Source organism: Citrus clementina, unplaced genomic scaffold (genome assembly GCF_000493195.1).
Source record: "Citrus clementina cultivar Clemenules unplaced genomic scaffold, Citrus_clementina_v1.0 scaffold_6, whole genome shotgun sequence".
In the NCBI taxonomy this organism is placed as follows: domain Eukaryota; kingdom Viridiplantae; phylum Streptophyta; class Magnoliopsida; order Sapindales; family Rutaceae; genus Citrus; species Citrus x clementina.
The window spans coordinates 25,495,540-25,604,186 of record NW_006262139.1 but is presented as its reverse complement, the minus strand read 5'-3'; the positions used below and the strand labels follow the sequence as shown (position 1 = coordinate 25,604,186).

The 108,647-nt window shown below is 35.4% G+C and overlaps 10 protein-coding genes and 1 non-coding gene across 30 annotated transcripts; 4 read left to right on the top strand and 7 right to left on the bottom strand.

The window, feature by feature from the left end:
• Window positions 1-20,365: 20,365 nt before the first annotated feature.
• LOC18039583 (solute carrier family 25 member 44) lies at window positions 20,366-26,897 on the top strand. 7 transcript variants are annotated; one of them, XR_002904828.1, is made up of 10 exons: window positions 20,366-20,489; window positions 20,589-20,970; window positions 21,615-21,996; window positions 22,578-22,774; window positions 23,255-23,399; window positions 23,779-23,932; window positions 25,134-25,208; window positions 25,298-25,814; window positions 26,007-26,241; window positions 26,381-26,897. XR_002904828.1 is itself a non-coding variant. In XM_024181588.1 (8 exons), exons 2-7 carry the CDS (start codon window positions 20,906-20,908, stop codon window positions 25,175-25,177), a joined length of 987 nt encoding a protein of 328 aa, XP_024037356.1. In that variant the 5' UTR covers window positions 20,366-20,489; window positions 20,589-20,905; the 3' UTR covers window positions 25,178-25,208; window positions 25,298-26,897. The 7 variants fall into 7 exon arrangements, 2 of the variants coding, with proteins under 2 accessions (XP_024037356.1, XP_024037357.1); XR_002904826.1 differs by having other exon boundaries at window positions 25,298-25,818; XR_002904825.1 differs by having other exon boundaries at window positions 20,671-20,970; window positions 25,298-26,241.
• A 298-nt stretch (window positions 26,898-27,195) lies between these two features.
• On the bottom strand, window positions 27,196-29,823 carry LOC18039310 (RING finger protein PSH1). Of its 2 annotated transcripts, none has more exons than XM_006431258.2 (7): window positions 29,626-29,823; window positions 29,414-29,535; window positions 29,219-29,271; window positions 29,043-29,106; window positions 28,849-28,891; window positions 28,701-28,748; window positions 27,196-27,803 (listed from the first exon to the last, which is right to left on the bottom strand). In XM_006431258.2, exons 1-7 carry the CDS (start codon window positions 29,713-29,715, stop codon window positions 27,552-27,554), a joined length of 672 nt encoding a protein of 223 aa, XP_006431321.1. In that variant the 5' UTR covers window positions 29,716-29,823; the 3' UTR covers window positions 27,196-27,551. The 2 variants fall into 2 exon arrangements, with proteins under 2 accessions (XP_006431321.1, XP_024037358.1); XM_024181590.1 differs by having other exon boundaries at window positions 27,196-27,775; window positions 29,626-29,803.
• Window positions 29,824-42,557: 12,734 nt separating this feature from the next.
• LOC18038285 (eukaryotic translation initiation factor 3 subunit M) lies at window positions 42,558-46,291 on the bottom strand. Its single transcript, XM_006431255.2, has 10 exons — window positions 46,002-46,291; window positions 45,273-45,402; window positions 44,657-44,795; window positions 44,363-44,575; window positions 44,104-44,242; window positions 43,692-43,842; window positions 43,476-43,585; window positions 43,301-43,398; window positions 43,032-43,101; window positions 42,558-42,910 (listed from the first exon to the last, which is right to left on the bottom strand). The coding sequence occupies exons 1-10, from the start codon at window positions 46,092-46,094 to the stop codon at window positions 42,812-42,814; spliced, it is 1,242 nt and encodes a 413-aa protein (XP_006431318.1). The 5' UTR covers window positions 46,095-46,291; the 3' UTR covers window positions 42,558-42,811.
• A 2,848-nt stretch (window positions 46,292-49,139) lies between these two features.
• LOC112097188 (protein SPIRAL1-like 3) lies at window positions 49,140-49,768 on the bottom strand. The gene is made up of 2 exons (XM_024181587.1): window positions 49,435-49,768; window positions 49,140-49,220 (listed from the first exon to the last, which is right to left on the bottom strand). Exons 1-2 carry the CDS (start codon window positions 49,729-49,731, stop codon window positions 49,140-49,142), a joined length of 378 nt encoding a protein of 125 aa, XP_024037355.1. The 5' UTR covers window positions 49,732-49,768.
• Window positions 49,769-52,278: 2,510 nt separating this feature from the next.
• On the bottom strand, window positions 52,279-56,545 carry LOC18038284 (putative methylesterase 11, chloroplastic). Its single transcript, XM_006431254.2, has 5 exons — window positions 55,807-56,545; window positions 54,841-55,077; window positions 54,207-54,350; window positions 53,678-53,809; window positions 52,279-52,914 (listed from the first exon to the last, which is right to left on the bottom strand). The coding sequence occupies exons 1-5, from the start codon at window positions 56,200-56,202 to the stop codon at window positions 52,636-52,638; spliced, it is 1,188 nt and encodes a 395-aa protein (XP_006431317.1). The 5' UTR covers window positions 56,203-56,545; the 3' UTR covers window positions 52,279-52,635.
• A 4,154-nt stretch (window positions 56,546-60,699) lies between these two features.
• LOC112097424 lies at window positions 60,700-63,881 on the bottom strand. Its single transcript, XM_024182665.1, has 4 exons — window positions 63,820-63,881; window positions 60,964-63,352; window positions 60,804-60,879; window positions 60,700-60,719 (listed from the first exon to the last, which is right to left on the bottom strand). The coding sequence occupies exons 1-4, from the start codon at window positions 63,879-63,881 to the stop codon at window positions 60,700-60,702; spliced, it is 2,547 nt and encodes an 848-aa protein (XP_024038433.1).
• A 10,267-nt stretch (window positions 63,882-74,148) lies between these two features.
• On the top strand, window positions 74,149-78,159 carry LOC18039003 (ubiquitin-like domain-containing CTD phosphatase 1). 8 transcript variants are annotated; one of them, XR_002904891.1, is made up of 8 exons: window positions 74,154-74,500; window positions 75,531-76,122; window positions 76,216-76,297; window positions 76,490-76,556; window positions 76,771-76,956; window positions 77,075-77,135; window positions 77,438-77,798; window positions 77,930-78,159. XR_002904891.1 is itself a non-coding variant. In XM_006431250.2 (7 exons), the coding sequence occupies exons 2-7, from the start codon at window positions 75,768-75,770 to the stop codon at window positions 77,599-77,601; spliced, it is 915 nt and encodes a 304-aa protein (XP_006431313.2). In that variant the 5' UTR covers window positions 74,154-74,500; window positions 75,553-75,767; the 3' UTR covers window positions 77,602-78,159. The 8 variants fall into 8 exon arrangements, 6 of the variants coding, with proteins under 6 accessions (XP_024037878.1, XP_006431313.2, XP_024037874.1 ...); XR_002904892.1 differs by lacking the exon at window positions 77,930-78,159 and having other exon boundaries at window positions 74,152-74,500; window positions 77,075-77,292; window positions 77,438-77,529; XM_006431250.2 differs by having other exon boundaries at window positions 75,553-76,122; window positions 77,438-78,159.
• Window positions 78,160-82,935: 4,776 nt separating this feature from the next.
• On the top strand, window positions 82,936-88,461 carry LOC18038540 (protein LONGIFOLIA 1). 5 transcript variants are annotated; one of them, XM_024182678.1, is made up of 6 exons: window positions 82,936-83,144; window positions 83,925-84,121; window positions 84,348-84,415; window positions 84,516-86,477; window positions 86,581-86,731; window positions 87,412-88,461. In XM_024182678.1, exons 2-6 carry the CDS (start codon window positions 83,944-83,946, stop codon window positions 88,221-88,223), a joined length of 3,171 nt encoding a protein of 1,056 aa, XP_024038446.1. In that variant the 5' UTR covers window positions 82,936-83,144; window positions 83,925-83,943; the 3' UTR covers window positions 88,224-88,461. The 5 variants fall into 5 exon arrangements, with proteins under 5 accessions (XP_024038446.1, XP_024038448.1, XP_024038444.1 ...); XM_024182680.1 differs by having other exon boundaries at window positions 82,936-83,176; window positions 84,516-86,471; XM_024182676.1 differs by having other exon boundaries at window positions 82,936-83,176.
• On the bottom strand, window positions 86,744-92,836 carry LOC18039002 (transcription initiation factor TFIID subunit 8). 2 transcript variants are annotated; one of them, XR_002904957.1, is made up of 4 exons: window positions 92,583-92,836; window positions 90,923-92,317; window positions 89,338-89,429; window positions 86,744-87,005 (listed from the first exon to the last, which is right to left on the bottom strand). XR_002904957.1 is itself a non-coding variant. In XM_006431248.2 (2 exons), the coding sequence occupies exon 2, from the start codon at window positions 92,184-92,186 to the stop codon at window positions 91,101-91,103; it is 1,086 nt and encodes a 361-aa protein (XP_006431311.1). In that variant the 5' UTR covers window positions 92,187-92,317; window positions 92,583-92,836; the 3' UTR covers window positions 90,822-91,100. The 2 variants fall into 2 exon arrangements, 1 of the variants encoding a protein (XP_006431311.1); XM_006431248.2 differs by lacking the exons at window positions 86,744-87,005; window positions 89,338-89,429 and having other exon boundaries at window positions 90,822-92,317.
• A 93-nt stretch (window positions 92,837-92,929) lies between these two features.
• On the top strand, window positions 92,930-93,001 carry TRNAT-CGU. Its single transcript has one exon. It is a non-coding gene; the product is annotated as a tRNA-Thr (tRNA).
• Window positions 93,002-97,006: 4,005 nt separating this feature from the next.
• LOC18039001 (transcription factor TCP5) lies at window positions 97,007-99,472 on the bottom strand. Its single transcript, XM_006431245.2, has 2 exons — window positions 99,236-99,472; window positions 97,007-98,690 (listed from the first exon to the last, which is right to left on the bottom strand). The coding sequence occupies exon 2, from the start codon at window positions 98,583-98,585 to the stop codon at window positions 97,383-97,385; it is 1,203 nt and encodes a 400-aa protein (XP_006431308.1). The 5' UTR covers window positions 98,586-98,690; window positions 99,236-99,472; the 3' UTR covers window positions 97,007-97,382.
• Window positions 99,473-108,647: the final 9,175 nt, after the last annotated feature.

Below are 108,647 nucleotides of genomic sequence, written 5' to 3'. Positions count from 1 at the left end.
GGTCCGGGGGCATCGGGATGGGGGGGGAGCCGTGCGGCGGTTTCATCGCCGAAAAAAGGGTAAGATCGGGGCCGTTCGGCCCGTTTTGCCGGTTTCGGCCCCCCGGGGGGGACCGCGGGGCGGGATCGGCACACGGCGGGTGAGGTGGTCGGGTTCGGGCGGGTGCGGTCGGCGGCGGGGGCGCCCGGGGGGCTATAGCGCACGGCCTCGGGGGCCGCAAAGAAGGGGCCGTAACTCATGATCGGGGCCCCCGATTCCGTTTCCGTTTGGTCCCACGGGACCAGCGGTCCGGGGGCATCGGGATGGGGGGGTAGCCGCTCGGCAGTTTGAACGGCGAAAAATGGGCAAGATCGGGGGCCGCATAGTAGGCTTTGCCGGTTTCGGCCGTAACTCATGATCCGGGCCTCCGATTCCGTTTCCGTTTGGTCCCACGGGACCAGCGGTCCGGGGGCATCGGGATGGGGGGGGAGCCGTGCGGCGGTTTGATCGCCGAAAAATGGGTAAGATCGGGGCCGTTCGGCTTGTTTTGCCGGTTTCGGCCCCCCGGGGGGCGGTTCATGCCCCGGGGGGGACCGCGGGGCGGGATCGGCACACGGCGGGTGAGGTGGTCGGGTTCGGGTGGGTGCGGTCGGCGGCGGGGGCGCCCGGGGGGCTATAGCGCACGACCTCGGGGGCCGCAAAGAAGGGGCCGTAACTCATGATCGGGGCCCCCGATTCCGTTTCCGTTTCGTCCCACGGGACCAGCGGTCCGGGAGCATCGGGATGGGGGGGTAGCCGCGCGGCAGTTTGAACGGCGAAAAAAGGGCAAGATCGGGGGCCGCTTAGTAGGCTTTGCCGGTTTCGGCCGTAACTCATGATCCGGGCCTCCGATTCCGTTTCCGTTTGGTCCCACGGGACCAGCGGTCCGGGGGCATCGGGATGGGGGGGGAACCGTGCGGCGGTTCGATCGCCGAAAAATGGGTAAGATCGGGGCCGTTCGGCCCGTTTTGCCGGTTTCGGCCCCCTGGGGGCGGTTCATGCCCCGGGGGGGACCGCGGGGCGGGATCGGCACACGGCGGGTGAGGTGGTCGGGTTCGGGCGGGTACGGTCGGCGGCGGGGGCGCCCGGGGGGCTATAGCGCACGGGCTCGGGGGCCGCAAAGAAGGGGCCGTAACTCATGATCGGGGCCCCCGATTCCGCTTCCGTTTCGTCCCACGGGACCAGCGGTCCGGGGGCATCAGGATGGGGGGGTAGCCACGCGGCAGCTTGAACGGCGAAAAATGGGCAAGATCGGGGGCCGCTTAGTAGGCTTTGCCGGTTTCGGCCGTAACTCATGATCCGGGCCTCCGATTCCGTTTCCGTTTGGTCCCAAGGGACCAGCGGTCCGGGGGCATCGGGATGGGGGGGGAGCCGTGCGGCGGTTTGATCGCCGAAAAATGGGTAAGATCGGGGCCGTTTTTGCCAGTTATGCGGTTTGGGCCCCCCGGGGGGGACCGCGGGGCGGGATCGGCACACGGGGGATGATTTCAGTCGGGTTCGGGCGGGTACGGTCCTGGGCGGGGCGGGGGCTATAGCACACGGCCTCGGGGGCCGGAAAGTAAAATGGGCCGTTTTTGTCGGTTTTGCCGGTTTCGGCCGCAACTCATGATCGGGGCCTCCGATTGTGGTTCCGTTTCGTCCGACGGGACCTGACGGGCGGGGGCATCGGGATGGGGGGGTAGCCGCCCATCGGTTTGAATACCGAAAAATGGGTAAGATCGGGGCCGTTTTTGCCGGTTATGCGGTTTGGGCCCCCCGGGGGGGACCGCGGGGCGGGATCGGCACACGGGGGATGATTTCAGTCGGGTTCGGGCGGGTGCGGTCCGGGGCGGGGTGGGGCGGGAGCTATAGCACACGGCCTCGGGGGCCAAAAACTTGTTGTGCAAATTTTAATGTACTCGCAAGCGCACGAATCTATTGTAGTATAGATCAATGGTGATGAGTGTCGATCCCACGAGGAGGTGGATTTTAATTATTTGTAGAATTAATTTTGTAAATGGGTGGTTGAAATTGTGGTGTAAGTGATTTAAATTATCCTAAAATTGGAATTGCAATGGCGAGAATAAATTGTAGAGAAAATCGATTAAATTGACGTACTTGGGTTTATGGATCCGTATCAACATGCATCATGGGCTAAATAATCCGTATTAATGCCAATTAAATCATGAGGGGGGAATCCACACCTCATGAACCACGCTCTAATCAATATGGTGCTAAGGGCTTATCGTGCCAAATAATAATAACCTTGTACTAGGGAGCCGGTGTAACCAAGGCGGTATCTAGACAAGATCAGTATTATTTGTCGACGATAAGTCAAATCATCCACAAAAACTAGAGGGGAAAAGAAAATAAATTTACCAAATAAAGCCCATGACACATGTTGAGACTTCACCTTCAACCCAAGCTTGAAAGAAAATTAGCCACTCATAATTGAACTAAGGGCAAAATGGAAATTTATTAAAATACAAAGAAAATACAAGATGGAGAAGGAATTACAGAAAATGGATCCCAAAAATGGATTCAGAGATATCAAATTAGGGGGGAGAGGCCCCCTTTTTATAGATACATGGAGTAAATCATGGCCATCGGATTAAAAACAGTTTGGACGCTCAGGATTGCGCCACGTCATCAGTCAACAGTCCACGGTTTGACCACGCGGATAAACAGTAACACGGTTTGACCCAGATGAACAGTAACGCGGTTTGGTTGAAAATAATCATGTGTGATGCATGCACCGTACGCGAGATTTTTCGTCCACTGATATGCTGCCACGTCACCATCAACAGTACATAAGAATTTTAGTCCAACAGGATCGTGACACCTCATCAGTCAATGCCACATCATCAGTCAATGCCACATCATCGATCCGTCTATGTAAACAGTGCCGTGAACAGTAACATATACTGTACCGTATACGTGAATAGTACCGTACATGTGAATAGTGCCATTTTTCCTTTCATGCCCCTCCTAAGGTTTTCGACCGTCCTGAGTTCAAAAGCGATGTCCGTTTTGCCATCTGATCTCTCCTTTATTGTAAAATGACTATAATGCCCCTAAAATACATAAAATACTTAATTAAAATAAAACACATGTAATTAAATCACAAGAAGGTTAAATACATAAAAGTAAGGATTGTTAATAAGACTTGAAATGTAAAATGACGGTTTTCTCCTTTATAAATATGCATTTTCTAACACTCAACACACCCCCCAACCAGCTTATTGCTAGTCCCTAGCAAATAAAGCGAAAACAAAATTCAAATTCAAAATGATTTTTTTTTTTTTTAGAAACACTCGTGTTTATTCAATCAGATTAATGATAGCAATCAAATAAAAGTATAAGCATTATCTCCAGTCTAAAGCAACATCACACCCACATCAACCATCCACATGAATTAGCCCAGTAGACTTTGTTATAGCTACTTTCAAGAATGACATGTCAAACCCCAAAATCTCACTGGAAGTAGTGACACTCTCACAAAAAAATTAAAACCCAATAAACATAGTCACTCCAATGAATGGTAATTAAGAGAGAAAATAATAAAGAAATGATATCACATGCTCTCACCAAGATGAAATAAATATGCCCTCAGCTTAGAAATAATACGATCTCAAGTCAAATAAAATGTTAGTCAACCCACTTTATTTATCTTTTTTTTTTTATTATGCATCACTACATCTTTTTAGCCCATATAACTAGCTTCTACTTCAAACTATAGTTCCCTAAAATCAAGAAGGACTTTTATTAGGACGTAACGTAGGCTAGGGATATGGCTAACAAAGAAAGGAAATAAGGAAAACAAAGTGTATGTTTGAGAAAAATGCAAAATTTTTTTTTTTTTTTTGGAACTTGCAAGGTGGATTTCACCTATTATTGTTATTTTTATTCTTTTGAAACAACAACTTTTGTTTTTGTTTTTTTTTTCTTTTTGCTTTTATTTGGCATAACTTCACTGAACAACATAATTATTTACATTTTCTCAAACATAAATAGGTGATGGAACTTAAAAGACATTGGGTAATACTCCAAATCGGAGTGGGTCAAGATGATAAGTTGACAAAGAAAAGGTTTTTGTTCTTTTTTTTTTTTTTAAAGGCTCAAAAGGGGTAACTATGGATATTTAATAAAAGGGATGGCTAGAAAGGCTCAAACGGATCAAAGATGGCATTTCCATCGTCTTTTAGGGCTCTAAATAATTATCCATATCTACTAGTTAGATGGGCCTCCCAATGTAGCAACACACATTTTTTTCTTTTTTCTTTTTTTAATTTTACCATATTTTTTTTAAAGGGTTAAATTAAAAGAAATCTAGAGATCGTGTATAAAATAATAAACTGCTAAGCTGTATAGAGAATGGGCAAAAGGGTTACTCTCCAAGAAAATGATAGGCTCAACAACTCACTTGGCACTTATTTATGACATGTTCATTCCTTCAAGCAACTCATATTTGTCTCCGACATCAACATGTAAAGTAGCAAACATAGCGTAACATCACTTAAGACCAAAGATAATACAAATACTAAAATTTGAAATTAATCATGTCATCCAATGTTAAAACAAATAACACAATTTTTTTTTTAAACAACATTCTACCCCCCAACCTATTCTAAACATGAAAGGAAAATATGCATGCAGAAATGTGAAAATGATGTAGAAAAAATTAATTAGAAAAAGAAATTTTTTTTTTTTTAACTAAGAAGATGCGTTTCTAGAGGCACTACACTCCATATTCAGCCATCTTCGACTCAAAAATTTGAAAATATATATTTATAAAGGAGAAAGAGGAAGAAAACGATTTTTTTTTGTTTTTTTTTTTAAACGATGAAGATGCGTTTCTAGAGTAACTACACTCCATATTCAGCCATCTTCAACACAAAATGTTAGCAACAGTTAGTTTCTACAACAAAAAATCAGTAAAAACTTAACCAAGATTCCACAATTGTCGACTATTCCCTCCCCCCAACCAGAACGAAACATTGTCCTCAATGTTTTAAAGGAAAGAAGTAGAGTTTAGAAGACATCACCTGGGTGGTGCAACACAGAAGAAAATATTTACAGGCGGAGAGTTAAATCTAATTTGTACTTCTTACTGCGGCTACTGTTACCATCATTATTTGGTCGCTCCAACACAAAGGTCCAGGGGTCTGGCTCCGGTTTATAAGCTTGTAACATATCAAGTAGCTCATTAGCAGTGTGAGCACAAATAAAGAGTTTTTTCACATTAGAATGAATGAAATAATTTTTTATTGCATGGTTAAGAAATGCGATAAAGCCATCATAAAAGTTATTGACATTTAACAAACCGATGGGTTTCTTGTGGATGTGCAGATGGGCCCAAGATGCTAGTGTGATAAGTGCCTCTAGTGTTGCAAGATCTCCTGGAAGGAAAATAAAAGCATCAGCATGATTAAGCATTTCAGTTATTCTTTCTTGCATACCTGAGACGACTGACTCTTCTCCAGTTGATGAGTCAGACGAATTGCCCAATGGTTTTAGGACTCTTGGGATGATGCCTAACACTTGACTTCCTCTTATAAAAGCTGCTTCTGAGACCATTTTTGATAACCCTCGGTTACCTCCTCCATACACCAAGTGTAATTTTCTCGCTGCTATGCATCGGCCAAGATCTATGGCTGCCTCCACGAACTCTTTATGTTTGCCATAGGTAAATCCAGAAAGCACACAAATGTTCTGGAATTGTCTATTGGGAGTAGCTGCCATTGTGATACTTCTCAAAAATAATTTGTGAGTGCTTGACAAAAGATAAATCACATTTAAGAATCTTGGTGACAGTGGATCACAGCTGTGAATGAGGTAACATGTCAGTGTCAAATAATGCGTAAAGCACGTGGCTCGCGAGTCAAAAAGGAAACAGTAAAAAGGAAAAAGCAAACAGTAACAAAATTATTAAAGACAATAATGCAAACAATAAAACAACAGTGAAATGAAATAAAATAACAGTAAAGTAAAAGGATATTTACACGTAGTTGCGACTGTGGCTCACATCTTCCTCTGGTTTTACGTCCAGAAACGGCTTGAACGTCCTCTATGGGTCGAGGATCGGCTTCCCATCCAGTTTTCTTATAAACTGACAAACAGGGTCGTTTATAGTCAGATTCCCGAGACTATATCATGCATGCTCTTTCTGGAATAATGGCCATAACTGGAGAATCGCTCCTTGCACATATCCACTGGGATGCGTTTCAAGAGACAAAAGGATATCATCCAATGACTCCTTATTCAAGCCATCCCTAATGAATTGAATCTTATCTTCCCTGTTATCAGACACCATTCCTAAAGAACATGGGTTTTTATCGCAACTCATTCTGGCACACTTATGACAAGCAACAGAAATTCTTCGAGCTCGTCGTTTTCTTGCATAATTTCCTTTACCACAACCAGGCATGAATGCAATAAATTTTGGAGGTAACTCACCTGCCGATCGTACTTTAGCCTCGATTAACCAACGGATGTCAGCAGGTATGTTATTCTTCATGAGTAATCGCATGCGTTCGGACCGAGCTTTATAGATCGTAAGGAGGGCATTCTGAGGAAGTGAAGGGAATCGCTTGTGAAGCTTCGCTAGAATCTCGTTTCTGTCCATACCTTTGCCTCAGAATATCAGTTATTATGGGAAACTGAAGTAACCGACTTGATTGTCACGGAGTACCGTTATCCGCCACTTCACCGGGGTAACAAACTAAAGCACATAAACAGAAAAACAAATCAAAACACACAAAGAAAATTAAAATCGTCCTCTTATTGAATTTACCTCAAGCTCCAACTGGATGTCGTAAACACTTCTCTCAATATCTCGGAGTTGGCTTTCTAGATTCTCAACATAGGCTACTAACTCTGGTGGTTGTAGAGCCCAAATGCGATGTGTTTTACAAAATTGAATCTGCCTTTTGAGATGAGTTTTGACACGTTGAAGTGGTTTAAGAATGTTCAGGAGGAACGGTCTAAGCAAGGTACTCATGATTAAAAATGATAAGAGAAAACTTAATAGTTAAACAAACACACTTATGCAAAAATAATTTCAATTAGCAGAAGAATAATATAAAGAAAGAAAACAAAATCAAATCAACGAAAAGAAAAAAAATCAATTCAAATCTGGTGGGTCACTCAAATTTATTTCGGTGTCTTCTCCATGTGGTTGGTACTCTAGATATGGCTTTAATCTTTGACCATTAACTTTAAACGTGACACCGTTCTTTGGGTCTTTAATTTCAATTGCCCCATGTGGAAAAACAGTATGAACAATAAAGGGACCAGACCATCGAGAGCGTAACTTACCTGGGAATAGGTGCAAGCGAGAATTGAATAAAAGCACTTTCTAACCTGGAGTGAAAGATTTTCTCATAATGTGCTTGTCATGAAAGACTTTCATTCGTTGCTTGTAAATCTTGGCATTTTCATATGCGTCATTGCGAATTTCTTCAAGTTCTGCCAGTTGTAATCTTCTTTCTGAGCTGGCTTGCTGCATATCAAAGTTGAATTTCTTGATGGCCCAATATGCACGATGCTCGAGTTCCACAGGTAGGTGGCAAACTTTTCCATACACTAGCCTGTAGGGTGACATCCCAATTGGGGTCTTGAAAGCCATTCTATATGCCCATAATGCATCATCAAGTCTTAATGACCAATCTTTTTTGTCTGGCTTCACCATCTTTTCTAATATGTGCTTTATTTCTCGATTGGAGATCTCAACTTGGCCACTGGTTTGCGGATGATACGGAGTCGCCACTTTGTGGGTGATTGAATACTTTGTCAAAAGAGCTTTGAATGCTTTGTTACAAAAGTGGGCACCACCATCACTGATTATTGCTCGAGGGAATCCAAAGCGTGAGACAATGTTGCTTTTCAAAAATCCTATCACCACTTTGTGATCATTGGTTCTACATGGAATTGCTTCTACCCATTTTGAGACGTAGTCAACACCAACCAATATGTATTGATGGCCAAAAGAAGAGGGAAAGGGTCCCATGAAGTCGATACCCCATACGTCAAAAATCTCAACCACTAAAATTGGATTTAGTGGCATCATGTTCCTTCGTGTAATGCTCCCCATTCGTTGACACCTATCACATGAAGAACAAAAAGTGTAAGCATCTCGAAATATAGTTGGCCAATAAAAATCACATTGTAAAACTTTAGTCGCGGTTTTCTTAGCACTGAAGTGGCCTCCACAAGCTTGTTCATGGCAGAATGAAAGGATATTCTGAATTTCACTTTCTGGGACACATCGTCTAACAATTTGGTCTGCACGATACTTGAACAAATACGGGTCATCCCAAAAGAAATTCTTTATTTCTGCAGAGAATTTAGCCTTGTCTTGCTTGGTCCAATGCTCTGGAAGTTTACCTGTAACAAGATAATTAACTATATCAGCATACCAAGGTAATACTTCCACATTCATTAATTGTTCATCTGGGAATGACTCATTCAATATTAATGGCTCTGTAATTGTGTCAAAATGGAGACGAGAGAGGTGGTCCGCCACAACATTTTCTGTCCCTTTCTTATCTTTGAATTCCAAGTCAAATTCCTGCAAAAGTAACACCCAACGAATTAGTCTAGCTTTTGCATCTTTCTTTGTGAGAAGATATTTAAGAGCAGCATGATCTGTGAATATAATTATTTTACAACCAATGAGATAAGATCGAAATTTTTCTAATGCAAACACTACTGCTAGCATTTCTTTTTCAGTAGTTGAATAGTTCAACTGTGCATCATTCAATGTCATACTAGCATAGTAAATAACATGGGGAATTTGATCAACTCTTTGTCTTAATACTGCTCCTACTGCATAATCAGATGCATCACACATGAGCTCAAATGGTAAGCTCCAGTTTGGGGCCTGAATGATGGGTGATGATGTCAACAACTGCTTTAATTTTTCAAATGCCATGAGACATGAATCATTAAAGATAAAAGGTACATCCTTAGCAAGTAAATTGCATAAGGGTCTAGAAACTTTGCTAAAATCTTTAATGAAACGTCTATAAAAACCAGCATGCCCAAGGAAAGATCTTACTTCTCTGACTGTTTTGGGTGGAGGAAGATTAGAAATGAGATCCACCTTGGCTTTGTCAACCTCAATACCTTTGCTTGAAATGATGTGACCGAGAACAATACCTTGTTTTACCATAAAATGACACTTCTCTCAATTCAAGACTAAGTTCTTCTCGGTACATCTCTGCAGAACTAGCGTTAGATTATGTAAACATTGATCAAACGAATCACCAAAGACAGAAAAGTCATCCATAAAGACTTCAAGGAATCGTTCAACCATATCAGAAAAAATGCTTAACATGCATCGTTGAAATGTAGCAGGTGCATTACATAATCCAAATGGCATTCTCCTATATGCAAATGTGCCAAAAGGGCAAGTGAAAGTAGTTTTCTCTCGATCTTTTGGTGCTATGGGAATCTGATTATATCCTGAATAGCCATCTAGAAAGCAATAAAATTCATGGCCTGCTAATCTATCAAGCAATAAAATTCATGACCTGCTAATTTATCAAGCATTTGATCAATAAATGGTAAAGGAAAATGGTCTTTACGTGTGACAGAATTCAACTTTCTATAATCAATGCATACACGACATCCTGTAGTTACTCTAGTTGGTATCAATTCATTATCAGCATTGGTAACTACTGTGACTCCTGACTTTTTGGGGACAACTTGTACAGGACTGACCCATGAACTATCAGAAATTGGGTAAATGATACCTGCGTCTAATAGCTTAAGGACTTCTGTTCTAACAACTTCTTTCATATTAGGATTTAACCGACGTTGCATTTCCCTAGTAGATTTAGCATTTTCATCAAGGTGAATGTAATGCATGCAGTCTACTGGGTTTATACCTTTTATGTCCGCTATGGTCCATCCTAATGCTCCTTTGTGCTCTTTTAAAACATCCAACAACTTACCTCTTTGTTCGTCATTGAGGGATGATGAGATGATTACCGGCAGAGAACTTTCTTCCCCCAAAAATGCATATTCCAAAGTGTTGGGCAATGGTTTGAGCTCGAGTTTCGGTGGTGATTCTGATGATGGGATGAGTTTCTTTTCTGATGGTGCTAGTTGTTCAACTCTTGACTTCCATTTATTAGTGTCCATGGATGGTGCTGAGTCAAGTAGGGCGTTGACCTCATCGACTGATCTGTCAATATCAAAATCCAAACCAAAGTGAGTTAAACATGTTTGTAAAGGATCATCACTAAAGTTTGAAATAAATGTGTCATCAACTAATGCTTCAATTAAATCCACATCAACAATTCCATCATCTGCACTGTGAGGTTGTTTGGCAATGTTGAAAATGTTTAGCTCCATAGTCATGTTGCCGAAGGACAACTGCATATTTCCAGTCCTGCATTGAATGTGAGCATCCGCAGTTGCCAAGAAAGGTCGGCCTAGAATAATGGGGATGTGCTTCCTTGAGTCCTGTATTGGTTGAGTGTCAATTACAATGAAATCAACTGGAAAATAAAACTTGTCTATCTGGATAAGCACGTCCTCCACAATACCACGAGGTATTTTCGTGGACCGATCTGCAAGCTGTAACACCACTGGAGTTGGGTGTAATTCTCCCAGTCCAAGTTTCACAAATACTGAATAAGGCAACAAATTTACACTAGCTCCTAAATCCAACAAAGCATTCTCAATTGTGTGGTTCCCTATACTACATGAGATAGTGGGGGAGCCTGGGTCTTTGCATTTTAAAGGAATTTTATGTTGGAGTATAGAACTAACGTTTTCTGTTAAAAATGCCTTCTTTTGAACATGCATATTTCTCTTTTTAGTACAAATGTCTTTAAGAAACTTGGCATAAGATGGAACTTGCTTTATAGCATCAAGTAAAGGGATGTTAACACTTACCTGTTTGAAGATTTCGAGAATCTCACCTGTGGATTTTCCCTTCTTTCCTTTCGCTAACCTCTAAGGAAATGGAGCTTTGGGAACGTATTCTCGTGGGTTGGTTTCTTCTTTTTCCTCCGGTGGTGAGTCCTCAACATTCACAGGTACAATTTGATTTTCTTTTGTCACCGGCATCTCCACTTTGTTGTCGACTTCTTTTCCTTTTCGCAAGGTCATGACTGCTTTGACCTCTCCATGCTGCTGTGGTGAACTGGTACTTGCTTCATGTACCCCTTAAGGATTAGGCACTGGTTGACTTGGAAATTTTCCTTTCTCAACAGTCATTGCCAAGGTCTGAACTGAAGAAGCAAGTTGTCCCACCATCTTCTCGAGGCTTGAAACTGATTGAGCTTGTGAATTGAAGCCTGCTCTCAACTCATTTCGTAGTCCATCAATGGTGCGATTCTGTTGCTCAATCGTGGAGTGAGTAAGATTCTTGAGATTCTGGAATGAATCCTCCCATGGTCTGGGTTGAGAGTAGTTCTGGTTCTGATTGAATGGTCTAAATGGGGGCTGAGAGGCTTGAGGAACTTGAGGAATTTGTGGGGCTGGAGCTGCTGGTCCATTCTGTTGGAATCCTTGAGACCATGAAAAATTGGGGTGGTCTCTCAATCCAGGGTTATATGTGTTGGAGTATGGGTTGTAATTAGATGGCTTTCTCATTACACCTATGGCATTGGCTTGATCGGAGTATGAGTCATGGTCATGTGGTTCTGTTGATTTAGCAGTCGATAACGATGCTATTTCTCGAGCAAGACCTTCAACCATCTCCTTGACTTATTTGATTCCCGAAGTTGACTCGCCAATTTGAACCTCATTTACTCCCTTAATTCTTCTAGTATTCCTGAGTGATCGACTCCGTTGTTGGGAATTATCCGCTTGTCGCTGGAAGAATTCCCAAATCTCTGATGCACTTTTTGACATTAGCTCTCCTCCACTTGTTGCCATTAGCCATTCTTGCACATTCGGCAATAATCCCTCCAAAAAGTATTGGCATTGATGCCATTTTTCGTACCCATGATGTGGACACTTCAAGAGTAGCCCATTGAATCGCTCCCAAGTTTCGAAAAACTGCTCGTCCTCTCTTTGTGTAAACTCTGAAATTTCCCTGCGAATAGAATTGGTTTTATGCACTGGGAAATATTTATTTAGAAATTTTGTAACCATTTGTTCCCATGATGCAATGATATTAGCAGGCAATGTATTAAGCCATGAACGAGCTCTATCCTTTAAAGAAAATGGGAATAATCTGAGTTTAACATCATCGTCTGAAAAATTCTCATATTTAAATGTTTGACAAATAGCATGAAAATCATTCAGATGATTATATGGGTCCTCATTTTCTAAGCCATAAAATGTGGGGAGATAATTTAGCACACTAGGTTTTAATTCAAAACTCCTAGCAGCTACATTTGGGTATCTTATACATGATGTGCTCAAATTAGCTGAGGGACTAAAATAGTCCTTAAATGGCCTCTCCTGTGGTGCTTGTAAATCCATTCCAAATTTATTTTTAATGTGCTTTTGTGTGCGAAGTGTTTTTTTCTAATTCAAGGTCTATAGGTTCAAGATTAGGTAATAATGACCTACGACCATGCATGCAAAACAAATAAAATAAAAATAAAGATGGAAACAAAACAAATAAAAATAAAGAAGAGGGAGAAATTACGATACTAACCTTATTGCGCTATTACAACCTTTCTATAAAAATACACAAAAACAAATACGTGAAATAAATTAACTAAAAATTAAATTAATAAAATAAACAAAAATTACAAAGAAAAAATAAATTGAAAATTAAATTATAGAATTTTAAAGAAGAGAAAAAGAAAAGAAATACTAACCTTTAAATGTAGATTTACTTTTTTTTTATTTATAAAAAATACAAGAAAACAAATAAAAGAAATTATTCACAAAAATTAAATTCTATGAATTAAAATTACTTACCTCTCCGGCAACGGCGCCAAAAACTTGTTGTGCAAATTTTAATGTACTCGCAAGCGCACGAATCTATTGTAGTATAGATCAATGGTGATGAGTGTCGATCCCACGAGGAGGTGGATTTTAATTATTTGTAGAATTAATTTTGTAAATGGGTGGTTGAAATTGTGGTGTAAGTGATTTAAATTATCCTAAAATTGGAATTGCAATGGCGAGAATAAATTGTAGAGAAAATCGATTAAATTGACGTACTTGGGTATCTAGATCCGTATCAACATGCATCATGGGCTAAATAATCCGTATTAATGCCAATTAAATCATGAGGGGGGAATCCACACCTCATGAACCACGCTCTAATCAATATGGTGATAAGGGCTTATCGTGCCAAATAATAATAACCTTGTACTAGAGAGCCGGTGTAACCAAGGCGGTATCTAGACAAGATCAGTATTATTTGTCGACGATAAGTCAAATCATCCACAAAAACTAGAGGGGAAAAGAAAATAAATTTACCAAATAAAGCCCATGACACATGTTGAGACTTCACCTTCAACCCAAGCTTGAAAGAAAATTAGCCACTCATAATTGAACTAAGGGCAAAATGGAAATTTATTAAAATACAAAGAAAATACAAGATGGAGAAGGAATTACAGAAAATGGATCCCAAAAATGGATTCAGAGATATCAAATTAGGGGGGAGAGGCCCCCTTTTTATAGATACATGGAGTAAATCATGGCCATCGGATTAAAAACAGTTTGGACGCTCAGGATTGCGCCACGTCATCAGTCAACAGTCCACGGTTTGACCACGTGGATGAACAGTAACACGGTTTGACCCGGATGAACAATAACACGATTTGGTTGAAAATAATCATGTGTGATGCATGCACCGTACGCGAGATTTTTCGTCCACTGATATGCTGCCACGTCACCATCAACAGTACATAAGAATTTTAGTCCAACAGGATCGTGACACCTCATCAGTCAATGCCACATCATCGGTCAATGCCACGTCATCGATCCGTCTATGTGAACAGTGCCATGAACAGTAACATATACAGTACCGTATATGTGAATAGTACCGTACATGTGAATAGTGCCATTTTTCCTTTTATGCCTCTCCTAAGGTTTTCGACCGTCCTGAGTTCAAAAGCGATGTTCGTTTTGCCATCTGATCTCTCCTTTATTGTGAAATGACTATAATGCCCCTAAAATACATAAAATACTTAATTAAAATAAAACACATGTAATTAAATCACAAGAAGGTTAAATACATAAAAGTAAGGGTTGTTAATAAGACTTGAAATGTAAAATGACGGTTTTCTCCTTTATAAATATGCATTTTCTAACACTCAACACGGGGCGGGGGCTATAGCACACGGCCTCGGGGGCCGCAAAGTAAAATGGGTTGTTTTTGCCGATTTTTCCGGTTTCGGCCGTAACTCATGATCACGGCCTCCGATTGCGGTTCCGTTTCGTCTGACGAGACCACCCGGGCAGGGGCATCGGGATGGGGGGGTAGCCGCCCCGCTGTTTGAATGCTGAAAAATGGGTAAGATCGGGGCCGATTTTGCCGGTTTTGCGGTTTGGGCCCCCCGGGCGGACCGCGGGACGGGATTGGCACACGGGGGACGATATCAGTCGGGTTAGGATGGGTGCGGCCCAGGGCGGTCCGGGGGCTATAGCACACGGCCTCGGGGGCCGCAAAGTAAAATCGGCTGTTTTTTCAGGTTTTGCCGGTTTCGGCCGTAACTCATGATCGGGGCCTCCGATTGCGGTTCCGTTTCGTCCAACGGGACCAGCCGGGTGGGGGTATCGGGATGGGGGGGTGGGCGTCCGGCATTTTGAACACCGAAAAATGGGTAAGATCGGGGCCGATTTTGCCGGTTTTGCGGTTTGGGCCTCCTGGGGGGCGGTTCATGCCCCGGGGGGACCGCGGGGCAGGATCAGCACACGGGGGACAATTTTAGTCGGGTTCGGACGGGTGTGGCCCGGGGCGGGGCGGGGGCTAGAGCACACGACCTCGGAGGCCGCAAAGTAAAATGGTCCGTTTTTGCAGGTTTTGCCGTTTCGGTCGTAACTCATGATCAGGGCCTCCGATTGCAGTTCCATTTCGTCCAACGGGACCAGCCAAGCGGGGGCATCAGGATGGCGGGGTAGCCGCTCGGCGGTTTGAACGCCGAAAAATGGGTAAGATCGGGGCCGTTTTTGGCGATTTTGCGGTTTGGGCCCCCGGGGGGGCGGTTCATGCCCCGGGGGGGACCGCGAGGCGGGATCGGCACAGGGGGGTTGATTTCGGACGGGTTCGGTCGGGGGCTATAGCACACGGCCTCGGGGGCCGCAAAGGAAAATTGCCCGTTTTTGCAGGTTTTGCCGGTTTTGGCCGTAACTCATGATCGGTGCCTCCGATTACGGTTCTGTTTCATCCGACGGGACCAGCCGGGTGGGGGCATCGGGATAGGGGGGTACCCGCCCGGTGGTTTGAACGCCGAAAAATGGGTAAGATCGGGGCCGTTTTTGCCGGTTTTGCGGTTTGGGCCCCCTGGGGGGCGGTTCATGCCCCGGGGGGGACCGCGGGGCGGGATCGGCACAAGGGGAAGATTTTGGTCGGGTTCGGGTGGGTACGGTCCTGGGCGGGGCGGGGGCTATAGCACACGGCCTCGGGGGCCGGAAAGTAAAATGGGCCGTTTTTGCCGGTTTTGCCGGTTTCGGCCGCAACTCATGATCGGGGCCTCCGATTGCGGTTCCGTTTCATCCGACGGGACCAGCCGGGCGGGGGAATCGGGATGGGGGGGTAGCCGCCCAGCAGTTTGAAAGCCGAAAAATGGGTAAGATCGGGGCCGATTTTGCCGGTTTTGCGGTTTGGGCCTCCTGGGGGGCGGTTCATGCCCCGGGGGGACCGCGGGGCAGGATCAGCACACGGGGGACAATTTTGGTCGGGTTCGGACGGGTGTGGCCCGGGGCGGGGCGGGGGCTAGAGCACACGGCCTCGGAGGCCGCAAAGTAAAATGGTCCGGTTTTGCAGGTTTTGCCGTTTCGGTCGTAACTCATGATCAGGGCCTCCGATTGCAGTTCCATTTCGTCCAACGGGACCAGCCAAGCGGGGGCACCAGGATGGCGGGGTAGCCGCCCAGCGGTTTGAACGCCGAAAAATGGGTAAGATCGGGGCCGTTTTTGCCGGTTTTGCGGTTTGGGCCCCCCGGGGGGCGGTTCATGCCCCGGGGGGGACCGCGAGGCGGGATCGGCACACGGGGGACGATTTCGGTCGGGTTCGGACGGGTGCGGGCCGGGGGCTATAGCACACGGCCTCGGGGGCCGCAAAGTAAAATCGGCTGTTTTTTCAGGTTTTGCCGGTTTCGGCCGTAACTCATGATCGGGGCCTCCGATTGCGGTTCCGTTTCGTCCAACGGGACCAGCCGGGTGGGGGTATCGGGATGGGGGGGTGGGCGTCCGGCATTTTGAACACCGAAAAATGGGTAAGATCGGGGCCAATTTTGCCGGTTTTGCGGTTTGGGCCGCCTGGGGGGCGGTTCATGCCCCCGGGGGACCGCGGGGCAGGATCAGCACACGGGGGACAATTTTAGTCGGGTTCGGACGGGCGTGGCCCGGGGCGGGGCGGGGGCTAGAGCACACGGCCTCGGAGGCCGCAAAGTAAAATGGTTCGTTTTTGCAGGTTTTGCCGTTTCGGTCGTAACTCATGATCAGGGCCTCCGATTGCAGTTCCATTTCGTCCAACGGGACCAGCCAAGCGAGGGCATCAGGATGGCGGGGTAGCCGCCCAGCGGTTTGAACGCCGAAATATGGGTAAGATCGGGGCCGTTTTTGCCGGCTTTGCGGTTTGGGCCCCCCATGGGGCGGTTCATGCCCCGGGGAGGACCGTGGGGCGAGATCGGCACACGGGGGATGATTTCGATCGGGTTCAGGCGGGTGCGGTCCTGGGTGGGGCGGGGGTATAGCACACGGCCTCGGGGGCCGCAACGTAAAATGGGATGTTTTTGCCGGTTTTGCCTTTTTCGGTCGTAACTCATGATCGGGGCCGCCGATTGCGGTTCCGTTTCGTCCGACGGGACCATCCGGGCGGGGGCATCGGGATGGAGGGGTAGCCGCCCGGCGGTTTGAACGCTGAAAAATGGGTAAGATCGGGGCCGTTTTCGCCGGTTTTGCAGTTTGGGCCCCCCGGGGGGCAGTTCATACCCCGGGGGGGCCGCGGGGCGGGATCGGCACACGGGGGATGATTTCGGCCGGGATCGAACGGGTGCGGTCCGGGACGGGGCGGGGCGGGGCAGGGGCTATTGTACACGTCCTCGGGGGCCGCAAAGTAAAATGGGCCGTTTTTTCCAGGTTTTACCGGTTTCGGCCGTAACTCACGATCGGGGCCTCCGATTGCGGTTCTGTTTCGTCTGACGGGACCAGCCGGGGGGGGTATCGGGATGGGGGGGTAGCCACCTGGCGGTTTGAAGGCCGAAAAATGGGTAAGATCGGGGCCGTTTTTGCCGGTTTTTCGGATTGGGCCCCCCGGAGGGCGGTTCATACCCCGGGGCGGGATCGGCACATGGGGGACGATTTCGGTCGGGTTCGGGCGGGAGAGGTCCGGGGCGGGGCGGGGGCTATAGCACACGGCCTCGGGGGCCGCAAAGTATAATGGGTTGTTTTTGCCAGTTTTGCTGGTTTCGGCCGTAACTCATGATCGGGGCCTCCGATTGCGGTTCTGTTTCGTCCGACGGGACCAGCCGGGCAGGGGTATCGGGATTGGGGGGGTAGCCGTGCGGCGGTTTGAACGCCGAAAAATGGGTAAGGTCGGCGCCGTTTGGCCGGTTTTGCCGGTTTCGGCCCCCCGGGGGGTGACCGCGGGCGGGATCAGCACACGGCGGACGCGTTCGGTCGGGTTCGGGCAGGTGCGGTCGGCGGCGGGGGCGCCCGGGGGGCTATATTGCACGGCCTTGGGGGCCGCAAAGAAGGGGCCGTAACTCATGATCGGGGCCTCCAATTCCGTTTCCGTTTCGTCCCACGGGACCAGCGGTCCGGGGGCATCGGGATGTGGGGGTAGCTGCGCGATGGTTTGAACGCCGAAAAATGGGTAAGATCAGGGCCGTTTGGCCGGTTTTGCCAGTTTCGGCCCCCCGGGGGGCGGTTCATTCCCGGGGGGGCCACGGGGCGGGATCGGCACACGGCAGACGCGTTCGGTCGGGTTCGGGCGGATGCGTTCGGCGTCGGGGGCGCCTGGGGGGCTATAGCGCACGGCTTCTGCGGATTTACAGAAGTAAATCCATATCCAATCCATCGACTGCGGATTTTTAAATTTTCAATGCATATCCAATCCACCAATCCACGGATCGGATTTATACGGATCGGATTGAGCGGATCGGATTGGATTCTGAACACCCCTAGTAGGTTTCGGCAGTTTCGGCAGTAACTTATGATCCGATCCTCGGATTCTATTTCCGTTTCGTCCCACGGGACCAGCGGTCCGGGGGCATCGGGATGGGGGGGTAGCCGCGCGGTGGTTTGAACGCCGAAAAATTGGCAAGATTGGGGGCCGCTTAGTAGGTTTTGGCGGTTTCAGCCGTAACTGATGATCCGGGCCTCCGATTCCGTTTCCGTTTCGTCCTATGGGACCAGCGGTCCGGGGACATCGGGATGGGGGGGTAGCCTCGCGGCCGTTTGAACGCCGAAAAATGAGTAAGATCAGGGGCCGTTTGGCCGGTTTTGCCGGTTTCGGCCTGCCGGGGGGCGGTTCATGCCCCGGGGGGGACCACGAGGCGCGATCGTCACACGGCGGTCACGTTCGGGCAGGTGCGGTCGGCGGCAGGGGCGCCCGGGGGGCTATAGCGCACGGCCTCGGAGGCCGTAAAGAAGGGGCCGTAACTCATGATCGGGGCCTCCGATTCCGTTTCCGTTTCATCCCACGGGACCAGCGGTCCGGGGGCATCGGGATGGGGGAGTAGCCGCGCGGCGGTTTGAACGCCGAAAAATAGGAAAGATCGGGGGCCGCTTAGTACTTAGAGAGGGAGAGAGGGTAGCTTGATTTTCAAGGAATTATACTATAACCAGCTGATATTTGTTGGTCATGCACCCTTGATGATAGAAAGAGTAATGACAACAGAATAAAGTAATGGCACATTCAGTTACACCAGTACTAGACTAGTAGACTTCGACTATGCTTGCTTGCTCATTTTTTTAAGCGAGAGCCACTGTTACTAGGGATGGCAATGGATTGGATCTGATCCAAGATCCACGTGATCCAAATCCAATCGGATCGGATTTGGATCGGTTTAAAATGGATTTGGATCGGATTTGGATATCGATGTGCGGATCTAAGACGGATCTGGAGCAGATCTGGATCTATCTTAATATCTAAATCCATATCCATATCCACTCATCTTTTAATTTTATTTTATTTTCAAAGTTTCTTAACAATTGTGGAATTATAATGATAATAAATTTTATTCATAACATATTAGTAGTATTTACCATGCATTTAAACTCTTAAAACTTAAAGGTTAGTTTTGTAAATTTAACGGTCAACCAGCCCCAAAGCATGTACATGCAATATTCAAATTGCAAGCCAAGTAATATAACCTGACAATTTACTTTATTATATTGGCCAAATAATTTTTAAGGAATATAGTTATTCATATATTTAGTCAAATATGGTCATAATAAAAATAATAAAGGACTGAATATAAATCATATTTAATTTATATTTCATTATCTAATGTTGTAGGAATGAGGGTTGGTGTATCGTAGATATTAGAATAATGAAGGAGACAATAGACTATTAGATTGATCGTACTCTTGCAATTACTTCTTAATGATATTTTATTATCTTTCTTATTTGTTGTTTTGGTATAAAAGTATAAGTTACAATATTTATTATATTTTTGAGAAAAATTATATAATTTATTTGTTATCAATACATTTTAGCCTTCAATTTTCAATCTAAAAAATTATTACTTTTTTATTACTGAATTTTAGAATTCATAACGAATTTAGAGCAGATATGGATTTTAATTTTTTTTCAAATTTGGAGCAGATATAGATATTTATTTCTTTTTTGGATCTGGATATGGAGCCAAAAATATAGATTCATGACGGATCTGGAGCAGATACGAATCTTGATTTTTATTATGAATTTGGATTTGGAGCATAATAGATCCAACTCATATCTGTCCCATTACCATCCCTAACTGTTACTTTAAAAATGTTAACCGTTAGAAAAAGGTTGGGCTGCTCACTATATGTTATATAATGGGCCCTAAACCCAAATCAAGAAAAACTTTAAACCGAAAGCCTGCGAGTGGAGCTTTTAGTACCCCTTTTAACACTTTTTGAATTTATTTCTTAAAACATCCCCAAATTTTTATTTATAAAATATTTAAAAAAAAAGTTGACTATCTTCCTACAAAATTTCAAGTTTCAACCGATAAAAAGTATTATTTATCTTTAATTATGTAGATAATTTCAATTAAAAAAAAAGGTTTTATAAAGAATTTCGTGACTCGTGAGAGGGTAGAAAAGCCTAATCAAAAGTCAAAACCTACACGAACATGAGCCTCAACCCCGTAAGCGATACGAGCCGGCTAGCAGCAGCCTGCACCAAAAATTGGGTATGAACATGAACAACTATGAACTTTGACGAATAATCTGCAATATTATAAAATTCATTCCTTTTTTTTTTCTTTTTTTCACATTTGGTTGCACTTTAGTCCCATTCTTATTCTCATATTGGTACAAAAGGAGACATGAAAGAAGTATAAATGAATTGGCATCGATTCCTCCTTATCACAGGAAGTAGAAAGTTTTTGCTCCAAGTAACCTGAAAGGAGGGGAGGCTGACGAAGATTGCAGGGAGCAGGGTAGTAATCGTCCATTTTTTATCATTCAACGGTTGAAAAAGTCATTATAACAATTTTGGCTTTCGAAAAGTGATGCATTATCGATTTTGATTGTTGAGTTGCAGAGACAGATTGGATTTGTCTTGTTTTTGTTGTTTAGATTTTGAAGGAGTCAACCTCAACCATCAATGACAATGGACGCGTCCAATTCCCGGGTTCAGACGTTAGGTCAGACCGAGATTGACTGGGAAAAGTACGTATCGTATCCTCATCACTTTTTGCTTCATTCATCTTATTTTCTTAATTTAAATATCCGTCAATTTATTTAGAAATTTCTTAAGCTACAGGTGACTCTCGAGCCGATGATAGAATGTTTCCTCCGGAGAGTAGCCTTAGTATTAATCTCCCTTTAGTGAGGGGGGTGATATAAATTATTATTTTCATATGTTCCTTTGTGCAGTCTCCCAATATCTGATATTAAACATATCTATCTCTGTGCTCTCTATCTTTACATTTATTTTATAGCAAGCTAAGTTACACAAAGTGTGCTTGTGCTTGTATTGAATTATATATAGATTAGAAATGGTGGAAAAGTTTGAAACTCATGTAGGGATACAAATTAACTTCAAAATGGAAGAATAAACTCCAACTCCTATGATTATACATGGTTATAATCATGAATCAATAGTAGTTTCAACATGTGACTTCAAAATGTGATTATTCATGCAAGCCCTCAAATGCATCAATATTTGTGATCTTGGTTGTAGTTTAACCCTAATTAAGGAATCAACTTGTGCATTTTTCTTTGCCCTTTCACACCTCCAACCATTATTTCCTAATTGTACACCTTTTTAAAAAAAAAAAAAATCTACATGTTCTTATATGCTCATTCTGCAGGCTTGACAAAACAAAATTTTACGTTGTTGGAGCTGGCCTCTTCACGGGGGTTACGGTGGCACTGTATCCAGTCTCTGTAGTAAAAACCAGGCTTCAGGTTGCTACAAAAGACACTGCTGAGAGAAATGCCTTTTCTGTTATCAGAGGTATTCTTAGAACTGATGGGATTCCTGGTCTGTACAGAGGTTTTGGTACAGTAATTACTGGTGCAATTCCTGCCAGGATACTATTTCTGACTGCTTTAGAGACGACAAAAGCAGCGGCTTTCAAGATTGTCGAACCATTTAAACTATCAGAACCTGCACAGGCAGCAATAGCAAACGGAATTGCTGGCATGACAGCATCAATGTGCGCTCAAGCTGTGTTTGTTCCAATTGACGTTGTATGTCATCTTTTCAACCGGGCATTTTTTGAAACATGTTGATATTAAAATTACATGTGGGGATTTGTACTTATGCATATATATGTGTGTTCAGTTAATTGGGGAGTTTCTTATTTATGCTAAATTTGAAGGCTGTGACTTTAAGTTATAATTGACCCACATAATTGACTGGTTGTATTCTAATATTAGAGAAGTCTCCATTTAAACACTTACCCTTTTTTGGAAAAATAACTATGAACGGATACAATGTTGATCTATATATTAGTTTATGGCCTTTGTATTGCGTCCATTGTTTTCAGGAAATGTTGTTTGTTTTTGTGATCATAATAAAAGCTCATAATTCTATATCCATCCTTTTCTGATTTATTTTTCTATATCCATGCTTTTCTGATTTATTTATGTTTTCTTAAAAAGAAAAGGAAGGAAGAAGAAGAAATAATCAGAGAATGCAATCTGCTAAATATCCCATTATCAATGCTTTTCTGATTGACAAAAGAATAAAAAATATGTGAACAAAGAAGAAGAAGAAATAGGTAGAGATATGCACGCTGCTAAATCTTTTTAGGATGAACTTTGAACAGGTTAGCCAAAAATTGATGGTGCAAGGGTATTCGGGCCATGCGAAGTATAGTGGTGGCCTGGATGTTGCTCGTAAGGTTATACAGTCTGATGGCATTCGTGGATTATACAGAGGGTTTGGTCTATCTGTTATGACTTATTCCCCATCAAGTGCTGTATGGTGGGCAAGTTATGGTTCAAGCCAGCGCGTCATTTGGAGGTGAAATGTTATTTTTTATTCTCTATGGAAGCTAAATGTCTATAAAATGATAAATTAGAATAGGAACATTCACTGATTAGTTAATGTTTCATCATCTTAGTCAACTACATCGTGATGTAACTTTAGATTGTAGATCAGACGCTTAATTTGCTGGCTAATCTGGGGAATTTCACTTTTATATAGATTTTAAGTCAATCACGATGATATCCTTAATGTTCCATGCCATTTGAAAGTGGTCACCAACTCCAAGTGTTTTCTTGCCCAAACTTAGATTTCAATTTCATTGATCTAAATCTTAGTTGTGTGGTGAATGAAGATATTGACATTGGGAAGTTAGAAATTGCAAGTTCCATAAAATTTACTAATTGTTGGGCTTTCATGTGCAGTTTAAATAGATGAGCTATCAGCTTTTCATGAACTAACTACTGGCTATCAGGATGGATCCCAATGTTTCTTAATTATCCTGATTTTTTTCATTAGGTTCTTAGGCCATGGAACAGGCATTGATGATGCTGTACCTAGCCAGTCGAAAATAGTCCTAGTTCAAGCAACTGGAGGACTTATTGCTGGTGCAACAGCATCATGCATCACTACTCCATTGGACACTATCAAGACTCGCTTACAGGTCTTCTTCTTTCTTTTATAATTCCAATATCTTTTTTGGCTGTTATTGCATTGTGGTTGAGTTCATTTTCTAAGGGTATAAGTGAAAATAGCCAAATAGCAAATAGCTCTCTCTGAACATGTGTCTGTATGTAATAAAACGTCAAGGCCTTCACCTTTTTCTAGCATATTTTCCTTTATATTCTAATGTTTAGGCACTTTGGATGAGACTTAGCTACGTCATCTTTCTAAATGTAACTAGAAAAATATTTCAATGACTTTCTATATGTTTCCTTTCTATTCATGTGGGGTACGCTGGCTTGAAGCTTCACTTCGTCATATAACTGCATATCTCTATGATTACATATGTTTTGTGTTAAAGAGCTATCTCGGCATTCTAGGTGATGGGGCATGATAGGAGACCCTCTGCAACTCAAGTTGTGAAAAAATTGATTTCAGAAGACGGATGGAAAGGTTTATATCGAGGATTGGGTCCGAGATTCTTCAGCATGTCGGCATGGGGAACGTCAATGATACTAGCCTATGAATATTTGAGTATGGACTCTTTTCCTTTTGGACTTCCATTTATTATTAAAGGAACAATAACATGAACAAATATATAAATTGAACCTTGATGTATGAATTTTGATGCATGAAACTACTAGGCGATCTCTGCAGTCTGTTGTTTGTCATTCTGATTGCTACTTTATTTTGTGGCCCATTTTTTGTAAGCCATAATCTCAGTGGTCATGGAACTGGACCCAGATGGCGGGGGTTCATTGTCTTGGATCCTGTGAGTCTGTATGATGACCACATGGATGATCTGATGATTATTGATTCTCATTTTAGTGATCACAAACTCTCTCTTTATTGTGCCATATAGTTTTAGCAAATGAGTTTATTAGATTAGACTGCAAGCATGAAGCATGTATTGCGGTTATGTGTTGGGTATTTGTCTGTCCCTGAATGTTGATGTATCTTTTGTACTTTCTTGATTTCCCATGAAGAAAAAGTTTTCTTTTTCCTCTTTAGTGTTTAATCTGAATCTCCTTTATATGCATGTGTCTCTTGTTATTCTTAAAGCTGAGAAAATATTGTTGTTTTTTTTATTTTCAGAGCGTCTGTGTGCGAAAGATGAATAATAGATATGACCTAAACAATGGTCAGAACCATTCAAGTATTTGGGGTTCAGAGCTGCTGGGATTCAATATATATTTTTGGACATGGATGTGCTTGAACATCCTCAAAAGACTTTTCTTTTTCTTTTTTCTTTTTTCTTTTTTCTAAATCTAGTATGCTAATGGAAGATTGATTGAATTTTTTGAAAGCTCTTTTAGATCTCGCCATGATTCTTTTAAGCTAGATATTCTCCACCCCCACCCCTTTTATAGGAAATCATCTAGAATTTGCAGCATGTCCTCAATGAAGAATTTTTTGTTCCCAGTGAAGAATTGTTTGTTAGGCAACTCCAGGATATATGTATCAGCTATACAGTTTAGTCAGTTTGTTTATCAGACAGTTCACTTGCAATTTTTCCATTCAGGGATATATGTATCAGCTATGCTGTTCAACAATTCTGAATTTGAAATATGGCAGAACTCTGTCTCCCTCTTATCTCTTTCTCTTACACATACACCTATGGCTTGTATTGAGTAATCTTGCGGATCCCTGGATATATTTGGCACTCAGGTTGACCAAAAATGTTGCTCGGAATTCAACAGAATACATAGTTAAATTAAACTGTCATCATTTGCAGATCAATGTGGAAGATGTGGGTGGGTTCTATACATTGGTGAATAGAAGATGTGCACGTTATATCTCAAGTCCAGTCGTAAGTGAGAACAAAAGTGAAATACAAGATTGTTAAATCTATAGCTCAAACTCAATTAACAATGCTTCATCTTCATTTATTTTCCACAGTCCCGGATTTAACTTCTACTTGGCTTCTCGAGAATAGCGGAGAAGAAAAGCTCATCAGCACGCTGATCAGTCTTTGGTACAATCCTCCATATTAGCTTTTTGTATCCCAGTCTGGAAAACTCATCCAAGTACAGCTTCGTACCGTCTTTCGTACAGAAAAAACGATCCACCCAAAGAAGTCCCTTGGGTCGAAGATTCTGTCCCAATCAAAAAGCACAAATTGTAAAAGTTGTACTCCTAACCACCATCTAAAAATAGAGTAGAATGAATAATGTCAAGTGTATTCTCGATGTCCTGGAGCCGATTGATACATATAAAGTAAAAAGCCTCTTAGTGCGGTCACATCATTGAATAGAGCCTCTAGTTTAATGTAGCCGGTACGATGGTTACATTCCTCTCCCTCATCATTGCCGCAAATGTGCCAGTAGTGGGACTGAAATCGAGGCCGATTTGGATTTCTCCAGGCTTTGACCTTAAGACTTCATCAATGGTGAATTCAGCAGACATGGATTCACTCGTAGGTATATCCCATCTTCTTTGAGAAAGATTGAAACAGTCTGCACATTTAAAGAAGCCTCTTCTGTCCATTGTTTGTTTTGAAAAGGCAGGAGTGGTCTTTACATTTGTAAAGGTTCCCTCGGACGTTAATATCACTAGGTTCAGTCCAAAGAGAGATGTTAATGGGAAAGGCTTACTGTATTTTTTTCAGGTGTCGTTTGAGAAGCATCTCCTTCTTGGCAATGGATCACAGCCACTGGCTATTAGCTTTGGAACCATCGTATGGAACATTAGCAGTCGATTTTGATCAAGCATATCAGGACTGGAGCAAAGTAATCCTCCTCCTTGTAGCAATGAGATCAGCAAGGTGGCTCAATGTTTGAGTGAACCCGAGGAAAGTGATCTCAAAGAAGAAAGAACGATGAATAGAAAGGTCTTCAATTCAGGTGAGCTTCTAAACTACATGTTGCCTAAACTAAATATGCTTCTTGATATAGCAATACGAAGAATTTGGTCTGAGAATATACGAAGAACTTGGTCTGAGAACTAAGCCACTGCTTTTGGTTCTGATCGTTCATTGTGCAGCTGCTTCAGCAGTTGTCCGACTTGTGCCTGCAGATTGGAGACTTGGGTTTGGACTATGTAAGGCAAAATAATGCAGCTATAGGAGTTCTTGGCCTTGATGGTGAAGATGAATTGAGGATGAGAGAGACCTGAACTTAAGAAAATAATTGTGAAGATTGACGAGAAGAAGAGAACACAAGGTTATAAGAAGGCATCCAAGATGCCATTTACATGGTTTAGAGGTGATTTGTCTCAGCATTTCTCGGTCTTTTTGTTGCCTGAGGGTGAGGCTGAGAGTAAATACCACTCCATTTGTTGACTTGGGTTTCCGATTCTCCTCCTATTTTATATTTTAGATACGATCTTCCCTAGTTTCTTTATATCCTTAGATTCTATTTCATTTCATTTGCCTTTGGATCTAAAGGTTTCCATCACCATACTCAAGAAAATAGTTCGATTGTTAGCCGTAGCCTAACATGCCATTATTAGTAGCAAGCGATGGATGCTGGATCGACAGCTAGTGAATTTCCCCATTTTCTTCTCTTCTTCATCATCCTTGTCTCAGCCACCAAAACCAAGCATAATGGGATTAAAATCTGACAGAAATCAGCATGTATCATGTGTTAAAAATAAAACATGCATCACTTAACAGACATGAGAAATGCATCATCCAAAGTCATATGAGAAATTGAATCCAACTATCCATTCATAAGAATTCAAGCTGCTTCCAATAGAAAATAGAAAAAGCGATTTCAAGCACAAAAACATTTCCATGGGTAATTAACAATTTAAACCGGCTCTCAATATGCTATATGGAGCTTCTATTGGCCTGAGGAAACAGTAATCACATGTCATAACATTTTCAATTATTTAAGGATTTGAACAACATTCAAAATTCAGAACGATTAGACAAAAGAAACAGAGAGGATGGATACTGCTCATTCAGATATTTTGATAATACAAACTGTAGCTTCATTTGGCTTACAAAACTTTCATTGTAAATACTGACAGCAAATCGCACAAAATAACACTACATAGACAAGGGGAAACAAAATTTAATCTGACTTTCCAGTAAATATGATCTATATTATAGATGCACAATGGCCAAAATAAAGGAAAATGATCAGCATACCCACTGTTATTGGTAGGAGATCATCGGCATACTAAAAGCAGCTTGAAAGAAGTTTGGCATCTACCAATTACAAACTTGTTCAGCATCTTCAACATAATCATCATCATCGTCATCAAGATCACTAACTCCAGTTTCACTGTCAACACCATCATCTTCATCATTGATTTTATCCATGTTATCACCATTGTTATTGTCTTTGTCACCTCTGCTTTTTGCAGCATATTCCTCAAGTGATGCGGAAGGAAATAATTCCCCAACTTTATTTTTGTTGGCTGGATTTTTTGCTGAATTTTCAGATTTACCTTTATCCATCTATTAGAATAAATAGCATTCAATGCTAAGCAAATTAAACTTTTAAAAAAAAAAAAAAAGCCACAACTCAATATGAGCACAAAAGGCAATTTATTCCTAGAATTAAAAAAGTTCAAGATCACAGACTGGTTAATATGATGATTCAAACACCTTCATGAAGCTATAGTAATCCAACTTCTGAAATTTCAACCAATTTTTTCAGGACTTGCCTACGGAAACTTAATCTATTCAAACTGTGATTTTGGCCTACTAGGTAAGAGGTAGCAAGTTATATGTCTCAGTCAGACAGTCAAACAAGATGCCCTCCCCACTGCCACCACCCCTCTAATATCAAGGGAAGACGGGATAAGACACTGGTGTCTAATCAATAGTTCATAGTCAACCATGCAAATCAAAACTACAGAAAGCAGTTGAAATGGAAGATAATGCCCCAATCTTCATAGTCCATCTAACATAAAACTTCAGAAAGAAATTCTCAAAACTGTCTTGTCTTACTATTGCATTGTTTCAGATGATTGTCAGAAAGACAATTATATAAATTCAAGTACTTAGAATAGAAGTTGAACACCCCAAGATATCCCTTCTTAACCTTGATTTTACTAGTAGTTCAAATCTCAAATGCAGTAAAACTCAACAATTTAACTTAGCATCAACAATATGGTTAATTTACTTTTTTGGACATGATTTTGATATTCCATCGCTGAGAAAGGGCCCATTTATATTTTTGATTGAAGTATGAATGTGGCTTGACTTGTGTCATTCAGACAAGTTGCCTCCTTAAAAAAGCAGTTGGTAAAGATCAATTGCAAACAAAATGAAAAAGCATTTGAAATTTTTCTTCACTTGGCAAAAAGAAACACATATATTTAGATCAAGAACAGCAGTGTAGGAGCTTACAGCACGTAGAAGAATTCTTCGATCTCTCTCTCGAGCATTTTTTAGTGCCTGTAATAAAATCCATATACCCATCAGTTTAATTGTTAAAAAAAAAAAAAAAAAATCTAATTTTACAGGACAATCATATTGCTGACAAGTGAATACAAACCGCTTCAAGCATCTTTTGTTCAGCCTCTACCTCTGCAAGGTCTCTACAAAAAAATCAGAAGACAATGACACAGAGCTCCAAAAAAGTATAACAATCTCAAAGAGAGGGGTGGGGGGAAGCAAATGGTTTTGCTAGTAATACCCAACTACTAAATTCAATCATATATTTAGACGATCAAAGAGAATTAGCCAAACCTTCCAATCACACGATCCACGCGGGAACAACACTTTGCACATACATTTTGTTCCTTGGCACAACCTAAGCCAACAACAACACTAGATAATGATAAAAACAAAAAGAAGACAGAAAATGGAAAAGCTCAATCATTGGCTTATTACTATATTATAGTCCCCAAAAATAGCACACCCACCAGGACAGAGGTTATGGTAAGCTTGACGTACGGCACGCTTGGTACAACGTTGACTGCACATTATCATTATAATTGATAATTACACATAGAAAATGATATCAAGGATTAAAAATTGTTTTACATGATAGAAATAAAGATGATGCATTAACATGTGAAAACAAAAAGAGAAAAGAAGGGTAGAAATCAAATTCAGACCACTTGGCAGGCTCAGAGAGAGGTTTATATTTGCCATAACGGCGTTTCCAATCAATCTGATCTTTACATCGAGGACATACTCCTGTTATCTCAGGGTAGGGTCTTAGTTTTCCACCAACTTCCTACTCATTAACAACACATAACAAACAAATTAGATTAAATTAAATTAATCAAGTAAGCAAGCTAACAGTTTCTAATTAATTAATGCTCACTCTTTCATTGATCTTCTGGCCAGCTTTCGGCTTCCAGGCGTAGCGGTTCTGGTGCTTCGGCGGGCCACGCCTGCTGCTGTTGCTGCTCATCTTCTACTTCTTTTTTTATTTGCTTTTGAATTTTGAGGTCAAGGTGGAGGTCGAGGATGACCTAATTATCTTTTAACACCCCTCTCAAATTCTTTTTAGATTTGTTTATTAAAATATCTCAATTTAATTTATGAAATTCAAACTCATATATTAAAATTAATCATTTTAAAAAAATTATCCAAATAAGTATTTTTTTTAATCTTTTATTTATAAAATACATTACAAATCTTAAAATCTTAAATTATTTTTTTCTTATTATATAACTTTTATTTCCATAACTCTAAAGTCTAAACTCTTACAAGTTTTTTTTTAAAAAAAATTCTTTATTAACATTTAATTTATATATATATGTGTGTGTATTATGAAATGGGGTGAATGTAAAGAATTTTTAAATGGAAATTTTTAAGTGTTTAATTGAATTTCCAATCAAAATTTTTAAAAAAAATAATAATTTGTCATTGGTTATTAAGGTAATTTCACTTGAAAATTGGTTTAATGAAGAATTTTAAGGGTTCCTAACCTTTCACTTTTGGGTCCATAATTTTCAAGAAAATTCATTTTATGATCCAATCCAACTTTCTCACTCTTGCCAATTACTTATTTTCAAGCTGCTAAAGATCCAATTCTAATGCTCAAATTAGTGTTTAGTTTAAGAGAAAAATAAAGAAATATTTGATAAAATAGGTCTTGGGTTGTTTCAGAAGAGTAGGATGACCTCCCAAAAGAGTCGAAATGTTTTTAAAGGATTGATTAGAGTGCTCCAGCAATAATTGATGTGTCCTTTAAAAGAATGATGAGCTAGTTTTATAGTAGAGTGCTTGGGAGAAAAAAGTAACTTTTATTTAAATTATCCTCCATGGTTTGAATTAGGATTCTTCTATTAAAGATTTGGATAAGGTGTCACATAGATCCTAGTCATTTAATTAATTTATGCTTCTGCTCAGATTAATCTAAAGATAGCTGGTTTTGGGGTTAATTATTATGCGCTTTTTAGACATGAGGCCATGTAGGATTTATTGGCGTAAGGTTATGTATTTAGATAACCTCTCCTTTGTCATACAATATTGTCGTTTGGTTTCTATCTTGTCAATTGTCATACACCACGCCAGCCCAATGACGTCTGGTGCAGCTAGTGAAGCAAATGACTTGTCAAGTGCATCACTTAAGCCATTTGCTTAAACGATAACCCGCAGTTGCCGTTTTGAAGATTAAAGGTCATACACATGTGACACGTGTGGTCAAAGCTGTTTCAAACTTTTGTTAAGGTCGTTACGAATGGCGGAAAATTTATGGGTTTATTACAAACCTAGTAACCGACGCTGATTGGTGAAAGAACTTTTTGGATCAATTGCTGGTTGTATACAAAGCCTTGCAGCTTGTTCTGTGGCTAGATAAGTGTTGGTTAAAAATCGAAATATTTGGATTGTAAATTGTAATTTTCATGCAACACATAGAATTATTATAATTTAAAAATCATACCTTTATTTGGATTGTTTGATAACAATCCGTCACTAACATTCTTCCAGGTTATGATTTAAATTATATTTGCATTTGTCATATGGGCATCTTTATCACTACTCGAAGCAACCAACAATAGAAAACTTTTTCTTTTAAAGTTAGAGAGAAAAAAAAATTATTTTGTTTTATATATTGTGTTTTCTCTTTTTCTTTTGAAAAAAAAAAAGCCTTTTTTAATCTTTTTAGTAGAAATCTAGACTCCTTATTTTATCTCCTTTTTAATTCTATTAAATTAAAAAGATATGATTTAAATTAAAAGATAAGATAAAGCTATTATTTTATCTTCTTTTATAATTCTATTAAATAAAACATATTTGATTTAAATTAAAAGCATCACTTCTTCTTATTGTAGGAGCCGACCTTATAAGTTACACCTAAGGTTCCTTACACACAAGCATATTATATGGAGCATCCCCACCAAATAATATAATTAAATTTTTAACCTAAATAGCAAGTCATCTTGATTATCAATCAAGTAATGGTGCTATCAATTAAGTAAGTTAATATGAGAATCATTTAGGTACACACAATAGTGGCTACAATAATTAAATTTGTAATTAAACTAGCTTGATTATTTAATTCCAAATCTACTCCACTAAAAGATTAAAACTGACTTTTATAATTATATGATATCTAGGATACTGTTCTCGAATAATAATTCAATGCATGCCCCATTGATTTCTTTATTGAGCAATCTTTTATACCACATAGTTAATCTACTATCCAATTAATTTAATCTCATCTTGTTTCTTGATACTTATTAGTTTTCTCTAATGATCATTTTCAAAATACTAATTACGTTAACACATTCTACCCAAAGAATTTTATGATCAAGTACCTAAAATCTGTCAAGAGATATGTTGAACAAATTTTGTATTGTTAATATATAATATCACTACTCATAATTTCTTCTATTAAGATATTAGATAATCTTGACTACAAATGTATACACTCTCATTAGTAACTTAAATGGATTAACAATCATGATTATGAAACTATAATTAACTGAAGATTGAGATTGCAATAAAATCAATATCTATTAGATTTAATAAGTCTGAAAGTCATTTTGAGGTTAATTAAATCTCATATGTGATCCAATTCAATGCAGTCAAATTATATCAGTAAATTCATAAACAATAAAATTAAATCATTTAATGAATTTATTACAATCTATATATCTATATATAAAGCTGAGACTTGAGAAGGTGATGTGGCATCACCATTTCTCATCTTTGTATATTCTCTATTATCTAATAAATAGAGAAATTTTCTTTTAGATTTGACTTTTTATCTTCTCATAATTAATTTGATTGTAATTACACAATAACAATTATGTAAAGATTTTAATGAAGCATATTCTTTGTAATGAACATCGGGAGAGTTATGAATTTATTAAAATAAATGTAAATGTTCATAACATATATCCTTAGTCTCGTCATTATCTCCCATCAGCAACATTTAGCTTCCCTATAACTCCCACTATCTCACAAGAAATTATGATCCTTAATTTTTCATTAATTTCATAGAGTGATTATGTAACTATAAAAGGAGAGCTCATCTTTTTGTTTTGTACACACGCAATTGGAATGAATAAAATCACTTTATAATATATTCTCTCATTTGATTCTTTATCTTGCGTTGCTTCTTTATTTGTATTGCTGGCTAATAGCTTTTTTTATTTTTTATAAGGCTGCCTCATCTTTAAAAAAAATCAATTCATATTTTTTATCAATTTCATCAATGAGATTGTCAACAGACACCAAATCATCCACAATGGTAAGCATTATCTGCAACTTCTTTATGCCATATCCAACGGGTACAAGTTTGGCTGCGACATCAAACATATTCATGTTAGCTTGAAGTCCAGAAACTAAACTGTAAGTTTAATATCAGCTTGTCCAATTACATTATTCTGATGGAGAAAAGGTGATATTTAATTAGAAGATGGTTTCAGCTGCAGCAAGCATTAAAGGTAGATTTATTGACATAAAATATAAAAGAAATTATAGCTGAAGTGCATATAGAAAAGACTTACATGCTCCACAGTGCAACCCTTCCATCTTAATGCTGCGTACTGCTTCCTCGAGCTTTTGCATATCAGTCTCATCATCCCACGGCTTTATATCCAATAGAACTAATGACTTGCCAGCTGAGAATGAAATACGAGGAAATTCAGAAGGTAGAATAGAAAAAATTAAGCACAAAAGAGCTGGGCATGTTGTTAATAAATAAATTAATTAGTCAATGAGAAGAGAAGCTTACATTCTTCATATTTTTTGTAATGAACATCCAAGGGGGAGTGTTATGAATTTATTAAAATAAATATAGATGTTCACAACATATATCTCTTAGTCTCCCCACTATCTCCCATTAGCAACATTTATCTTCTCTATAACTCCCACTATCTCACAAGGAATTATGATCTATATTTTTTCATTAATTTCATGGAGTGATTATGTAACTATAAAAGGAGAGTTCATCTTTTTGTTTTGTGCACACATAATTAGAATGAATAAAATCACTCTATAATATATTCTCTCATTTTATTTTTTATCTTGCGTTGCTTCTTTATTTGTATTACTGGCCAATAGTTTTTTTTTTTTGTTTTTTATAAGGCTGCCTCATCTTAAAAAAAAATCAATTCATATTTTTTATCAGTTTCATCAAGTGTAAAATAAGAAAAATGGATAATACTAAATTCTTTTTTCAAAGCCGCGTGAAGCGCGGTTCTATTTTTTAGTTTAAATATAAATAGAGCGGTCAACTCTATTTATGAATTGATGGCTCAATTTATTTAATCATAAGATTACTTTTATTTATCTTCTGTGAATCTACATGATGATCACCTAAATACATATAATATGATTAAACAGACCTTATTTAAAATATTTATGAAATTAAGATATTTAAAAAAATTATATTAAATATTTTATTAATCAAAAAATGTATTTATAAATAAATAAATATACTTTAAAGAGCACATAATCCCAACAACAATTTCATTTATATTTTCTCTAAAGCATGTCATCTTGTAAACTCATTGATAATAAAAGCTTTCGTTGATTTTCACTGTGGATGTAGGGATGATCATGGCCGAATCACTATAATATCTTCTCTTGTGTTAGTTTTGATTTTCAAGGCTTCTCTGTGTAATTAATTCTTGTATTTGTGTTAAATATTGATCTTAATCAAAAGATCAAGGTTAGTAGGACTTGATTTTGGGGATTATTAGTTTAAATTGTTGATTCTTGTATTTGTGTTAAATATTGATCTTAGTCAAAAGATTAGGGTTAGGACTTGATTTTGGGGATTATTAGTTTAAATAGGGGAGTCTTGAATCAAGTCATTTGCAGATTCAAGCTATGATGCTGATGATAGTAATAATAATAATAGCATGCAATGACTTATAATCTCAATAAATTTTGGTAGTTGATTTCTGGTAACATAGAGTATTTACCCCAAGTGTACATTGTAGCGTGCAAAAAATTAACGACGGCACGAGGCAGAAACCGATTCCGAAGGATGCTTGCCCTCATCTAAATTGCATTAATTTGATCATTTTGTAAGTTCTATTCATAGCCAGCTTCAGGAAAATGGCAATTAATTACCTTCAGACTACAGAACTTTGGATTAATAAAGAGAGAGGAGAAGTTAATTAAAGATTTAATAACATAATTTTAATGATGTAATTAATTAATTATTACATCTTATTGCTACATCACTTCTTTTTTTTTTTTTTTTTTTGCAGTTGCTATAATACAAACAAATGCACATAACACGGATTATAACATGTGTAATAATTAACACAGGACTAATTGAATGCTTCAGGATGTGCATGATCGATATCGCTGATTATCGTGCACGAAACATCAAGAAATCAGCTGCCTCCACGCTTGCAAGTATTGTAGTAAGTGCAAGGGCGCCGATTGTTCCCGCTGGTGGGTTTAATGCAATTGCCATATATTTTGGCATCACAGAATGCAGGTTTCTCCAGAGATGCATAAGATATGGGGTTTCCTCCAGAGGCCGCAAGAAGCCTATGACTCACTTCCGATTCCATCAGAAACTCTTCTGAGCCCGCAATTATGATGTTCATCATGGCGATGTTGTCTTTCAAAGACACGGAGGCTGCTGCTACCGACGTATTATTAATTATATATATGCTGCTAAATAATAAAATTACTAGCAGTACTAGTGCTGAAGAGAACCGACGAAGAGATAACGGTCGGCTTATGATCATGATCAAATGGATTGATGATTTATTTCTTAGTCCTGTCTATGTGACTATGTATAAGTTTCTGCAAGAGTACTTAAAAGATAACTTGGCGATAGCCAGGAAAAAAGAAAAAAAAGTATTAATGGATAATAAACGAAAGGCTTAAAGCTATTCGTGCCCCCCAATTGACTTGGATCGCGGACTTGGTTTTCAATGAGTAAACCTCCTCAATACGATATAGGAAGCCAGCTAGGTCTCTTGCAATAATGCAAATGGATTGCAGTCCTACATGTTTGTCCATTGAAACTAGCTAGCTACTTAGGTAGTGACATATGGTGGACGCATATGTTGTGGTGGGACATAATAAATGACCTCGCGAGTGGCTCCGTTCAACTACTTTTCAATAAGTCTTGGGCAAAAAAACATACGAAAGCATTTGTTCTCAACAGTAGAATTTTTTATGGTTCTTTATAGAACTAATTAAATTAGAAGCCTTCCAATTTGATTATAATTGGATCGGCAAGCCTGTTTTTAAGGTTTAATTCTAAGAGCCACCGCCAAAATAATTTTGTAACAATTTCCAATTTTGTTCTTATCTTCATTAATTGTGCTTTCATATTGAATTTACTAATCAATAATCTAAATGGCTAGAATTGAACCGGTTGGAATCAGAATGGAAAATGAGAATTAAAATAAATTGTTTATTTTAACTGTAAGAATTTGAATCGAATGAGTTATATTGTCATTAATATATTTACTTTATTTTGAAATCGGAATGAGTTATTACAAGTTACTAAATTTATTTAGGGAAGTGTGTTACTTGTTATAAATATAGAGATTTTGTTATTATTTTAATAAATTATTCAATTAATAAGAATCCTCCATTAATATTACCTTGATCGATTTTTTATCTTTAATTTTATGTGTCCAACGTTAATTTAAAATCTCACAACAATGTGAGTTCAAGATTTTCTTTTGGATTATAGCGTCATTTAATCTGCATTGTGTTTAGAACTATTAGACTTCTCTTCCCAAAAATTTAATTAAATGATTTTATTTTTTTTCTTCTGCTATCTAGATACATCAACACTTGTGTATTGATGTATTCTTTAGATACATTTTTCCTTCTACACTTGTATAATCTCTAGAACTTAGTGGATTGTTAAGCAAGCTGCGCAAGTGGTATGGAAGGCTCTAAACTAAGGAAGCCTCCCTATTTTAACACACCACACACCAAGCACAAGCAACTCAAGCATACTTGTAACACTCTCTTATATTCTCTCTTTCGAGTTATGAAATACTCTTTGGCTACATTGCTCTATCTTCTCTCTAACTTTCTCATAAGCATCTTTAGTTAGCTAGCTTAAGAAGTTTGATATGTTTACTTAGCAACTTTTGTGCTATAAGTTATCTAAATGTCGCACGGATTATTGCGCAAAGTAATCATCATGTGACAATACAAAGCACTAGGGATGGAAACTTTTGATGACTTAACTCAAATAAAGCCAGTTCTTTGTGAATGGAGAAATTATGTATGTACAAGTTACAGTTGTTCGATTTTTAATCTATCATTGTTGGATCCTTAATCCAAAGTTGGGTTTATATGTGAATAATTATGTGTTGCAAATTTTTATACAGGTTAAGCCCAATCAAAACTAATCTATTAAGGTTTTCGGTAATATGGGGTTTAATTTATCTGATAGGGTCTGAGCCTTTAATGTATAGAGACTTAAGGGTAATTTTTATTTTTATAATAGCCTCAAATATGAATACCTAAAAACAATAGGAAAAGTTGTCTATATAAGTGGTCGTGGTCTCCAAGTCATACAAATTTTTCTATTCTTTCTGACATCCTATCATCAGAAAAAGAGCATAGAGAAAATTAAAGAATTCTCTAGGAGAATGTGTTTATCTGAAAGGTTAGCTACACTATTGTAGAGAGCAATTAAGTATTATGGATTCAGGTACGCTTCTATATATTTTGTTATTGATTCTTGGTGATACAACATGAATGTTTCTAGATCATAGATGATGGTTTTCACTAAAGAATTTATTGTTCTAACAATAATGCAACTCAACTACATTAAAGCTTATTAGATAGAATAAGTTTAGAATTTTTATAATTACAATTGAAATGTATCTTATAAGAGTGCATATCATAATTATGAAACTCTACTACCAGTGTACTTGTCTTAGGTAAAATCATAAACTAAATTGCCTAGTGTGACGACACCGAGTGTGATAACTCAAGCAACGTGAGTGTTGCCTCCGGTTGTAAAGTTATAGTGTATCGAAGAACTTTCAACTCCTTGATCGTGAATTTATGCATCCAATAATACCAATCTTTATTAGGTAAGAAACAAGATAATAAGGAAAAACAAACACTTCAATGCAATATATTTTACTATAATACATTGAAATTCTTTTTTTTTTTTAGTTTATTCCTCATATATTAGAATTATTCAAATTAGAGATACCGAACTTTATTAAAGTTAGAGAGAAACTAAAAGATAAAAAAATATAAACATTAATGCAGTCTGTTCTATCTTAAAGTATATTAAAATTTGTAATTTTTAATCTTTTAATTTATTCCTAATTTTAATATGATAAAAAATCCTTGATTTGAAACTTTTATATATAGAGAGAGAGAGCAAAATATTTCCTCATTGTAAAACTACAGATATATATAATCCATATCTTGTCATTTTCTTACGATTGATAATTAGCTTTTCTTATTCAATACGAGAGACCATGACAAATATGGCTTGAAAAACTTGAGATCATGCAACTTAATTAATTAATTACTTGTGGATTTGCTATATTAGCAAGGTGGAGTGACTAGAACTAGTCACCTTTTAAAAAATAAAAATAAATTCCACGCTCTTCTCCAGAGAAATTCATGGAACAGTCCATTCCCAAATCACATAAGAATGGATCTTATTATGAGACTTATTAAATTTTTATATATTAAATTTCATATTTTTTAAATATTAAATTTGATAGTTCGGTCCCATTTTAAGATTAAATACAAATGAACCGTCCTGCATAAAATTTTCTCACTGATCACGAGTTGATTTATTTTTGTCATTTGCGACTGTTGGGTCCTTTGATGCCCTGTTCAAACCACTAGTTTCCCATCTACTTAAAATAGAATTACTCCTTGTCACTCATTAAAAAAAAATAAAATAAAATAAAAGTCATTATCACCTTTTTCCTCTTTTAACTCCACGCTCATCACAAGTTGATTTGCTTTGTCTTCTGTGATTGTAGGATCTGTGTCTTCTCCTGGTTTGATGCCTTGACAAACCACTAGTTCCTCGTTTAATTACAACGTCTTAATATATATATATATATATATATTAACACACATAGAGAGAGGGAAAATATTTTCATTTTATTAAATAAAAATATCAGTAAAATATAAAAAATATAAATTTTAATAGATTTAAAATTATATTTTCTTGTTTATTAGTTATTGAAATCTATTTTTTATTTTTTTATTGATACCTTCACTTTAATAAAGTGAGGATACCCTCATTAAAAAATAATAATAATAATAATAATAATTATTATTATTATTATTATTATTATTATGTCATTCTCTAATAAAGATATTCTCAGTTTGTTAAAATAAGTATGTCACTAAAATATCAAAAAACAAACACATATTTTAAAACATCTAAATATTTTTTTTATCTACTAGTGTATTGAAATCTGTATTTTTCTAATTTTTTACTGGCATCCTCACTTTAACAAAGTGAATATATCATCACTAGAGAATGATATATATATATATATATATATATATATGTGTGTGTGTGTGTGTGTGTGTAAAATTAATTAAAGGCCCAATTAATCCATGCAATGTATATAAACTGTCACAATTCAACCTTTTTAATTGGATCAATTCACTAATTCCTTATTTCAGATGAGATTCCTCTCTTAATATGAGATCTTTTGAACTTTTAAAAATTTTACGTCATTTGTCATATAATAATAATGTATGAAAAATAGTTTCATATAATAATAATAATAATATATAAACAATTAAATTATTATTATTTTTATTAATCATCTATCAACACGTGAATTTTAGATCAAGAGAGAATGTGGTTGAAAAAAATTTATTTGGGAGATATACAATAATATCATTGAGCAGGTCTCACGTGTTTTTGGATTATTCGTGCAAATTTAATTTGGCATCATTCACCAACCATTCAATCGAGACCAATCTTAACTAAATATATTATTCTTTTGCAGTAGTAATAAAGCATTATTTATTTTTGGTATAGCGCCGAGCCATATATATTTCTTAATTAAGCGCATAATTATAAAGTGGGATTTATCATAATAAAAATGAAACTTAATTCAACAAACGTATAACTAAACAATCACTAAGTGTTAGCAGAAAGAATAGAGCTGGTCTGGTGGTTTCATTTATTTAATTGTTCAATCAGGATATAACGATTGTTTGTATCCTTCCGCTCAACTTGACGCATATTTTATAATATGTTTCAAAAATTGTTAATGGGGTTGACTTTAGTCTTAATAGTACATATATCTGGGTTAGTAAATCTCTAAAATAACGTGCACTGCTTAAACATGCAAAATATATAGTTGCAATAGAATTATGTCATGATTTGATATATATGATCGACGGACAATATCTCTTTGAGATTATTGAAAATTAATTTGCATTACATGCATCAGCATTTCCTCCTTGTATTTCTTCAGTTTAGAAATAATAAATAAATTAATTAAGAACTCCCTCAAAACCAAAAGGAGGGATATGATATATTAACAAATTTAAAAAAAATTTAAAAAAAAAAAGAATTAGGTGTGTGCAGGCGCAGCGCGGCAGTAGTGGTGATGGAAATGCACATAGAAACGTAATTGAAGAGGAAAAGAAAAATCAAATGAATAAAGAGAGTTCAAATGAAATAATAGCAAGGGGAAGCAAGCAAGGGGTAGGAGCAGTACAGTAAGAATTTAACTACTACGAACAGAAATGATATGAAGCGCTGAAGCTGAATCAATCAATAGTAAAAGTAATAATCTTGATCTGTCCAGCAAGTACAAGTAGACAATGCACATAGATCAGTCAGCCACAGGGGTAAAAATCGCGGGCGCCGCAATGCTCAGGAATATGCTTGTTGGAGTTTTGACGGGGGAGGCAGCTCGGATCCGTATAAGGGATGGTTCGCCCGCATTCGTAAGCTGGTCTATCCCGGTTCCCAGTAGTCCCAGTGGCGGGATCTGCTGGGTTACCAAGTATTCGGCTGCTGCTTCTGTCCACTGGCATTATTGATAACAACTCCAAGTTGTAGTTGTTATTTTCCTCCATACAATAATTACCCTGCTGCTGCTCTTGGATCATGGACCCATTATTATTATTATTATTGTTATTAATGCAGCCGGAAGAAGTACTGGTTGAACTAGAAGAAGCAGCAGCAGCAGCAGCTCTAGTAGCACTAGTTGTGCTGAAGAAGAAGAATAGTATCGACACTAGCAGGGATAATTGACATGGTTCAATCCTGAACCTGAGGCTGCTCCTGCTCACTCCCATTTTTTTCACTTTGTTTCTCATCACTTTTCTCACTCAATAACAATAATAACACCTCTGGCTCTGAGCCCCCTCTCTCTCTCTTAAATATGCGCGTGTGTCGGTGTATTTCAAGGTGCAGCGGCAGAAATGAAGATATTTATGTGATAGGCCACTTCACCTCCACTCATAGCTAAATATGTAAAAATATTAGTTTATGTTGTTGAATGATTGCACTATCACGTCTACCTACGACTACGACTACGATCACGACTAAAATGACGACTAATGTGATCATATGCATCACAAGATTTAAATGACTTGGTCGTGACGACTAATGTGATCATATGCATCACAAGATTTAAATGACTTGGTCGTGGTTTGCCGTGACTAGTATCATCTATAAGATACAACACGACACAAAAAAGCAATACATCAGACATACATGATACAAACATACAGCACAAGTCCCTTATTTATTGATTTCACTCAACACATCATCACGTGGTTACTTTCCTACCATTCATTCATTCATTCACAGTTCCGATATTCTTACAACATTGAGTACAACAGTTAGCACAAAGCGGTGAGTTTTGAGGCAAGTATAAAAAAGTCACAGTAAATTCTCAATTGCAACACATGCTCTCTCATTCTCTCCCTCACGCTCTTCCTCGCCAATCCACTAATCTCACTACGCTTCGTTCTTCCTTGCCATTCTCACTGTCGGCTCCCTCACTCTCTCGGCTGTCTCAAAGAGAAAGACTAGATGCTAATGATGTCATCTCTAGTTCAGAAAAACATATCCCAAAAAGGATTACATCAAGTTCTATTAGGGGCCATACCAGAGGCGAAGGGAAATGAAATCCAATACATAATATCCCAAACAACAAAACCTAAGAAATAAACTAACAATTAAGTAACATTGACAGCCCAAAAAGAAGTTTCCTTTCAAAAGTCGACACAAGCCAACAATCGCATAAAAGAATTTTGCCTCAATTATTTCGACATCTAACATCCCCAAACACAACCTATTGCTCTATTGGTATACACTAGTAACTGAAGGAGCTGAGTTTACCGTTGGTAATCATTCTTCACTAATAATATCTGATGCAATTCACTGCTTGTTTTTGGCATCTATATGTGTAGAGAATTGATGGTTTCCTTGCTGTCATTTTCTGTTACTAGTAGAGTGGATGGGGATTGCTATTTACTCTATTATGCATCCGTAGATCTTGGATTTGGAGGGGGGAGAGCGAGAGTAACCCACGGCTGTTGGATTTGGAGGGGGAAGAGAGAGAGCCGTGTGTTGTGAGGAAGAACGTGAGGGAGAGAGGGTGTGCTGCAGTTGAGAGCGTGTGTGTTGCAATTGTCGATTTACTGTGACCTTTTAAACGCACCGTTCGGTGCTATGTGTTGTGCTTAATGTTGTGAGAATGTCATTTTCCATTCAATTATCATATTAACTCACAACTAAATTGTTTGTTTGCTGCAATACGATATATGTACGCTTGGGCATATATATAATCTCTCCCCTGCTGTTTATTGAGAATATGAAAGACCTAATGCTTATCACAAGAAATGCATCCACGGCAGTATAAATTTATGATATAACAATTCTGCTGTCAAAATTTCAATTTTTCTTTTTTTAAATCACGAGTATGATTCTTCTTCGGCATCAGCCCCTCCCCCCGCAAACCTCACCATATTACAAATGTCTGGCCTTCACCATCTCTTCTAGCCTAAAGATAAAACAGAGGACCGGGCCTCCTTTCAGACAATGTGGTGACAAAATAATTTTTTTAAAAAAACAACTCATCTAGCTAGCGAATCATTAACCCCTGCACTGCCTGTGGGTGTGAGCCATCTTCAGTTATCTTGTTAGTAGCTTGAATGGTGCTGATTACATTTGCAACATTAGCCTGGCAACAAGTTCAAAAACTTAATTAAGAAAATGCGAAAACACAACATACTAGTTTACATATATATACATAATAGTGGCAAAAATTGCCGCACTGATAATGGGATGGAAGGAATTCTTACCCTCCAAGTTGAGAGCTTTGTTCTAAGAGTTTGCCACTGATGTTGCCCAAATAGGCGCTCAGTGCAACATCTGCATATCAAAACAACAATAGTCATTATCCTAATTCATGCAGCAAGTACTGCAATAACAACTTATTCAGAGAAAACAAAAGGATGAGGGGAGGCGGGGGAGCTCTGCAGTATTTGATGAGTATATCATATATATACGCGCGCAAGAGAGAGAGAGAGAGAGAGAGAGAGAGGAGGGGACAAATAACAGCTCAGTTTACCTCACAATTACAACTTGGTTCATCTGGTCCATTTTGCAGTCCATTAACTTAGCAGTTCTTGCCTTAACAACCCATTTTTCCACCTCATCATTATTGATCTGCTAAGGAACTTGTAGAACATTAACAACAAATAAACCATACCATAGATCCAGAAGAAGAAAGGGAGAAAGTATACCTGAAGTGTATCCTTGATTAGGGCATACGGAATTTGGCCAGATTCATTAGAGCCAAGATCCACCAATGACATCAACCTCATCTTCGCTATGCAGTCTTCATGAACTAGGGCTACACCATTGCAAGAAAAAGAATTAAAGATTATTGAAATCTGAAGACAGATTAGCCAATGAAACAGCCGATAAAAGGGAAAGGACACAGTTCAAGAAAGCATTACCATAGCTTTTCAGTAAAGCAGAATTCCCTGCTTGAAATTCCAAGTATCCATCCAGCCTCTGAGTTAGGAAGATCTTCAGAAGCTGATATACCAACGCATATTTAGTGTCCTTTTCCAATTGACCTATAGCAGGCATATCTAATAGATCACACTGCAAGAACAAAAAACAAATTAATGTTAAGAGCAAGGAATTTTCTGAGCTAAACATAGCAAGCAAAAATTGACAACATTGCATATGTAACTACATTTTAAAAAATATATACAATAATAGAAAATAGAGAAATTCAAAGAATAACAACCAAAAAAAAGGGAATATCCATTATCCAGAACACAAAGAAATAGAAGAACGAATTGGATTCCAACTACATTAAAGTCAGTAGATATCATTGAATTCACTTAGATCTTTAGATACCTGAAACATGTCAGGTGACTTCACAAATTCAATAATCGTGCGCGCAGCTTCCTCCTTGGCTTCATCCATGGTATGAGCATCTTCACCAGAGAAAGTTGCCAAATACTTAGTCAGGAATTTGAAAGAATCCTTGGATGAGCTGAAATAACAAAAGAATTCGTGCCAGAATTATAATTCAAAACTCAACAATATAACCAAATAAACACATAAAGACAAAAGCAAGTTCAATTTAAAAAGAGATTAACCACTCTGTTTATACCTTCTACTTTCTTTGAGAACATTAGCAATGCCAAGAAAAAGTGCTCTTTTATCCTTGATATCAATATTCCACTCCTTCAAGAAGCTATCTATCTTTTTGAAAGAAGGTATTATATGTTCAGTCACTTTTCCATTAACTGCCAAATTAAGGGCTTTCATGTATACAAAGAACCGGCTGTAGGGATTCTCTAGCAAATTATAGAGATTGAACAAGCTGTTGAAAAGAAATGGAAAAACATTAAAGAAAGCTTTCAAAGTTTTACAAGTTCAAATTGCAATTATCACACCACATTACATCTTCAAGCGCATTGCAGGCTTGTCATTTGGCTGTTGAATGATTTTCCCAGATATAAGTTTTGTCATCTCATGCACTTCATCAAGGCTTTCAGGCTTTGTGACAAGATTGCAGATAACGGTGAAGATACACTCAAGATCTGGGAGAAAGCAACAGGAAATATGTATTTACATAAAATAAGACAACGGCACAGACTTATAAAAAGAAATAAGAATAATAGGTTTCACAACTGAGAAGGGAATCATACGAAGTCCAAATTGGCCATTTCTACTTGTGACATCACTATATTATATCAAGATAGATTTTAACAATGAAAGGTTTCTATGACTACAAATGATAGCTAATGAACCCAACCAGATATAAATAGGACGATTCAATTTAAACTACCCTGCAAATCGTATGAAGAATTAACAACGGGATTATAATAGCATAAAAAACCACAAGCTACTGCACATCCATATAACACAAAGTTTGTTTACCAAAGATAATAGGCCGTAAACAACAGTTAAGTATTAGATAAATGTAGTTTAGGAAGACACAACATCCTGGCAACACCAGCTCTATATAGACTCACAATTGCAAGGGATGTATTTAACACAGAAAAACAAAACAGTACCTTTATCAGACACTTTTGAGAACATCAAGTCTGCCGAAGTGAGCATCAGAGAAGCCAAATCCATCCATCTCCCCATGACCATGCTTTCTTGTGCTTCCAAACAAAGCCTATTAACTTGTTCTTCTGCAGCCTGAGATACCACAAACACAGGACACACGCTCAACAAAATCCAAATTAAACCACGCAGAAAATTCTGCACAAATATCAGACTATCCTTATTCCTGTTTATAATGAAAGATTAGTGTCTTATATCAATTCACCAACATGCACATTATCTGAAAATAAACCCAAAATTTAACCACACAGCTGGTTCTACAAGCTCAAATTTCTCCAAAACTCTGTCTCTGTCCACAGTTTTGTTTCAAACCGATGAAAGTTTTATGTTAATGACAAAATTGCTCTACTCGTTCACGTACCATGTCATGACAGAACATTAGAAAGGGAAACTTAAAACAATCATTGCATAAACCCAAAAAAAAAAAGAAACTCAATCAAGTCAAACAACCGACGCAGTGTCCAATACCCAGTTACAGATTCAATATAACATCTCCAATTTCAAGTTCCCAGATCTCTAATAAGCAGTAAAACATACACAGCCACCAATTACCAACCCCTCAAAAAAGGGGAAAAAACTATTCTTTAAGCTATTCTGCTAAAAGGAAGAATTAGAAAACTAGAGGAAGATGTGTAAAAGATTGAGGACGTGGGAATGTAAGGATTAAAGTGTACCTCAGGACCGGCATCGGCCCAGGCGAGCTCGGATGTGAAGCGGACGACAGCAAGAGCGGGATCTTCTTCGGAGGTGGGAACAACTGTTGTCATTGCGAGTTTTTTGTTGCTGCTTTCTGAACGTCGAATTTGGATCGACGGCGTTTCTGCTGCTGGCAGCCGAGCAGAGATATTAACAGCTTAAATAAGTATCACTGAAAAACCCTAATTGCCTTTTTTTTTTTTGCCCAGTTCAAGGAGGCGAATGAGTTTCGTGTCGGTGTCGTTTTATCCAACGTTATATACACCTAATATACTGTCTATAAATTTCTCCTTTTTATCTTTTTCTTTTATTCTTACGTCAATACATCTTAAGACGTGCGGGATTCTCTAAGTATACGAGAGCGCTTTGAGACTTACTTGTTCGGAATATTATGATCGTTAATACAAACCTTAATTTTTAAGTTATAATTTTTTAGTATAACTTTCAAAAAATATATATTTGAGTATAAGTTAATAGGGCTGAGAATATTTTTAAGAGAAATTGTTTCTCAGTTCGAACAATCCTGAATTTTTAAGCTATAACTTTACCGGGGCTAAGAATATTAAGAGAAATTGTTTCTCTCTAATCATCTCAAATATATCAAGCAAGTAGTCACTATCAGTTTCTAATAATAACTCAGAACTACTTTAAATGTTAGTTTTATATCAATTATCCGTTTTTCTATTAACTACATTAACTACCATCAAATAAGTTGAGATAAAAGATTATTTTACCCGTAAACCTTGAAAAATATTATTTTATCTTCTTCAACGAATTTAGGTTTAAAATAATCTCTTAGATTAGATTTTTTAATCACAGTTCATGTGGTTAACAAAAAAAAAGGATTGGTTGATATAAAATAAAAAACTGTGAGGTGGTTTTGAAATTTTATTAAAAACTCATAATAATTACTTGTACTTTTAATATTCTTAAGGTAGTTGCAAAATAATTTTCCTATTTTTAATAAATAAAAAGTCATAAGTTTTTTTTGGAGATATATATAAACAATAATAATCTTAAATATTAATGTAGCATTTTTTTTCAAAAATTTGAATCGGTCTAAAATTTTCTAAAGCTTGAATGGATCTAAATAAAAATATCTGAATGACATGTTTATTTTTTTAAAAATATTCAAGTATAAGTGACATCTTATTTATTTTTATAAATAAAAAAAGCATCTTAAACATGATTATTTAATATTTATGTTCTTATAAATCAAAACAAAAAGTGATTAGGTTTTATAGAGTATTTTTAGAATATAATATTTATTTCTCATTCAGAGTTTTTCCCAATTCAAATAAAAGTCACAAAATTTTACTTTTTCTATTTAAATATAAATGTTTGATTGTTTTTGTGGATTTAAAAAGGAAAGGTAATTTTTTTGCATTTATTGTTTACTTGCATATTTAATAAGGGGAGTGGAAATCCTACTCCGTGTGTGTCACTCATTTTTTGAATGAGGAGCGGGATTCCCACTCCCATAAGAGGAGTGAGAGTGGGAACCATCACTCTCCTCTACCTTTTTTATCTTTCTTTTATTAAATAATAATTATTATATTATTAAATAAAATAATAATACATTTATTTAAAAATAATAATATTAAAATTATTTAAGTATAATATTATTATATTTTGTAGAAAATAATAATTTACACTAATTATGAGTTAAAATTACTTAAAAATAGTAGTATTAAATTCATAGAGAATTAATAATATTACTTATTTAATATTAATAATTAGTAACAATAAATAGTTTATTATAAAAAAATATTAATTTTGTACTATACTATAATAATGTTTCATTTATATTGCTCTTATCAATCATTTTTAATTTACATAATTAAAATTAAAATTAATAAAAAATTTGATTTACGTAATTAAGAATATTAATAATTATTATTAACTTATATAATTAAAATTAATAATAAATAAATAGTTTATTTTACAATTATATTTTTTTACTTTGTAATTAAAAACTACGATTCTTTAAATAAGGATAAAATTGTAATTTGAATCAATTCACTCCCAATTCAAGACAAAATAATTACATAAACGGGATTATGATTTCTATTACATACTCCCATTTTAGTGTAAGTAAACAATCTACTCTTAATCTCACTCCATACTCCTAATCTTAGCATTCTAACTACTCAAGATTTCCGCTCTAATCTAAAAAGTAAACGCTACATTGGTGGCTTAGTTATCACTGCAAAAGATCTAATTGCTTAGGGCCCGTTTGAGATTTCTTTTGGGAGGTTTAAAAGTGATTTTGAAAATTTAAAAGCTAATTTTAGTGTTTGAAAAAAAAAAATCAAAATCACTTTTGTCAAAATCAGCAATTCCTACAGTTGATTTTGAAAAGCAAGGAAGGAGTAACTTTTAGATTTTGATTTTGAGAATCAATTTTATCCTTTAATACAATTCCATAAATATCCTTAAAATTATTACCTAAACCCAAAATTATCCTTATTCAAATTGGAAACAAAATCAATGTTTTAATAATTTTTATTATAATTCATCAATATAAAATTATTAATATCAATTTGTTGGTTGAATTATTATTAAATTTGTTTCACTATATTATAAATTTAATTATCAATTGTTTTAAGATAAAAAAATAAAAAATAAATCAATATATTATAAATTTTATTTTTAGTAAAAATTATTATAATACACAATTAAAAGTTTTATACGTACATGATTTTATATGTATAAGTAAAATTTATCTTACATTATGTATATTTTAGTCATTTTTTTTCTCTCAGCAGTTTAACAATAAAATTTACCAAACGTCCATAACTGCTTTCAAAGCTCACAGTAATTTTGAAAATAAAATTTACCAAATACTTAATTGATTTTCTTCACAGCTGATTATTTTTATAGCATAGCTAACAACAATTATTTTAAAAGTTACAGCATTCCCAAACTGGCTCTTAGAAGAAATTAGCAATGATCCTAACATATGTATGTAGTAGTAGCATTATTAATTATTCTTTGAATAAGTTTACAATAAGAGAACGTATTGTTGCATTTACTAATTAATGAAATGAAATCCATGGCGAATGGTTCTTATAATATATGCAAATATATTATTAATTTATTATATATACGGATCATCAGTTGCCACTTCCACCAAAGAGGTATCCCAGGGAAGATCCACCGCCTGGGGCAGCATGAACTTTGGTTGACGGCCGATTCTGCATCGACATAAGTACAGAGAATGAATAAAGTATGATAAATAAATAATGCAAAGGACACATGATCATTTGACGTAGGTATTTCTGCAGGGAGAGAGTAATTAATATGACGGGTGGGTATGTTATACATGTGTATTGAATATGAATTTTTGCATTATGGCAGAGATTTTGAAAGATAATTAGCTATGAAGGATAATGTTTACTGCGTACGCACCGTGATAAAGTTGCCACAGTTCTGGCCATCTGCCCGATAGTAGTTGTTTGTACGATTTCCTGGAATGCCTGCTGGAATCTGCAGCTTATCAACTGTGGCTGTGGATGCGGGCTTCTGATGATGATAATCAGAAGGAGAAGAAGAAACAATATTAGGGGCAGAAGCTTGCAATTTTTGGCTCTGTTGAGCACTGATAGATGTGCTAGTACTACTAGTCTGTGTGTCTCCACTCCCACCTCCAAATAGGTATCCCAAAGAACTCTGTCCACCACCGGTGCTCACTCCACGTCGACCCATTCTCGATCTTATTTTGATTTCTGGCTACCTATATATATACTATGCCTCTAATTAAATATGCTCTGCGCTCCACTGCACTACCGCATGCACATAATTTAATATATATATTATGCATATATAATGAAACAATTGAATGCCTTCACATATACTGACATTGGAAAATTCATGCAGCTAATTAGTTAATTAGATTTTAATTGGTTCTAGCTCAGACACGCATGAACCTGCAGGATTAATGCCAATTCTGAAGGCCGGCCGAGTCACACAAAGATTTTGCTTCCATGGATGAACAAATTGAAATGGCCGATGATCTAATTATATATTTAGCCAGATAAAATAAGATGACAACAATTAATGCATGCATGCATGCCTACCTTATTGATTTGTTATATATATATATATTCACACACACACACACACACACACACCGCTTGTTCAAAAAAATAACAACTGATCTTTTTTTTTCTTTTCTTTTAAATTTAAAAACTGCATCACTGTACCTAATTAATTGCAATGCAAAAGAATCAAAACAATAATCGCAACCACTACTCCGTGACAATGTTTTCTATATACATATTTATTTACCCTCGTAATTAATTAATTATATACAAGAAATATCTACATATATAAAGTTTCAAATGTATCCATCTAAGCTTCTTCCTCAACAAGAACAAATTCACAACGGTTACGTACATGATTAATGCAGAAGGTAATTCATTAAAATTAATCTATTATTGTAAACTCTTCTGTATGCATAAAACAAAACAAGAAAATATTCTCTCAGGCAAATTAGCGAAAATAAGCATTCGACATGAAATTAATCTGAACCAAATTAATGAAAAATGCACGTTGTAAAATTTCCTTGAATGGGTTGCTTACCTTTTCTTTGATGAGCCTAATTAAATTTGGAGCAAGGTTTTAAAAAGAAAATGACAAATTGTGCTTATTGTGACAAAGCAAATAAAGGCATAATAATGTTAATGTATATTGGAGGAATACGTGGAGGAGAAAGGGAAATTAATAAAAATTAATTAAAAAAAAAAAAAAAAGGAAGCGGAAGCGGAAGCGGAAGTAGTTTGTTCGAGATTGAAATTTGACGCAGTCAATGTCTGAGCTTGATTGGGAGTTAGCGGTCGGCAGTTGATGTCGCGTGTTGTTTTGTTGGGGAAGTTTGTGATCATCCTTCATCCATCTGTTGCACCAGCCGCCCAGGCCCGGGTCAAAAATATTCTACATACATACCATACAGATCATAATTATAGGAACAAATATATAATAAAGGAAAATTATCATTCATATACCTTATATTTATTTTGTTATTAAAAATACTATAATACTTTAAAGGTGTATCAATTGTCCACCCTTAATTGACAAAATGTATCAGCCGACCACCAAACCGTTAGTTGTCGTCTGAAAGTTAACGGAGTTACAGTGAATTGACGATTTTACCCTTGAAAATTATCACTTGTATACCCTTGAATTCTCTTTTTATCACTTATATACCCTTAAATTATCACTTGTATCATATGAAAAGACTAAATTACACTTCTAACGTCATCATATTTAAACGGCAACTAACGGTTTGGTGGTCAGCTGATACATTTTGTCAACTTAAGGTGGACGATTGATACACCCTCAAAGTGTTGTAGTATTTTTAATAATGAAGTAAACTAAGGGTATACAAATGATAATTTCCCTGTAATAAAAAAGATTGAATAATTATTGTGTATTTATTAATTAATAATTAGAATAGGTTGAAATTAAAATGAATTAAAATTGAAATCAGTATCAATTATTTACCTAAACTGTAGGAATTAAAATTAAAATAAATGTATTCCCATTAATGTTTATTTTAGAATTAGAATAAAGTATTATAATAATAGTAAAAATAATAAACGATATGAACCGTTTGCTTACAGTCTTTATAGCTTTCAAGTCAACAAAATAAGGTAAAGATAATAATAACGCATGCATTATGAAATTAAATGTGAAGTAGTGATAGATGATAATGCCATTAGCTTTTCTATTTTGATTTCTCCTTTGTTTGACTTTTTGAGAGCAGAGAGTGAGGAAATTAACTGTTATGCTTGTGTTAGTGGGGTGGAGATGTTGAACTACTTGCAAAGCAACAACACTACTGTAAGCATAAAGCTTACAGTCTTTATGCTTGTGTTAGGATTTATGTAAACGTCCGACTGTAAGAACCTCCACACCTACATTCTTTAATTTGCTTCTACACACCAAAGGAGCTCAAAAGCCAAGCATAACATTAAATTCATTTTGAACTGGGGGTTTAGTTTTGAGCTTAGCTAGATTAAGTCTTAGTTTTTGTAGAGCCGAAAACCTAATCTTGAACTAACTAGCGAGTAATATTTATAAATCCTACTAATACAAAAGCATTATAGAATTCCCTTGTTTTTCTGCTGTAAAAAGTAAAATGCCGGTCACAAGAAATAAATAAATTGTAAAATAATAACAAGCTAGTTTACATCCTGCCAGTGAATTAATGTCTCAATCAATGATATTTCCTTGACATGCTACTTCTGATGCATTCTAGAATTTCTCGTGAATTACTGCATTCAATTAACAATTATTTGTGATTGTCTCGTGTGATGCAATAAATATGTTGTAGTGAAACAATAGACAGCAACGGCATACTGCATACACATTCCTAGCTCTAGGAAGTAATACCTCACATGCTTTAAATTTCACTATCACTAGCATGAAACATCTCCTGCCGGGAAAGAAAGTAACCAGACAAAAAGGTATATAAACACATTTCATATACTGATAAAAAGGAAAAAATAATCTACATTTTTTCTCCAGAATGATGTACATGGTCATGCCAATCCTGTGGTCAATGGAGCTTTAGGGATCACGTTCTAAAACCATCTAGCCGGCACTCTTTCAACTTGAAGGGAGCTTTGAGATCTCTACTAATAACTTGTGCAGCGCTTGAGGCTTTGAGAAAAAAGGAGAGTGATCAGCACCTTTCAGACGGAATACCTTTTCCGGGGGACTCGAGTTTATCATGCTCTGCTGAAGTGCAATAGGAATTGCATTATCTTCTGGCGTTTCTATATAGAATCGCCTCACAGATCCATATTTCATGTCAGATAGAGATAGCTTCTCCAAAACTGGAGCAAAGGGGATGTGTCTCATTGAAACAGAAGCTAATGCGATATCCTGGACCATATATGCAAAGTATAGTAGAGGAATTAGCAACAGTAAGAAATAAAGAAAACCCAAAGAAACACAAACAGCTACAAATACACACATTGCAAGTAAAGAGAAAGGGAGCACATAGATCAAACAAAAGGAGTACTTCAAAAACTTATATAAGAATGGCTTCTAAGGCTGACAACAGAAGAATGTTCATGATTCATTAAAATTCTACAAATGACCAGCCAATGGCATCACAAACTATTTCAATTGCGATACCTTTTGCATTGATGTCAACCAAACAGCATTATACACAAGCTAAAAGCCCTACTTCTCATGAGCCAAATCCATTAGAAATCAACATACAAAATTCCCCAGCCATGCAACTGTCTGAATAACTACACAAACCGAGTCTTGTATACAGCTAGATTTACGTGTTTGCATGAGTCATTTAAAGTGAGTTTTAATAATACTTTCTGGTTGTCCAGATGACTCAGAGTAGTTAGAGATCCAACTATCCACATACTTACCCTTGATTGATAGTGTGTTAAAAAGAAAAAAAAAAAAACAAAAACTGAAGTGTTGGTTTCCAACTCTTATCAGTCGTCTCAAACCAAAAATGAAAAAACATCTAGCAAATCGCATTTTTCAACATAGCAAAACTCTTGATGATTTCTTTGGAGTAAAAGCCATCTTTTTGCTAGTGAGAGAGAGTAAGATAATCATATATATGCACTTCAGAGCGAGATTTTAGCAATTTCTTCTAATGTTACAAGTTCAAACATACCTTTGCAGGACTTTGGTTGAACAACAACTCTTTCAACAATGACTTGTCAAGATCAATAGCAGTTGGGGGCTTATTATTTCCATTTGCATACAAAAATATCTGAGCCTGTCGCATCAAATCAGTTGAGCCTGTCTGCAAGGATTTTAGCATTAGTCTCAAGAACTATAGAAATCATAAAATACAACTTTTTGAAAACGTAAAGGTTTGATTGTGGTGAAAAGTTAAAAATGATTTAGGGATTTCCTTTTCTTATAATTTTTTTACTGTTGAAGTTTAAAACAATGCAAACACACACACACACACATAATTCCAGAGGGGGACAATAGATACTCTAGCATGTTCATAGGACATGAGTTGAGAAAAATGTTAGTACAAATTAAAGATGAAATGAACATGTACATATCTAGAAAAGGATTCCTAAATCTTGGCATCATGTTATTGCATTTCACGAATAAGAAACATTGAAACATGTAAAACTATAGCAATACAAGCATCCATGTAGTTGTACATGACGGAGTGGAGGAAAAACCTGCTGAGAGAACATATCAAGAAGATTTTGTCCGTTAGTCAACATTGCTGCTGCAATAAAAACAGCCTTAGAGATTTTAAAAGGAAATAACTCCATAGCGTATGATATACACGCTCCACCAAAATCATGTCCAACCAAAATCACCTGCATAATTTCCAGAAACAGAAACAAAGGAAGAAAGAAATTAACATTCTATAGAAAAATATGTTTGCTAGCTCATTTACAATTTAGATTTTTTTTTAAAATAAGAAATTTACAATTTAGATTTAAATGGCAGTAGTTTAACATAGAAATCCAGTGGAATATGGTTGAAAAAGCAAGTGATTTCAAGCTAAGGTAACGATCACCAATCTTCATTTTCCACACTAAAAAAATTACAAGTGTGCCTTTATATCCTTTTTGATACCCTTTTGATATAAAAATATAAGAACACATATTAGAATTTCCAATATATCAGTAAAATTCAATCTATATACCAGTATTTTAGAACAGCAAGGATGACAATGAGATTAAAAGGCTTAATTAGGTCTCCAGTCTTCTAGAAGAATATATCCCCATTATTCATAATCAAAACAAGCTGAAAAAGAAGCAAATATACAAGAAAGAGAAGAATAGAGAGATATAAACAAGGAACCTTCTCTGCATCAGGGAGTTTTTCAAGAAAATCAGTAAGTGGCTTCACATATTGCGACAGGCTGGTAATGCCATTCGTATCAAATGAGTGAATCCCTGCACCAGTCAAGTCAATGGCAGTAACTTTGAAGCCACCTTCTTCTAAAAGTGCTATAGTTTTATACCAACACCAAGCACCAAAGCCTCCTCCATGGACAAGGACAAAATGGTTGGTTTCTAGATCAGGGAGCTTCTCATCCTGTCAAGGACAAAAACAGTTAGGAAGCAAACAGAATTCAGCTACATACAAAAGCAACTCTAAATAATGAAGTGGGCAATTTATGATTCTTGAGCCAATATGTAAGGTCTCCACAAACCATCAATTCGCAAGGTTTTATTCAATTTCTATCACAGATCAGGAGGTTAAGGAACAAATGCTTTTATTTCCTCCCCCACCGGCCCGCCCCTTAATAAGGCAGTCAAGGACCAACACATTGTTATCAAAATTGTTCCTCTGGCATCAGTAGCCACCAGCAAAATAACTGAGCTACACGATCTCATCAGCTACAACATATAAAAAGCAGTATGGGACCAAAATTTCAAATACTAAAATTGGCCAATTTACTTACTATTAATTCCATACAAGAAAGCATTCAGCAACAGAAACAAAAGATTCTAAGACCAATTTTCTCTGTTAGCAACAAACACTTTAACCACAGAGAAGTCAATAAAGAACAAAACATCAGAAATTACTAGTCTTTTAGCACTCTCTAAGCAATAAAATATAAGGCAGGTATTAAAGAAGTAAAAAGTAAAAAAAAAAAAAAATTAATGAATACTCTCGAAATCCGAAACATGAAACTTAACTTCCTCATACCATGGTCAACCTAATCAAATACATATGCATATGCAACAAAACACAAGGCCAAAAATCAATCACACATTTATGAAAATCAATTAACCAGAAAGGGAGAAATGAAAGACAAACCCGGTTGAGGTTAAGAAGCTGGTGAGGCTGCAAAAGGGGGTCAGTGAGGGAGCGGGCACGGGAACTGGAGCTGCGGGGGAGCTGGGTCTTTTTGGAGCTGGAACCGTTTGGATATCTCAAAGAAGCAGAGCGATCAAAGGGCAATCCCAATCCATTCTGCTGTTGCTGGTGCTGACGAAACAAGATAGCAGCAGCCAAAGCCTGCTCTTGGATCAAAGCATCATCAAAATTCTCTTTCTCCTTGCGTGAACCCGATCGGATCCTACTCCACCTGTTGCTGGTGTTAGCCACAGTAGCAGGGCCACCCGGGTTCGTCAACCTCTTTGCAGGTCTCTGGCTCTGTTTTCCCTTCACAGGAGGAGTTTTGGGTACCAAACATGTGCAAAAATTTCCCATTTTCGCTGGTGCATGTCAAGAGATAAATAAAGATATACACATGTATATGCAAATTGATTACAATTATAATTAATACTACTACGCCACTCCGTTTAAATGTATTTGCAGAGAGAAAGAAAGAGGAAAGTCAGGTGAAATTCAGGGGATGTGAATGTGATGGCCTGGAACTGCTTCAAGTGGAAATGTAAATGCGAGAGGAGGAGGCAGTCAGACTCGCATAGCTTCCCTTTTATGATAAATTATTAATGGAAAAAGCCCCTGGCAACTGGCTGCCTGCCAACCACCTTAAAGGCAAAAGTGCTGGGGGCATTTGGGCATTTTGGTATTTTGCAGTGAGTTTTATGGTGAGTTTCCGTGAGAGAGATTGTCTGTCTGATTTCTGTATAATTTAAATATTATTTACATTATTTGGCGTATTCAGATGTCCCTGGGCGCCGACGCTCATCAGAAATTTTTTTTATTTTGTTCATTTATGTTAGTGGAAACTGGAAAAGAATAAATTTATTTCGAATCAAATATATAAGAAATTAATAATAATAATCATAAAGGCAGTCATAGTATGAACTTATATATATATATACTCAAAGAGAAAGAAACCGAGACCACCCGGCTATGGCTTATAGAATTACAATTTAAGTCGAATTTTACTTCACCAATCGATTTATGATTTTGGTCAAACTCAAACAAATACTAGTAAACGAAGACAGGGATATGGAACGAACATTGAAAGAATTTGGCAGGTTTCATTTTCGTCTGCGTTAATCGCTACGTTACGTAATACATATATAGTACTTGTTCCTGTTTCATTAGGGTATTCTCTAATAACTGCTTGACATTTGCACAAAATGGCGTATCGAATCAATCCAAGGAAATTAATCATAACATATAACAATGTTAATATGTTTGTTCATTTTAAATGATTGATTTCTATACTAATATGTTTGGGGGGAATTATGGAAGCAAATATGAACTAATGACGTGATGAAGATACGTGACAAAAGGAAGTCAATAACTGAAATCACGACAGTCTGAGCATAGTGGTGGGATAGTTAGAGGAGAGTTGGGAGGCAAGTTTCTCGTAAAAAGTGGCAATTCTGGTAAGACATGTGATTTCAAAAGGCACAATCGGGACTCAAAATTTTAGTTGTTAAGAACACACATGAACAGTGCATGCCATCATTTGTAAAATAAAAAATATATCACCTTTGGCTAAATACAAGGAACCAATAGTAAGAAAGATAGCTTAGTTAACAAATGAACAAGCGCCACATCAGCTATCCTCTACAGTGGTCCAGAAAGCAGCAGGACTATAAGTTGGAGTGAATACCACGTGTATAAAGTAACGGAGCAAAAGAGTAACTGGTATATAAGAATATCACTATATAAGAACCACTAATCTAATTACGCAAATGCCTTCACTTGAAGGAGGACAGCTACTAATTAAGCATCACGTGTACAAAATTATCAAATGGCCCCTAGGCACACTCCAATACTCTACAAAAGCTCAATGTTCACTCTAACGGTAACAATAATTCATGATCTCATCCATCACTCTAATGGTAACAATTTATCCTCCATTACTTATGGCTTTAAGGTTCTTCTTGGACCTTGAGGCAACCTTTTCTCTTTCATAATATGACCTAAGTTTCGAAGTATAGTCCCCGACCACCACCAGCTCCACCTCTAACACTAACATCTAGCTCTGTTTTGTAGGAGTTGTTCGGTTCAATCTTGGTGGTATTCAACTCCAATTTCTCCTCAGTTTACTTCCGTCTTCATCTATACTCGTCATAGTTAACCTCCTCCATTTGCGTAAAAACACCTCAAACATGGTTAGGCAACCTCCAGCATCCATTCTCCTTTTCTCTATTTTTATTGTTTGGTTGGTCAATGTAAAAACCAATACAAACAGTATACTTTATGAACGTGACTAATTCATTGTACACTAACAGTCAATTCCGCTACTCATTATTTAATTTCCAAGAAGAGTTCAGAGTTATGGCGGGACTTGACCTACCGTCAACATCAAGGACGTGTTGAGTTCTCAAGATTGAGACTCATCTTGGCATGCATTTTCGATCGGCATCGGCTGCTATTTACTCGATGGGTGTGAGGATTTCCCAAAATCATCAACTGTATATTAGTGGTAATTAGGCAAACGAAAGCAACTATTGATTTATTTATTAATTATATACGACGAAATCGGCATTGGCATCTTCGTTGTACGTGTAATATGGGCTTTCATGATTGAAATTTTCTATCATATATTAATTAACAAATTATGCCTGTATACGATTCAGCGTATGCAATAGCTAGTTAAACATGATTTTTAAGAAATGAAAGGTTGATAATTCTCGCACCTTTCATTTAAAATGTAGGTCTATTATTTTCTTCTCTTTTAACGTTCAAAATAAATGAGGCTCCTTTTTTAACATCAAAATACTTTCTAATTTGGCAACAAACTAAGAATTAATTATGCGGAGAGAAAAGATTGAGATAATTCAACTTAACATTTAGTCGACATTTCTTTCAAAACCATAGAAAAACAATAAACGTATCTACTTCCTTAGTCCTTATACAGGTATGATAGGTATAGAGCAGGAAATATCATGATACAACATTTTATTAAGCTTCAAACTCAAATCATTGACCTAAAAAAATTTTTAAAAAAAAAAAACGGTTTTCATTTGAATAAAATCACATATCAGCTGTTATTTTTCCAGTAACTATTATAACATACACTTTGCAGTTGAAAATCAATCTAATATGCCTTTAATGAAGGACGACAAATAAAGAGTGAATGTTAAACATTAATAATTACAGAAGGGTAATTTTCGGATACCTCCCTTGAGGTTTACCCCTGCTACACTTAGAGAGAAAGTATGAATATATTGACATATAGCACCCCTGAAAGTATATAAGCGTTAGGGAGCCGTTTGGTTTGACAATAAAAATACAATAATGCCCTTCATTCTACAGTGCAAGAACTGGCAATTGGTCTTACCTTACAGAGTTGTCAAATCATCCCTTGCTTCTTGGCGCCAAGTGCATAAGAACAAAGACAAGGTTGATATTATACTCTTATAATAACTTAATTTGACAATAAACAAATGATATAATGAGACAAAATTCATGTGATTGCTGGAAATGCCAAGATCCCCTTAAAAAAAATGTATATTGACAGTTGAATTTAAAAGCAACAAAGCAAGGCTGATTTAAAAGCAACAAAGCAACAGCTCAATTGAAAAGCAACAAAGCAAGGCTGATATTACCGTTAGAACAACCCAACGGTAATATCAGCCTTCTTGAGCTGTATTTAAGAGCAAATAACAGTCATTTTTTGCCAAGATTCACCACTATCTAATGCTTGTTATGGATTCAGCAAGCTCACAACAAACAACAAGATCCAGCAGCCGTGAATGCAGAGGATGGAGGGATGAGATTAATGGCAACCTCATTCGATTTGCAAATAAGATATGTAAGTGCAACAAAAGAGCAAGTGTGAAGATTTCGGAATCGGATGACAACCCAAACAAGCTATATTATTGTTGTATGGACAGCAGACATGGCTGCGGCTACTTCAAGTTCTGGATGGCATCCCCTAATGATTTCAACAAAGGTGAAATATTTGAAGGTGTAGGAACATGTCAAGCAAATTATGAGTTGCTACTGAACATGCAAAAAGAGTTGACAGATTTGAAGTTGCTGATGCAAAACACACATAAAACAATGGGGAAATGCAGTGGTATGAAAATATGTTTCCTGAGCATGTTCTTTTTCATTTGTGCTATTATAGTTTTAATAATGGGTGTAATTTTAGCTGCAAAGTAGGCATTATGCAACATTGACAGCCGCTACCAGCCACCAAAAGGAAATTGAAAGGAAGAGATATTTTACAGCTTTCCAGGAAACAACATGACATGAGACATTTAGAACAGTACAAGCTTTAATCAGTTGCTCATTATCTCATTCAAGTTTATTCAACTCCAAGCTCACTTAACTCCATCTCAATATCATCAGAACATTAAAACAACAAGCAACTGCAATAAATTTAAATCAAAGCATAATATATAATATGAAACCACAAAGCATGGCCATATGGATAATTGTCATTCCAGCAGAAACTCAGTTTGAACATTCATTCTTTGGCTACAACACACCGAGCCTTTACAAATGACAGAAGCACAGCATATAAATATATATAGTTATATCTCTCATCATAGTTTCATGTAACTAAGCCAAGACAATCATATATAACCTATCTTTGGCAGTATGAAAGTCTCTACGTTTCAGCAAAATATAAATCAAAAGAACTCAAACCTATATGTTAGGTGAGTAACAGATGATACACCATCTATTGATGCTCTGGAAATTCAAAGGTGTTGCATCATCTAATCCCCTCAAAAAAATCAAGTATAGGGTTATATATGTGCTCTGTCCTGTCACATACTTTTAGCTCTATGTTCTTGAATCTGCTGGATGCTTTAACTTTAGTAATCATTCTTGAGTCAAATGCCCTGCAAGCATATTGCATATTCAGTATAAAAACCACAAAATTAAGAATATTAAGTAACTTGAAATGTTTCCAAAATCATTATTACCATTATCATGGGCAGATGACTGCGTTTGGCTAGATGGATTGCCTAAATCATGTGAGTTGGTCTTACTAATTGGTGCCTAGAAAATGAAAATTAGTGATTAGTTCATAAATCATGTGTTGAGCAGTTTTCATTAAGAATAATTTCAATACATTTGTTTTACCTTGCCTTTAACCCTTTTCTTAGCCCTTTTCTTCTCATTATCACGAGTTGTCCTTGGGCAAGTCCTCTTGTTATGTCCCCACTGGTCACAATGAGAGCACCTCAAACTTGAACTTCGCTTAAATGTTGAAGATTCATCTGCTTCTTTCCTCCTTTTAGTTTGAGGTCTGCCAGCTGATCTTATGGCTGTAGGTGGCTGCAAATTGTCGTGAAGTTCAAGTGGCCACTTTTTTTCATCTGGAACTGGTGTAAACTGATGTTTGTATGTCCCAATAAAAGCTGTTTTTTTCAAATATGGATGTATAAAGTCTTCTACAGGGTATCTCTTTGCATCTATGCAACAAATGGCATGTTTGCAAGGAAGTCCAGATATTCCCCATTCACCACAGTCACAATTCTTTTTCGGCAAATCAACAACAATAATCTTTGTTGCATCTTCAACTACCTCGAAAGTTTCATTATGCCCAAAAATAATAGACAATGATCTTGCTGCTACTCTTCCCTCAACTATCTTTCTTCTCACAACTGGTGGTAGCTCATCATTCCATCCAAGGGCTGCCTCATGCCTTTTGTGAATTAAGCGCATAATTTTCCTTCGTATCTCCTCAAACATCCTCACAATTGGCAAACCTCTGTAGTTGTTAATCCAATTATTAAAAGATTCAGTCATGTTATTAGTGACATGACTGCATTTTGTGTGTGGGGAGAACAAATGCTTTGCCCAACATGCAATGGGAATTTTCATTAGCCATTCATAACCATCGGGAGTTATATTCTTCAATTCTTCCATATGGGAATGAAAGTCAGCAGCATTAGAACTCCTACAAGCCCTCCAGAAAACTTTTTTCAATAACAACCCAGGAAACTTGTTCTTGAAGTTTGCATAGATATGTCTACAGCAATACCTTTTGAACGACAGAGGAAATACTCTTTCTAATGCATTGAGGATACCTTTTTGCCTATCACTCATGAAGCATAAACCTTCACCACCATTACAGCCAACTTGATCATATAATTTTTCCAAAAAATACAGCCAAGACTCATTATTCTCAGTGTCAACCACACACATAGCCAAAGGATAAATTCCATAGTTTGCATCAATGCTGACAGCGGTTAGGAGTACACCTTTATACGGCCCTTTTAAATGACAGCCATCAACCCCAATGAATGGCCTGCACCCTTCAAAAAATCCCCTTCTACTACTGTCAATACAGAAGAAAAACCTCTTGAATGTGGGAAATTCAGCACCACCAGTCCAATCCCTTTCAATAGAGACAGTGGAACCAGGATTGGAATTTAACAAAGCATGCTTGTACCTAAATAATTTACTATAACTGGTCTTATGGTCTTCACCAAGTAACTCAAGTGCTTTTCTTTTGGCCCTGTACAACCTCTGATTATTGCATTCAATTCCATATCTCTGCATCAAAGCAGCAGCAATAACAGAAATCTTGATTTCAGGATTGGCCTTGAACAGATGTAGATAAGTGGCTGCTATCCAATCTGAAGTTGCCTCATAATTGTCATCAACTCTAGGACAAGTGTGCTCAGGGCAGTAAGTTTTAATCTGAAATGATCTCCTGTTCCAATTAGGGCTTGCGTGGATTCTCCAAGTGCAATTTGGTGCAGCACACACACATGTCACCCTTGTTTTTTCATTCTTCAACCTTTTCAGTCTGAATCCATTTCTAATTGCAAATACCTTCAACACTTTTCTGAACTCCCACACATTTACAAACAGCTGTCCAGGCTTTAACAATATCTCATCACCAACAGAATTAAACTGAAAGCCACCTGCATTTTTTTCATATTTAATGCAAGTTTGTTCTTGGACAACATCATCATCTGACTCACCTCCACTGTCATCCCCAGATTCATAGTCATCAAGATCATTACCAGGTGGATCAGTCTCATAATCCTCTTCATAATCATCTGGATTAGAACTAACCAGATCAGAACCATGTGGATCAGTCTCATAATCATCTTCAAATTCATCTACAGATGCGTCATAACAATTATACAACTCTTCATTTCCACTTTCCACATCATTATTCAATTGCTGAGTGCACTTATCTGCTGAACTTTCAACCCTATTTATATCTGGAAGCACTTTCTTAGGAGTCACTGTAAACCTAGCCCAATTGTACCCCTTTACTCTAAGTTGTTCAAATGCCTCTAACAAGTCTTTGTCAGTCAAAATTGCTTGCTGCTCAGTCTGCCAAGGAAATATTACTTGAACCTTTATCCCATTTGCATTCCTAATAGGATGACCCCAACAAGCATCCCTAATATCAACCCATAGTTTGTGCAAGCTATACTGCTCTGGAATAGCTAAACCAACAGAAAAAACTTCACCATCTATCACTGCCTCAATGTCAAAGTATAGCAAGCTGCATAAACAATGACAAAAATAACTAGCCTTTACAAAAATATATGGATAATAGTAGTTCACAAAATGCTAAGCTCTGATATTACATAACTGATGAGTGAATTAATGCTATTATTATTAGTATTTGGGCATATTGGCCATATACAAATGTGTAAATCTCAGTAACTTTGCTTATGATACAGTGTTAAATTCCTAAAATCAAACAAGAATATAAAAAATACAATAAGCAATCCTTTCAATTTTGCCAATTGCAGCAAGTTCCTGAAACTGGCATATGAACCACAGACCTTGGCTAGTCGCAAGTATTACATTCTAGCCTTGTGAAGCTCTTTGTACTAGCCATATGAACCACATATTCTGATTGTGTACTCATAAAAACTGATTCTAATTATCATTATTTCTTACAGTTTGAAAGAACAAGCATTAACCAGAAAGAAAACCTCCCAACATTGTACCCAAAATATCTACTCTATGCTTGCCGAAAGAAATGATGGAATAATATCTCTGAGTTTCAGCCCAAGCCTTGCCATTTTTAATTTTACATTCTCTCATGACAAAGCATAAACCTCTTATACAAGTTCTAAACAATTACGAGATCTTCTACATTAGCACATTCACCATCCAAATAAGAACTGAACATAACAACACATGCAGGGCAAACAAAATCACAATTACATAATAAATAAACAAACAATTAATCATAAAAACGAAAAAAGTCATCAGATCGAAACCAAAAATCGATTGAAATTCAAAATGTCCAGCGACAGCGACGAGGACGAGCTACTCCAGATGGCGTTGAAGGAGCAAGCGCAGCGCCGAGTCGTCTACGACACTCCGCAGCCGAGGAAACCCGTGGCAAATTACGTTCAGCAACCGAAATCGGCGGCGACACAGAAGGGTGGGAGATCGCAGGGGAAGAAGTACGAGGAGGAAGAAGAGTCCGAGGTGGAGATGCTGAGCATTTCCAGTGGAGACGAAGAGGTCAGTAGAGATCGAGGCTTAGCCGCTAAAAATAGAGCTAGAGGAAGAAGAGATGACGACGACACATGGAGAAAAGCTCACTAGTCAACTAAACTAGCAGCCTATTGAACAGAATCCCAGAATAAATTAAACCAAAATTAAGCTTAAAGATTTTATGGAAATACACACCTGGTTCGTTCTCCATTGATTGACTGCTCAGATGCCGGTTGTGGCCGGAATTTAGTTTTTGACATGCTTAATCTCAGAGAATTTTTCTCACTGTATCTTTTAAGTTTATATAAGTTGAAACCAGTGGGTATTATATGGGAATGAAAGTCAACCCATGAGAAGAAGTAGAGATGGGTCGCCTCAACCCATGAGAAGAAGTAGAGATGGGTCGCCATCCCCTTGGTTTTCATTGTGTTCCATGCTTTGTCACTGTGCATTCTGTTTCGTTCAGCAACCATTGTGCAGGATGCAAGTGTTTAGTTTAATCAATTTACTATTTCTTAACCATTTAAAAATTGTAAAATTTTACAATTACGTTATCACCCTTTCAAACCAAACGGCTCCCTAACGCTTATATACGTCAGGGGTGCTATATGTCAATATATTCATACTTTCTCTCTAAGTGTAGCAGGGGTAAACCTCAGGGGAGGTATCCGAAAATTACCCAATTACAGAATTTTGTCAAAGCATGGAAAACCTTTTGGATATTAAGTAATAATTACGCTTCTAAGAGTAAATGATGAAAACGACACAAGGGTAGTCCAGCCCATAATACGAATAAGAAAATTGAAGGATGTACTTTCAGTTGTTTGATGAGAACCTTTCATAATGTTGCACAAGACTAATATAATAAAATCTCAATTGATAATCACTTTTTCTCGTAAGGGAGAATGAAGGAACAAAAGGGAAAGAAATGCTTTGATGTTATGGTTCAATTTCTTGGTGGTGGTAGGTGGATAGAACAATATGATTACGACGTTGTTTGGGTTCCCAAATCCTTACGAGATCGATCCTACCGAAAGCTGATTTTGGGGTCCAAAATTTGAGATGTTCTTTTAATTAAATATTTATTGACTTTCTGGCCTCTCGTATTTCATGGGTAGTGGAAGGTTAGTGGTTACAAACTATCAACTTTCTTTCAAATTTAATGTATGCGTTAAGTTAGACGCCACTTCCCCAGCAATGTGCCCGGCCCCCAATTAATTAACTGATCACATCGCTCTCATCTTTCCAATATTGCTTTATCCACATGTCGAAAGATTTATGAACAGTTTCCTTTCCAAAACCCCAATAGTTATTTATTGGGTAAATATTTAAATAATTTTTATATTTTAACTTAACTGTTTGTTTAATTTTTATTTTTATTTTTTAAAAATATCTTAATATACTCTTGATGTTAAAAATGTAACGCTTCTACCTTTGCCTTTTATCTCCTTTTATAAGGATATCCCGCAACTGTATTTTGAGGATATTAATAGAAAGAAAAAATTATTAATTTAAAATTAGTCTTAAAAGTAATATAAAAAAATTTACTAAACTTTTAAAAAATATATATATATATATATATTACTTTTAAGATTAACTCGATAAATTATCTTTTATTAAATAATTATTACTAATATTGTTGCAAAGATATTAAACATTATTTTAAGTAATGATATTTATTGGTTAATTTGCTAATAAATAACTATTCGTTAAATTACTAATTAATTTTAATAGATGAATTAATTAGTACCAAGATTATTGTCGTAAGAGTATTATTAGAAAGTTAAGAAAAAGTAAGACATATTTAAAATATATAAACTAAACAGACACTCAAGTCATAATGTATGGACTAAACAAACATTTATCCATTCGTTAATTGAGTTGTCAAGTAGGTGTAGGAGTTTCATGTATTGTTATTTTATTTAGTTCCTGATTTTCAAATTAGACTTCAACTTCAATACATTGAGAAAACAGACAAGTTGGGATAGATATTGGACTAGGCTTCAGACCTAAAAAATATATTGGATCGTGTAATTATCATTATTTGTATTGGACAACTCTCTAATTTTATAGTAAAGAAAAAAAAAACTAATGCATCCAAAACCCTCATCAACAATGAATTAATATATATATAATGGATTAATAGGTCGAGAATAATGCTAGCATCGAAGATTAATTCTTCTTGAAAGTCCAATGGGCATTTGCATTTACATGTGGGTTTCAATTAATTCTCATATTAGCCAATTACAAATTATGTAGCTGTATATAATTAATTAACTATATAATTGTTGTGAAAATTTTAATATACTTGCAAGCGCACGAATCTAGAGATAGAATAGTGGTAACGAGGTCGATCCCACATGGATTGTTATAAATTGAAAAGTCTAATTTAAATCTAAAATTAATATTAATTCTAACCTAGTTGACCAAATTGAGTTTCTAAGAAAATTAAACCAATTAAACTAAGGAAGCAATTAAAATAAAGGAGAATTCAATAAGATAAGAATTACCAAGGTTTCAGAATCCACCACTATTCAACTAGTAATTATCTAATTATTAATTAATCCTCAATTTTAGAGTGACAACTCGAAATCAATCTATGTCGTCTCATGGATATAACAATTAAGCCCAAGTAATTAAATCTAATGTAGGTTCTTTTTCTGCTTAATAATATGACATCTAAGCATCCCATGTAAACATATTGAATAACAAAGAGTCAAAGTTTCCTAAGCACTCCATATAAACAATTTAATGAAAAACATAGAATCAAAGATTATCATATATAAACTTTATAAATCCAAGCATAGATTTAATCGAATATTAATCCTAACAATCAATAATGCATGACAGAATTGATGAAAAAATTTTATCAACATCCAATTAATCATGTGAAATAAAAATCATAATCATCAAAGAACATATATAAGGAATTAATTAAATAAAAAGATAACTATTTCATTGAATAAGGTTTCATCCTTAACCTCAGTATAAGAAAATTAGTTAAACATACTTGAATTGAGAGCAACAAAATAAATAAAACCAGCCATGGAAATCGAACTACTGCTACTGCTCTTCCTCTGGCGGCTTTCCTCTCCAAAAGCCAAAAGCTTGCTTTTGTATTACTCTTTAAAATGGGCCCCACCGACCTTGTTATTTCCTTAAGCCAAAAGGCTTGGCCTTTTAATTTTATTTGCTCTCACTCACGTGCTCACCAATTAAGCTTGCACTAGGATTCCCTTTTCCAATTGTAAAAGCCAAGTATGGGCCCCTTTAAGTTGCTTTCCATGCATTACAATGCCATGCATGTCCAGGTCACTTGAATAATTGAAATTCTTTTTGATTGCAAATTACTCTTGGCTTCATATGCTATAAACTCTTAATTGTGTCACGGCTTTGATTGATGTTTTCCCAAACTTGTTATTCTTTATGCACTTTTTATCCATAATCTCCAATTAATTCCCTATTCAATAAAATAATACAATTAATTAAAAATAAGAAATAAAAATAACTAGCAAATATATAATAAAGGGCAAAATATGTATATAAATTATGCTCATCAATAATCAAATAGACGAGTGACACATAATATTGGAATTCAAGTGGGGGCTCAAATGTTGGAATCCTGAACATTATTATAATATTATGTAGCAGATTGCAGAATTATATAATGAAAAGAGAGCACGACGGTTAGATAATAATCATGGCATGGATGATGTGCACATGATTATCCTAGCTAGCTAGTGATCCTCCTCTAAAAGTAAAACGTGGCATAATCGATCTTTTGGCATGCATACGATTATGAATGATGCTTTTCTTCATTTAAAGATAGATATAAACCACATGGAAGATGAAACTAATCAACATAAATACATTTTATCAGTCACTATAAGGAGGATTTGATCACTTTCACAATTCCATCAGTGTTATGCGTGATCGAGTTGAGTTCGAGCAGTGGTCCAAACTCTTCCGTGGAGTCGGAATAAGAAGACCGATGAAGCCGGTTGAAACTTTGGACCACCTATAGCAAATTCCACGACTCCGTCATTGCTCTCATGCATTTCTCAAGAACTAGTGGAGGAGCACTGGAATGGCTTTAATTAATTAATATATTTAATTATGTTTACGTACCACAATTACTTTCAAAGACGACAAATATATCTCTCTAAACATCTAAACGAAAGCGCGCATCTTCAAACAATTAACAACTGCGAATAAAAAAGTTGTATAGTTTGGTAATGTATAGTTTTTAAAATACTTATCAGGTAAAATAAGGATTACCCCCCTATTATTTGGATAAACTAAGTAAAATCTCCCTTATGTTTTAAAATAGTTTCAAACCCTACTCCTAATCTTGATGCTAGCCATAAAATTTTTTTTTTTTTTAGAAATTTTTTAAGCAAAATGACTTATATGTCCTTAATGATTATAATAACAAATTAAAAATTATGGAGAAAAACTACAAGTAGGAAAAATATCATAAATGCTCCTAATAGGAAAAACTACAAGTAGGAAAAACTGCAAATGCTCCTAATAGGAAAAATATCATAAATGACTTGCTATTGCTTGATAAGAAACAATTAACTAAGAAATTTTTTTATAATGTTGTGATTAAAATTATGACATCAATACCATCATAGACAAACATTTTATTAATTACACATAAAACTAGTAAATAAAAGAGAAAATAAGTAAATTAATACAAGATTAGTAAGTTGCTAAACACTTGTAAAGATAACAGAAACTTATAATCAACATTAAATTTAAACTAAATGAAAAATAGTTTATTAATTTAATTTAATTAAAGAAAGTAAAAACCTCTCATCAATTGAAAAAAAAATTATTGAAAACAACTAGAAACAGTTTTGTTAAATTGTTTTAATCATTAATTATATATTCATCCTAGGACATTCATAAATTTTTTTTAAAAATTTTCTATCATAGTATTTGTTTACTACACCTGTTAATTAAGCAAAATTAATTTTCTTGACCAAAATAGAATAAAATGATTATCTTATATTGGAACTAATTTTTTTCAGTTTTATAAATTTTTCATGTAATTTCAAATTCTGATTCGTACTAATACTTAAAGATCATTTGGGTTTACTGTCAAAAAGATTTAGAAAGATGCAAAATCATTTTATCTTACAAACAACTATGAAACTATGAAATGAATAGTTTTTCAAAATTTAATTTTGAAAATAAGTTTTATCCTTAATGACATTTCACATATATCAACGCCTGTGTTTCATAAACCCAAAACTATCATTATTCAATTTAGAAACAAAATTAGAAAATATATAAGGTAACTATTATTATAATCAATATTTATTTTACATTTGTAAGTTTTTATTCTATTTATCAATAATACATCAATTAGCATGTTTATGTTAGTTTTACTAATTTTAGATTCCATTTACAAGTCTGATGTTTTATTTATGTAATTTATGTTTTATTTTATACTTGATGCTGATTTACAAGTTTTATATTATATTATGTTTGTAAGTTTTTATTTTATTTATCAATGATACACTAATTTACCACTCCTATGTTAATTTATTTATTTTACTTATCATTTAAAAACCTTATGTTCTATTTACATAATTTATGTTTTATTTTACACTTAATATTAATTTACAAGCTTTATCTTATATTTGTAAGTTTTCATTTTGTTTACCATTGATATACCAATTTATTACTCTTATGTTAACATACTTGTTTTATCCTTTGTTTACAAGTCTTATATTTTATTTACATAACTTATGTTTTATTTTATAATTAATGTTGGTTTACAAATTTTATGTTATATTTGTAAATTTTTGTTTTGTTTATCAATAAAATATCAATTTACCATTCTTATTTTAATTTACTTATTTTACCTTCCATTTGCAAGTATTATGTTTCGTTTACCCAATTTTTGTTTTATTTTACGCTTATTGTTGATTTTTAAGTTTTGTGTTACATCTATAAGTTTTTGTTTTGTTTATTGATAATACATCAATTTACCCCTTTCATGTTGAATTTCTTGTTTTACCTTCCATTTGTAAGTTTTATATTTCATTTACACAATTTTTATTTTATTTTACACTTAATATTGATTTATAAGTTTTGAGTCACATTTGTAAGTTTTATTTTTTATTTTTTGCCAATAATGCACCAATTTATCACTCCTACATTAAGTTGCCTATTTTAACTTCCATTTACAAGTCTTACTCTGTTTACATAATTTATATTTTATTTAACATTTAATATTGATTTACAAGTTTTACGTCACATTTGTAAATTTTTATTTTATTTGCCAATAATACACCAATTTACCACTCCTATATTAAATTACATGTTTTAAGTTCCATTTGCAAGTTTTATACTATATTTACATAATTTATGTTTTATTTTACACGTAACGTTTATTTACAAGTTTTATGTTAAATTTATATGTTTTATATTTCATTTACATTATCCATGTTTGATTACAATATTAATGCGGCCGTGATTTTAATCACAGCATCATCAAATGGCCCTTAGTTAAGATCAAACAAGTAAGCAAGCAACAATAACAATGATGGTAAACAACAAAACGTGTATGGTATGGTTTAGCCTATGCATATCCTACGAAACCAACGATTATGTGCTTAGATTTTATCAAATTTGTTATATTTATTTAAATGAATACTTTATATAATTGTTAGGAGTAGTTATGAAATTTCTCCTACTTGTAATTTCTCTTCATACTTTACATTTCGTTATTAAATTAATTTAATCAATAAGGGTATATAAGTCAATTTTCTTAAAAAAATTCCCAAAATATTTAAAATGTATGGTTAATATCAAGACTATGGTAAGAATAGTGAAATAATATATAAAACTAATACTATTATAACTAGGATGACAAAAAAACCCAATTCGGACCAGCTCATTCCCATAGGCTTTGACTCGAACCTCCACATGAGGACTTGGAAAAAGGCTTAAGGAAAAAAGCTCGGGCTAGGCCCAAGCCCTCAATTTTTTTTTTGAAAAAGTAAAATTTATAAATTAGAATAATAAGTTAAAATTTAAAAAATAATGAAAAATAAAAGAAGAAAGCTTAAATCCCTAAATCATATATCAATAATAAATAAAAAACCTAAAATTATAATCACTAAACTATATTTTAAGTATAAATTAATTAAAAGAATACTTGAATTAGAGAATCTAGTATTAAAAAAATAAATATCTAAACTTTTATTTGTTTCGTTTTCTTTATTTATGATTTATTTTGAAATATTTATTTTCTTTAATTCATTATTGATTATTACAATTTGTTTATTATTAGCTCATTTCAACTTCACAATAATTAGAAAAAATTGGAAAAAAAAGTGAAAGCGCAAGTCCAGCCTTTATACTTCTCCTTTTTTAAGCTAAGGACCAAGCCCACATTTTGTCATTCCTAATTTTACATACAGAGAGTTTGGATATATTTAAAAATATGAGGGGTGTTTTGCTTAATTTATCTAAATAATAGGGGTTATCCTCATTTTTCTATAATTGTTGTTAGTTGTGTTGTATAAATAATCAACTTTAAAGAGATTCAGTTAAATATTTTGTAAAATTTATTTTAAAATGTGTTATGAATTTTGTAACCAATCATATATATTTGATAAATCTTATTGTTAAAATATTATAAAAATTTAAATGACTGAGATAGTCATAATATTAAATAAAATTTATTTACACATTTATAAACACGCGTAACAACAAATTGAAACGTGCAGTGATTGATTGATGATGATCATGTTGTTTTGGTTTTTGGCGTGCGTGATTAATTGACAAAGAAGTTTATAATTAATGACAATAAGTTTATAATTAATTGTTGGTGGTGTTGAAAAATAAATAAATGAAAAGAAATAATAGATTGTGATATTTGATTTAAAAGAAGAACGAACGAACAAAGAACGAACAGTTTCTGAGTCCTCCTTTCTCTCTCTACTCGTTTTCATAATTCCCCCCCTTTTTTGTTTTCCTCCTTTCTTTCTTTCGGTATTTTAAATTGGCGTATAACGTTGTGTTTTTTTTCGTCCCTTTTTTTTTTCCCGGGGGGGGGGGGGGGGGGAATAGGAGTTGTTGGAATTGTCAGGTGATTCTTTTTTTAAGCTATTTACACATTTACTAATCTTAGGATTGGACTATTTGAACCCATCAAATTACTCAATAAAATTATTTACTAAATGAACCCACTGTCAAATTTTGAAATTTTATATTTTACTCAATAAACCCACTTAAATACCTAATATACCCTCACTAAACCCAGTTTTTATAATAATTATGATTTTACTCATTAAACCCATTAAATTCATTTATAAACCCATTAAATTCTTCTAAAAGAATAAAAAAAAAGAAGCAAAAGGAAAGGAAACAAATTTTTTTTTTTGACGATTTTAGAATACATTCATGATGAAGCAGGTTACGTTAAAGTTAGCATCACATATGCATCGCATATGCATCCAACATATTTGCTCTTCGGCATGTTCCACATCAGTTTATGAAATTATATTGGACTAAAAAACTGAAATCATAAAAGGAATTATGTTAGATGTTATACTTCTAGAATTAATATTTGCTATCATGTGGATTAATATTTGGCTATTTGATTAATGCTGAGCTATTTTTGGACAATCCTCATCTCTTTTGGTATTGAAGATATTAAGGGTTTTCCGGGTAGCTATTGTCGTGGTTGTAGAACACGTTGGAGGGTATTGAATTTGAGAAATTGAAGCAACGGAAGCCATTTTTGAGTTTGGTTGGTGAAGGTAAGGCTCGGTGTCAGTGGAGAGTCAAGAATGGAGAAAATAAACGGAAAAAAAACAAAAATCAAATGTAAATAAAAAAAATTCATACTTGTTTGTGATTCAAATTATTGTCAATATTGTTTTGTTCCTCCATAAAATCAATATCCATCAAATTAACAACAACCAATTTTGTTACTCTGAATTGAATCATACATGCCCATTTAATAAAAATATATGGCTTGACAGAAGAATCACACCTCTTGATTATTTAGGATTTAATGAAAATATAATTAGAATTCAATAAAACTATGTTAAATATAGAGATGGGTTCAAAGAGTAAAAAATTTGTTTTTTTTTTCTTTTTTATTATGTTCTAATGCCCATAATTGTAATTTAATTTAGAGATATTTTAATCATAAAAAAATTATTTTTAAAAGTGGGTTTATTGAGTAATTTGGTAGGTTCAAATGGCTCCACCCATAATCTTATTATTAAACTATTATAAGAATTTAAATAACTGAAATAGCTATAATATTAAATGAAATTTATTTACACAATTATAAATACATATAACAACAAATTGAAATTGCCAACACCAATTAAACATTGATAATGCTTGTACTTCATTGGTGCACCATCCAACTACACGTCTTCCACATGCCACTGCTTTACCTTGGGACCAATCAAATCAACTCCAATCAATTTAGTCAAGAAATCTTGAATTTTCACATCCCCTTGCCGCCAGCCCCTCTTCCACTCCCACTTCTTCATCTTAAATTTATTTACACAAGTCTCCTTTAATAATAATAGTGTATGAATATGATTTTTAATTTTTTATTTATTTATTAACCATTAATTCCCATATATATTATTGCTTGAAAAAAAACAGATCAGATCACATAAAATCTTAATCTATAAGGACTAATTGGGCCAGCCAATAAATCCATGCTTCTTTATATCACCTACAGCTAATTCGTATTATTATTAGCCTATACTGTCCTCACGCTTGCATTTGAACGAGTCAACAAACAAAAACCTCAACTTTGACTCGTTCACCACAACCACATTCCACGTCACCACGTGTCAATATATTATTACAGTACGTTATGTAACACCAACCCGGTGGGATTCGTTCAGCATTACGGAGAAGAACTTCCTCCTCCGTCTGGAGTACTTCCTCGTACGCTCTTTTTGTCTCTGTCTTTGTCTTGTCGTAAAGTCAAGACTCAAACCAGAGCTTATGTTGTAATGTACGTCGTTTTATCTAGGGAGAGAAGAGGGAAAAAAAAAAAAAAAGCAAGTTAAACTATTAATTCGGTTCTCTCTCTCTCTCTCTCTCTCGCTCTCCTCCTCTTGCTAGTAGTGATTCAGTATTTTTTAGTTTGGACCCAGAAAGAAAGAGAAGAAATTTGAAAGCTTTCATCTTAGTTAAGGTAAGGTTAGTGTTTTGTTTCTCTTTTAAGAATTTATATAAATATATATATTTTTAATTTACCCATATGATACGAATATGAATATAGCTTCTTCTTCGCTAGTTTTTTTTTTTTTTTTTTTTTACTCTTTATTTTATCATGGTTTTCTCAGCAGCAATCAAACAGTGATTATGTTAATAGCTTTTCATTTGCAAGTTTTGTTATTGTCTTACTTTACGATTCTGATTTTGTCATATAATATTATTTGCTTTTTAGATTTCTTGAATAATTTTCATATTAATGCTTTCTGATTTTTTTTTTTTTTGGGAACAGGGTAAAGTAGTATTTAATGCCATTCTATTATTTTTAAATGCAGTAGGAAGAAAATAAAAATTGGTGGAGTTTTGTTGTAAAATTTATTACCAAACCTGTTCTAACTTGACTGTTAGGAACTGAAGCTACCCTGCGAAATGCGCTCTAAACAAACCAAATCGAATTAGATTATATGTTCCTCAATGGGGGAGCCAGATTCTAGGGAAAGAAAGAGAGGGAGTAGAAGGCTGAATTTCTTGTAGGAACAGGATTGCATGCATTTTCTCTTTAAGTAGGAGTTCGAAGGATGCAATAATAATAATGTAGGTGGAATATTGTCTGTGACAATGACAGAAATATAAAACCAACTAGTTTCTTGAGGGAGATTGGAGGGTAGTATTTTGCTTCTTACAAAAGTTTAGAAGAGGAGCTGTTTCAGTATCTGGCTGGGTAAGAAAGAAAAGTTGAATTGTGTATATATAGTGAAGAGTGTGGTAGGCTGCTAGCTGCAACAATGAATTAATTCTAGAGTCTCTCTTATGCACTAGATAGGAGATTTTCCAGGTTCCCTCCGTTGCTCAAGTTCCCTGGTATATTGTTCACTAAGTTCTGATTTATATAACTCAGACCTTTATACACTTTACCAACAAATATGTCTTTTCACTTTTTTTTTTTTTTTTTTAGTTGGAATGGTTTGTTTTTGCTAAATATGTTGGAAGCTAATTTTCACTCTTTGTAGTTTGTCGTGCACTAATTGTCAGGAACAACCAAATGTGGAAACTGACGCTGCAGCCTCAAAGAGTCGTAAATGATCCTCCTTTCAATAGTTTGAGTTTGAATGGTCAAGAAGGAAATGTAGGATACTCTTTTTGGAATTGAATCAATACTTCAGCCTCCATTTGTTAACATTACAAAGACAAAGACGGGTACAGAAATAGCTACAAGAAGTGATTTTGGTGTTGAAATTAAAAACAGGATGGAGAAGCTTAACCAGCTGAAAACTATTCCAGCGAATGAGCTTCATGAGGATGTCAGGCTGCCTAAAATGGTTCAGAAGAATAATAACATGTCAACTTTAAGCCTACCAGATGAAAAATATACTGCAGAAAAAGTTATCTCATCAGAAGCTGATGAAACTCAAGATGCTACTCTCACTTTTTCCTACAGAGAGGATAACCTCTCTAGAATTTCCCTCTCCTCACAGTTTAGTGCTCCTATCAGTCGATTGAGAAAAAAACTTCTTGTTCTTGATTTGAATGGGCTGCTAGCAGATATAGTGTCTCCTCCTCCAAAGGATTGTAAAGCAGACAAAAAAATCGCAAGACATGCAGGTGAGTATTGATGCCAAATCATCTGTTAACTCATTTACCTTGTCATCTATCATTAGACTGCTCAAACTAATTGGAGTGATTTTACTTTTTCAGTTTTTAAGAGACCCTTTTGTCATGATTTTCTGAGGTTCTGTTTTGAGAGATTTGATGTGGGGGTTTGGTCCTCAAGAACCCAGTACTCCTCTACCTTTATTATCTTTATTTCAAATTTCATCTAACTTTCTTTGTTAATTCATGTTCACTTTATGTTTTCCCTCTATTGTGTTCTGGAGAAATTACTGCTCTTCTTTTTCTTCCAATTTCTAGTGTTCCTGTATCTATTATTCAGTTTTATAAGCTGATTGCGGGGCATATAAATTTGTGACAGAAAAAATGTGGAAAGAGTGGTTGACTTCTTGATGGGAGATATGAAGCACAAGTTGCTTTTTTGTTGGGTAGGTACCTGACTATTTTGTAGATTTGTCAGTAATAGTAAATTGTCACATGATAGGAGGAATTTACAAATTATGTTACTCCTTTCATACTATTATTGTCTAACATAACTGCACATGTTCATGCAAGGAACACTCCAATCCTGTTGGTGCATTTACAGTACTGTAATTCTCTAAATATAGCTCTTGTGAATCTCCACCCTTGATGAATATTCAGGATTTATCCTACTGCACTGCAACAAGTTTTAAGGCACTTGAAAACAAGTATAAGGCCTTGGTGTTCAAGGAATTGAGGAAAGTTTGGGAAATCAGTGATCCTAATTGTCCTTGGGCTAAAGGAGACTATAATGAGTCAAATACTGTATTGTTAGATGATTCTCCCTACAAGGCATTGCTTAATCCTGTAAGTTTACTGAATTCTTGTTTTCTTTTTCCTTTTACTCCATTAATATCACTCTATCATTTGATTTTGAATTCATGCCCTAATTCTTTCAAAATTTGTTTTAACTTTTACCTGATAGCCATACACAGCAATCTTCCCTTGTTCATACAAATATCAGAATCCGAGTGATAATTCATTAGGTAAGAAGTCTTTGATCTGATATTGCTCTACATTCTAGAATGGTGACGAAATGTGGACTACCCTACGTATATTCTTTAGCTGCTGTCTTTTGGCCATCTTTTGGACATATGATTGCACAAGTCTATGACTATCCTTGCAACGAAATTATCTAAGATGGTAGAAATACTGCATTACTAGTTGGTTTGTTTTGTTCCTTTTAGAGTTTATTTTATTTTATTTTATTTTGCTTGTATCTTGAGTTATCTGGTTAGCGTAAGGTGTAAGCCATGGCAAAAAAAATCAAAATTTAAATACAATGCAGGTGCAGGAGGTGATGTCAGAGTTTATTTAGAAATGTTGGCTGAAGCTGAGAACGTACAGAGGTTCATTCAGCACAACCCATTTGGTCAAGGTGCCATCACGAATAGGAGTGAATATTGGGACTTCTACCTCCGAGCTATGAACACTATTTATTTTGCCAACTAAAATTTGTTGTGAGTCACAGAGTCAGAGGTTTGGACAGAATTCAGCTGGCCGAAAATAATGTTGAGCTTAAGCAGTACGGAGTGAGCAGTTTGGGCATGGCTACTTCTTGATATGGCATGTGGAGGAGCTTACCTGCTGTCTTTCTGGGAAAATGATTGCAGAGGATGCAGTAATCAATCTCACTGTGGATTGACCTTGTAAGAAGCCACTTTCAGTTTGCTGGATTATCATATTTATCAAGGAATTAAGGGAAAATTATAGAGAGATATATTACTTGTACGAGTTCCAATCAACGGTTTCTAACTTTCTGTCCTTGCCATCAACTCAGATACCACCATTTTGTCAACCAGAACCAGGATGGATGGAACTAGCGTACGGATTTGGGTTTTATGCGTCACCTAAACTTCAGTACTGATATTTTTTCTTGCAGTTCATATGAGTCATGTCATACGGACTGATTCTATTGAGTCCTGCATCAATTTATCATGAATCTCGCAGTCACACCCATTCATCTAATTTTCGATTACCTAGTATTTTAATACAAGGCTGTTGAAAGTCTGTAGTATTCTAACTCCTTAGCATGCCCTAAATTCTTTTCTTGCGATTGCCATGCATTCATCAGGGATTTTATGTACAATATATAAAGGTTTTGTAGTTTCATTTACCCGTGGCCGTTTGCATGGCCCATGCTGTTTTAGTTCGGCCCATATAAAAAAGACAATGGAATGAGAAACCCTTTCGCATTTTATATTCACATTTTTTTAATCTCATTTCTCTTATGGTAGCCAGATTGATAATAGATGTATGCAATTAATGTGATAATTTCATCTCAAATATTATAATTGAATGAACAACTACAAATGAAATGTGAATGTGATACGAGTGAAAGAATGGAGTGAGTAGGTGAACGAACAGAAGTAATCATCTGAACAAATTCAACCATCAATAATTATTAAGAAAATAATGACCGCACAATTTTATTAAGTGAAGATGATAACTTGCTACTAGTTGGATTCAAAACAAATTTTAATATATATATATATATGACAGACTCCAGCATTGATGAGGAGCCGAAAAATTTGATGATTTTTACCAGGGAGCAAAGCCATACGAATTACGAGAGGATGACTTCAATAATGAAAGGTAACATAATTCAAACAGGACGTGGCCAAACCTAAGATAAAGATCGTAAAGATATGACTGACAAAGTCTACGACTTTACTGGCTTTGCTAATTGCCATCATGTTCTCTTCTTCAATCCTCAATCATTTTCTTCTCTCTGCTCAGAGATTTGGTATTGACTCTAATCCAATTCAGGACCCAGTTCCCATTCCCCCCACTTGAACCTAGCTATCTACTCCACATAATTAAAATTATATATACGAATTAAACTCTGGTATTAATTAGCAGGATTCATTCCAAGTCTAAACCTTTTGTGACATCTAAATATATATATAGGTCTTACACCAAGTAAGTTATGATATATATGAGAATGTTACATCGAATCCTGAGACAATATACAGGAGAATTGGTGTGTGTGTGTGTGCGTGTGTTACTATGAATATCTATTTCCCCAGAAAGAAAAGAAGCTTCTTAATTACTAAATACAAGCAGCTGATGATATCATAATAGTAAGCATGATCAACTGGGCATGTGCAGAGATATATAGTTTAGGATTCTAATAATGAACTGGCAATTTGATAGTATGATTTGTTAATACATTTTTTTTTTTTCTAATATTGGCCTTCGTCAATCTTGTATTGGCGTGTTACATGAAATAAATTAAATTATTCATGCCACTTGTACCAGAAGCGCTTTTTTCTTCAGCGGCATGAATGCTTCTTAGTACACGTGATGGATGCAGATAAATTATAATTGGTCTTATAATTTATATAGTATGATATGATATGATGACTTTGCGTGTGCAAGTTCCATTTCGTTGGGCAACAAGTCCACAAGCTTCCCAAGTGCAGTGCATGTGCCTGTTGCTTAGGTGTGTTATTTTGGTTTATTGTTAATTAATAAATAGAGAGAAATTGCTTTTCGAAAAGAGAGAGAGAGAGAGAGAGAGAGATTGGGAAAGAGATACTTGAAGGAATTCTTGCTTACCAATAAGCTTAGATCCACAGGCTAGCTGGATTTCAAAGCTATCATTCTCGTGTGAAATGCAAGATAAGATGGAATCTTGACTTACCCCTACGGACGTTAGAGGTATCATCATATTGAATGTGTATTAATTAATCTTTAACATGCATCATCACAGTATCATTCCTTCCCCTTGTTTTATGGCCACACAAACTAGGGTAATTTTCATGAAACATCTTAGAATTTGAGTAGGAACCTGCCTATGGCTTTCAATAAAATATTGAGTTTTGGTAGTTCTTAATTTTGGTTTGTTCAAGCAAAATGTGGATAATTTTACCACAACAAATTAGCATTAATTAAACACCCATTAATTAGTAAGCTAATATTGAGATGGTGATATGGTGGAGGACTAGGGGATGTGTGGGGGACATTATGTGGCAATTATGGTGGGCCGATATGTAAATGCCTATTGAAACGTTGTTTAATTAGAACTAAGAAGATGATGGTGATGAAGATGGAAAGTATTATCGGTCCCTGCTGCCCAATGAAGCTATGGCAACCCTCATGTGATAGTCTCACTTTTTGCATGTGCGTATGCTCCCCCCTTTTCAATTTCAACTATCTCTATCAGCCCACTTTCATTGACATTGCATGTGTCTAATAATTAATTCTCTATCATTAGTATTATATTTTAGGGTTTTGGACCAGAATTCTATATATATATATATATATATACATCCTTAACATTTTCCACCACTTTCATTAATGCATGTAATTAATTAACTTTCTTATTGGAAAATTAATTTGTGAGTTGGTCAGAACAGCTTTATCATTTTAACAAAATTAATTGTCAAAGTATTTGTGTTATGCGCATGGTAAGGCATTGTGTTCTATAATTCTCTCGATTTAGGAAGAATAAATTGGCAAGTAAAAGCACGTGATGCTCTTTGTATTATATAGTATGAATATATGACCGATTCTAGCTAGCTAATTATTATAATTAAATTATCAACTAAAAGTCAATTTTCAATTTTTTTTTTTTACTTTTATAAGATTTCGATTGCATAGAATTATTATTACATTAGATTTTGTGGATTATGACTTCGAATAATGGTATGCAATGGTATGTATAGCTTTGTGTTGCTTTCATCGTAATATATATACACACACATATATAATAATAATTTTTTGATGAGAATATTCTCATTTTAATAAAGTGAGAATGCCACTAATAAAAAAAAATTTAAATACACTAATAGATAAAAAAATTATAATTTGTAATCTATAGTTTTATTTTGTTAAAGTGAGGATACACACTAAAATGTTTCGAAAAGTAATGATCAACTTTTAATTTTCACTTTTGATAATTAATCATCTTGATCTTCGTACTTATAACAACATATGTATCACCAAACACAAACACAGGCAGGACGACCAATTTAAATGGCATGCATGCACCAATGCACTAATTATGCATGGTTGTTATGTTTTGTACATTTTACTCCAAAAGATTGTTTTATTATCTTATTTTGATGCAAATCAGTATTGTATTACTCTCTAATTCTCATTTTGTAAATTGTGCATGCTTGTGATAATATATAAGAAATAGTACTTCAAATATAAACCAACATCCAAAGTTGTAGGAAAGGGATGGCATGTTGCGTACACACACACATACTCTTTCATCTTTAACCCAAAAGGATTTTAAAATTATAAGTAGTATTATAGATATCCCAAAATTTTATCTTAATTAAAATTCAATTTCAAATTGATATGATATTTATTCATTAATTGGTGATATAATAAATTAATTTTGCTTAGAATTTATGAAGAATCATCAATCCCAAGGATGCTCTGTAGATGGTGTACTTCACATATGACATATAAACCCAAAGCATGCTTATTTGCTGCTGTAATCAAATTTAAGAGTATTGATCAGTGGGCTACTAATGTCCCTCTCTTTATACAATAATGCTACACATCCTAAATTTCTTATCCCAAAAAGTTATCCCAAATGATGTGGCATTTATCAATTGGTTGGTGAGATAATACAATTAATTCACTTGGATATTGTAAATAATTATCAACCACTCAATTAATGACACATCATTTGGGATAACTTTTTGAGATAAGAAATTTGGGATGTGTAGCATTACTGCTCTTTATATGGAGTGCGAGATTTATAAGATTTTCTGTGGATTTTATCGGGCAACTCTCTTTACCTCGTCAAAACCCATCAAATTAATTACCTAAAGATCAAATCTTATAAGGAGATATGTGAAGATTTTCTTTCTTAATTATATACTCTAGAAAACGTAAATACTTTGTCGTACAATGCTATTAGAAAATTCTGATTATATCAATATTGATAAGAATGTTAAGGAATAACATGAGTACTACACGAACGTAAATGTTAAACTGATAATGTAAGATTAGTAATAAACTAATTAAGGTGTATTAACACAGAACATTAAATGAGTAGTAACAAAGAATGACTACAGTTAGAATGTTGTTTTATAAACAGCGTCCCCACCCATGGATGGATTCCAATTTCCAGCTTAATTTACAAGAGTAGGAAACGAGGAATTAAATGAAAACAATCCAAATAATTTACAGAAAGAATAGCCCAAAAGTGATTTGCCACGTAAATGTTAAAAAAAAAAAAAAAAGCTGAAAAAGTTTGATAGGAGAATCTAATGACTAATGGCGGGCGGTGGTCACTAGCCAGTACTCAGTAGTAGGGTAAAACTGTTGAGATGCGAGTATGGACTAAGGAGGGTAAGAGGATTGGTGGAAAAGGTGCTTAGGAAAAAGAGAGATAGTTAGCAGGCTTTCCAGTACACAAATCCACCTTCGGCTTTATTTAAAAACAAAAAAAATAAATAAAAGTAACGATAGGGTATTTCTTTCTGTCATTATTATTATTATTATTCATTTTCATGCACTTGCTGAGCTGACAAACTCCACATGCTCATGTTGTAGGTAAGAGAGGTCCAGATTTTCAGACCCACAAACATTATTACCATTAATTTTTGTCCACATGGAATCGAAGGGAAGGCAAGGGAAGTGGGAGAAGTATGACCTTCTATTCTATTTAGCTGATCTAATCATAATCACCATCACTCACATTCTCATCTCCTTCCTAAACTCTTATTTTCTTATTATTATTTAAAAATAAATAAATCTTTATTCTGATCATTAATTCACTGTTTATTGAGATATTGACATGCAATGCAAATATTGTTATATAATGGTCCTGCATTATCATTATTATTATTTATAGCCTCTAGCATTCTTGCTGCTGCTGGTGCTGCCTCTCCTAGAGAGAGCCAAAAAACAATTACTTCATTTGTTTGTGTGAGTGAGAGAGGAAACCCAAAAAACATCTCTTCTTGGGTCTGCAAAAAATACTTCCTGGCAGTATTTTCATTTTCATTACACCATCCTGTCCTTAGAAGGTGGGCGCTGGCTTGTCTTGGCTTGGCTTTTGGTAATTATTCTTAACTGTTTTCGTGTTAGTGTTGGTCCCCAGTCCCTGTATCTTTTCTTTCTTTCTTTCTTTCTCTTCCCTTAATTCACACAGCACACAGAAGTAGCACCCATCCATCCCCATTTCATCATTTTGGTTGCTTTTGGCTTTTGCAGAAGATATTGTCCGCCTTATTCTGTGAAATTTAAAGACAAATGTTTCATTTTCATTGTTAAAGATTTTATTATGTTGGGGGGTGGGGCTGCCTCTCTCTGTGTGTCTGAGCACCTCTCTTTTTCTCTTTAAGAAAAATCTGCTCTTTCATTCTCCTGTGCCACTCCATTCATTAAAATTCTCTGAAAAAACAATTACCACCGCAGCTCAACCCTGAACTCTAAAAGATAAAGCCTAGCTGCTTGGCTGCTCTAACAGTGCTTATTACCCAAAAAGATAGAACTTTTGCATACAAATAAACAACCTAGCTAACACCTACACTACATACAGCACTACTGGTTGATGTTAAAGTTGCCATAAACACGATGGACAGGAGGCCCTTGGATGGTTTTATGTCAATGTATGATGTTCGAGTTATTTATTATAAAATTCTCTTCCCTTCAAATTTTTTTTTTTTTAAAGAAAAATTCAATAATCAATATATATCACGATCATCTGGGTTAGTTTCCCTTGGAATTTATCATTTGTTCTCCGAGTTAGAGATGGATGCTGAAAAAGTAAGTTAACTATAACTTGTAACATTTCTTGATGTTAGGTGTTGAGAAGTGAGGAAGATGTCCGCAAAGCTCCTACATTCCTTATCAGGTGAAAACCCAGATCTGCAGAAGCAAATTGGATGCATGAGTGGCATTTTCCAGATCTTTGACCGCCACCATTTCCTCAGCGGCCGACGCTCTCACCACCATAACCGCAATCACAATCACAAAAGGCAGCAGCTTCCTCCCCCTGCAGGTATCATGACTTACGAATATCTATATAAAATCTGTCAAGTTCCATTTTGAAGCCAATTATGTATTTTACCAAAGCAACACAGTTTCCAAGAGGTTACAATTGTGTTAAATTAATTCCTGTAATATATATACATACATACGTACGTACACATAGATGGATATATGTTTCATGATTTTAATTCTTAGACATTTTGAAAGTTCAACATCTCACATCAAATTTGCTCCAGCTTCTTCAGGAGGGCAAGGTCATGGAAGGAAAAACCTCAACACTGCATTACAACGACCCCCACCAACAGTAAGAATTTTACTATTCAAATTTCTGGAAAATAAAATATCCATCTATGAAGTGAATTCAACTAATTAAAAGCTTAAGCTAATGCAACTTATACTTGCAGAAAAAGAATCAGAAGAAGGCCGTGAAAGAGAACCAGAGGACTTCCACTGAATCATCAATAACCTCTTTCTCATCTTCCTCTTGCTCGTCTAGTCTCTCATCCATAGATGTGAAACAATCTCACCCAGAACCATCATCATACGCCCCAAAAAATGTCCCTGGAAGCCCCACTGGGGACTTACCAATTTCCCAACCAAATAATTCTTTGCAATTAAGCCGTCAACCTGTTGATTTTCGAGATGTTGTCAAGGACTCCATGTACAGAGAAGCCAGGGAGATATCAATTAGAAATGCCACCAAAGCCAATGCTGGGGGCCAAACCTTGAAATACATGGATTCTCCGAGGCCTTTGCAGCAGCCAAAATCGTTCAAGTCCAGAGATTCAAGTCCAATTGAATCATTTCGGGTTCTTGCAAAACTTCGAGAAGCACCATGGAGTCCCAATGAACAGAAAGATAGATTTGCAGCAAAGGATGCTCCTCGGTTCTCTTATGATGGACGAGAATCACGAGAATCGATTAAATCCACCATAAAGCTCAAGGAGCTCCCAAGGCTATCCCTGGACAGTAAAGTGCACTCCATGAGGGGTTCTACCACGGAAATGAAATCAAATTATCTCCTAGGGGATATGCAGAGAGTCAATGGGAATAGCAGTATCTTGAACCAGCAGCAAGAACCAGGAAGTAACAAACGACCATCAAGCCTGATAGCAAAGTTGATGGGATTGGAAGCTTTCCCAGATTCCACGTCAACCAACAGGAATCAGCCAAATCAAAATGAAAGCCTCCCAGATGTACAATTTGATGTCATTTCAGGATTATCAAAGACAACTCTTAAAAACAAGCAAAATCAAACATCTGGCTCCCCAAGAAATTCAATCAAGGAACCTGTCTCACCCCGCATAAAAAATGCCAATTCTGTGAAGAAGCCCACCTCAAGCTCTAAGTTTCCAATAGAACCTGCTCCATGGAAGCAGCAAGAAGGGAGTAAAGGTCAAACACCAGCTTCTCTGAGTCAAGAAACTCCAACCAGAGCCTCAAACTCCTCTCTTTCTGTTTATGGTGAAATTGAGAAAAGGTTGGCACAACTCGAGTTCAAGAAATCCGGAAAAGATCTTAGAGCTCTTAAACAAATCCTTGAAGCAATGCAGAAGACTAAAGAGATCTTAGAAAGCAGAGAAGAGGATCAAGCTTCTAGCTTTGCGTCCCAAACTGGAGATAACAACAGAGTTGATCCGAGCTCAATATTAGCAAATTCCGATAACCTAAAAAGAGGCAACCCAACATCAACCAAAACTAAAAGAATTTGTTCTCCAAAAGGTTTCAGATCTCCAATTGTGGTTATGAAAGCAGCTAAATCCATTGAAAAAAACAGTAATCCTGCTTCCTCGGCAATTCAAAACGAGAGTTTATCAGGTCACCAATGCAGAGCTGGCAGAAAGGAATCTGTCGAGAAGCGAACTAAAGATCCAACTCAAAGAAGCAATTACCTTCAGGACCCTTCCAGCCGACCCATTCAACTCACAAATAAGGATACCAGAGCCAAAAGTTTAAGATTGGGACAAACATCAAAGAGTTCTCACCCTACAACTGGAAAAACCAATTCGAGGAAGTGTTCCGAATCATTGAACCCAAGACTAGAACATAAGGAACTCAAATTGGAGAACCAATCTCATTCCAGAACGCCATCCTCAGATTTGAGCAGGTCTAGAAGGCAACGTATGGAATCAGGTTCTCCGCAGAGACAATCTAGATCCAAATCTCAACATTTAGGACAGAGTGATGACCAATTGAGTGATATCAGTGTAGATGTGAGATATTTGACTCACCAAGGTGATGCCAGTTCTCTGCAATCTGGGAGCTATATCAGCATGGGCTCCTATGTTGGCAGTGAAGTCTCAAGCACTGATAGATCTGATAAGATCTCTGGTGCTTTCTTCCTGCAACATGGCCCAACGGTAAGGGTAATTACTCTTACACATTCAATTATTATTTGTGTCATCTTATTAACAGCTTTATTTGTTTCATCTTATTAACAGCCTCTTTTTTTCCCCCCCTCTCATTCAGTATCCAGCAGCAGGGTATATTGGAGACAAATCAACTGCAGAACCAGGAATAGCAGGACCTGAACAACCAAGTCCTGTTTCTGTTCTCGAAGCAACATTCTACAGAGATGAACCACCATCTCCTGTGAGAAAGATATCTCATGCCTTTACAGGTGAACCTTTTTTAGACATTATATTTACTATATTAAGAATAAATTGTAAAACACTAGCCATATTGATCGATGTGTTCACTAAATCATAGCAAATTAGTTGATTGACACTTTTTATATCCACCAGAAAAAACCATAAATTGAAAACAGTTATTTGCAAGTAACCATTACAGGAAATAATAGTTGCTTGCCTGAATGATAACCTGAGCTCCCAACTTAGTAATGCTATAGGTTCCTTCTTTATGCTTCAACCACTAGCAGATAACATCTTTTCAATCTTAGCAGCAAGATTGGAAAAAAAAAATTGATTATCTTATGCATATAAAACAATCAAAAAGACCAAAGATTTAAATGTTACATGGATCATACCAGCACAATACACCCATGTAAGTTCTTGTGTCATAACACCAAAGAGTATTGAAGAAAATTTAGAACGATACGAAATAGAATGGTAGATCATATCTATTAATAACGGTAGACTTTTAAATTGACACTTTAGATCATACTAAACTAAGATACAAAATATTGAAGAAATTATTAAAGACAGAAATTAGGAGTTTTGGACCGGTAACAAGGTAAATGATGAGAAGAATGGGAAAGAGGGAGCCAACTCTCACAGCCGCTTTTGAATTTTGATAAAGGGTCTGGGTTCTTCATGTATTGATTTTGTTTTCATTTTGAAGCCACAGATGATGAGGCAGAGTGGAGCCCAGTGGATTTAAATCACATAGCCAACTGCAGGAAAGCCCGCTTCGGCTCTGCGAATGATTATAATAAGCTACAAAACATGAAGCACTTGGATCAGAATGATATGCATATCAACCCCACACATGAGAAATCTATCACTGATGAAATTGCACCCAATTTTGAAAGCACAGATCCAAACCACAGATACATTTCAGAAATATTGTTAGCATCAGGTTTCCTCAGAGATTTTGAAGACGACTTCATGAATATCAAGCTCAACCCATCTGGTCACTTAATCAATCCTAACTTGTTTTTCATCCTGGAGCAAACCAAGGCGTGCATCAGGCTTCCAAATGATTTGCACAAAGGTAAGAAGATTACCAATGCAGAACCTAACACTAAGAAAGCACAGAGGAAACTCGTATTTGATGCTGTTAATGAGATTCTAGTCCACAAATTAGTGTTGCCAGAGTCTTCCAAGAAGTGGTTCTCACCAAGTAAGCTGGCTCAGGGAAGGTCAAGAGGAGAACAACTTCTGAGAGATTTGTGTTCAGAGGTAGATTGCCTACAAGCTAACAACTCTAACTGCAACTTAGACGGTGATGATGACAGTATGACAAGCATCATACGGAAAGATCTGAAGCATGGATCAACAGATTGGACAAATTGTTCGAGTGAAATTACATGGTTAGTCTTGGATGTTGAGCGATTGATCTTCAAAGACTTGATAAGCGAGATTGTACGTGATGAGACAGCGAGTCTGCAAGGCCACCCTGGTAGGCATTGCAGGCAGGTTTTTTCCAAGTAGTGTTTGTCGTGTAATAGTTTTCAGCTAGATATTTAAATTACCTCATTTCTCTCACTTTCTAATTTGAGGGGAAAGGCTAGTCTGTTTAATTTCTTTCTTGTAATTTAGGGGAAAATCACAATAATCCTAGGGTGCAGATTGAGCCTGATTTAACAATGTATATCTCTAATATTTATAGCATACATGTAATTAAATGTAAATGCAAGTGTCAAAAAAAGAAAAGAAAATGTAAATGCAAGTATACCCTCTCAGAAGCTTTTATTCCAGCTATGCTTGTCTAATTACCGTGTAACAGGATCAACAACCCTTTCTGTTACTACTTCTAAAAAAAATTAAAAAATAAAAATCCGCAATAACTAAATCATTTTCTTCTGGCTATAACAACTACACAAAACAGTCGTACATCCACAATCTTCATATATTCTGTACAAGATGCACAAAAATATTGTTACAACATTACTTAATCACATCAGTAAAATGTTGCCCTTTTCCCTTTTTATACCATTGACAAGTAGATTTAACACAAAGAACACAATTGCTGTAAATGGGTTTCAATTTATATTTAATGACATCAGAAAAGCATAGAAGGTTTCGGTAAGCTCAAAATTTAGATGCAACATTACCACTGGACCTTTGTAATTAAACTGAAACTATCCACTGTAAAGGGAGAGGTCAGAAGTCCAACCCATGCATGGATAACCATTGACAACATAGAGTGGAAGAAAGTAATTTGTTGCAGAGTACAAATAACTTGAATGATGAGAACATTAACCCAAATCATTATATTTTGAGGTTAAAACAATTTTATATGCTTGCTACATATATCAAACGTTTTTATTTTTCCATACGATGATGGCTACTTAAATAAACATCAAGACAAGATGCTTAAATGCAAAAGTTCTCAAAAAGGATATACTGTGGAGAAAGTTTATGTTGATAACATATCTAAAATACGATGCATCTAGATATCAGACACAATAGTTATAATGTCTTTACATTGTTCAACAACTTTCATCAAATAAGTAAAACCAAGTAATAGGATGGTAACATAATTCCAAGGTTATTCAGTACAATTCCACATATCATGGAGAGATCAAAATTAAAAGATAATTACCAGAATTCAGGTAGTTAAACTGATGAACCTTATAGAGAAATTTGACTTTAATAAATGACCCACGGCATTCCACAGAAGCTGATTCTTCACATCTGACAGATCAGAAACTTAAGTTGTTCAACACTTTGCATCAAATGAGTAAAACCATAACAGAGCAGCATGTAATTCCCAAGCTATTCAATAACAATCTAACAGAGAGATCCCATGGAATGAGACAATGACCTGAACTATTCCGAAATAGAAAACGACAACAAATACCCAATTTCATTACTGAGATACATTAATATTATTCCTATTTTTTTTGTGACTAGTGACAAACACCTGTGAAAGTGAAAACTTCACCAAGTCAATGTATTAACAAACAATTTCAAAGATTATACCAATAGATTCATTTGATTTAAATGCTAAGATAGGCTTCAATTACCAGAATTCACATTAAAAGTCATCCTCACTTCAATTGTATGCAAACTAATTCTTAATCACCAAAGGGAGATTAATAAATACAATTTTACAATTAAAGGGTAACCGTGATCGGTAAACATAGCATTCCTTCAAATTATCGTCACAACCAGCAACTAAGAATAAAGCTTGAAAGTTGTTAGTCAAGAAATCCCACAAAACTAGGACATCTCTGTCATCAGGATTGAGTAAAGCCTCCACAATCAATATTCACAATATATAAATCCTGATGAGTAAAATCATTTCTTTTGAAAGTGTTTGCAAATGTGTGATTATTAATCTGATAAAAGATTGAAGAGTCTTTGAAAAATAAAATTCTCTGTCTCCCTCCCTCTTGAATTTGGATCCAATGCTGATCTTTATGTGCTTACCTTTCCATTATCTTCTGCCATACATTCATTTATAACAAAATATGGCGGAGATATAATTATTTATATATTCTTATCGGATAACTACCAATCAAATATTTCTAAAAGGTCAGCACAAAAATAAGATCAACACTAAATCTAAATCTCATAATCTCTTTATAAAGTTGCCAATCTACCCAAGATTCCCCTAATGAAAGTGGCTCTCAGAGAAACAAGTACATGGATTATGATCCAACACTTATACAATTAAGATATACCATGGCCCCAAATCTTTCCATTTCACAGATGCAATCCTGAGTTTTTAATCTTTTCATATTGATCATGATGAACCTATTTTAAAATGATTGTAATCTTATTTTAACATACTGTTGGCATAAAATATTCAAGCAGTGTAAATAATATTTTTCATTTCAGTGTTCTTTAACAGTAAGGGAATGCATCAAGTTAACCAAGAATATTAATGAGGCCTAGAAGATGATGGTAAATATATCCTACTTTTAGCACATTCATAGAACAAGTCACTGATAATCAAATACCCTGGTCTTTATTAACAAAAAGTTTAACACTATATTACGTGTAGAAAGATTCAATTACAATCAGAACATTATACGACTGCAGAGGAAAGAACAGATCAACAGAATGAGGGAGAAGTGGAGATAGCCGAGTAACCATTCAGTATCTGATCATAAAAGAAGAAACAAGAATTCAATTAAAAAGAATCACAGAGATGGTTTATCAGGCAACTGACATGCACCTACCTCAAAAACATGTAAGAGCGATAACATTCCATCTTAGCAGTTTGCAAATCATATGCCCCTCATGTTGACTACAATGGAACCAGCTGCTGCTGTCAGTTTCATTGACAAGTATACAACTCTAATCAAACTAAAATATTTTACATCTGAGCCAGCTCCTGTGAGTTATCCATAGAATCTTTCAGAATATCTTCAGGTCGCCCTTTCTTTCGTCATTCTCATTCTCCTTGCAAAACCATGGATCGATTTTGCCACCATCCATGTTCTGCGGACTAGATTTTAGTGGCTTAACTAAGGACTTCTTTCCAACTCCAATCTTAAATTGCACTGGAGGCCTCTGGTCCAATTGAATGTTTTTCTGTTCCTCCCTGGATTCACAGAACCTATTCTTCATCGCTTCAAGAGCTGGAGCAAACGTCTCCATCACTGAAATATGATTATCCACCACATGCTTTTTCGCAACAGGATTTTGCAAAGCTACTTCCTTTGAAAGTTTAGCTGGAAGAACCACAGAAGACACTTCCTTCTCCTCAAAATGTAAAGGTGCAGAAAGAAATGGATTACTTTCCACTGTCTTTTTTTCCTTGGAACTATCTCCATGGACAAATGAGGATGGACCAGATTCAGAAAACTGACGCTGCAAATTCACCATAGACATTTCCATCTTTCTCTGCTGCTTTCCCAGTTCAATCTTTTCTGTATAAGAATCACTTGCTCTCTCATTCTGACTGGGCGATTCAAAGTAAGTCTGAGGATCTGGGAAAGCAGGCAACCAGGCTGGAATATCTTCAATAGGCGGCTCCTCACCAATCTGCAAAAAGCTGGACTTTGGCTTTCGATCTTTAACAACCGGAAAATGGGGTATGGCATATGCAAACGGGACATCTGTAGCTTCATTAGCATACTGAATGAGCTCCCGAACAATACCTGAACTTGCAAGACAATGATTAATATCAGAAGCACCTGAAAAGCCTTGGTCTAATCCCAAATCTTCTAACCCTTGAAAGACATCAAAAACATTACCCTCTGCTCTACCAGATAAATTAGCATAAAAGTTTGCAGCCTTTCCTACACTATTTATGTATCGAACTACAATGTCAGCCAGTTTCCCAAGTGCAGATTGTTGAAAAGTCTGAAAACCCACCCTCTCACATATTTGAGCAACAGCAACCTTGGCAATTGCTTGGGAAAAGTCATCACCACTAAATTTTCTCTTTGTGTGCGGCTGTTGGTGCTTACTTCCACTCTCCCCACCTCCATCGCTCATATTCAACTCCTCATATCACTTTTTTGCTCCTAGTAATATTTGCAAAAGCAATATTCCTTTCAAATAATCTCCAAATTCTCGCATTGTTCACTCACTACTCATTATTTTACCATCTTTGCCATTTTAGGTTCCTACGAAAAGGAAACAGAATAAAAAATTAGTGAAAAAAAAACCAAGACTTTTAATCTTCCATTTCACATTTCACATCAATGATTGAAACCCGGAAAAAAAGATAACAAATATTATTATAATGAGATCGTTCTAACACAAAAATTTGCCAAAGAAAACTTCTAATTGATTATTGCGCCAAATCTAAACCCAAAAATTCAAACTAGAAGTACGAACATGACGAATGATAAATCAAAAAAAGAAATGGCTGAGCAGAAAGATGCTTACCGGCTAACTTCTAGCGACTGTTAGCAACACCGGCATTGAAGAGCCGAAATTGAGCTTAAAGGGAAAAAAGAAAGAAAAAGAAAGAGCTTCGGCAAGATCACCGAAAAGAAAAACCCTAATTCTAGAAAAAAGTCAAACTTTTGAATCGTAGAATTTTTTCGAAGCAGGGGATTTAACATATAATACGTAAATTAAAATAAAAACCCTATTAGAATCTCAAAATAAAGGAAGCTGGCGTTCAGAGAATCGGAGGTCTAACTTTTATAGACGGCAAAGTGAAGCTGCTAAGACTTAGTTGTTTGATATACTAAAGAGAAAGTAAATGTAAACTAAATTGATTATCAGATGCCTCCGTAGCATAGTGGTAGTGCGTTCGCTTCGTAAGCGAAAGGTCGCGAGTTCGATCCTCGCCGGGGGCTTTTTTTTTTTTTAATTTTTTTCCCTCGTCTTCTTTAAAGTTTAAACAGCCCAAAGTTTATTACCTTTGGAAACCTTCTTGGGCTTCAATATTTTAAAAATTCCCTATATTATGTTCCGTCCTTAATCATAAGGATATCAAAAAGCAGCATTTTAACATTCATATATATATAATGAAATTGAATCTAAGACAATTTTTCTAAATAAAATATTATAATTAATTAATTAATTAAGTTACCTAAAAATTTAATTTTTGTTTTGTTCATCCCTCCCTTTTTACAATTATTATTATAATTCATCAACCATATACTTCTTTTAATTTATATTGAAAAATGTACGAGATCAAGCAGAACACTAGTGCTAAGGATTAAAACTATTTACTCTCTATCCCTTATATATAAACCAACTTTTTCTTTTTCACATCATTTAATGGTTACGTAAAACTTTTTTTTTAGGTTATTGTCTAATAAATCTGATTCGCTTTCCACCAATATGAAAAGAATTTGAATCTCAAACCTCCTATTGATACCAAAATATGGGCCAACAATAAGAGTTGAGAAGGAGTTATTTTACTTGTGGAATGAGCTATGAGAGATATGAACGTCCTTAGAACTGTCATTGTTGAAAATGAAGAGCTCGATGGTCGGGATCTTGTAAAATAATAACCCGTCAAGGGTCGCTGAGGGCGTTACTGGCATAGATCCTCCAACACTTAAGTTATAGATCAAGAACAACATAATAACGGATAAATAATAAAATACTAAGAGAAAGGCTTGGAGGATGTTGTATCCTCTCCTCCAATATACTTATTTCTCTATGTAAACCTTTGAGTGATGATCTCTTTATATAAGAGAGACGATCAATAGTATAATTAAGTTAGAAAACTTATCTTTTATCTTGTAGGATTCTAGTTTGGTGAGGATTAGAACTTTTATTGTTTAATCGGTTAATCCTATTTACATTATAACATGTTATTAGATATGGATCCTTAACTCAGGGGGCCATTCATTTATGTCAATGGATCGAGTTAGGTAAAAGTATAAGCATAACACCTCTTATTTCCACTCAAAAGATTTTAACAGCTAAACTAATTGGCAACCCCAGATGACATGAAGCAACCATATATAATTCACCATAGATAATTATGCACGCTTTATAAACAAACAGAAAAACTATAACAACTTTTATTATTGATTGCACAGCTACTAGACATACAGGTTATGACATTTGTAGTTTGGGGCTAATTTGATAATATTGTAGTTTTTAAAATAATTATGGTTAATTGTATTGTAGAGATAATCAACTTTGAAGAGAATCAGTTAAATGTTTGTCAATCTTTGTTTAAGTGCTTTGAATTTTAAAATCGATCGTACAAGTTTAGTAAATCTCAACATAAAAATTTAGGAGATTCCATACGAAGAAATAGTCATTAATTGGAATATATTAATTTTGGGAGATATGTTGGATGAAAAGAAATTGAGATTCTACCTCTTCAAAATAACTCGAATAATTAATTATTGAAATCATTCTAAGGGTGCGTTTACGATTGAAGTGTTGTACATATCTTTTAAACTGCAGCTGCTGTTGAAAAAAGAAACTATAAGTACGAAACAAAAGTTAATAATAAGTAGTACATATAAATTTTAAATAATAATTTTGATAAAATTATTAGAGATATAATAGATTCTCTATTATACAAGTGAAAAATCATATCAACATAGCTTTTAAGGTACAGCAGCTAATGTTTACCAAACACTTTACTGCTGTACTTTTTAAGCTACAATTGTCCAACCTCAATTTCAAACACAGCCTAAAACTACTCAATCAATTCCTTGGAGCTCGGAAATACACTCAAGAATAACTAATTTGGTTCTTAAAAATTTGATACAATGGATGACCATGATGGAGGTAAGGATATTAATTGATACAAAAACTTGTAACTTGATATATTAGGCTTAATTTGCAACTTAAAGCCTTAAATTTACAGCCTCAAATGTTAAGACTTGTAATTTTTTAAGTTTACGACATACTTGAACCTGAAAGTAGTAATGGTTTAGAACTATCTCGCGCCTCCTTTATTGAAGAAAATTTTAATGGGTAAAAATAACATAAATATTTTAGACATTCCTAATTACGCTTTTTATCTGCATTCTTGAATAAGCTAATGATTTCACTCATTTGTTGGTCATTCACTTAGAGAATTAAGAAAAAGTACTGCTAATTCTTCTTCGCTTCTCAAGCTGTCAAGCATACATATGTTAAAAATATTAGTGCGCTTAGATTGGCCATGTATATCCTTCTCGATCGGCATTTAGAGTAAGTAATTGAGATTAATCTTGTGTGTGCTCATAAAACGATTAAGATTGTTCAAAATCACGGTAAGCGAGATTAGATGCCAGTAATTAATTAATTAAGATTAGAAGTTAGAACAAAGATTGGATAGAGAATAGAACACAAAGTACTGATCCGGCCATATTCACAGAGTGAGGATTTCACATGTTAATCTAAGGCTGCAATAACTCATGTTCAAACAAACGGAATTTGCATGTAAGACTGGATTCGTTGCAAATATTTTTCTACTAACTCCTAGCTAATGATCTGTAAATCTTGTAAGAAGTTCAAAACTGCTTCCACTCATTCACATGTATCTTCATAAATCAAATTAACCCTTTCAATAGCACAAAATAAGGATAAAATATTAATATTTCTAATTATTTAGGAAAACTATGTACAATAATTCTATACTTAATTAGTTGGGAAAAAATATCTTCAGAAATTAAATTAACCCTAGAAATTAATGATTTCAATAACATAAAATAAAGATAAAATATTAATATTGCTAATTATTTAGGAAAACTATTTACAATAATGCTATACTTACTCAGTTGGGATACAAATATTACATCCTAAATGATGTGGCAAATGGTATAACACTATCTGATGGTTCAAGTGATAGATAATTATTAAGTATTATCATTTTCGAATCAGTAAATTTCTATTGATGATACATCAATTGGGATATAAACTAAGTATCTCAACTAAGTAAGCATAGTATCACTCAACTTTTTATAGTGGAGAGACAAAGAAACGTATGAGGTTCTCAGAGCAAAAGCTTGTGGGAATAGTAAGTAAAAACAAACTTCCTTCCAAATCTATGTATCTGTGCTTCTTGTCTTCTCCTTGTGCTTTTATTTTTATTTTTATTTTCAATAAGGACCACTAACAATATTTTCACTTGATGCAGCTTTCATAGAGCCCTTTAACCCTACTTCAAAACTTGCTATTCTTCCATTATCTAGTTCGACCTTGTGCACATGGTACCAAGTCAATTTCTTCTTCACACAGTTAACCTCTAGAATTTCTCATGTATATAGCCCGTATATTTAAATATACGAATTTTAACCCTATCTAGACGTAATTTAATAATTTAAATTATTGGAGTCCGGCTCAAATCCACGTTTTAAAATGTGCTTACATTCATAATTGAGTCCTCAACCTCTACATTCAATCAATTGACTGTATCTACTAAAAATACTTAGCAAACGTTATGAAAGGAAAGTCCGGACATGCATGCTTTGCTCCTTCTACATTTTTTCCCCTCTATAGGTATAGGGTATTCCAAATTGTAATTAATGGTTCTTGATAGAAAGAGAAAGAGATTAGAGTAATATAAAATGTCATGAGATTATATATCATGAAAGTGAGACCTTAAAGCATGAAGCAAATGACGACAATGGAACAGGAACAAAGCTATAATTTCCTAGTCAACTAAAGCTGCGAAATAATCTTGTTCGTCTTTCACTTCAATAACCAGCACATATTTTTATCTATCAAAAAAATTTCTGACTAACCAAATCGCAGATGCAACAAAAAGGAGCACAATTTCAGTGTAGAAGTATCCTTCATTGTTATCATTCAACTAATGAAAAACATGTACCGTGTCTGTGTGTATAAATATGAACAATATATATTGTTTTGACACTAGAATGAAACCATCCATACAGCATCACATGCTCTATTATTAATTTTATTATCGTTATTTCTTTATAACAATTCTCAAACTTAAAAAGGAGTCCGAACTTGATTTTCAGTCACCGGATGACCAGAAATTACAAAATCAAACCTAAAATTATAGTTGTAAGTATCCATAGTTTTAAAATAGACTGTCTGCATATCTCGTAGCTCCTGCGGGGAAGTAAAGTAGTCATGTCAAGCTCAAACAATTAAATACCTTGATTTTAAGAGTACCTTTCATCTCTTCCGAGGCAAAAAAAAGAAAAAACAAATATGGAAGCATGGTTGCACTTGAACGGAAAGGAGCCCGGATTTATTTTGTTTTTCCTTCCCTCAGTGCATCTTGTAGTACAGCTGCATGCTTTCATGTTATTTAGAAGGAAACTCCTTGTCCTTATCTGACTGACTACCAGTGCCGCCGTGAGAAGGAAGAAACCTAGAGGTCATGCCCAAATGGAAGGGTCTTATGGTGTGTGGAGTAGCTTGGAAATGAGAATTTGCAGTGACACCGTGTGATGAATTTGTCGGGCTCAACATTTGAAAGTGATTAATTTGTGAAGGGAAGACTAATGGTTGTGTTGCTCCTGCTCCTGCTCCAGGTGGTAGTGGTGGACATACCAAAATCTGAGAGCCGGCTGCGGCTGCGGATGATAGGGATAATGGGGATGGCAATTGCACAACATTAAAGTTGTGAAGGTCTTCTGTTTGGGATGTAATATTTAACCCATGACTTGCCAAGTATTGATGATGAGAGAAGGGAATATTTGAAGGTTCCAAATGATAATAAGGACCAAATGGCAAAGCATTTGCATTATTAAACAAATTATTACTGAGTGGTGGCAAGGAAGAATTAGTAGAAGTAGCACAGGGTCGTCTAGGTAAGAAGTTGATTGATGATGAGGGTTCTTGTACTTTCTCTCGATATTGATGATCACTTTCTTTAGTCCAATTTTCTTTATTTGCATTTGCTGTTGCTAATTTGGACTTATAATCAGCAGCCCTCCAAAAAGCTTCTTCAGAACTCCAAGCGTTATCTGATCTCGGATCTGCACTTTCCCAATTTTTGATACTGAAGCTGCCTTGTTTGCTAGATATTTGAGAAGAACCAGCACCACCAGCTGCTTCATTACCATTAGAAGATAGAGTAATTTCTTGATGATGGTTATTTAGACCAAAATTCTCAGGAGGTATTAATGCTGGAAGAGGAGGGAGTTCATCAATTTCATCCTTGGCCGCATTAAGCAACCAATCAACAACCTTACTTGGTTGATTAAGTCCAAGCCTGTCCTGAAGACCATATAACTGGATAGCTGTGGGAACAGAAAGCCTTACTCTCCTGTCTCTCAATCCTCTTATGGTGCAAACTTTACTGTGCCTGTCTTTACCTCCGAAAGCACGAGACACGCGTACAATCCGTGGATCCTTCAATCTTAGCCATGCTGAACTTGATGAAGCTTTAGTGATTACGATCTTGCCCTCGCCTGTATTACCTTCTTGTTTCGAAGAACATACTGCTTCTTTCGAGCTTGTAATCATCTCATGTGATCTAATCTCATTATTTTTGGTGCACATGCAGCTAGATATGTAAACTATTAAATTAATATTCCTTAAATTCTAGGAAATTAACTCTCCGAGTTTCTGCAAGTACTTCCTAACAATTTTGTTCTTCCCATTGATCTATGAAAACACAAGAGAACAAAGGAAAAAAAAAATTATTAGATCCCTACACACACCCACGCATACCTAATTAAATTAAAGAGCTAGTAACTTACACAACTGAAAAGTAATAATTAGAAAATTCACATAAAATAAAAGAGTAGTGTCAATTAGTGTCAGATACATTAGGAGTATGAACGATTAATTTAAAAAAAAAAAAAAAAACACAGACACGCATACATACATACATACATACATACATATATATGGAGAGAGAGAAGGTGGGGTGGGGAGAGTAATCAAGAGAACTAATTTGATGTTGCATCGATCGATCAACTACTCTCAATTGTTAATTTATATGATGCTGGTCAGAAAACCTACATCACAGCTGTTGTGATTATTGAGGCAGCTCTATTATACAGCTGCAATACATGCTTCTATATATAGCAGAATAGATATGGATACACAACACACACGCGCGCGCGTATATATAGTGGTAAAGGTTAAAGTTCTAGTATCTGTAGGTTATGCTTTTCGAAGAAAGAATTCAAACCATGAGAACTTACAAGAAAGGAGACAATTTGATGCATTATGTGGCTGTGGTTGAAAGTTACGAGGATTCTGCGCCGCCTTTGATTTTAGCACCTTCTAAAATTTGGTATTAGGGCTCAGCTAGACATTCTGCATATTGTGTCTTTCAAGCTAAGGTTGAATTTTGATATTGATTGCAGAGAATAAGCTTACTGATGGAGTTGGAGCATTTGAGAAAGAAAAGATGCCGGAATTCAACCGACCATGCTCCACAAAAGAATTAATTCAGGAAAAAGCAATGGCACTAATGCTGCCACGTGTAACATATCGCCGTCAGCCTAATAAATCTTATCATTTTTTTTTCTATCACGCATATTGATCAATCATTGCCTTGATCATGAATCATTAGGGGCTAATCTTCCTCTGTTCAGATCACAATTAGATATAGCTGGTTTAATTTGAGAGATATCAACTTATGTTTAAGATTATATATGTCTTCAACACAAACAAAAGAAATAAAATATATTTGAACACGGGACCATATAAGCTGCACATTTATAAAGTGGCAAGGCATGCTTTATCGACAACTACAAAAGGTTTTGCAAACTAAATCCCCTAGCTAGTTATCACATGGGGGACGATGAAATGCACGCCTAGGATAGGAGAGGACTAAGAAAGATGTTCATATAATATTATATAAACACATATGATCATAATTAAGTGAATTTGGGATGGTTCCATCTAATTTTTCAAAATGGCAGCAACAAAATTATCCCATCAGTTACAGCACCAATCGATTTACCCTTCACAACAATCAGTACTTAGACCAGCAGTATATCGTTACCGAATTAAAGAAGTGATAGATATGACGGTACCACACATGCATAGATAGTATAAATTGTGCTGATGAAAAAACTCTAAATGAAAGAAAATTAAATATAGTTTGTGATCAAAATTGAGCATGTAATCAAAGTCAAACAAAAGAAAATAAAGGGAGTGATGATACTGCAATCAGAACCCACATGGTAGAAGGATTTAGAGGATGTAATAAGTCTATCAAGGGGCTTGAAAAGTTGTGGTCTATACTCGAAGAGGCTAGCGTTGTCATCATGATGTGTATGATAGCAACTTAAGACATAGAGGTGAGGGACCAACAAACGTTTCTTTAAATCATATCCACCGAGGACCACACACCTTTTCCCTGCAGAGATATATATGCATATGCATGGAGCAAGTTGAACTCTTGTATTGAAGCTAAAGCCTGACAGTCCGCAAATGCACTGGAATATGACTCTTTTAATGATATTTAAGACAATTTGAGAAAAAAATAGAGACGTATGAAAGTTTAATTCTTCATCCTTGAAAAGGATCTCACATGTAGCATTACCTGATCACCTTCTTCCCCAATGATTGCTTTTTAGGTCTCAAGTCATTTGTGGATCCCAGTTTCAAAAACCCTAGCCTTTCTTTATGATTAGCCGCCTAGCTTTTTCATAAGCAACACGGCTCTAGTTGCTAAACTAGCAAGTGATTGAAAACCTCCATTCACGAAGCGTCTTTGTTCCCCTATAGCTCATTTTCTTGTCGAGTTTTCCGTGGAATCCCGTAAAAGATTCAACCAAAGGGTAGAGGAACAGAAAGAATTAGGCAAAGAATAAATTTTCTCTTCAATGTGTGCGTGTGTGTATGCTTTATGCACTACACTTTGAAAAGTTGGCATGTATAAACTTTTCAACCCATTCCATACTCCATAATAAGGAAGCCAAAAACAAGTTCTGGAAAAAAGATTTTACTTTTATTTCATTTTGTGTAGTCAGCTAGGAATTTTTGTCATATATAGTCATCAATTTTCCTACGTAATGAATAGGATAGAGACTAAGAAAATTAAGAAATTGGATTTTCAGAATATATATGTCGACCTTAGGAACAGGGAATTAAACAATAAAAAAATAAATAATTTTTTTTTATTTTCTTACCCCAAAAAAAAGTGTAATTGTCAATGTGTGTGTGGGGGTGTGTATCATGTACAAGAAAGGTTAAACTAAATAACATGTATAAGTTTGTTTCAGAAAGTGAGTATAAGAAAGAAAAGTGATGATGAAAGGCATGAGAGAAGGGTTTCTTCTGAGTGTTTTAACTTTCAGCTGATGCTTCTTCAATGACTTAATTAAAAAAAATCACTGGTTGTTTTGCAGAAAGAAAGAGATGGGAGAGAAATAACTTTTAGGGTTTTGCAATATCTCTATCTCTCTCTAAAAAGTCTAATAAAAGAAAGCAATAAATACCAACAAAGTGTTGGCTCCACTGACAATGGAGTCCCCTTAAGTAGCTTATTTGCTTCCTAATTCGAGTCGCAGAGAAGTCGTCTTTGTTAGGAGAACATGTGCCTCGCGGTTCGAGCAGGGACTTCTAGTCTGGATTGTGGTACGGGCTTAAAGGTGTATCCCACAGTTGGGGCCCTTCCCAAGATAACTCGTGGTTAAGAAAAAAAAAAAACAATAGATTAGATAGATGATCACGTGATGGTGGTGGTGCTGTTGGGCATGCATCTCAACTCTCAAGAGATCAGGACAGAAGAGAACAGTAGAAAGCTTCACTCGCAGTACTCTCCATTCATTCACATTCACATTCACATTCAGATTGAGCAAATTTAGAAAAGCAATACTGCTACAGGTGGTACCATTAATTCCATATATAAAATGGTCCCCAGATTCCAGTCACTCATCAGTGATCGCTATTAAATTATCCCCCATGATATCCTAATTTTGAATGAGTAAATAGCAACTTAATTTCAGGTCATAAATCGCAAATCAAACTATACATATACCTACATATATGTACATCTTACGTCCACTTTAAACAAAAACGAATAATATTATCGATGAACAAGGCTATATATTGATTCATGGTAAAGAAATTAATTAATTAATTTCCAAGAAATTGAAGCATTAATATTTTTAATGCCTTTTATTGCATGTTGCTTCGCCAATTGTATGGAATGTGAAGTCATCAAGTGATTTCTTTCACAAGATTATCTTCCTAATTAATTACTCTCAATATTAATCATTATCTCACTTTTTTGTTTATTTTTACAGCTAGGATACATATACAGTGCATACGGCAATTAATTAGTTGGTTATCTTTAGGAGAAGATTTCAAGTCTCTTTTCTCACCTACTTTGTTTAATAGAGTAATGATAGACATCACAACTTTTTGGATCTGATTCTCTTATGATCTGTTTTCAAATTTATGAAAAAAATAAAAATAGTTTAACGCTAATCATACACTAGCATTAAACGATATATGGCGCAAGATTTTCAAAAGCTAAGGAGAACTCAAATTAAGGGAGTATCCTAATCTAACTTTTTATTCCAAATAATGCGTCATGTAATGTGTAATTTCTATCACGGAGATATATAATGTAGTAAATACTAATACCAATATGAGTGAGGATATTTGAACCACTAAAATACTCAATAAATTCATTTTTTAATAAATAAAAAATTTATTACTAAAATGTCCCAATTGTAAATTACAATTTTAGATAAGAAAGTGTGATTAAATAAAATTTTAAAAGATCACTCGTCGCAATCTCTTATATTGATCTCTTTTGCATTGTCTTCTTGTTTCATTCAATGGGGCATTCAAACAATTAGGATATAAATTCAGCAACTTAAAGGTATGTTCTTTTGTCAAAGCAAAGTCCTAGAGGAACAGAAGTCATCTTTTGTTCTTTTTTTCTCATGTGCACCTCTGTTAATGCAGCAAAGATTGAAGGAAGCGGATTTGACTTAAAAACTTATACTTGGGAAATATGCTCTTGGATTTGGCCAATAAGCTCTTCTTAGCCACGTTTATTGGGGTTTGGATAATATATTCTCTCTCCTTAATTAAGATTTTGACTTGTTCAAAGAAAACGATTCTATGAGATCTGCAAATAAACGGTGGGCGAGAACTTGTACCTATCCAATGTGATTTTAATAATCTTGGCTTTATGAGTTTTATAACAATACATTATGAAGGGAAAAAAAAAAAAAAAAAAAAACTTACAGAGAGTCAATCTTTCGTTTATATCTGCGTGTGTGTACAATGGTGAAAATCTAAAAAATAATTGAAGCGATAAACATCAGGAGGTTGAAGAAGCCGGGGAAAAATAATAGTTGCATAAATTATGATAGTTTTCTTTAATAAGTGTATTAATTAAGATGGGTTTACTAAGTAAAGTAAAAAAAATTAAATTTTAATGATGGGTATGATAAGTAAATGAGTTTAATGAATATTTAGTAAGTTCAAATAGTCTCATCCTATTCATGTTATCCACTATAATAAAATGTCCATTAGGCCTTTAATTGCCGCTTATTTCAAAATAAGTATAAGGTGCAGACAACGTAGTGTGGTGCCTGCGTAACGTTCCTTTGCTACTTGATGACTGATTTCTGAAATTTAAGGAATTACTGAGTATATGACTTAACGTGGGAGTAGAAGTCTTCAAGAAAGGAATTTTGAAGCCATTTTGTAGACTAACAGATGAAGGTAGTATAAAACCACTCCAATGAAATAGATTTACACCATTTGCTCCTAATTTATAGAAAAAATATTTTAATTGAATGCTATTTCACGGGAAAAAAAAAAAAGAATTCAATATTGATATGATCTTATACCAATAAGACTTATCAAATAGAAAAAACACGAATTTAAGAAACTTGCTAAAGTATTTTTTAGTGGTAGTGTATGGGTAACATTTAATTTTTTTTATTTTTTTTATTTATTAATTACCAATCAATAATTGACTTATTTACTCATAATATGATCATATCACGATAAAATCTTGATCCAAACAAACGGCACTGAAGTGTTAAAACTTTTACCTACACAAAGTCTGGATCCCAAGGTATCAAAAAGGTTGTAGAGAATTTATTTAATTAATTATTTGAAAAGTTCCTGGCTAGACAAAGACTGCCCTTCTCGATCTCTTAATCTTCGAGCTCGAGAGGGTGTAACAAAGACAAAAACAGAGAAATACAAAGCAGGACTGCAGGAGTTTAAATTTTGACATAAATCTTCTATAATTATATAATTACATGCATGTATGATATACAGACTACAGAGTACAGTAGTTTCGCTTTCCTTGCGAAACTTGGCTTAAATTCACTGAGACTGAAACTGAGACTGAGACTGTATGCAAAGCATTAATTTTTTTTGTTTTTTTCCCCTTAGCCCTCTGGTCAAGTTGCTTTTTACCCATCCATTGACCCTCATATATCTGCGGTTTCTGATCATCTCTATCTTCATTCATGGAGTGGGCTAATATTAACGCACACATATAACTGACTGCAACAACTGAAGCAGCGGCAATCCCTAGAAGAAAAGAAAAAGTGATAAAGGTCAATTAAAGCTACAGGATAAAGTTATATATGTGTCATGAGATAAAGAAAGTAAACTATAATAGAGTCGCTAAAATATTAAAAAATATATATATTTTAAGGTATATTAAAATTTATATTTTTTTATTTATTAATAACATTTTTATTTTAATAAAGTCGAGATGTCGTCGTTAGAAAATAATTATATATTAATTTTTTGCTACTAAGGAAATTTGTGTTTTATTAAAAATGAAAATACCATTAAAATATAAAAAATATAAATTTTAATAAATTAAAATTTATATTTTTATGTTTGTTAGTATATTAAAATATGTCTTTTTTATATATTAGCGATATCGTCACTTTAATAAAATAAGAATGTTTTCATTAAAAAATATGTGTGCAAATGCAGGAGACAAAATTATAACAAGAGATAAAAAAAAAAAAAAAAAAAGAACCACATCCACATGGATTAGATGGATATGTCTTGCTTCTTCTATCCATCACCATAAATTAGTGATCATCATGATGATTGATGATTGAGAGAAATGACGGCTTAATTAATTAGTACCCATTTTAAGTGTGGTGATACTAATTAAGCTGCCAAGAGCCAGGCCATATAGTAGTAATAAAGTTGTATATATTAATTCGATGTTAGTTTTTGTAACCTCTGTTCATCCTTGCAAATTAAAAATCACCGTGTAATTTCTTTTTTGACTGAGAATACATGTGTACAGTTAAAAAATAAATAAAAAAAATAAAAAGAAGAAGAAGCAACGCGTAGGGAAATTAAAGGAGGACAGAAAATGCATGCGCAAGGGCGGGCGGGCAGGCGTGTGAGAGCTAAAGCGGTGATTGAAAGAATATGAAAAAGACCGGAACCAGGCTAATCGCATTCGCGCATGCATGTTCTATTTTGAAAATGCGGCCTTCTAGGTGTCTTCCGTCGTGGTAATGACATCGTGGCGAGGAGAAATTTTAGAACACTTCTTATTTATTATAACTAATTGATGCATGCATGACATATGTAGTTGAATTTAATATAACCACCATTTACATGATAGTTTTTTAAAATAAATGCATATATGTTATAATATCATTTAATTATTAGATGGCTGACATGATACTTCTGATGTATTTTAAAATTTATCCATAGCGAGAGAAAGAATAGTAGTATTTGATTCTCTATTTTATCTTATCCGTCTCCACCATTAATTTTCATGTTAATGTTTATTTTGTCTTTATATATAATACTTAAAAGGATAAAAACCTTTTAAATATACTCCCATGATAATTTATATTAACATATAATTTAGATAGTCTAATTTCTTTTAACTTTTCAAACAATTATCTCTTTTGAAATGTTATATGTTCCACTTTTATAATCATATAAAAAATTAGTCTGCTGCATTCAACAGAGAATGATAAAGCCATAAGTTAAATTTTTTTCCCGTTAATTTTTATACTCTATTTATCTTCAACACCCAAGTGAAAATATCCTTTGATATATTTTGCAAAGTTCTACTAAATAAATTTATAATTGCCGTAACGATGTTTACTAGTTACTTGAACTGGGTGAACGCAAGCGAGATGGCAATAAAATAAAAAAATAAAAAAAAAAGGTCCTTTTGGTATCGAAGAATATAATAACGTCTGGAGAGTTTTGACAAATTTTAGGATGAAAGTTTACTAATCATGTAAACAATGTCAGAAAAGAATCAACCATTGTAGCTGGGAGGAATTAATTGAGTGGGCATAAAGTCCTAGCAAGAGAAATTAATAGATAAATCTTAAAAAAAAAAAGAGAGAGAGAGAGAATGATTACAAAGGTTATCAATATATATATATATATATATATATATATTTGGTTTTATAAATAGATTTTTTAAGTTTTATACGGTAGACGTATGAAAAAAATAAATAAATTATAGTAGCGATAAATCAGGAATTGATGAGATATAGTAAGAGACAAATATTATTTTAAAATTTTTAATGAAGTTAACTAAAACAAATATAAATTATAATAAGTGTGATCGAATATCACTTGGGAGAGAAACCGTTTTATGCCCCGAGGCCCAATTTGCCATCAAAGAAATAATGCTTCAATTTCAGCGCATTGAGCTAGTGGTAGCGTACGGGCTCTGCCCATATTCCATCTGAGAGAGTTGCATCAACGAAATTTAATAGAAAGTGAGAAGGCCACTGGGTCTGGGCTACAGTGGTGGACGCACGTTGGCCGATGAGGGCGTGAGTGGGGGGGCTTTCTTACGCTTCGAAGTAAAACTACTGACTCGTAACTGATCTATTTTGACATGTTCAGGTTCCAAGATTCAAGATACCGCCTCTTCTCCTGTGTAGAAGTAGAAGTAGAAGGCCGATCGAGCTCTTCTTCCCATATATATATATATATATAAATATATATGAAAGATGACTCAACGACTACAGTTTTGTAATTGGGATTTATTGAATTCAACTCAAATTAATTAGCTCCCTCAACCTCATAAAGAACAAAACCGGACTGTCATGTCATCGAATGGTCTTCAAGCCATGCGGTGCAATTGAATATACAAGTGTTCGGTTGAATCCCAACAGCAAACCAAGCTTGAAGGTTTTGCCATTAATGTCTGACTCTTGCTCTGAGTTGAAAAACGCATTGAAGATATTAACAAACTCAGGGAAGACGTGAAACGTCAGTCAAATTCAAGTTCAAAAACAAATTCATTTATCGACTTTGACTTTTGTGCTTACATTAGCTTATGCATGTATTTGTTTGCATGGCTATTGGCTAAACTCCCTAGCACTACTTCTTTGTCGACTCAGCTCAACTGACTCCATCTTTTGACAGGACTGTCATCAAACTAAGACTCGAAAGGGCTCGACATGAACAACTTGTTAGCTTTTACAACAGATTCGGAAATCGAATTAGCTAGCCAGAGGATTCCTCCAAGTTTCATGGATGTGAGTAAACTACTAGTTCGGGCTACATTTGAGTTGAGCACCCCCAAAACATTAAGAAAATCAAGGATAAGCTATACATTAATATCGTTGCCTTTACCTCTGTCTACAAATACAATTCCGAAGGGAAACAACTTCACACAATATTTGTGCTTACATTAGCTTATAAAGATGCGGAAGCATAAAGATTGATAAACTATAGAGGAACAAAATTGCTAAATAATTAAATATTATTGATAAGTTTGAAATAAACAAAAACAGGGTTTAGAATCTTTTTTATACAAATTCTAAATTTGGGGAATTTATCAAAATAACTAGGTGAACTTGAAATATTATTTATAATAAAATTCTCTTAGTCTAAATATATATAAATAAATAAAAAAAACAAATAGTATCCAAATTTGATATCTAAAAATAAAAAAAAAATTAGTAAAATAACTTAAAACTGTAAAAAGACTGAAAAGGAAACAAAATTTTCTCAATCCCAAGACAGAATTGGTTTAGCAGTTATGAGTTTAAAACTTCAAAATGATAAATTATAAGCTCAAAATGAAAAACTTATATAGCTAAAATTATGACTTCTTCCGAGAGATATCCTATTAAGTGCATGTTTGGTATGGCTTATTTAAGAGCTATAAGTGCTTATTTAATCGTATAAGCACTTTTTAAAATTTTTTATAGTGTTTGGTTATTTTTTTAGTAGAGTTTTTTTAGCTTAAATAAGCTAATTTACCTCTACTAACAAAAGCCCAAAATTTGAGCTTTTGGGAGTAGAGGTTATAGAGCTTTTCTAAAAATATCTAATATAAAAAATATCACACAATTTAATGGTTCAAAAGTACTTTTTTTATTGACAACCAAACACCCAATGACTTTTTGTCCAAAAGCTCTATTGGTATAAGCTCTAGTGCTATAAGCTCTACTGTTATAAGCTCTATTTAATAAGCTGTACCAAACGGAACCTAAGCCCACATCCGCTTATGTATTATTTGTTGTTGTGATGAGTTGTAATTAACATATTAATAGCAAGAAGAAGATGGTTTTTCTTTCGGTTGATTTGATGAAGGTCAAAGGGTAGGGTCCCCCACACGCACCAACTTGCTAGAATATTAAATAATATATAATCATA

What these genes read in the sequence shown, in the direction of transcription:
- LOC18039003 (XM_006431250.2), top strand. Translation starts at nt 75,768, where the DNA reads ATGGAGAAGCTTAACCAGCTGAAAACTATTCCAGCGAATGAGCTTCAT. An exon ending in AAAAATCGCAAGACATGCAG is followed by an intron (nt 76,123 to 76,215) that starts GTGAGTATTGAT and finishes TTACTTTTTCAG; the next exon opens with TTTTTAAGAGACCCTTTTGT. An exon ending in GTTTGGTCCTCAAGAACCCA is followed by an intron (nt 76,298 to 76,489) that starts GTACTCCTCTAC and finishes AATTTGTGACAG; the next exon opens with AAAAAATGTGGAAAGAGTGG.
- LOC18038285 (XM_006431255.2), bottom strand. Translation starts at nt 46,094, where the DNA reads ATGACAACAGTTGTTCCCACCTCCGAAGAAGATCCCGCTCTTGCTGTC. An exon ending in CTCAAAAGTGTCTGATAAAG is followed by an intron (nt 44,796 to 45,272) that starts GTACTGTTTTGT and finishes GCTTTCTCCCAG; the next exon opens with ATCTTGAGTGTATCTTCACC. An exon ending in TAATCAAGGATACACTTCAG is followed by an intron (nt 43,399 to 43,475) that starts GTATACTTTCTC and finishes GTTCCTTAGCAG; the next exon opens with ATCAATAATGATGAGGTGGA.
- LOC18039310 (XM_024181590.1), bottom strand. Translation starts at nt 29,715, where the DNA reads ATGAGCAGCAACAGCAGCAGGCGTGGCCCGCCGAAGCACCAGAACCGC. An exon ending in GCCAGAAGATCAATGAAAGA is followed by an intron (nt 29,536 to 29,625) that starts GTGAGCATTAAT and finishes GTTAATGAGTAG; the next exon opens with GAAGTTGGTGGAAAACTAAG. An exon ending in CTCTCTGAGCCTGCCAAGTG is followed by an intron (nt 29,272 to 29,413) that starts GTCTGAATTTGA and finishes GATAATGTGCAG; the next exon opens with TCAACGTTGTACCAAGCGTG.
- LOC18038284 (XM_006431254.2), bottom strand. Translation starts at nt 56,202, where the DNA reads ATGGGAAATTTTTGCACATGTTTGGTACCCAAAACTCCTCCTGTGAAG. An exon ending in AACTCCCTGATGCAGAGAAG is followed by an intron (nt 54,351 to 54,840) that starts GTTCCTTGTTTA and finishes GAAATTATGCAG; the next exon opens with GTGATTTTGGTTGGACATGA. An exon ending in TCAACCAAAGTCCTGCAAAG is followed by an intron (nt 52,915 to 53,677) that starts GTATGTTTGAAC and finishes TATATGGTCCAG; the next exon opens with GATATCGCATTAGCTTCTGT.
- LOC18039001 (XM_006431245.2), bottom strand. Translation starts at nt 98,585, where the DNA reads ATGTGCACCAAAAATAATGAGATTAGATCACATGAGATGATTACAAGC.
- LOC18039583 (XM_024181588.1), top strand. Translation starts at nt 20,906, where the DNA reads ATGACAATGGACGCGTCCAATTCCCGGGTTCAGACGTTAGGTCAGACC. An exon ending in ACCGAGATTGACTGGGAAAA is followed by an intron (nt 20,971 to 21,614) that starts GTACGTATCGTA and finishes CTCATTCTGCAG; the next exon opens with GCTTGACAAAACAAAATTTT. An exon ending in CTATCAAGACTCGCTTACAG is followed by an intron (nt 23,400 to 23,778) that starts GTCTTCTTCTTT and finishes TCGGCATTCTAG; the next exon opens with GTGATGGGGCATGATAGGAG.
- LOC18038540 (XM_024182678.1), top strand. Translation starts at nt 83,944, where the DNA reads ATGTCCGCAAAGCTCCTACATTCCTTATCAGGTGAAAACCCAGATCTG. An exon ending in AACATGGCCCAACGGTAAGG is followed by an intron (nt 86,478 to 86,580) that starts GTAATTACTCTT and finishes CCTCTCATTCAG; the next exon opens with TATCCAGCAGCAGGGTATAT. An exon ending in GATATCTCATGCCTTTACAG is followed by an intron (nt 86,732 to 87,411) that starts GTGAACCTTTTT and finishes TTCATTTTGAAG; the next exon opens with CCACAGATGATGAGGCAGAG.
- LOC112097188 (XM_024181587.1), bottom strand. Translation starts at nt 49,731, where the DNA reads ATGGGTCGACGTGGAGTGAGCACCGGTGGTGGACAGAGTTCTTTGGGA. An exon ending in ACTGTGGCAACTTTATCACG is followed by an intron (nt 49,221 to 49,434) that starts GTGCGTACGCAG and finishes ATGTCGATGCAG; the next exon opens with AATCGGCCGTCAACCAAAGT.
- LOC18039002 (XM_006431248.2), bottom strand. Translation starts at nt 92,186, where the DNA reads ATGAGCGATGGAGGTGGGGAGAGTGGAAGTAAGCACCAACAGCCGCAC.
- LOC112097424 (XM_024182665.1), bottom strand. Translation starts at nt 63,881, where the DNA reads ATGGCAAGGCTTGGGCTGAAACTCAGAGATATTATTCCATCATTTCTT. An exon ending in TTTCTTTCGGCAAGCATAGA is followed by an intron (nt 63,353 to 63,819) that starts GTAGATATTTTG and finishes TTGTTTATGCAG; the next exon opens with CTTGCTATACTTTGACATTG. An exon ending in GTCATCTGCCCATGATAATG is followed by an intron (nt 60,720 to 60,803) that starts GTAATAATGATT and finishes ATATGCTTGCAG; the next exon opens with GGCATTTGACTCAAGAATGA.